General features: G+C 46.0%; 12 protein-coding genes across 25 annotated transcripts; 8 read left to right on the top strand and 4 right to left on the bottom strand.

Annotated features, from left to right (window-relative positions):
• Positions 1–23,633: 23,633 nt before the first annotated feature.
• On the top strand, positions 23,634–25,549 carry LOC112897532 (protein MIZU-KUSSEI 1-like). Its single transcript, XM_025965843.1, has one exon. The coding sequence runs from the start codon at positions 24,215–24,217 to the stop codon at positions 25,208–25,210; it is 996 nt and encodes a 331-aa protein (XP_025821628.1). The 5' UTR covers positions 23,634–24,214; the 3' UTR covers positions 25,211–25,549.
• A 6,074-nt stretch (positions 25,550–31,623) lies between these two features.
• On the top strand, positions 31,624–32,956 carry LOC112898505. The gene is made up of 3 exons (XM_025966842.1): positions 31,624–31,886; positions 32,173–32,210; positions 32,394–32,956. The coding sequence occupies exons 1-3, from the start codon at positions 31,799–31,801 to the stop codon at positions 32,472–32,474; spliced, it is 207 nt and encodes a 68-aa protein (XP_025822627.1). The 5' UTR covers positions 31,624–31,798; the 3' UTR covers positions 32,475–32,956.
• A 6,902-nt stretch (positions 32,957–39,858) lies between these two features.
• On the top strand, positions 39,859–47,446 carry LOC112897465 (DNA-directed RNA polymerases IV and V subunit 2-like). Its single transcript, XM_025965765.1, has 7 exons — positions 39,859–40,698; positions 41,425–41,631; positions 42,429–43,297; positions 43,391–43,685; positions 44,270–45,217; positions 45,545–45,816; positions 46,769–47,446. Exons 1-7 carry the CDS (start codon positions 39,895–39,897, stop codon positions 47,268–47,270), a joined length of 3,897 nt encoding a protein of 1,298 aa, XP_025821550.1. The 5' UTR covers positions 39,859–39,894; the 3' UTR covers positions 47,271–47,446.
• A 6,828-nt stretch (positions 47,447–54,274) lies between these two features.
• On the bottom strand, positions 54,275–57,338 carry LOC112897077. Its single transcript, XM_025965270.1, has 10 exons — positions 57,116–57,338; positions 56,854–57,023; positions 56,681–56,745; positions 56,457–56,497; positions 56,157–56,245; positions 55,966–56,079; positions 55,718–55,795; positions 55,397–55,462; positions 54,898–54,978; positions 54,275–54,791 (listed from the first exon to the last, which is right to left on the bottom strand). Exons 1-10 carry the CDS (start codon positions 57,261–57,263, stop codon positions 54,669–54,671), a joined length of 975 nt encoding a protein of 324 aa, XP_025821055.1. The 5' UTR covers positions 57,264–57,338; the 3' UTR covers positions 54,275–54,668.
• Positions 57,339–58,396: 1,058 nt separating this feature from the next.
• LOC112896707 (cullin-3A-like) lies at positions 58,397–67,247 on the top strand. Its single transcript, XM_025964809.1, has 2 exons — positions 58,397–58,754; positions 64,969–67,247. The coding sequence occupies exons 1-2, from the start codon at positions 58,591–58,593 to the stop codon at positions 67,004–67,006; spliced, it is 2,202 nt and encodes a 733-aa protein (XP_025820594.1). The 5' UTR covers positions 58,397–58,590; the 3' UTR covers positions 67,007–67,247.
• Positions 67,248–67,325: 78 nt separating this feature from the next.
• Positions 67,326–68,698, top strand: LOC112896709 (V-type proton ATPase subunit D-like). The gene is made up of 2 exons (XM_025964813.1): positions 67,326–67,438; positions 67,536–68,698. Exon 2 carries the CDS (start codon positions 67,746–67,748, stop codon positions 68,553–68,555), a length of 810 nt encoding a protein of 269 aa, XP_025820598.1. The 5' UTR covers positions 67,326–67,438; positions 67,536–67,745; the 3' UTR covers positions 68,556–68,698.
• A 305-nt stretch (positions 68,699–69,003) lies between these two features.
• On the bottom strand, positions 69,004–72,796 carry LOC112896711 (haloacid dehalogenase-like hydrolase domain-containing protein 3). Of its 3 annotated transcripts, XM_025964814.1 has the most exons (8): positions 72,425–72,796; positions 72,229–72,311; positions 72,060–72,143; positions 71,623–71,698; positions 69,743–69,815; positions 69,538–69,611; positions 69,360–69,453; positions 69,004–69,257 (listed from the first exon to the last, which is right to left on the bottom strand). In XM_025964814.1, the coding sequence occupies exons 1-8, from the start codon at positions 72,660–72,662 to the stop codon at positions 69,185–69,187; spliced, it is 795 nt and encodes a 264-aa protein (XP_025820599.1). In that variant the 5' UTR covers positions 72,663–72,796; the 3' UTR covers positions 69,004–69,184. The 3 variants fall into 3 exon arrangements, with proteins under 3 accessions (XP_025820599.1, XP_025820600.1, XP_025820601.1); XM_025964815.1 differs by lacking the exon at positions 69,743–69,815 and having other exon boundaries at positions 69,538–69,627; XM_025964816.1 differs by lacking the exons at positions 69,004–69,257; positions 69,360–69,453; positions 69,538–69,611; positions 69,743–69,815 and adding an exon at positions 69,828–70,898.
• Positions 72,797–72,821: 25 nt separating this feature from the next.
• On the top strand, positions 72,822–81,399 carry LOC112896706 (thyroid adenoma-associated protein homolog). Of its 2 annotated transcripts, XM_025964807.1 has the most exons (6): positions 72,822–73,021; positions 73,177–73,260; positions 73,367–76,620; positions 77,005–77,264; positions 77,787–78,380; positions 78,889–81,304. In XM_025964807.1, the coding sequence occupies exons 3-6, from the start codon at positions 73,396–73,398 to the stop codon at positions 81,302–81,304; spliced, it is 6,495 nt and encodes a 2,164-aa protein (XP_025820592.1). In that variant the 5' UTR covers positions 72,822–73,021; positions 73,177–73,260; positions 73,367–73,395. The 2 variants fall into 2 exon arrangements, with proteins under 2 accessions (XP_025820592.1, XP_025820593.1); XM_025964808.1 differs by lacking the exons at positions 72,822–73,021; positions 73,177–73,260 and having other exon boundaries at positions 73,396–76,620; positions 78,889–81,399.
• A 152-nt stretch (positions 81,400–81,551) lies between these two features.
• Positions 81,552–83,798, bottom strand: LOC112896708. Of its 3 annotated transcripts, none has more exons than XM_025964810.1 (8): positions 83,638–83,798; positions 83,130–83,532; positions 82,901–83,041; positions 82,532–82,610; positions 82,359–82,427; positions 82,200–82,275; positions 82,079–82,123; positions 81,552–81,981 (listed from the first exon to the last, which is right to left on the bottom strand). In XM_025964810.1, the coding sequence occupies exons 1-8, from the start codon at positions 83,781–83,783 to the stop codon at positions 81,840–81,842; spliced, it is 1,101 nt and encodes a 366-aa protein (XP_025820595.1). In that variant the 5' UTR covers positions 83,784–83,798; the 3' UTR covers positions 81,552–81,839. The 3 variants fall into 3 exon arrangements, with proteins under 3 accessions (XP_025820595.1, XP_025820596.1, XP_025820597.1); XM_025964811.1 differs by having other exon boundaries at positions 83,130–83,484; positions 83,638–83,794; XM_025964812.1 differs by having other exon boundaries at positions 83,130–83,484; positions 83,573–83,730.
• Positions 83,799–108,974: 25,176 nt separating this feature from the next.
• On the top strand, positions 108,975–114,529 carry LOC112896692 (extensin). Of its 7 annotated transcripts, none has more exons than XM_025964781.1 (9): positions 108,975–109,331; positions 110,144–110,435; positions 110,968–111,093; positions 111,216–111,261; positions 111,537–111,619; positions 112,010–112,087; positions 112,164–112,217; positions 112,460–112,594; positions 112,678–114,529. In XM_025964781.1, exons 2-9 carry the CDS (start codon positions 110,148–110,150, stop codon positions 114,157–114,159), a joined length of 2,292 nt encoding a protein of 763 aa, XP_025820566.1. In that variant the 5' UTR covers positions 108,975–109,331; positions 110,144–110,147; the 3' UTR covers positions 114,160–114,529. The 7 variants fall into 7 exon arrangements, with proteins under 7 accessions (XP_025820566.1, XP_025820567.1, XP_025820564.1 ...); XM_025964782.1 differs by having other exon boundaries at positions 108,975–109,359; positions 111,219–111,261; XM_025964779.1 differs by having other exon boundaries at positions 108,975–109,359.
• Positions 114,530–120,134: 5,605 nt separating this feature from the next.
• On the bottom strand, positions 120,135–123,157 carry LOC112897740 (7-deoxyloganetin glucosyltransferase-like). Its single transcript, XM_025966134.1, has 2 exons — positions 122,632–123,157; positions 120,135–121,219 (listed from the first exon to the last, which is right to left on the bottom strand). Exons 1-2 carry the CDS (start codon positions 123,131–123,133, stop codon positions 120,288–120,290), a joined length of 1,434 nt encoding a protein of 477 aa, XP_025821919.1. The 5' UTR covers positions 123,134–123,157; the 3' UTR covers positions 120,135–120,287.
• Positions 123,158–124,121: 964 nt separating this feature from the next.
• Positions 124,122–125,816, top strand: LOC112897706 (7-deoxyloganetin glucosyltransferase-like). Of its 3 annotated transcripts, none has more exons than XM_025966097.1 (3): positions 124,122–124,658; positions 124,734–125,693; positions 125,726–125,816. In XM_025966097.1, the coding sequence occupies exons 1-2, from the start codon at positions 124,163–124,165 to the stop codon at positions 125,672–125,674; spliced, it is 1,437 nt and encodes a 478-aa protein (XP_025821882.1). In that variant the 5' UTR covers positions 124,122–124,162; the 3' UTR covers positions 125,675–125,693; positions 125,726–125,816. The 3 variants fall into 3 exon arrangements, with proteins under 3 accessions (XP_025821882.1, XP_025821881.1, XP_025821880.1); XM_025966096.1 differs by having other exon boundaries at positions 124,734–125,703; positions 125,736–125,816; XM_025966095.1 differs by having other exon boundaries at positions 124,734–125,811.
• The last annotated feature ends 13,862 nt before the right edge of the window (positions 125,817–139,678 follow it).

Genomic DNA, 139,678 nt, shown 5'->3' with positions numbered 1-139,678 from the left:
CTGAAACAGGAGCTGAGCATGCCCAGGCAGGGTAACCTGCTCCAAGGCGACGACGCCATACCCCTCTCTCTCTCTCTCTCTCTCTCTCTCTCTCTCTCTCTCTCTCTCTCTCTCTCTCTCTCTCTCTCTCTCAGTTGATGAAGAATGGATGCAGCTGCTGATCCATATATGGAGGTGGAGCGCTACTTAACAATGGTGGGAACGAACGGGAGGGAGGACGTACGCATGCAGCGGATCGGAAGGAGTAGGTAGCTGCCAAGCTGGGCCGGGTAGTTGCTGTTTTGACCTTCACCAGCTAGAGTGAGACATACTAGCAGAGAGCAACGTAAGGTCAAACTATAAAGGTACCCGACACTGTCGTGGAAGCGCCGCAGTTCAAAGCTCTTGGCCGATAGCGTTGGAATGACATTTGATGATTTAAACTTCAGGATCTTTAATCCACAAATTGTCTAACAGTACTTCAGTTTTATGATAAACATAGCACCACTGGAGTCATATTGAAAAGAATATATAAGGTAGTGTTTGGTTGAGGAGCGAAGTGGAACGGAGCGGCTCCGTCCTAGATTCTAGGAACGGAGCCGCTCTATTCCGCGTTTGGTAAACTGGAACGGAGCGGCTCTATTTTTTGTTTGGTTGCAGAGTGAACTGGAACAGAGTGGCTCCATGCTGTGTTTGGTTGAGGAGTCAAGTGAAGTAGAAAATAATCACATTATCATGTCTTAGCTAAATAATCAATCAAAAAATACTAATAACATCATAACGTCATAACATGTAATCCAAAGATTACAGCTCCTTAAGATCCATCATAACATAACATATAGAATAAACCACAAGTCATCACGACATGCATATAATCCAAAGTGTCTTGATCATGGATACAATCAAAAGTATGGCATACAAGTTCATGTCACCCAAAATAAAGTCTTGCTATTATTTGCTAATTAGCAAGCCTACATATTAGCATTAATGAACTCAGTAACCATAGAGAGCTTATACAACAATGGCGCATCCACAAATCTATGTGCAACATTAGGATGGTTCAACAAATAAGAATAGTATTTAGCCTTTTGCTCAAGCTCAAAACCAGAAAGGCTATCCACAGCTCCAAACAAACCCGGTGCAAAGCTTTCTTTGATGCTACATCTCGTATGGCACTAGCTAGGGTTTGAGTACTATGATCAAAGGCTTGAACCAGAGGATCAGCTCCCACTACGCCAAAACAGCAAATAGGAGCAAGCAATCTGAGACAAGCCTCTAAGGGCACGTCTCAGATTACAGAAAGAGAGACGCGCTAAAAATGCGGGCGCGGCGCTGCGTGGGGTGGGGGAGGGTAAGAGACAAATGAGAGACGCGCCGTGGGAGGGCACGTCTCCGATCATTTTGAGATCTGAGATGCGCCTTAACGTGGCTCGTCTCGCATTTATTCCCACTTCAATGCGCCGTGGGAGGGCTTTAAAGTAATGCGAGATGAGCCACGTTAAGGCGCGTCTCGCATAGTAATGCGAGACGAGCCTTAGTAAGGCACGTCTCGCATTGATCCAAAGGGGGGTGCGCGGGAGGGGGGGGGCGTCTGTAGCATACAATACATTACATATTATTTTGGAATCAATCCGTTGAAACCGAACGAACCGGCTTACATTACATATTAGTAAATCCAGCAATACATTACAATGTCTCAAATAATCTCACAATACATTACAATGTCTCGCTAAATCCGGCAATTATTATTACAATTAATTATTACATAGAAATTAAATCAGGCAATGGCGCCGGCTTACGAGCGCTAGCAGCTTCGCGAGCTGAATCATCCTCCTTGCCGCTGTAAGCGTTGTTGCTCCCCGAGTTACAGCAGTTTACGGTGACTGAACAGTCGCTGCAGGGGAGGCAGCCGCCGAAGCAGCTAAACAGCTTCGACCAGCTCGGGAATTTCATCCTGGACCAGCTCGTGTTTCGTGGGTGTGAGACAATAGAAATCGATAGAGTACTACCACTAAAGCAAAGAAAGAAAAGCTTCCTCCGTGGGTTTCGTGGGTTTGATGCAGATTCAGGCAGAATGCGACGATTCCAACAAATACATGCAACAATGGGGGGTACCCGTGTCGCAGATCTGCGGCTGCTGGTGGAGAAGCCCGGGGATGTTGGTGGTGAAGGGAGCTGTGGTCCCCGTGTCGCAGATCTGCGGCTGGTGGTGGAGAAGCCCGCTGGAGGAGGCGCCGCAAATCTGCCGGTGTCGACCGCCGTGATCTCCGAAGCGGTGCAGTCCGGGAGCGCGGCGGTCTCGGAGGATGCGCCGAGGAGGGTGATGCCGAGCGCCGCAGTCTCCGGCACGCTGGGGAGGGGGATTTTGGTGGTGGCGAGGTCCTCGGTCTCCGGGACGCTGGGGAGGGGGATTTCAGCCGTGGTCATCTCGTTCAGCAGTACATCTCGTGACTATAATTTTCTGTCGATAAATAGCCGGGACGCGTCTCGCTTTACTTTACTGAGACAAATGGGAGACGCGCCACTGGAAGGCGCGTCTCAAATCGTGCAGATGGGAGACGCGCCATTGGATGGAACGTCTTAGATCATGCGGGCTCGAGTTCGCCATCGGCCAGGCGCTCGGCGTCTCGCTTTACACAAATGGGAGACGCGCCGCTGGAAGGCGCGTCTCAGATCATGTAGATGGGAGATGCGCCATTGGGTGGAACGTCTCAGATCATGCGGATGGGAGACGCGCCACTGGATGGCGCGTCTCAGATCATGGGCGTCTTGCATTTTTTCCCACCTCAGACAAGACCCGCCTGGGGGTCTGGAGGTCCGAACAAGCTGTCCGAACTTGCAGTCTGATACTTTGGTGGTGCGGCTGGGTGGATCTGGGGAAAGTGGTGCTGGCGGATGTGCGGCTGGGTGGATCTGCCGCAGCGGGCGGTGGAGATCTCGTGGGGAGCGTGTCGCGGCGGGCGGCTGGAGCACGATAGTGCCTCTTCTTGCTGTCGTGTGTCGCGGGGGCAGTGGCAAGGTACCTCCGACATGATATCGATTATTTTGGGCCAATAAAATTTAGCGCAACTCTAGATCTAAATGATCGTCGTACTTGATATTTTTTCTAGCACATGATATCATGTCATTTGCCATCTAACAATATTTGAACTTAAACACTAGTTGTGCATGGCCTCAAACTATGAGAATCCTAACGTTTTGATTTCATATTCTATATAGATGTCGTATCGGCGTTGGATGTATGGTTCACGCCTTTGCAAGGAGTTTATGGATGGTGTTCAAGCCTTCATTAAGAACGCGAAGAAAGATATGGTGGACAATGGTATACAGTATCTTTATTGCCCATGCAAAAATTGCAAAAATGAGAAGCGATATTTTCAAGAGCACGTGTTGAAATCACACTTGATCAAACGTGGATTCATGGAGGATTATCGATGTTGGAATAAACACGGTGAAGAAGGACTTAATGAAGCAGAGAGTAGGGATTCCTATGTGGAGAGGGAGGTCCATAGCGTTGTCGAAGAAGAGGACGACGATGTGGACGAGGCGGATATACGAGGGTTGAGCAATGCCGACATCATGGAACAGGTACTAATCAAACCTGGCCCCATAATAAAGCTTACAATTAGTATAATAAGGTCGTGCTAATATGACTTTTCATGTCTGGCTTGACAGGTTGATAACATAGAGGAGATGGTTTGCAATGCTGGCAGACACGGCGACGATGAGTTCAAAGGATGCGAATTTGGAAAGTACAAGAGGATGATCGAAGACTCTAAGAAACCTTTCTATCCTAGTTGTGGATTGAAATACTCAAGGCTATTTGCAATGGTGAAGCTTTTCCAGTTGAAAGCAATCCATGGATGGAGTGATGGCAGTTTCAAGGAGTTGTTAGCACTCCTTAAGGACATGCTTCCACAAGGCAACACCGTCCCTGAGACCATTTATGAGGCCAAACAGATTATCTGCCCGTTGGGATTGGAGGTGGAAAAGATCCATGCGTGCAAGAATGATTGCATTCTCTATCGTGGCTCGAATTATTAGGACCTTGAGAAGTACCCTGTTTGTGGACTCGATCGATTCAACCGTAGAAAAGATGGTGGTGATGATGAGGACTGCAATAGAACAAAGGGCGGACCTGAAAAGGTGTTTTGGTACTTTCCAATTATTCCACGATTGGTGCGCTGGTTTGCAAACAAAAAGGAGTCAGAATTGTTGCGATGGCACAAGGAGAAGCATAAGGTGGACGGGTTGATAAGACATCCTGCTGATGCCACACAATGGCGAAACATAGATTTGCGATATCCTAAATTTGCGGAAGATCCGAGGAATATTAGGATTGCAATGAGCACAAATGGCATGAACCCATTCATGAACAATAGCACACATAGCACCTGGCCAATTGTTCTGATGATATACAACCTTCCGCCTTGGTTGTGTAACAAACGGAAGTACATTATGCTGTCGGGCTTGATACCGGGGCCACATCAACCTGGGAATGACATCGACACTTATTTCAGTCCTTTGGTTGACGATCTGAAGTTGCTATGGTGTAAAGGAGTGGAGGTCTGGGATGAGTACAAGCGTGAGTACTTTCAGCTTCGAGCCATTTTGTTCACGACTATCAGTGACTCTCCAGCGGCACGGAACTTGTCCGGACAGAGCAAGAAAGTAGGTTGCGGGTGACCACATTGTTTGAGAGAGACAGACTCTGAGTACTTGAGTGAGTCAAAAAAAATAGTGTACATGGGACATAGACGCTACCTTGGAATGAAACACCCGTTCCGGAACATGTGTGATCACTTCAACGGTAAGGCCGAGAAGAGGCGTCCTCCTCCGCATTTCTCAGGTCATGATGTCTACGAAATGGTTAAGAATGTCCATGTTGTCCTCGGTAAGCGGAAAGGAGAGAAGAAAGGCAAGAGGGGCAAGAAGGTCGTTGTTGAAGAAGATGACATGTGGAAGAAGCAGTCGATTTTCTGGGAGCTACCGTATTGGAAGGACTTAGACGTCCGTCACTCTATTGATGTGATGCACGTGGAGAAGAATGTCTGTGAGAGCCTTCTCAGCACATTGCTTAACATGGATGGAAAAACGAAAGATCACGCACATGCACGAGCTGATCTGAAGAAAATGAAAATTAGAGAAGAGTTGTGGCTCAATGATGACTCCGTTAAAAGAATGGAGCTGCCCACATCATGCATCACCCTTTCAAAGAATGAGAAGAAGGACTTTTGCGAGTTCTTGAAAAGTGTGAAAGTTCCAACTGGCTACTCAACCAACGTCTCGAAGCTTGTATCAATGACTGATCTAAAGCTATCTCCAGGCATAAAGTCTCATGATTACCATGTATTGCTGACGCAGATGATTGCCGTAGGAATTCGGAATATCCTACCGGTCAATGTTCGGGAGGCTATTATGAACCTTTGCTTTTTCTTTAATGCAATTGGTCAAAAGGTTCTAAGTGAAGAAGATCTTGAGTCATTGGAAAAGAAGCACTATGAAACTTTATGCGTTCTTGAGATGTATTTTTCACCTGCCTTTTTCGATATCAGCCTTCATTTCACGGGCCATCTTATCAAGGAGATAAAGCTACTTGGTCCTGTGTTCCTTCACCAGATGTATGCGTACGAGAGATTCAACGGCATCTTGAAGTCACTAGTAAGAAATCGAGCTTTCCCCGAGGGCAGCATGGTACAAGGATATTGTACAGAGAAAGCCATTGAGTGGGCTCTAAACTACGCTGACCCGAGTAACCTGTTTGGTGTTCCCAAGTCTCGTCATGAGGGGAGGCTCACAGGCACGGGGACGATCGGGAAGAAGGCTATAAATCCAGATCGAGATTTATTTCATAGGGCTCATTTCCACGTGTTGCAACAAATGGACATTGTGTCTGAGTACTTTGATGAGCACAAGGAGTTGTTGCTTAGAGAGAATCCTCTACACAGTGAATCATGGTTAGCAAAGGAACACATGAACAAATTCTGTGGTTGGCTCCGGAATCGAATTTCACGATCAGATACTCCTATAAGTGAACAACTCAAAATTTTGGCTCTTGGTCCTATATTCACCGTTATGACATACCAAGGGTATGACATAAATGGATACACGTTCTACACCGAACAACAAGATAAGAAAAGCATGTATCAGAATAGTGGTGTACGTGTTGATGCTTACGATGTTAACGGAGAGGACAAAACTGCGTACTATGGTCAAATACAAGAGATATGGGAGCTTGACTTTCACGGTTTTAAAATTGCTCTTTTCCGTTGCAATTGGGTTGATGCAAATAGAGGTGTACAAAAAGACAAGTACGGGTTCGTTAGTGTCGATCTTAGCCGTCACGGATACAAGACGGACCCTTTCGTCCTCACACAACATGTGGCTCAAGTGTTCTATGTTTCTGACACCACAAAAAAAAGACTCAAGGTGGTTATACCTGGAAAACGGCGAATCGTCGGTGTTGAGAATGCGGTCGACGAGGAAGAGTTTGATCAGTTTGATGAGATACCTCCTTTCGCCACCTCAATGATCAAGCCAAGAATACCATCGGCCAACGAAACTCCCTACTTGCGCAACGACCATAAAGAAAAAGTCAAGAATTTCAAAAAACCAAGGGAACAACGGAAAGTAGCAAAATGATTGGGCACACAATGTATATTAATTGTTCCTTTGTCAAGTATGGGAATTGTGTGACTTTAATTGTTTCTTTGTGAAATATGGTAAAAGTGTGACTTTAATTGTGCCTTTGTGAGATATGATAATGTGTGAATATTTGTGAAGTACGAATTCATATTTGTGAGATATGAATATGTGTGAATTTTCAGTTCCAGAACTGAATGTTCCAGAACAATTAAAGTCACAACCATTCAGTTCTGGAACTGAACAAATACAGGCCACCATGAAAGGCGAGACGCGCGTTACCTACGGCGCGTCGCTCATCTAACAATGCGCGACGAGCCGTAGGTAACGCGCGTCGTGCATTCCCTATGCAAAACCTAGAGGCTCCGGGAGGAACCCAGGGACCCTGGGGTCCATGATGTAAAAAACACTTGTGCCTAAAGAGAGAAAATAAAAAAAAGTTACCCCGGTTGGGGGTCCGGGGCCACCGGGCTCAACCCGCAGGGTACCACGAACAGATTGAACAGGTTCGACCGGCAGGGAGCCCTCGGGCCCCAGACCCACACCGCCAGCATGGGCAAAGAGAGGAAACTGTGGCTCAAAGGTACATGTATTGTAATTTCGAAACGGCAAAGACCGCCCAAGCTTATAAGCTGGACGCACTCGCCTTGCGTTGGCGAGGTGGGACAAAATCCCCTCCCAACGCGCGCCTGATCAGGCAACCATCTCGGGGGCAACAAGGCGAGACGCGCGTTACCTACGGCGCGACGCGCCGTAGGTAACGCGGGTCGCGTATAATACCACGAACAGATTGAACGGGTTTGACCCGCATGGAGCCCTCGGGGCCCAGTCCCACACCAATGCGCGACGGGCCATGGGTACCGCGCGTTACGCATTCCCCTGTATCTGCAATTATTTTCCCGGTTCTAAGGGGGTCCGGGCAGAACCTAGAGGGTCCGGGTGGAACCCAGGGACCCTGGGGTCCTTGATGTAAAAAACACTTGTGCCTAAAGAGAGAAAACAAAAAAAAGTAACCCCCGGTTGGGGTCCGGGGCCACCGGGCTCAACCCGCAGGGTACCACGAACAGATTGAACGGGTTCGACCGGCAGGGAGCCCTCGGGCCCCAGACCCACACCAGCAGCATGGGCAAAGAGAGGAAACAGCGGCTCAAAGGTACATGTATCGAAATTCCGAAACGGCAAAGACCGCCCAAGCTTATAAGCTGGACGCACTCGCCTTGCGTTGGCGAGGTGGGACAAAATCCCCTACCCACGCGCGCCTGATCCGGCAACCAGCTCAGGATCAAAGGCGCGACGCGCGTTACCTACGGCGCGTCGCGCATGGAGATGCGCGACGCGCCTTAGGCACGGGAGCACGTCGCGCATTTAGAACGCGCCCCTCGGCCTTCTTGGGACTTAGGTCAAATTTTCAAATCGTTCACACCCGTTCTCTGCTCCCCGCCGTCGCGCCGTCCTCTCACGCCGCCCGTCGTCCTTGAGCCAGACCGTCACTCCCTCGCGGCCGTCGTCCCCAGCCCCGCAGCGCCGCTCCGCGCTATCGGCGCCCCCCGGGCCCGAGCTCCCGTCCCCGCGAGTGCCGCCGCCGTCGAGCCTTCCCCGAGCCGTCGCGCCATCGTCCCCGGCCCCGCGGCGCCGCCCCAAGCCACCGTAGCGTCGTCCACTGCCGCCGTAGGTGAGCTTTCCCCCTTTCTAATTAGTCAGTGTTCATACCCTGCATATGGATGTATGAGGCAAGAAACATCTTCCATGGACACACATAATATGTTTTGCTACACAGAATTCAAAACAAATCAAATTATCAAGAGCAAAAAGAGACCAACCTAGCCAAATTAAAAAAAAGAGCGGTTAATGACCAAAGATTAAGTCATATATTTCAAAAAATGGAGATTACTTTGCGAGAATATGTATCACTAAAGTATTAAGCATGTCTAGGCCTAGGTATGGGATTCATGCGGTTACTCTATGGTTGTATCTGATTCAGAGCGTTTACTCTATGGTTGTATCTGTTTTTTTTTCTTTCTCGTGTAGCACGATGTCCAGTGGTCCGGACAGTGTGCAGCAACCTACAGATGACAGAGCATCATCAGGACGGCCGGCACGGTCACAGTCAGGAGCTAGCACGTCTGGTGCTGGCAGAAAGAAAAGGTCACAGACAACATGGCCATCAGATGTGAAAAGTTGTGGCCGGCTCAATTCTGAGGCAGCACCCGAAGACCCGTCAATCTTGGTGAGATTAGCACGGGTTTGTGGCCTCACTGCCCGGCAAAGGGTGCCACTCACCTTGGAACATTTCGATGACTTGTCTTGGGACGACAAAAAGAGAATCTTCGAAAACAATATTCAACCCTATGTTGAATATCCGATAGAGTTGCACGATAAGGCTACGAAGCATGCTATGAAGATCATCTCTAAAGCCTGGAGGAGCTACAAGAACAAGTAAAGTGTTGTCACTTACTATTGTCATTTACTAATATTTTTTCATTATCTACTATCACTTATGCAGATTTATTGTTTTGTCGTGCAGGCTTTTAAAGTGTTGGAAGAAGAAAGAGAACCTTTTGACAAGTATGCGGACTTGACCAAAGAAGCCTGGGACGAGCTTGTTCAAAAGTGGAATACTCCCGAGTTCCAACAGTCAAGTGAGTATTTTTGGGGTCTCCGAGCGTGGAACGAGCTTGACCACCACCTTGGCTCAGCGGGATATGCTGGAAAGAAACGCAAGTGGGAGCGGGAGAATGAGATGCTGGCAGAGAGGGGCATTGAGAATCCCTATGAATCGTTTGAGGGACGGCTGGCACCATTTATGCGTGCTAGGTCAAAGCTCACGGAGGATGGCAATATCAATTTCTACAGCACGAGCGCTGAGGAAGTTGCTCAAAGGGCTTTGATGGAGAGCAGACAAGGTTCAAATGAAGGAGTGAGGGAGTTTGATGCGCTCACCAGGGCTTTCGGAACCCGTGAGCAACGGGGTCGTGTCCGTGGTGTTTCCAATCAGTTGACCTGGAAGGAGGGGTTCCCTGAACACAAAGGCAGATACCGGAAGCGGACTCGAGACTCCTCATCAAAGGTTGACATAGATGAGATCAAAAAGCAGGTGAAGATGGAGATGTTTGGAGAGCTAAAGACCAGTATCGAGTCTCAGGTGAAGATGCAGATGTTTGGAGAGCTAAAGACCATCTTCGAGTCTCAGGGATTGTCATTCCCTGATTTGCCGGGGAGTACGATGAGTGAAGAGAGAAGGGACAGCTTCGCTTGTACTGCAGCGGGTGCTTCTCAGAGTAGAGGGACAGAGAGGGCAATTGTGCCTACATCAGTGAAGCCGGATACGATAGATGGCTTGGCTCGTCCGACCCGATGCAGTCTTCTCGTGCAGCTGGTCGGAGATTCATCTCGATTGGAGGTCGGGAACGGGCTTGTGTATCCCGGTATGTCCCAGCTTGAAGGTGTCCAGGTTAGTGCATTGGTCTTTGCCTCTCTTTTCTTTTCTGCTATTTCTTTTTGTTTTTTTCTTTTGGTATGTACAGCTTGCTTGAGATTTAAAGGCTTTGTTGTTGTTGTTGTTGCAGGTCAGGGCTGATTGTGCTGTGGTCAAGATTGACTACCTGCATGAGTTTGCTAAGAATATCAAGCTGGCGTGCCACCAGATGACATGACCACCACTTTGCGGGATGCAGTTGCGAGAAGGGTTCAGTGGCGGAGAGCTGGTATTGATATTGATCCAGCAGATGCAGATTCAGTACCGACCACTGAACCTCAGCCACAGAGTCCTGCAGTGCCACAAACATTTTCTGAGCCATGGCCACAGCTGCCGGATACATGGGAAGCGTTACCGGATCCGCATCCTCCTGTCCCTACTCAGCCTCAGATTACCCCCCCTCCACCTGTTCCGACAGAGCCAGCTACCGCTCCCAAGAAGCTAAGCAAGGCTAATCCTGTGAGGAAGAAGCAGAGTAGGCCGATGGCGACGAAGCGGGAGATCTCAGAGGGTAAGAAAAAGGTGGAGCAGATAAAACACCCGGTTGCAAGTGCTTACACTTCTGAGAATCCAAAGTACAAGGTTGGAAAGTCCTTGCTTAGTGTCCCTGAGCTTCGGAAAGCAGGTCAATATTGTTTGGACCTGCACAACTACTACATGCGCAATGTCAATCGTCATGAGGAAATCATGGTGTCATACGAAGAGCGGCACTTTCTGCAGCTTGAGGGCAGTCGTAACATCTTTATTGTTGCCTGGAGCGATTTGTTCGACCTTTTCAACCTCGACGCTTTGGATCTTTCTCTCATTCGGTGCTTTGCATTGTAAGTCGATTAAGACTTGTTTCCATTTCAATGCATTTGATATACGTTCAACAATTTAAGTCGTTTCTATTTCAATTCATATGGATCGTGTAGGCAAATGCAACAAGAGACAAGGCGTCGAACCGGAAAGAAGTGTGGGTACATTGACCCACAGATGATGACGGTGACAGTAATGAATTCATATAGAGATAGCTTGGTCAGGTACGCACATGCAACAGTTAAACTTGTTTTCATTTCAACTTGTAGCCATATGTAGTCACTTGTTTCTATTTAACACATGTAACCGCTTGTTTCCATTTCAACTTGGTTAGGTACATGGTGAAGTGCATGCAAGTACATGCTGACAAGGAGCACATTGTGGTGCCGTACAACCCAGCCAACCATTGGGTTACACTCATCATCAATGTCAGGAGCAAGCAAGTCTTCTACCTTGACTCGAGCATTCCATCAGATGAGTCGGGCGCGCCTCAGATACGTGATTATTCTCTAGTCATCTCAATCCTTGACGAGTAAGTTTGTTGTTTGCTTTAGTTTTTTATCATTTGCCCATTTCATAAGCATTTGTAATATAACATCCGGATGTCTGTGTTTAGGTCTCTTGACAGGCATCTTAGGGCCGAAGAAGGATACAAAGAGCAACGTCAAGTTGCGTTTACACATCACATCGCGTGGACGGTAACTACTATAACTAAATCGCTTTACTATTACGATGTTTTCTTGGTTCTAAGTGTCGCAAAATGCTAATTTCTATCTATCTTTGACATGTAGTGCACACGGCAACCCTCGGGTAACTCATGTGGGTTCTATGTTTGCCACAACATGCTTCTAGTTGCAGAGAAACCGGATTTCACGGTAAGAATTCTCACGTGTTTTAATTAAAAAATATCTGTCTTTATCTTGTATTCTAACTGCTTGTAATTATATTTCGAAGGACGAAGATGATTATTTCAATCAAACGACGCTTGGTAACGTGAAGGATATCCGAGAGAGGCTAGCGGGGTTCCTCATGATGGAAGTGATCAACCCAAAGGGGGAGTTCCATTTATCATGGCACGGCAGGCGACATTGAGCTAGATTGAGAGACTTGCTTTGCATGTACTCTATTGTTCTTATCGATCATTGTTGTTTTGAGTTAGGTTGAGCCTTGTTTTGAGTTTTGGACGAGGCTAATTGATTGTACATGTGTTATATAATACTATCTTTGCTTGTGTGTATCGCACTGTGTGAATTTATGGATGCGTGCGATGGTTGCGGTGAATTCTGTGAATTGAAATCTTTTGCAGGTATTTGATTGCAGCTGCCAAATCCTGGCTAGTTCCAGGATGCAGCTGGGGGAAAAAGGCCCCTGTTGGGGGTAGACTAATGCAAGACGCGCCTCGCTTAGGGCGCGACTCTCATTCGGCTCCCAGGGGCGCCTGTGTGAAGCCAAGGCGAGACGCGCCGTAAGTGAGGCGCATCTCTCATCTGTAACTAATGCGAGACGCGCCTAGCCTAGAGCGCGTCTCGCATTTTGCTCCCAGGAGCGCCTGTGTGAAGCCAAGGCGAGACGCGCTGTAAGTGAGGCGCGTCTCCCATCTGTGACTAATGCGAGACTCGCCTAAACTAGAGCTCGTCTCGCATTTGGCTCCCAGGGGCGCCTGTGTGAAGCCAAGGCGAGACGCGCCGTAAGGTAAGCGCGTCTTGCATTTTGGTAATCTGAGACGCGTGTGAGGCTCGTCTCATATTACTTTTTAATTTGCGACACGGTAATGCAGGACGCGACCCCTGCCCGTCTAGCATTTTGCCTAGGGCGCGTCTCAGATTAGGGCTTCTGGCGTAGTGTCCATTGTCATCCTTCTTAGCTCTCTTGGAGGGCCTATTGCCTGAAGCCGCCATGTCATCTTTATCAATAGTAGAAGTAGATGGTGTCCCAACATTCATCTCATCCTTTTGTGTATCATCTTCAACATCTACAGCAAGAGGTTCACTTGAGGTCTTCACAAATTGCTCTGTTGCAACACTATCACCAAAGATTGTAGCTAGATTGCCATAGTATGGAAGAGGTTTGTTTACGTACTCATCATCACCCTTGTTTCTCTCCTTTCCGCTCTCATCCTATCATTGGACAAGGTAATTAGTACCTACAGGACAACAATAATGACAAAAGAAAATATACAAGTACAATAAAGTTATTACCTTAAAGTGACTTGTGTACATCTCATGATCATATTGGATGATAAAGTTCTCTTCATCCCAAACAGCACCACTCTTGCTTCTAAGTTGATTGATCCTAATATACTTTTTCTTCAATGTTTTCAAGTGGTTGGAAATCTGTTCATGTGTTCTATTGATCTTAAAATGTTCATTCAAAGCCTTAGCACAAGCGTTGAGATGAACTCTCTTGAAACCACTTGATGTTTTGGAACCATCAGCTACAAGATTAGCAAGAAAAGTTTGGACAAAAATGGACTGACTTGCTGTCCAAACAGTGCCACCTTTTACCTCTCCCTCCATTGTATCAAGCTTTAAATTGAAAGAAAAGTAAACTAAATTTCAGCAATATAAATAGTACAAAGTAAATCTGATTTCATCATTAAATGAAACAACAGATACATAGGTTCATAGAAAAAAATACATAGGTTCATAGAAACAAAACATACATAGCCTCATACAAATAAAAGAGTACATAGGTTCATGCAAACAAATAAAAAGATACATAACTCATGAAGTATTGGAATAATATTGCTGACGGTCTGCCCACATGGCATTGGCAAGTTCTTGCCTAAAATTAACCATGAAGGTATATTCTGTTGCTTGTCCATATGTTGATGTTTGATGGGTAATACTAGGGAGGTCATCATTTTCAGATATAATCAAATCATTACCGCCATCTTCTATGACCCAATTATGAATAATGCAAGCAGCAACAACAACTTCTACTTGGGTAGGGAAGGGAAAAAATGGTACTGCATCATCAAGAATTTTGAATCGCCTCTTCAAAGAACCAAATGCACGCTCTACTGTAACCTTGAGAGATGAGTGCCTAAGGTTGAACAATTCCTTCTCATTTTGTACGGGGTTGCTGCCCCACTCATTCAAGTGGTACCTCACACCACGATAAGGAGGCAGAAAATCCGGTTTGGCCCCATATCCGGCATCAACTAGGTAGAACTTGCCTATCATATAAGGATATGTATATGAGGTACACTAGTCATTATATACAGTGGGTTAGTGTAAATGAGCTACTCAAATTTTATTGTACCTTCGGGAACACGAAGACCATTTGGGCGTTCTAAAGCATCTCGAAAATTGAGGCGTCATGGGCTGTTCCCTCCCAACCAGCTATAACAAATGTGAACCGTAGATCAAAAGTCTACAGCTGCCATTACATTTTGCGTAGTGTAACTCTTCCTACCACGAAATGCAGCCTCCATTTCATTAGGAACAGACGCTCGAATATGTGTGCTATCAATAGCTCCAATACAATCCTATTTTAGCATTACAATGAGAATGTGTAAGGCCTCAAAAGTGTACCTAGAATCACTAAAATTTCTGCAAACAAACCAACCACTACCTTACAATAAGGATCCCATTGTGGGTTCCTTTGAATTTTAGATGGTGTCGCCGATGATGGTGGCTTAATGAAGTCGTTGCGTAGCTCTCCAATTGCATGAAGCACTTTATTGAAGTACCGACTAACGGTTTCTTCGGACCTACCAAAATTAGTGGCAACTACCCTATTTCTAACATTGTGGCCAATTGTGTGCAAAAACATAGCAACTTGCTGCTCAACACACACATGTGTAGTGTCTTCTAATAAACCTCTATCCCTAAAAAGTTTACAAAAGCGAAAGAACGATGCTCTATTAAGCCTAAACATATTGACACAAGTAACATCATTCTTCCAAATTTTATCATTAAGGTACTCAAACCTCCTCCTATCCCTCTCATCAATTGGAGCATATCTAATTTGTCCTACGGGTGTATGACCGTAGCGTTTTCTCTTTCTACTTTTAATAACCATTGCCATCATCGAAAGCAACACATGAGCAGCAGCTATAAAGACAATAAGCTGATCGTCCTCATCCATCTATATATTATTAGACAACAAAGAAAAAATTACCAATCAACAACACATGAAGATAATATAATCCATTGTTAATGTAGAGGTATGTTTCATGTTAGAAGTATACCTTAGCTGCAGTTGTTCCTGACTGAATTAGTACACCTTAGCTGCAGTTGTTTCATGTTAGAAGTATCCAATCTGATTTTCCTATTCAAAATAAAAGACATGAATTAGTTGCTAATCAATAAAGACTTAAAATGAGGGAGAAGGAGGCCATGGCGTAGGAAGGAGGAGGAGGCCGGCCATGGTGTAAGAATGAGGGAGAAGGAGGAGGCGGCACGGCAGGGGGAGGAGGAGGCGGCGCGGCGCGGGGGAGGAGGAGGCGGCGCGGCAGGGGGAGGAGGAGGCGGCGCGGCGGCGGCGCAGCAGGGGGAGGAGGAGGCGGCGCGGGGGGGGAGGGGGAGGAGGCGGCGGCGCGGGGGAGGAGGAGGCGGTGCAGGGAAGAGGCGGCGGCGCAGGGGAGGAGGCGGCCATGGAGCACGGGAGGGGGAACGAACCTGGACGGGAGAGCGAGGCGAGGCAGGATCAAGTGCGGAGCGGAGCGGCTCCATCCGCCCGATTTTCTGGAGCAGCCTCGTTCGGTATCTGGGGAGAATATTCTCCGTCGGGAGCCGCTCCGCTCCACGAGTGTGGCAACCAAACATATGCAAAAGTAGGATGGAACGGCTCCGTTCCACTTTGCTCCTCAACCAAACACTACCTAACTTCTGCCTTCGGCTCCAAAACCGTGTCTAATTTTGACCATCAACTATCAAGACCTGTTCAATTCATGCAACAAGCTAAGTCGGTTTGAACTGGTATTTGACTAATATGGTGCATTTTTTTCTTCCAGTTTAACGTGTTTTTGCCAATTTAAACCACGATGGGCCACACTTTCCTTTCACTATTTCGTCACCAGTCTTGCCAACATCCCTTATTCCTCTCTCTCTCTCCCCTTCTTGTTCTGTCATATTCTATTGTATGATTATTAATTATTTCATTAACTATCAAAGTGTACTTGTATAATCCATTTCAAGTTAAACCACGTCTGTATTTTTAACTGGAAGAACTACTATCTAGTAGCATCTTTACGGTTCTTGGATGTGCGGTGTGCCTCTCCCACTATTGAACTGAGTGCTTAAATTTCATCGCCATGATGGCCATCAACCACTGACAAAGTTGACTTTGCCCGTGAAACCTAAAAGCAACTAGCCCGATTAGCACGCTATGCGCGTTTGTAGGAATTTGTTAAACCGATTTTTGCTAATTAATCGTCGCCTTTCTGTAAAAAAGATATATCATAAATAGTATGTTGGACCTACATGTTAATGGTTCCTTTGAGACTTTCTGCCAGTGTACAAAACATGTTAAATGTTTTTTTTGCTCTAAGCTATTGTTGTTTTTTAAAGAAATAATAATATAAACAATGTTGGTGGTTCTGTGGGACCCACGTGCTAGGATGTTAGCTACATACTATAAACAATGGTTCACGAGAACCACCTGCCGTGGGACCGCAAGTGGTGGGATCCATTCGTCCGTGAATAGTTTAGCGTGGGACCAGTGAATTAGAATTAGAATTGCTCTAACTAAATCTTGGAGCTTTAGTATATAGGTATTGACATGTGGCTGGCAACCAAACATGACGAGGTACGCTAGCTTAGAAACTCTGCACACAATAACACATCAACACAAACTGCTTTTGGTACATGCTAACAATATATATAAATTTATGACCAAATCACCGCACACCAGTTTGAAATAGAAAACACAGGTACAGATAGCGTAACGTAATGCCAAGTATATGAATTTATTCACTTGTTTTTTTTTCTTGTATGCCCTTCAACCGATCCATTTTCTCGTGTCTGCAGCTCCTCCGTTCCGCTCGACGATCCGCGCGGCTCAAGGTTAATGAAGCTAGCAGTAGCAGAACGCCGCCATAGCCCTGTTTGCTAGGCAACCAGACCATGATGAGTCCCGCCGTTTCCACCGCCGCCCTCTTCCATATCACGGGGCTTTATTTCCCTTCTCCGGAGTATTCGCAGGAGGCGCTCCGATCCAGCCACGCACCTGCGGCTCCACGGCAACCGCATTTGCATCAACGAGGAGATCTTCTTGGACATTGAAACACGGGAGCAGAGCTTTCCCAGGCAGCAGAATAACATGCCGTCGTGGACTTTACCACCGCTGCCTTGCTTCGGATCCACCTTCTTCTTGTCGGGCTTGGGCGGCGACGGAGGAAGCGGTGACCGCTTGCCTGCCTCCTTTGACGCCATGAGCTGGGAAGATTTCTTCGTGTTTCGGCTACTGGATCAGCTTGGAGAGCGGCGATCGAGGACGCCGACGACGACGCCGTGGCCTTGGCCTGCTCGAGGCCTTGGACTCGAAAGTCTCCAATGGAGAATCGATCTCGATGGATGGCTCAGGCTTCCGGCCAGCACCCTAAAATCCTGATGAATTGATGGATGCAGCTTGTGATTGCTTGAGCGCTGCTTATATAGGCACAACCGATATCGATTCGTTCTGTTCGTTGCTCCACAACAAGAACAAGTCATACATGATGCTTGTGCGTATGCGTTCGTTGGGCACTGGCTGCTAACTGCTGTCGTTAGGGACTTTTACCACTCTTCTACCAGAGAGGAGGAGGGTGGTCACTGGCTGCACATGCACGCAGGCAGCGGATAGATCAGAGATGGCACCTCTACCCAACATCAGACTGAAAAACTCATGCTCCAATTCCGTCTTCTTTGATCTATCTATCACTCCACCGCAGTGCGTGCATCCAATACCTAGTCCGGGATGAAGCTGCTGGTCCATCAAACTCATATTCCCTTAAATTGATTTAATTAGATGTCAAAGTTTGGTAGGGTTCGAAGGTGCAGGACTTGTTTTCAATTGTTCATCGAAGCTTCCAATGTCCTAACAACTCAAAGTGGGCTACTGGTGTGGCATCTTATTTCCACCAAGGTTACAATGATACAATGATATTGGTATCTATTGACCCAGCCGGGTACCCAACTGCATCTCTTGCTGTGCTGCTCACGGCAGGGACTGCTCAAATATCCTCGCGTTGTTTTAATGTGGCATTTGCTTCTCAAGGAAAGCTTGCCAACACGTTCTTGAAAAAAAAATGACCTCTTTTGGATGCTATGTTTCAGGCAATCGTTTAGTCGGTATTTTTTGCGAAATATAGTTTAGTAGTTATGCACTTGTATACTTGAGAGCTACTCCTCCCTCCGTCCAAAGTTATGTTCACCTTAGCTTTATTAATTTAAACTTATGTAACTTTAACCAAATTTATAAAAAAATATAGTAATAACATTTACAATACACTATTTCATGGAGGATTCTATTTAAATAATTAATATTGTTGATGTAAATGTTTTTTCTATAAACTATAATTTCGACTTGAAGAAGTACCTATAATTGTGTTACTATCTTGAGGTCACACAGCAGACCAACCTCAATTAATGTGAATGAACCTTCTTAATCCCAAGCGATGGATGGAATGATGAAGGGATGTGTCCATGGATTGACCATGCAGCTGCTACTAATTGTGTATAATCGATCGATTAGTGCCCTTAATTGTAACATATAGTACAAGAACGTACAAGTCATGCAAGCTTGAATATTGGTCGGCAACAAACCGCTACACCTATATTCTAGCTATAGGCTACTCTGCTGCCACTGGAAGTACTAAAGGAACTTCATCATCAATCAATCACTGGCTGCACGCATAGGATCAAGTTTTTTTTTTGCGAGGGCACATAGCTAGGATCAAGCTAGTAGAACTAATTTCCCTCAACTTAATTGCGTAGTCAAAGTAAGCTTCAGTTGGCCACCAGCAGTCGGCTAGATCAGTTAGTTATTCCAAGGTGCAATCAAGGCATATTTTCAAATGATTTCCTCCGAAGCTTCCAGAGTCATTGGCAATATTGCACAGACTCAAATAATGTGGGTGTGGAGTACTTGGATTAATATTTTCCAGCCTCTTAATATAAATACACAAAAAATGATACATGCACCATAGTATATTGAGTACTGACCTCGCTCTTGAGGACTAGGCCCATTGCAGCCATTTTATTCATTTCTCCTTTCATGACCTCTACTTAATGGCCCTCTACAGGGTTTACATTATTTGTTAGTGAAAGATATCCAGGCCTCTAAGTGGGTTTTGGTGTTTAGATGAAAAATACATATACGTTTAATCTTATTATTTAGCATGTGTGCAGCTGCTAAAGTTGAACAAGCAAAACATATGATGAAGTACGACCCCTCAAAAGGAAATAAAAAAGCGGTGGTTGAAATTTACTTGAAGAGTAGACTTTTGTTTTATTTTTGAGTATAGGAACCCCATACTATCAAGAGGGACTTTGATCTGCAGGTTTTAACTTAGAACCAGTGCTCAAGTGAACCCATACAAATACTTGTGAGCCACAAAAACCACTTCAAAATAATATTTTGGAGAGTGTCTCTGCCAAAATCGGAGTCTCTGAGTCTATATCTGGAATGTCCGGGAACAATGTCCGGAGTATCCGGACATACACCCGGAGTATACGGGTTACCTTTCACCAACGGCAGATCTCCGGGTCTCTGTCCGAAATATCCGGGGACAATGTCGGAAGTATCCGGACATATACCCGGAGTATCCGGATACCCTTTCGTCAACGGCTAGTTTTTGTGAGTGAGGGTATAAATACCCCCATACCCCTTCAGCCAGCTCTCTCTTGCCCATTTTCGAGCTGAACAGCCTCATAAGCTTTTCAAGAGCTTTCTCACTCCCTCTCTTCATTTCTTGAGAGATTCATTTGAGGGATTCAAGTGAGAGTGTTGCAAAAGGAGTAATCCGTGCTAGTGAGCTATCATTCCATTCTCTTGAGCACTTAGTCTTCGTCAAGCCGGTGGATTCAAATTTGTTACTCTTGGAGTTTTGAGCTACTAGACGTCTAGGCATGCTCATGAATTCTCAGCTAAAGTTGTGAGCATCACAGAAAGTTTGTAATTATATTTCCTCTTGGAGGAACTCATAATAGTAAGTGACCTTAGGCTTGAGCGTTGGTCTCGCCCTTGGGTGAGGAACATAGGAGTTCTTGAGCACCGTCTCTTGAACTCTTACTCAACGGAGACGTAGCTCCTTTGGGAGTGAACTTTGAAAAATAAACTTCTGTCTCTCCGTGTGCTTTTTACTTAAGTTGTCATCTATTTGCTTGTGAGACTAACTTTCTAGGGTTTGAGCTTGATCTACTTATTTACAAGCTTCTAGCTTGAACTAGTTGGTGAGAAATATTTAGAAGGAACCCTTGGTACTTGCAAATTTACTTGATCTAAATTTCCTGCATCTGTACTATAGTTTGTCACTAAAATTTCGTACCCGAACATTCCGGATATAATATCCAGAAACTCTGGACCTCAAGTCCGGAGTATCCGGAAATATATCCGGAATATCCGAACATTTGGATTACTGACTGTTTGAAAAGTCTTTTAAAGTTATAGATTAGTCTATTCACCCCCCTCTAGGCATATTGAGATCTTTCAGTTAGATTGACCACGAGAATTGACGGGTTATCTATTTGTCATGTTACTTATTTCTCCGATCTATCAATTATATCACTTCTCATTATATTGGTAAATCAACACACAGTATTTTAATTTCCGCAAAAAAAATGACATCCAGTAAAACAATCAACTTGTCTCCAGACAGTCCAAACAGATCATTTCATATGAATCCTACAGTTCTTCAACCACCGCCAAATCAACAGGCGCCCCTTGATGGACTCGGTTTTCTTGTACTTTTAATCAATTTTTAATACTATGTCCCTAGGTCATCTAGAGCTAGTTCATATGCGATATATATCTCATTGTATACTGTAACATATTTATGTTGCTCTCACATATAATACCCTTAACCATAAATATTATATTGACTGCGTTCGAACTTGACTATCCATGTAGCCTACATGGATTGTGTAAACCTTCTCACAGCTCTTTTAATGTAGACCTTGCTTCATATGTGACATTGCTAATTGTACTTCACAAACAAATTATGGATGAAGCCATGCATCAACACTCACATGATCGTGGTTCATCACATAATCTATTTAATAATTTCACCATCCAGAGAACTAAAGTTCTTTTTTTCTGCCACATAACTATTAGTACGTTGGACTTCACATATATAGAAGAAAAGTAGAAAACTAAGAAACTAGTCTTGTTGGGATACCCTTGGTCCTTTTTTTTTCCTTGTAAAATGTGGCATATGCCCTCTATTTCTATATATAGAGGCGTGTTGCTTTGATATATGGTAGTCTATTAGATGTTCACTAAGATATGGAATGAAATTTGAAAATTCCTTATTTGATAATTAACAAGTAGGCTTTGCTACGATACTTTGAAATGATTGTGGCGTGTTTATTTAGATAAAACTGGACTGCTAGGATGGCCTATTACCTTTGGGAAAAATAGAGAAGATTCTAAACGGAGATATTGATTGGATAAAAATCCGAATTTATGTTTTTATATATTCTTGACTTGTTGGCCAACTGCCAACTTCCTGTCAGCAGACCCCAAAGTAAATGCATTTTGCTACTAAAAGCAGATATGATACTGATTGGATAAAAATGAGCCCATTTTATTTATGCGGCTGGTAGTACTCCAAAGTCCAAACACATCACCATGACGCTGACGCCTTCTTAGAACTGATCTCATCTTCTTAATTTAATCCAGTTTGAAACACAAAAAGTTACTACAACATAAGCTAGCAACGAAGAATCGGAGTTACGCAACCCAAGATGGGTCGTTCTTCTTTCATCTGAATCGAATAATGGATACCCTGCAGCCCTACTGCCTGTCATCGCAAAATGATGAACAACCAAGAGGAGCCCTTGATTGACAATTGACATGGTTTTATTTATTCTATACATACTCTTCAATCGATTCTATATTGTCTCTAGCTCCATCAGCTGCGTGTGCAGCGTTTTCTGCTCGAGGTTCAGCTGGCAGCAGCAGCGGCTGCCGGCGGCGCAGGTTGCGGCGGCGCCGCTTCTCCTCCCTGCTTGTGATGCCTGTCCTGATCGGGGGTCTCCTTGGGTTTGTGATCCGGGCCTCCCGCCACGCCCACGCCCGCCTGCCGCGCTGCCGCCGCAACTGCAGCGGCGGCGCCGGCAGCAGGAGGGTTGATCTCCCGCTGCACGCTGGTGGAACGTGGAAGCGGCGACGGCGGAGAGGGTAGGAGAAAGGAGCAGCAGGGCCACACGTACCGCAGGAGCTGGCACAGGCCGGGGGGCTTAGACGCCGGCGGCGGCGCCGCCGCCGTGGCCTGCTGCTCGGACTCGGATAGATGATGCATCGTCGAGCTTGCTTGATGGCTCGATTTCTTGGTCCCTCTTACTTTTCAATGGATGTAGCTGGTGATGATAGAGCGCTGCTGCCACTCTTTGTATCCTATATATTGGATCGTTGGCAAGAGGGGATCGGAGGCCTAGCTGGTGGTTACGTGGTGTTTACCGAAGACCCGTCGGTTAGACGTGGCTTTCAGAGTTGTGAACGCGCACGTCGGAGCGGCAACACTGACTGACGACCTCACTCGAGGCCTGGTCTCAGTCTCAGCTAGCCCTAGCCGTCCAATGACGATGCTTGCAAGTTGCCAATAAGCCATGGCAGGCAGCACGCAGCAGCTATACCTAATGATCAAGCCGTCGTCCAATGAACTTCCAGCAAGTCAGCAGAAGATCGACCATGCAACGACCACTCTCAGAGCCATGTGAGCATGTGACGCAGGGGTTAGTTGAATACTGAGTCAACGAGTGAACCTGTTGCAGTGCCACACGGAGATGTTGCTCGCGTCGTCTTTCTTTGTATAGGTTTTGAGATACAGATCGAAGAAGACAAGCTATGGGTCTAAGCAAGGGACGCGTTCCAGGACCAGAGGAAACCCCGTGCATTTATCACACGCTCACACGCACCCGGCAGTCGACATCACGGCTGACGGGCTGAGCTCTGCTCCGTGTCATTCGGGGCAATAAAAACCAACAGTCCGTGAACTCTGACAGGGCGCGACTGAACTGAACTAGAGAAGAGAAAAGTCTCTGTGCGTGCAACTAGTAACATAGAACGAAGCCCACCCAAATGTGTGCGCCCAGGCTTCAGGCCCATCGAGCACCCAAATTTAGGCCCACATTTGCTGTGTGCTTGTCGAATTTTTCTATCCTATCTTTTTCTTTTGCTCGTTTCAAAAGTCATATTTAGTTTCCTGAAAAACAAGGATTTGACCAAAGAATTGTTCTATTCATATTTTACTTAGGTGACACAAAAGTATACTCATAAGAATGGATTTTGAACACATGGATCTAATGACATCAACCTTGTGTCATTGAAGAATTACACAATAATTGTTGGTCAAATGTTTGTCGTCCTAACGAACCAAAATACAAAGACTTGAACAGACTTTGCCTTGCCTGTGATCCTTTTTTTCTTAGCCATATATGCCTTTTTTGATAGTTCTCATTTTTAGGGAGGCTGTAAATAATAACCTTTAGCTTTATTTTTGCGAAATGCAGTACAGACATAATCGCAGACGCTTACATATACGCATGCACATTCATCCCTATAAATACATGCATAGAATCCTAACCCTATGAGCATCTTCGAGAAACTAGGCCGGCTAATCCTCAAGATTGGAGTCATCACAGGCGTCTTACTCTTGACGGGCATGTCGGCTACCACTGGAGCAAAGACCAGCGATCAAACCTTTGCTCGCTGGAAATGTTGGTTCTGGTCTCAGTCTGTTTTGTTTCTGCGCTTTTTATGGCTCGTTTATCTGAATGTTGTTAGATCGATCACTGCTCAATGCATGTTCTGCTGTTGGGCTTATCTGTAAGAAGGTAAACTCTACTGAGCACCTCCTCGAGCAGAGCACGCGGCCATGGTGGCCATGGTTGTTGTACTCGTGCTCCTTGAGCTCAGCAACACGAGCACAGACGGCACACGAGAGAAACGAGGAGCCCCAAAATGGTAGAGCCGCGAAACCAGGCGGCGTCCAGCCCCAGGGAGCACGACGACCCGATAGGCGTAACCGCCGCCCGTACGTTCCAGATCACGCGTCCCCCGCCACAGGATAACTAACGGCCACCCCCACCGCACCGCCGCCTCGCACGGCTGCCCATTGCGTCGACCGACCGGTCGTCGGACGCCCGCCTCGCCGGCGCCGGGCGCGCGTCTATGGGCTTCGCCATCTACCCCACCCCCGGCCGCCCCAGCGACGACACCCACAGCCACCGCGACAGCCTGCCGTCCGTCGACAGCACCCGGACGTCCTCGTCCACCTCGTCCTTCGACGGCCGCGCCAGCTACGACGGCCGCGGCGGCGCGCCGCAGAGGCCGCCGCGCGCGCCGGGGCAGTCGCTGGAGGTGCCGTCGCGGCGGCACCGGGAGGGGCGGGGCGGCCCGTCCCGGCCGGCGCGGCTGTTCCAGAAGCTGCGGCACGCGATCCCCGTCCTGACGCTGACGCCGCGGTGCGGGCGGCTGCAGGTCGGCACGCCGGCGGAGGCCAGCGCTGCGGCATCGTCGTCGGCCTCGTCCTCGTCCTCCGCCACCAGCAGCGCGGGCTCCCGCCTCGTGCCCAAGGGCGCGTCCTTCTCGGGCACCACGCGGCCGTGCCGGCGCCTCACGGGGACGCTCTACGGCCACCGCCGGGGCCGCGTCGTGCTGGCGCTGCAGGAGACGCCGCGCTGCCTGCCCAGCCTCGTCGTCGAGCTCGCGCTCCAGACGCACGCGCTGCTCCGCGAGCTCGGCAACCCGGCCGGCGCGCGCATCGTCCTGGAGACGGAGCGCCGCCCGGCGGCCGCGGACGCCGAGGCCGGCACGCGCCGGAAGCGTGGGGGAGGCGCCCACGCGCCGCCGCTGCTGGACGAGCCGGCGTGGACCATGTTCTGCAACGGCAAGAAGACCGGGTACGCGGTGCGGCGCGAGGCCACGGACGACGACCTGACGGTGATGGAGACGCTGCGGGCGGTGTCCATGGGCGCCGGCGTGCTCCCCGGGACGAGGTGCTCCTCGCCCCCGGCCGACGCGGCGGCGGCGGACGACGAGGTGCCGTACCTGCGCGGCTGCTTCGACCACTTCATCGGGTCCCGGGACTCGGAGTCGATCTACATGATCGCGCCCCAGGGAGGCACCACGGGGCCCGAGCTCGCCGTCTTCTTCGTCAGGCTCTGACCCCCGGTCCGGCATGGGCGTGCGTGCGTGCATTCGCATGGCCACACACATGCAAGACGATCGAAGGGCATCCATCCATTTAGCGCCACGTAATTAGCGTGCATCCTCATAACGACCTTAAGATTGACTGACTAAGAACCAAGAACAAAGTCGCACAAATTGCGATTAGCGTCAGGGTGACCTAATTGGATCGTGTGGTTAACTTTGTTTAAGCCCTAGTGGTGGTGTCATTGAGTAGTTTGTGTGAGGTGTTCTTGTTCTTGGATCTGTGCCCTGTGCATCATTGTCACAATCTATCATCTGATGGAGTACGACAGAAATAGTCACTGAATGGTGCAATTGTGGTCCAAAACGTTGCTCATCTCTCTGAATGCCTTATTGGCATCTTTTGTCTCATTGTGGGCAAGAGTCTATTTAGATCCATTAGTGCTAATGGCATCTTTTGTCTGATTGTGAACAAAAGTCTATTTGGATCCATTAATGAGCAACTCCAGCAATAGTCTCTAAGTAAGAGTCCCTACTCAGGAAGTAGGAGCTTTCTCTACTTTTGGGGGCTCTATTTTTTTTACACCAAACTCCAGCAAAAGTTCTAGATCTCAGCTCCTATTTCTTTTTCTCTTGTATTTCAGCCTATTCTTCATGTATATCCTTTATATCACACCACTAAAATTCAAACATAAACATTTATAAACCATATTAAAAATGGTGATTTCAAACATGACAATTCAAACTTAAAAATTTCAATATAAAAATCGCATGCATATAGAAATTATCTAGCACACAACATAGTTCAAACTTGGTGCAGATAAATAAATAGTTCAACATAAAAGGTACCGATCCTCCTATAGTGATATAAATAGCTCAACTTAGTTTGCTCCAAGGCATGTCAATCTGAACAAAGCATCAAGCGCCATATAGAAAAAGTGCAATAATTTGATCTTGGGTTTCTTTGAACACAAGATAATACTTGAAGGGAGTCCATGCGGGAACATGAACTTGAATACTTGCAGCTATCCTTGAAGGGAGTTCATGCAGGAGCATGAAGTTTTTGAATACATGCAGCTTTCCTAAATTGCATATCCGTCTAGACACACGAGCAATGGAAACAAGTATTAGAGGATAGAGATACATAACATATACTGGATAAAAAAATCATATTAAAAGCATCACAGTACATACCTATTATGCTGCTCCACTGAAATCTCCTCCACCACCATCATAAAACCCGCTGCCGAACCCACCACTTAAGGCAGCCAACTTTGGTGCTGCAATTTGTGCCTCATTGCCAACACATAGTTCTTCTTATCTGAATCCATGGTGCTCAAATCACAGAACATGATCCTCTGTTCTTGCTCCCACATCAAATTTTTCTTTCCTAAGGATATCTTTTGTTGATGAATCATCCTTGTCTCCTTCCACCTTTCCTCCTTTATTTTTCTCTCCTCCTCCCACCTCTCCCCCTTTAATTTCTTCTCCTCCTTCTTATCCAAGATCAACTCCTTAATGGCTTCTTTGTATGGTCCTTCATCTCCTCCGGTTCTCAACCTTTGCTTTGCTGGCTTCCTTCCAATTGGCCTCTTCTCTTGGTTTGCCTGCGCTAAATCGGGAGTTTGACCCTTACCACTCCCATCTCCCTCCTCTTCTTCAGCACCTCCCTGAGAGGGTATGGAAGACTTGCTGGGTCTTGGCCTCTATGCGTTTTATCTACTAATGATTCAAATTTAGGATAATTTCTCATTTTGATCCAGCAGTGAAGAAACTGAAAAATCTTGTTCTTTTGTGCCTTGCTAGAGTACAATGTTCGAGCTTCTGAGAATCTGAAAAAAAGACTCAAGTGTAAATTATCAGGATAAAATAGGATCTACAAAAAGTGATCAATGGACGCATGCACTTACATGCTTTTTATATGGTATGCCGCTTGGATGCCAAAGCTCAACTTGTTCATATAAGGCTTGAAATTTGCTGCATTCCTTCTTAATGGTATCTGTCGGTGTTTTACCGCCACGTCCACCGAGAGATAGCCCCGAGGTGGTGAGTTTGTAGGTAGGGTATCGCCGAGATCAGAAACTCGATGGTGCAAGGAACACAAACTTTAGACAGATTCGGGCTGCCGAGAGCGTAATACCCTATGTCATATATGGTTTGTATTACCTTAGGTGGTGATCGGGTGATCTCTTATTTGGAGGGGCTCCCTATCCACCCATATATAGTCTGGGGGACAGGTTTATATGGAAGTTCTAGTCGGGTACAAGCCTAGAAGTCCTACTCGATTACTTTTCAGATAGTTTCCTACTGTCTCCAACTAGTTTTACTACGAGTAGTCCTACTACGCTACGAGTAGTTACAACTGGTGTAGGGTGTGGGTCATATCCCACCCCTTATCCTGTAAGATATATGCTATGTGTGCAGTCCCGTGGGCCCGAGTCTGACAGTATCCTAATGATGCTCAAGCGAGTTTGCGCTCCTGTCAGATTGGAAGGTGCGGTTGGTATGGAAGTCCTCAGCAATCCTTTTCCAATATGCCGTGCCTGGCTGCTCATTTCCAACAATAGGATCTGTGCTGATACTCTCCCATGACATGCACAATTAGATGTCCTCGTGCTGAGTGTAGTTGCTTGATCGTTTGGTGCTTCCTTTTCCACCACTGGCCATATTAGCAATGCCTTCAATTGGTATTTGTAAGCTCAGTGCCTCTACATCGGTCTCACCAGACAACAAGTTCGACCAAGAACTAGCTCTTGCTGCCATTGCAATTCACAGCACACAACATAAACATAGTCAAACTACTGAAAAACTATGTGACTGCACACAAGTAACAAACGAAGCTACTAAAAAATTTTTCAACTAATAATAGAAATGATCATTCGGTTAAAAAATAATTTGCTAGCACACACATCTAATAAGAGAAATGATTATTCAGTTAAAAAAATTACCATAAGAGAATTTACCAATGAACTTTATACTGAACTACTATCAAAACTAATATCATTTACCTTAATATGGTATGGACTAGGCAAAATGGAATTTTCCAAACAGTACATCAAAAAATCTTCTACATTTTCAGAATATATTCTACAACCAAAAATCAAATGGTCATGTAGTTCTGAATTTTCAGAACAACAATATTGATAGCAACAATCTTCATAATTCATATCTCTGTATATATGATTTAGAAGGAAAAAACGCAAGTGCATTTGCATGTGCTGCAAGTCTACATCATATGTGCGTTGTTTGCATCTAAGCAGGCCAGAGAAGCTTGCACTCGAACTGATAAGGGTGGATCATTGATTGATGCACGCAGAAAAAAATAAAATTGAGAAAAAAACAAACCTTGTAGGGGCGTGGCCTGCAGTGGCGCTCGTGGTGGAGGTTGGGGCCAAATTGAGGAGGCGGCCGGATCTGCGCGGCGCTCAAACCGGAGTCGGTCGGCGCATAGGAGTGGATAAGGCAGCCCGCGCACGGGAGGGCATTCTGTTTGGCCGGCGACAGGAGCTGCAAGGGCGGGCCAAGGGAGGGGGCGGTTGCTGAGATGGAGTCCGAGGTGGAGGGCTCGGCGGCGCTTGGGCAGGACGATGGGTGGAGAAAAGGCACGACGGCTGGTCTGGCAGCTACGCAAATCGGAAAAGGATTTGCCGCAGGAAAAAAGGTGCACGGGGTAAAAATAAAAAGCATGCTGAAAAATCCCCTCCCGCGGGAATAAATGGAAGGATGGCGACCTAGGACGGACCCCAGGCTTAGGGGTGTGGGGTTAAATTTGGAGGCCTCCCTAACATAGGGGTTTAGTAGGGATCCTCCTGGAGTTCGTGATTTACTTTGACCTCTAGAGTAGAGGGTTTGTTTGGAGAGTCTGATGGAATTGTGCTAACCGGTTAGTAGCTAACAGCCGTTAATTAATAGAAGTGAGCCGTTTGGATCATCCACCAGCTAATAAGTGATTGGATAGTTGGTATTTTTACTATTAGCACTCGTTAGCAGCTACCAACCTGATATATATGAACTAATTGTTAGCATGGTGGGATGTTAATAGTTAGGTTGTCTATTAATTAGGAGGCCTGTTTGGATCTCCACCTACTAATTATTTTAGTTGCTAACTAAGAGAATGTAGGACACTTGTAGCCAATTTGTTTCTTCGGAGTATGTGATCTAGAGGATACATCAGTAATATAAACTAGACCTAAGCAAAATGAGTCCGGCCTGATGCTCATTTTGGGTTGGTATGGCACTGGTTTTGTAGACCCGAAAAAGGATCGGGCAGGCCCGAACTCGATTAGAACGAAATTTAAAATTAATTAGTTTGCACTGAGAAATAGTTATTGGGCAGGCTTGGGCTTTGATTTTTGGTGAAAAAAGTTCAGGCTTTTAGTTGTCTGGCCTGCAAAAATGCTTAGATCTAATATAAATGCCAGCATGAACAAAGTGTTGTATTTGTACTACTCTATAGGTTTGAACTTGTTTGTGAGCATACTACGGCCTTCCCTCCCAAACCCTCTCCCTGCCCTATTTACTCAACATTATTCCATCCGGTGCTAGACAACGGCTAGGCGCTAGGCGGACCAGCACATCAGCTTCCTATTGTCATAGAACTCGTATGTGCATGACGATATCAAAATTCTTTGTTTTGAAGTATCATGCTTCCTCTATTTAACAATGCATCAATCTAATCTAATGGGCTACGAAAAGTGCATCCACAAACGACTAGACGCCACGGTAGGCGGAGCTTGACCGCCTACCTAGCGCCCAACGCTTTTTGAGACATCGACAAAAAAAAATTGAACTGGTAAAGGGAAAGAAAATAGCATGTTATACATAGCAAAACCGCATCCCAATCAAAATGCGTCACACGGTTGAAAAATTTGCAGATCCATCCTCCACAAGACCACAACGTGATGTATGTACCTTTCCACCAAGACTCCGGTCCATCAGCCTCCACGCACCACGCCACAGCACCTAATGCCTTGGCCCCGTTGCATTATGGCTTAGTGAAGGTAGTGATCATGGCACATAGGCGAACCCCATCCCAACATCCACATCGTTAGCTTCCTTTTGACACAGCACATTATGCCTTTGCTATGAGACCTTCAATGTAAGGGAAAGAGAGAGAGGATGTGCCACAATACGATGCTCTGAGGATGTAGCATGTATGTTTTTTTTTAAAAAAAAACACAAACATATGGACACGTATAGTGCGCACACTCACCCTTTAAACACACACATATATATATATATATGCACAAGATATAACATATCCTATGAGCAAGAGACTGGGTCAGTAAATTCTGAGATTGAAGACGTCATCACCACATACGTCTTGTTGTCTCAACGGTTTCGCATTTTACGAAAGCGCATAGTTTGGCATAGTTGGCGTTGCAAATGCGCAATATCCTTTCTCTCTCTAAACTGTCTGCCACTTGGCTGTTTCAATTACCAAGGGATGATGGTCAATCAAAACGTCTAAATCGATGCCTTGGCCCCGTTGCATTATGGCTTAGTGAAGGTAGTGATCATGGCACATAGGCGAACCAAAATGCGCGCCCACCTAGCTAAGGTCCTTTTCAGAAATCCTAATCCGGCTTGCTTTAGAGGCATTAGATAAAGAATACAATTCGGATGGTCGACCAATGTGCCGTAACCACTAGATCACATCACAGATCGTCGTATCAAAGGCACAATTTGGAAGAGGTTGATAGCTATGGATCACTGAATTTGTGTCCATCCAGTCTGCTGCTCCCATGTTTCTTACAAAACATTGCAAAATGACAGTCACTTTTTCATCAAAAAAAAATGACAGTCACTTCAGCATTAGATAGATCGACAGCCCCTTTATTTGTTAGGTCCCCTTTTTGTCCGGGCTCATCAAAAGCATCCGAAATGTGACATGTTCCGTACATTTTTTAAATATTTTCCCAACTTTATCATTTTCCTGAGTTTTACGCTTTCCTATTCTAAGAAAATCAACCTACAACGACATGGGGACATTTCTAGAAACAAGGTTTTATCGAAATATTGTGCTGTTAGTCATGGAGCAAGTTGAGTTATGGAGTATTTTGTAACTAAAAACATTTTTTTGCCAAAAAGGTACTAAAAACTTGTGTAAGTGTTAGATCGATTTTTTAGATTAAGGAGGTGTTAGATCAATATATGACTTTGGCAGACACCCGAACTCTTCATCTGCAACTTTGCATCCTAAGGAGATTTGTTAGGTCCTGCTTAGCAGCTATTTGCTAGCTATAACAGGTAACTATTAGCGTTTTATAATGGATCCAAATACATACGGTCTAAATAAAAGGCTGTGAGAAACTAGTTTTCCGTGGCTGTTGTTATCCTGTGGTGTCTCAGGACGGAACCAAAAATTGGACAAGTACCTACCTAGCTGCAGCACGCTTGTGAAAGCCTACAATAGGCCTGGTCCACTGAAGCCGGGAAAGGTGCAGTGTTCCGGCAAACCGTGGTTGCAGTATATAGATAGGAGGTCCATGGCCAAGTGTTAAGAGGGGAAGCAGTTGCCACTACTAGATTCAAGTGAGCTCATCAGACCTCGCTCGCACCGGCCGAGCCGGCAGCTAGCCCTCCACCGCCGGTGAGGCCACCATGGCCAAGCTCGCCGCCCAGCTCAAAAACAAGTTCTTCGGCCTCGTCGGCCGCATCACCAGCTGTGCCCGTGCCCACAAGGACGCCGGTAGGCCCCCCACTCCCCCCCCCCTCCCCCCCCCCCCCCCCCCACACACACACACACAACACCTCTAGTATATGCGTGTATATTGCACTTAGATGTGGTAACGGATCACGATTCTAATCATTTATTCACAATCCAGCTTGATCGTTATATATTTTTAGCTCAAAATTGTATAAGATAAAAGCCCGGCTTTTAGATTATCTAGGCTAAATTTTAAAATCCTTTACCATCTCTAATTGCACACATCTGATTCTGATTTTCTAATCTGTATCTCGCTATGTTCCTGCAGCAGCAGGAGTGGCAGAGCCCAAGCCGGTGGCATCTCAGGTCCATCTCTACTCTGTTCTCTTGCTCGAGACTTTGGCGAGTCAACCGAAGGGATTCGCCGATTTTTTTTCCGCTCACATGCACACGAACACATATGTAACTCATGTTTCCTTATAAAGCTTAAGCTTTTTGATATGCTGCATAACAATTGGTGCCTTGGTGGTGTTGCTCGATCGTTTGCAGCATGTCGAGATCAGGTCAAGGGGAGGTGCTCCACACGTGGACGGAGGGGCCAAGGGTCACATCAACAATGATGTCGTCTAGAGCAGACGGTGATCCATGGATGGCGATTCCTCCTAAGCTCCAAGCGTCGAGCGTCCTTCAGATCAGTGATTGCTCGATCTTGTCTTCGTGTCGTCATTAGCAGCTATCGTTCTTCAGTGTGTGTATAGTACGCGTTCTGCTCGCTCTGTTCCAGGCTCTGCTGTGTCGTGGTAAATGCATGGTACTGTAAGTGCTAGCTGCTTTATGCATGTAATCATGTTGATTAACGGTGTGATGTCTTTTATTTGCAAAGCATAGGCGTGGTGCGTTGTGATGTGCTTGCTTAATTAGTAGGCATAGGTGATAACCGCACTCTGCGGCAAGAGAGTTCCTTTTATTATTTTTCTTTGCTAAAGACTTGTCTCAAGTGCTTGATTGCGGTTTATTTGCTAAAGCACTGTGTGTTCTGCAGCTTGTACTTTACACTGTACGCTTCTTGTATCTTTGTTAGTACATGAGGCAAACATTGCATACACGGGTTCTTTTAATTTGTTTGTAAGGTTGAGATGGCATACAAAGATTTTCGGTGTAATTATACCATGTGAATAGTGTTTTCCTGATCCAAAAAATGTATGGGGTATGTGATTCTTAAGCACTAAAATTAGGCACATGGCGTGGGGCGAAAGTAGTCCACATTAGCCCTAAAAGGACAATTAAATCTTTAAAAGATCGTACGTCTATTAACATACAAGTGACTAAACTACCGGACATGCGCAGTTTAGATTTGGTTCATTCATATACTCAGAACTTGAAATTGTTTAGGTAAGAATGAGTATGCTTTTCTTTTCCTTTTTTTGCGAAGGGAGAATGAGTATGCTTTTGACAAACACCTCAAATCATTAGATCGAAATAAGCATCATTTTTTCCCCGCAGAAAGACCTCATGTAATCATGTGGCTCTCCTGTGTTCAAGCATTGATTTGAGTTTCATCATGGACCATTTAAATAGTACAAAAGATTAAGTTGGTGACAGGGAGAGGCGACTTTTGATTTGCATCCTAAGCGTGGCTCTAATCTTGTGGTGCTGCTTGAACCAGGATTTGGAGGAGCGCCGCGCCTTTGCCTACCTGCAGCCAGCACTCCTGTACATGGCCTGGTCCACTGGAAGTGTTGAAAGTTGCAGCATGTACCCGTGGCCAGTGGGGAGTCTCGCACTAGATGCAGGTGAGCCGCATGGAATACAAAACCGCTCGATAATCGTGATTATCGGTGAAATTTATCGTTACCAATGCTAACTGAAAACGTAAACCGACTGGAGTTTCCGCTGGATTTCAATGGAAAATTCAAAAATTTAAAAAAACATAAAAAAATAGAGAACTTATTTTTTAAAAAACTAGACCTTCTCTTGATTCCAGAACGTTATCACATGTTGAAAGCAATAATTGTTTGCTTAGGAAAAAATATTTTTATCTAACTACCTGTTACCATCCACTAACCCGTTAACCCGTTAACTTTTCCACCACACTGTAGCCTCACGAGGACCACAATCACTCTCTCTCCCAGCAACCTCCTGTCCCTCTCCTCAGGTTCCAGCTCACTTTCCCCAACCTGCCTGTCACTTTCCTCACACGCGCGCAAGCACAAAGCAAGAGAGTGGACGGTTTCAGCTCCGTTCACCGATTTTTGTGCGATTAAGGCTGATAATCAATATATATGCGATGATGCTGCAGCTGGGAGCGAGGGAACTGTGATCCTGGCGTCGATAATCGAGGTAAATCGTTGATTTTCGATTTGTATCGGATGATTTTCAGTTCAGATTGTATGTGGCTTGTATAGACTATGTACTCTTATTTCCATGCACTATAAGGTTTGTATGAACTATGCACTCTTTTATTTCTGTGAAGTATAAAGTTTGTATGGACTATGCACCTGTTTGTTTGTTTATATGAACTGTGCACTTCGTGGTTTGTATATTTGTGCAAATTCATGTGCTTTATGCAATTTATGCAATTTTATGGGCAAAATATGTAAACATGTTTATTTCTTAGACAATTCTATATGCAAAATTGTGCATGTATGTGTAATTTATCTAATATAATATAATACATAACCTAAAAAATTAAATGCTATCAAACCTTTTTTTCCACTGCCGAAACATATTTTCAGCAGGCGAAGCGATAAATCGTTCAGTTCGTATCGATTATCGATGATAAATTGTTGATTTTCATTTTTTTTGAATTTAAATCTCTTTATCGATCGGTTTTGACGATTTTTCACCAATTTTCAACCGATTATCGTTACCGAAGATCACTGATAAATACTGCATCGCCGGTAACGTAACGCTTGGAGCCGTCAGCTCATCACTCGTCGGAGCTCCTGCTACTAGTTGATGGTACTTCTTCATCACCTACGCAGTTGGGCTAAAGCTTCACGTGCACGCGCAGGCTGACCCAGACGTGAGGAAAGCAGCCCACGACAGCCCAGTTGTTAGTCTGTTACTGAAACGAGCGGTGCAAAAAAAAAAAAAAAACAAGTAGGCGCGGCGCGAGCGCAGGAAATCCGGTTCCACGCGCGAGCGTTAGCGAGCTTTCTAACGCTCGATTTGACCACCGCCTCCACGCGCGTGAGTCCTGCTCACGACATTTTCTTTTCCCTTTCCGCTTCACTGGCGGCGAGCGATGCTAGCGCGATGGGCGCATGTGCTTGAGTACGTGCCGCACGAAGACCATAGTGCGGTGTGCGCACCCACGTGTTGCTTTTTTAAAAAAAAAGATTATATTCAATTTCTGTTTTGTCATACTATTTTATAAGTTGTTGGCATATTCTCGTGAAAGTTATGGCAAAAATTATATGTACAAGTGCATGCAATAAAAGTTGTGCAACAAAATTATTGTGGAAGAAGTTGTTAGAATGGACTTATGTGCATAAGTTGTTTAACACATTCTCGTTATACATATAAGTTGTGTATGTTATAAAGTTGTGCTACAAAATTATTGTTGACCAAGTTGTTAGGAAGAACTATGTGTATAAGTTATACATATAAGTTAGCTTTTTAGGGATAGAAATTCCAGGTTCTTCTTTAAAAGTTGTACGTAGAAGTTATGCATACAAGTTGTATACGTTATAAAAGTTATGCTAGAATATTATCCGATAAGAAATTATTATTAAAAAATTATGTGCCAAATTATATATATATATAAGTTAAAGTTTTTCAAGAGGGGAAAGTTGTGGGAATCAAAACTTGCTAAAAATAGAAAGTTTAGAGGGAGGGAAAGGGATGGCCAGAGATCGATCACTAGAAGATCTCCCAGCACGCGCGCGCTAATTAGCATCCCCCGCCGCGCCTTATGTCCCTCACTTTTTTTTTTCCTTTTTTTCTCTTTAGCTTTGCCTTTTCTTCTTATGTCTCATTTTCCTTTTTCTATTCCTTTTCTTATTCTTTTTATTTAACTTTTTTACTTCGGACTCATAGTCAGATTGTTTTCAGTTGTATAAGTTTAATGGATTTAGAAGTGAAATTCATAGTTCAATTTTATATTTTGGATGGTTCAATGGTGAGAATTTTAATATTCTATTGTTCTAGTTATGGAAATTCATTATCTATAAGTTTTTAATTGTTCCGGCGGTGATAGTTATTGTTCTATGATATATTTGGATTGTCTTATTAATAAAAAATCTTGTTCCATAAAAAATATTGTGTTTTTTTTGGTAATATTATATTTTGGATTGTTGCACTAGTGAAAGTTATTATTCTATGATATCTTTTTACTCTATCAGCAAAAACTTTTAGATAGTACTACGTAATAATAAGTACTAGGTTTATTATTATAGTTAATGATAGTAAGGAAATAGTTGAATGTGCTTTCATTACTCTGATAATAAACTAGGTGATGCAAATTTAGTGTATATATGTTGAATCAGGATCCAGGGTGGATGTCTTCAAGGTGTCCCATGAAAAATGGTTAGTGGCGGAGGAAAGGGTAGGGCCATGGTCCCAGTTTTCTACACTGTAGCGTAATGTAGCATGAAGGCCCAATCCAGTCTGCATAACCAGCCCACAAAATGGCCCTAGGCGTTGGGCTGACCCTGCTCCGCCTTGGAAATGGTTATATCACGATACATCTATATATAATAGTCTATAATAGTCGTGAAACGCCATCAATACCCTTACTACGGCTTCCAATGCGTCATCTTTTTTTTGACATGGCAACGCACCGGTTTCATATTTATTAGCACGCCATTGTGCCTGTTGGAGACAACTCCCTGTGCATAGCCGCCGGTAATCCTCGGGGATTCTACCATGAGTGATCGGCGACAACTTTTCCGGCGTACCAGCCCATGGTTTCGGCAGCAACTTCATGGATGCATTCATGGCTACGAGTGCAATACGCACTCCTCGGATGGTTATTATTCCCTCCGATCTAAATTATTAGTCGTTTTGATTTTTTTTATCTGCATAAATTTTACAATACATCTAGATGTAATATATATCTACGTGCATAGCAAAACCTATGCATTAGAAAAATCAAATAACAACAATTCAAAACGGAAGGTTCCAGCCTTCCGGGGCCCGTTCTCCAACCAGTAGCTCAGACTTCGAGTCGATCGAACCGCATCACCTCTCGGTGATTTAGCCCAAGGCTTCCTTTCTAATTATTGAATCGGTGAACAATTTTAGGTTTGCAGCTGCAGGAGGACTGAACTACTACTCTTGCCCACAAGTCACAACTGCACTCATCATGTTCTGGACACTACAGTTTGGCTTGGGCCGTAACAAGAACTAGTCAGATGAGCCACATCAGGAAAGGGGAGAGAGGGATGCGACGAGGAGCTCCTGTGAGCAGCGGCGACCGGTGAGGATGGCCGTCAGACATCTGTGTCAGCATGGAAGTGAGTGGGAGAGCACACGCCCACGTGGATCCTTTTGGCGTGTGGGCTTACGTGGAAGGTACAGGTAGCAAAGGATGAATTAAATTTGAGGTACTGTGGGCAATAAATTTGAGCACGTATTATCTAAATTTGAGCATGTATTAATCAAAAATAAGGTATGCCAATAACCATACCTTGCCATGCTGGTCCTCCGGCACTGAAAGGTACGCTGACATGTAATCCTACTAGGCGCAAAACCAGACTGAAAACGGGTTGTGAGTGTTGCCTACTCGATTTTGAGAGATTGAGGGGTGAATGATTTCTTAGAGGTTAGGTTTTATTTTATATTTTTTGTTCATACTTGAAACAAAATCTGATCTCACTATGAGTTGCCGCTTGGATATGTACTGTGTGAAAAAAGATTTGGTTGTTGTAACAAATTCTAATAATTAGTTCCTATTTATTATGGGACACGCTACAAGATATCTCCATTGAAGGCAAAATAAATTCATGCCAATTTATGACGAATGCTAAGGAAAAAGCCATTGCTAGCTGGCAGATTGAAACTTTTTATTCACATCCGTAGAACCATGGCTACTATCAAAGTATCAAAATAGATGGTGTGGCGTGGATACCAACACTTTAGGTGTGCTCCACTTTGCTAAGAACACATCTAGTTCATCCAAACAGTACGTCTTCCATGTTGACCTAAGGCTCTTCACCATAGTTACATGATCTTCTGCTTATTGCACGCTATTTTCACCTCCTTTCCCCTTTTCTGTTCCATCCATATGTTCTTCTTCCCATTTAGCACAAAACCTCGTATCTTCAGGAAAAAAATGAACATATATATATATATATATATCCACCTAGCATTTTTCCCTAACTCTAAGTTGCATTGCATGGCCATGCACACAAATTAAAGGGGCGGAGCACGTGTCCGTCCCATCAATCAAATAGGCACGAGAAACCCTTATTATTTATACCTCTTAGTATTTAGCCATTGTGCACTCGAAACTCTTCGCACACCCCGCACGATTCTCTCTGCATTACGTTACGACGCACAACCGCTTTCCCTCCTTCCTCATCCTGTCCAATGAACTCGCTACCTCTGGCACCAAACCCTACCCTTAACATTTCAAAAAAGAAAAAAAAAAGAAAAATACACACGTAAATCCATTACTGATGCGCCCGTCCGATGCAGATCGGAGGGCGGAGGCCATGCCTGGCCCCACGCATCCTCTCATCAGTTGAAAAGGTAAGGAAGTGCGGAGACGGCCGGACAGAGGGGGGTTCAAAGCTTCAAGGGGTTCGGACTGGGAGGAGACGGGAGAGGACGGAGCCCCCACCCAGCCAAGCCGCGGCCGCCACGCAGCAGCCACAGCGTGAGCCTCCGAGCTGCCGCACACTGTGCCGATCCCTCTTCTTCCCCTGCACTTGGTGCCTAGTGCCATAAAACAGCGGAGAAAACCCCCTCGCCTCGGTCGCAACGCAACGCGACGCCGAAAACCCCAACCCCGGCGCCGTCGCCCGCTCCCCGCCGGCGCGCCGTGGGGTCTCCGTCCTCCCCCTCCTTGCCTCGCCACCGGCGATCACCGGCGGCGCAAGGTACGCCCCCTCCGCCCCGGCTCGCTCCCTCCCCATTTCCGCGCTTCGTTGTCACGCCTCGTCCGCGCCGCAGGGCAATGCGGCGCTTCCTCTGCTCCTGGGCCCGGGACCGCTCGCCCGCCCCTCGCGCGCGCGGCCGGGGCTCGCTACTCCCGCAAAAAAAGCAGCTTTTTTTTGGTTCTTTGTTTGGTTCGCGGCGAGGGTTTTGTGAGCCCGTGCGCCCTCGCCGCCGTCAGCTCGTGGTTCTTGCTTTCTCAAGCCTCATCGTCGTCTCAAATGGGACGGTGGTTCGCCCTGCCCCTGCTCTTGTGCTTGTGCCCATCTGATGTTCCGCGGTGGGGTTTTGTGCTGCTGCTACTGGGCGGCGGTGAATTCTGGGGTGTTTTTGGTGGCGCGCCGTGATCGCGGAATGCGACATGGATTTTGGGGGACCTAGTTTGGTGGGGATCCCCGTTATGGTTTCGGAATCCCGCTGTGATGCAGGTTTGTGATTTGTGGTGGACCTGCATGCCCAAAATCGTGATTAGAAAAAGACTAGAGAGGGGAAGGCACTGGTCATTAAATCGTTGTTTTTTACTTGATTGTTGTGCCAGTAAGGTGCTCCATTTCGATGGAATTCTTTGAAATGGATGTCTGATGCGTCATTGCATTTTCGATTTCTTCAAAGGTTGTGTTTTTGCGCATGTGTCTGCCAGAGAATTGTATGCGATTTCGGTGCTTCTCGCCGAATGCCATGTGGAGCACTGGGTGTAGATTTATGCTGACTTGTCCTCTGATTCAGTAAACTGTTAAAGGCAATGCTATTCCGCTTGCGTCTGCCTCAGAAATTGTTTGTGATTTTGGTGCTTGTTGCTGAATGCCATGTGGATGCACGTGCTCTGCATTCTGATCTTCTGATTTTAAGATTATGCATTCCCATTATGACTTTGCTGATTTTGTTTCCCTTTCCATTGTAAAGGCAGGGGTTTTGTTGACAAGGAGCAGCGGCTGCCTGTTGTTTGGCGATGGGGAAATCGCAAGCGAATGGTGATCAGTCACCTGATGTCTCAGATTCTGACATGATGGATTTCCTTAATTTGGATGGCGATGGAGAAGGTGACTGTGACTCCCCCAGAAAGGACAGCACAAAAGGGGAGCGGCAGCCTGCTGTTGATGCTGATGTAGATCAGTCTGTTATGGATGTAGATTTTGAAGGCCTGTCATCCGTGGTAGATGAAGGGAAAGAAAATCAATCTGTTATGGATGTAAATTTTGAAGGGATACCATCTGTGGAAGATGAAGGCAAAGAGAAGCAGTCTGCTATGGATGTGGAATTGAAAGGAATGCTATCTGTGGAAGATGAAGAGAAACAAGAGGAGTCTACTATGGATGTGGATTTTACAGGAACACCAGCTGTGGAAGATGAAGGCAAAGGAAAGGTGTCTTTGGGCCTACGCACGCAAGTCCCTGTTGACTTCAATGTTGCAAGCCTGGAGAAGTTTTGCAAGGAAGCATCAAGATCATTCTTCAGTGAGAATGGACTAGTTAGCCATCAGATAAATTCGTACAATGATTTTGTCTCTCAAGGGCTCCAGGAGCTCATTGATTCTATTGGGGAAATTACTGTGGAGCCTGATTATGACCCTTCAAATAGAGATGGTGCTCGGAAATATGCAACTATAAAATTTGGTAAAGTTACACTTGAGGAGCCAGTGTTCATGGTTGAAAACAATGATCTTGCTGTGCAAGATCTCAAGTTGAAGCCTAGACATGCTCGCCTCCAGAAGATGACATATTCGTCCAGGATGAATGTAGAAATGACTGTTCAGGTTAGGATGCTCCCAATTCCCCTGTTCATGTTACATATCAAGTAAAACAATAGGAATAAATTCATTGTTTTAAAGGCGACGAGGCGACCCAAGGCGAGCTGGGTACGCCTAGGCGGCGCCTAGGTGACAAGGCGTGGTTATTGCCCAAGGCGAGCTGGGTTTGCCTGGATGCCTAGGCGTTGCCTTTAAAACACTGGATAAAGTACATTTTACTTCACTGTAAAGAAATGGAAATGAAATATTAAGTCATAGAAAGTTCAAAAAATTCATTCCAGCTGTTCCAGAATAGTTAGCTTATTTTCATAACTATTATGGATGTTAACGTAACCAATTCAGCAATTCTAGAATTGCACTTTTTATTTGACAAATGGCATGGAAGTTATCTAATCTAATCACCTTGTGGTGCTCATGTTTAGCTTTGTTTTTGATGGCACAACAGCCATAATGATGTCTCTTATGATTTCCCCATTACTGAGCCTGCAAAACTTACTTAGACTCTGCATTGGGTGTAGCTATTGAACTATTCCTTGGCATTCCACTTGTAGTATGGCCACGTTTCAACTTAAGGAAACAAAACCACTAGTTCCCTCTCTTTGTGCACTGAGCAGCAGATGTGATTTAAAATTACTCTCTCACATGTATTCAAGTTATGACCTTGATCTTTGTATCAATAAGATTTCAGCTGATATTTTACCATCTAATCAGTTAGTGTTTTGACTTTATCAGGTTTATACACTCGAAAAAAGTGACAAAGCCAAAACTGGTAAGGATATGCATGTTTCTAGAAGGGATATAATGAAAGAAACTAAACAGGTCAGCATTGGAATGTTACCTGTCATGGTGAAGTCGAATTTGTGCTGGCTGCATAAACTTCGGGAAAGTGACTGCCAGTTTGATTCTGGTGGCTACTTTTTGATCAAAGGGACGGAAAAGGTACTGCATCGCATGGTTCATGCTGCTCATTGAGTTCTCAGAAAATGTGTTTCACAAAGATCATTACATTAGGCATTCTTATAGATTTCTATGACACTGCAAATATAATATATGTCAGGTGAGACGTGCAATATAAAATATATTTAGAAGGAGCGAAGAACAAACAATGTTTGTCGCTCATACAACATATGCGACAGCTCTATATGGCACTGCTATGCAATTACACTAAATGTTTAGTACATTGGTCACCTGTCCTAAATAGTTTATGCTTTGGCCTTTGGTGAACTGATTAGTACAGGAAACTAAATATGATGTCAGAGCCAAAAGGCTTCTGTTTGAGACCACTATTGCGATATTCACAAAAGGTAACTGCAGCTCACTTCCAGTCCACACCATAGGCTTGATGGAACCTATCCAAGAGGGAAGTTAAGTATATTGCTTACCTTTCCCAATACTTAAGGGAGAGGGAGGTAGGCTTGAAGAGATAGATGAGTTGAGATTGTTCTGGCATTGCTATACATATGTTTTGTGAAAAAATCAGGTTAACTTAAATGGAGCTTGCAGATTCTAGCAAAGCAAGTGTTATGATACATACTATAAGCATGTGGCTGAAGTTCAACTGAAATATTTATGTAGTAGCTATGCGTGGAAATTATACTGTAATATTGAGAAGAAATTGTGCAATTGACATTAGCATTGAAGTAAGGAAAGTTGTTACCTATGTGAAATTAAAAATGCTTGATACCATGTCTGGGTGATATATACCTCATTATGTTTGATTCCTTCCAATTCTGTAGGTATTCATTGCTGAAGAGCAGAAATGTTTATCCAGGATTTGGATCACGGATCGTTCCTGCTTGGAAGCAAGCTACATAAGTGTAATCAAACGAGAAAAGATCTATGTAAAACTTGTTCAGTCTAAAAGGAATGAAAGCCGCAAAGTCATCAACATTTCCTTCCTGGGTGCAATTATGCCAATCTGGGTAGTGTTTTTTGCACTAGGTGTATCGTCAGATAAGGAAGCTTTTGATATGATTGATATACTAGACTGTGATGCTTCTGTTTTCAACATAATATCATCAACTGTGAAAGAATCTCATGAAGAATGTGAAGGCTTCCGCACTCCAGGTAGAGCTCGTCAATATGTTGATAAGCTGATCAGAAAAACAAAGTTTCCGCCTGAAGAAGCCTTTGATGAGTATGTTTGTAAGTATATGTTTCCTGGTGTCAATGGGATTAGGTGCAAGGCAATTTTCCTGGGTTACATGGTCAAATGCCTGCTAATGGCTTACTCTGGGAATCGAAAATGTGATAATAAGGATGATTTCCGTAACAAGAGGCTAGATCTTGCCTGCCAGTTGCTTCGGAGAGAACTCTGGGTGCATGTTATGTTTGCACAAAGACGCATGGTTAAGCTCATGCAAAAAGATTTGAGCTCTGATGGAAACTTACAAGATCTTAGGCGTTACATAGATGCATCAATTGTTACCAATGGTTTGAACCGGGCCTTCTCCACTGGTTCCTGGCGGCATCCTTATAAATCAGAAAGGTGTTCAGGGGTTGTAGCAACCCTTCGGAGAGCAAATCCACTTCAAATGATGTCTGACTTGAGGAAGACTCGACAGTGGTTTGCGTACTCTGGAACAACTGGGGATGCAAGATACCCGTAAGTTTCCTATATCCTTCCTACAAAAATTCTATGCATACCTTCTCTCTTCATTTCCCAATATCCCTGTGCAAACTGATTTTCCTTTTGCAGGAATCCATCTTACTGGGGAAAATTATGTTTTCTGTCCACCCCTGATGGTGAAAAATGTGGATTCGTGAAAAACCTTGCTGTTACGGCTATGGTTAGCACTGTGGTGAAGAAACCGCTGATTGATACATTTGTTTCTTGTGGAATGAAGAAACTGGATGATAAAATTACTCTACAAGATATTTCTGGGAAAGACAGGATTTTCTTGAATGGGAACCTGCTTGGAGTGTGTGCAGACCCAGGCGAATTGATTTCACGTTTAAGAAGCTTGAGGCGTAGCAAGCAAATTGAGCCACAGGTTTGCTTAGTTTCCAGATATGCTAAACTGATTCTCAATACTTGTCATGAACCTCAGTTTTCAGATTCAGTCCATTCATGATGTTTGAAAACTTTCTCCTAAACTGTATCCACCCTTTAACTTTATTTCTTTTAAGATATTTTACCTTGTACTGTCATGGCTCAGGAGTCCTGGTGCCATCACAATTACCGTGATAGGTTTCGTTGCTTAATAAAGTCATTGATTACTGAAAATTATTTCTTCGTTATAGTTGTGCTCCTTCATTATCTCTGCTGATTTAAAATTTGCAAAGAATATTAACAGCTAACCTTTAACAGTATGTATTTTAATTATCTCATGATGAATCATTGATACTATCCTACTCTTCTCCTGTTTGTTAGTTTTCATTTACCTAGTACTTCTGAAATTTCTTGCTAACGAAATTATGTGTTTCTCTTGCTTTATTTCCTATTATTATTATGCATTTGCCGTATGTTGTTTTGTTACATGTACTATTTGTACTTGAGTTGAATACTTAAAAGTACATATGTTGCAACAAGATAGTACTAATATGCTTCTTGTTTCTATTTCTTAACTTTGATTAGGTTGAAATCAAAAGGGACAGGCACAATAAAGAAGTTCGTGTATTTTCTGATCCGGGGAGAATTCTAAGACCACTTCTTGTAGTTGAAAATCTAAGAAGAATCACAAGACCAAAAGGTGGATTGTACTCATTTCAGGAACTTATGGATCAAAACATAATTGAACTAATTGGTGCTGAAGAAGAGGAGGATATCCGATGTGCTCCTGGAATTAGGCATCTATTCACAAGGGAGAAAGAAGAGGGGCCTTCTGATTATACTCATTGTGAACTTGATCCTTCTTTCTTGCTAGGGTTGAGTTGCAGTCTCATTCCCTTTGCCAACCATAATAACGCTAAGAGGGTTCTGATGCAAGCTGAAAAATTATCACAGCAGGCTATTGGCTACTCCCCTTTAAACTCACGCTCTAGATTTGATAGCCTCTCACATCAAATCTTCTATCCACAGAGACCCTTGTTTAAAACTGTGGTGGCCGACTGTCTTGGAAAGGCAGACTACAACTTTGGACGAAAAGATGACTTCACTCCAACAGAATATTTCAATGGCCAAAATGCAATAGTCTCCGTCAACTTTCATCAGGGATTTAACCAAGAAGATTCTCTAGTTTTGAATAGGGCCTCTCTAGAGCGTGGCATGTTTCGTACACTACATTTCAAGAGCTATAAAGCCCAGGTCGAAAACAAAGAGATCACCAGACGACTCAAACACAAGGAAAAGCTCAGTTTTGGTAAAGTGCAAAGCAAGAAGGGGAAGGTTGACAGTCTGGACAATGAGGGTTTACCATATGTTGGAGCAAGTCTTCAAAGCGGTGACATTGTGATTGGGAAGGTCACGGAATCTGGCGAAGATCTTAGTGCTAAACTGATGCATACTGAGAAAGGGATGGTAGAGAAGGTAGTTCTTTCAGCAAATGATGATGGGATGAACTTTGCAACTGTTACTCTAAGACAAGTGAGTAATATAACTCTCTGCAAAAGTATTCTGCTTTGTTTCTTTCATGGCCCATGTTGAAATGCAGAAGCATTTGCCTTACAATACAGTAGAGCATGACATTCTATGCTACCTGGCTGGTTTGCCTTCTTATATGAACAATAAACTCAGAAGATATCTTTATGATTGGTGGTCTGCATTTTTTGATATCACCTCAGCTATCAATACTATATATAAAGCATTTCTTTTCTCTCTTTTGCACCAATTTATAATAATTTTTGTGCTATTACTCATCTTACATTCTTACTTGTCAAATTTCTCTAGTGATTAATGTCATAATTGTTGTAGTCTCGCTCGCCATGTGTCGGAGACAAGTTTGCCAGCATGCATGGGCAGAAAGGAGTGGTTGGCCTTTTGGATTCTCAGGAGAACTTTCCATTTACTCGCCAAGGGATAGTTCCGGACATCATCATAAACCCAAACAGCTTTCCAACTCGTCAAACTCCTGGTCAGTTGCTTGAAGCTGCTTTGGGGAAGGGGATTGCCCTGGGTGGGAAGGTGGGATACGCGACACCATTCACCACTCCATCTGTGGATGTGATCACCGAACAGTTACACAAGTAAGTTATATTTTGACAAAATAGCCATTTTGGTCTCTCAACTTTATTCTGAATTTGAGGGTTAAGTTCGTCCCTCAACTTTCAAATTGGTCAATATAGTCCCTCAACTTTCGTTTGGGGTCAAACTCGTCCTTGTGCTGATATTATACTCCATAATAACATGAGATAAATGCAAAAGGTCCTTTTTACCCTTGACTCCTTCTCCCCCTCCTCAATTTCCACTATTTTGTGTCACTGTTTGCTCAGCATTCCGCAACATTTTATATGACGGTATGTAGTTATATCTTTATTTTTATTCTACATGCGTCCGTGATACAATGCGATGCATCGTTAAATAAAATTCTATGTTCCAAAGTAAACACTTGTGATGTTTGGCTTCTAAATGCATAGATGCCACTACACTGATTTGCTTGCATTTGCTAAATACTTTTTTTAGTAATAATAAACTATTGCGGAATTTAGAAGGGAAAGGAGCCAAGGGCAAAGAGAACCTTTTGCATAAATCTCATGTTATTATGGAGCATAATATCAGCACAAGGATGAGTTTGACCCAAAGATAAAAGTTGAGGAACTATCTTGGCCGATTTGAAAGTTAAGGAATGAAGTTGACCCTCAGATGAAAGTTAAGGGACCACAATGGCTATTTTGCCTTCTATTTTAGTGTTGCGTTCTTTTCTCGAACTCACGTTTTCACACCTCACATATGGTGAAAATCAGGCAGCATACTATCTAGTAACTGATAAACTGATTGCACCGTGAGGCAGTCACTGTCACCATTTTTACAAGTCTTTATTTTTCCCTCAAAACAAACTATAAGAGCAAGCAATGCATTCCCGATTTCCCATATGTTCATCAAGGGGAACCCCGCTAGAAGAAATGCAGATACGAGGCCTGTTGCCCATTTGAACACTCTTCTTGTAGTTTTGTTCATGGTTACCTTGCTGCATTTCAGGGCCGGTTTTTCAAGGTGGGGTGGGGAGAGCGTCCTGAACGGGCACACTGGTGAGCGGATGAAGTCGCTGGTCTTCATCGGCCCGATCTTCTACCAGCGGCTGACCCACATGTCCGAGGACAAGGTGAAGTTCCGCAACACGGGGCCCGTGCACCCGCTCACGCGGCAGCCGGTGGAGGACAAGAAGCGGTTCGGTGGCGTCAAGTTCGGGGAGATGGAGCGAGACTGCCTCCTCGGCCATGGCGCTGCTGCCAGCCTCCATGAGCGCCTGTTCATGCTAAGCGATTTCTCGCAGATGCACATCTGTCAGGCCTGCGAGCGCGTGGCCAACGTGATCATGCGCCCCGAATATGGTGGCAAGAAGGTGCGCGGCCCCTACTGCCTCTTCTGCCGGTCCGCAGAGCGCATCGTCCGGATCAATGTGCCTTATGGAGCCAAGCTTCTGTACCAGGAGCTCTTCAGCATGGGCATCTGCCTCAAATTCCAGACCGAGGTCCACTAGAGCGCCATTGATCAGTAATTCAGTATCATATCTCTTGAAACCGTAAGACTACATACATCTGCAACTTTGTTGCTTAGGATACGACTAATGTTGAGACCTGCGATTCGCCGTATGATTTCGTGATATTTATATAAGGTTTCAGGCACTGTTGTGAAATGGCGTTTGGCATTCTTGTTTGTGATGTGGCGATGTGGCAAACTGGTACAGGAATTTCTGTTTTTTTTGCAGCCTGACTGTGGGAGGCTGTGATTGATGAGAAATAGGTATCTGGAGCTTATGAAGCTGCCCATGAGACCCATCTGTCAGTTCGACCACATTTTCGTTCATGTTGCCACAGCACGTCAGTGAAGGCATCTGTCATCACCCAAAAACAGTTCTGAAAACGTGTTGCTTTGTGTGGTGTGCGATGTTGCTGCGAGTAGATATGTGAGAACCGAGAAGTAATTCATGGGTATAGCCATACTTGTCCAAGTGAAACTGGCACCAGTTGCGCACACTCAGTCTGACAATTTGCCAACAAAGTTTTCTCGGCAAAAAAAGTTAGGAGATGCCATTTTTTTTTTGCAAAATTGGTAACTGTTATTCTCTAATGTCTATTTTTTTGTGCAACTAGGTATGGTACAAACGTTTCATTGGTAATTCCATATTTTGTTGTGTCACTCAATTCAGCATTAGTTGGACATTCGAATTCTTTTTTCCTGACTACAGGAGTGATGCGCACAGGTAAACATGTGCACACACCCCACTCATAAACTCACAAAATGTGTTTCCTATAAATATAACTGTTAAAAGAATTCGCATCATAAGCATTGATATTTTGAATAAGATAGGTTGAGTTCCTCACGCCTACACTGCACCTAGAGGCCTGCATCTGTTTTAATCATAAAGACAACGAATGTTCTGTCAAACTTTCCAAACAAAAAGGAATGTTTTATCAAAATTATTTTCCTTTGAAATATCCTCTGGTTTTGTATGTCTTTTATGTTGTGACTGGAAACTAGTAGAAGCCATGTTTTCTTGGCAAAAACAAATCAGGAGAAACTTGCTCATCTTTCTCTAAAATCAATTTTTTGTGACATTTTTCATGGTTGGTGCCATATGCCTGCGAAATCAGCATCTTTTGCTAGGAAGATGGATATGTGTACTTAATTTTTATTCCAGTATTCTAGTCACTAACAAGTAATGGTTTGTCTCTTTTGCTATTATTATGGACTAAAATATTAACTTTGGCCACTATTTTGACTATGTTTATGAAATGTGTTAAAATTTATCATTACGACAGTATTTTTCTCTAGGTTATCTTCATTTCAAATTTGCACATGTCCAACTTAAATATTACTCAATAATCTATATAAATGTTTGTAGTTTAATTGCATGCATTCTAGAATATCACTTTAACTTCTACTGCATAGCGTATACAGAATTTAGTGTTGGATGCAAAACTGAGAACCTAAATATATATTGCATGGCTTCATCCTTTAATACCTCATATGCTTCTTCAAAAGGACAAATTTTCCAAAACTCGAGATAAACACATTGAATTTCTGCTTTATTCACATATCCTCCCAAATAATATGTAACTTTATATGGAAAACTTTTGGGCTTTAGACTTCAGTAACTTTCCTTTCTCATGGTTACCTCTTATAAACACTATCCGATTATGGGGGGTATGCTTTTTCGGGTATTTACACCCAACAGATATGGTGGACCTAAGGTACCATTCATCCTTTGCATATGAACCAACAGGTTTCATAATAATTTTGAACCTTTGTGTAAGAATAGATTGCTTTAAACTGATCTTTTTTGCTTTATCGCACAAATATGAATTGTTGTTTTTATCTCATTTATGAGCCCTAAAATTGGAACTTTTCTTTTAACTGATAAGTAATGTTCATGGTATTCTTTTGTGGTGGATGCTCGTTAAGGATTTGGTGCTTTCTTGTTCAACTAACAAATAGTCCAAGGACTTTCATGATGGTGTCAAGACTCAGAGTCCCAAATTCACAACTCAACGATGAAATACATCTTGTACTACTTTTCTTTTCTCTATACACCCTTGTAAATTGGCAAACTACATACATAGTCACTCTCCATTGTCTACTCGTTAATAAAATACATCTTGTACTATTTGTTTACACCCTTGGTAAATAGATGGCATAGTCATTTTCCTGAATGGCATAGTTGCCTATTGGTTTCTAGACGAGCTGTATAATTATTCCACTAAAGACCTACTATATATAACATCACTGCAATGTTGGCAATGTTTAATTATTAATCAATATCATTAAATTTGGTTATAAAACCCTCATTTTTCTCCGATTCAAAATTAGCTAAGGTTTAAGTAGTTGAGTACAACAGTCATTATCACAATCCATCTTGTATTATTTTTCCTTAAAGATGAGCCTGCTTCCATTACTATCTTCTCCCAAATAATAAGTAATTATATATGAAAAATATTGGCCTTTAGATTGTAGACTTTGGTAACTGTAACTTCCATTCTTGTGGATGCCTATTATGCATGATCTATTTGTGTGCCTATGTTTTGCTGGATCATGCATCCAATAGGTATGATGGAAGTAAGGTATGATTCCTTTTAATATAAGGCTTCCTGATTTGAAGATTTGCATATGAACCAATTGCTTTTAACTTTAGGGAAGTCAAAATAATATACTATATCTTGATCTAGAGGCGAGGTTTTTTTTTTTGAAATTGTGGCCATAGGTGACGTCTAGGATTCAAGTCCCAAATTCTCGGCTCGTTGATAAAAAAATATCTTGTACAACATATTTCCACTTTACACCCTCACAAAAAAGGTAAATGATGCATGTAGTCATTTTCCTTAGTTGTGTATAGTTGCCCTTTTATTGCTAGGCGTGCATTAAATGCCTACCATACATAACCTCACTACCATTGCTGTATTTTTTCTCTATAAGAAAAAAGATCAACAAAAATGGACCAATTTTTGGCTGCGTTTTCATTTCTCCAATTCAAATTAGCCAACAAAATCTCTACTAAATTGTCCTTTGCTCCCAAAAAAGTATAATGTTTAAACACATCCATCCTAAACAACAGCTCTACACATGCAAATCCTCATCATAATCCATCTCATCATGCATACCATCCTTCACCAGTTCATCACCTCCTTCCTATGTTTACCCACCCATTACCCTGCCAAACTAACCCGGGCGCGTGGTGGCGTGGGTGCCAGGACGTGGAGCCAGCCACGTGCGTGCGTGCGCCGCCTTCGCGTCCGGCCATGGGGTGCTCTAGCTCGAGGGAGGCGCGCGGCGGTGCGGTGTCGCCGTCCGCGGCGCCAGCGGAGCAGCGGCAGTGCCTGCGCTCGAGCTCCCTGACGATGCGCGCCGCCTCGGCGCTGACCTCCCTCGGCATATGCCGCGGCGGGCACGACGGCGAGCGGGCGTACACCCCACTGCCGTCCGAGGAGGCGATCAAGGGCGCCAGTGATCCCGCGGAGGCTGAGGAGGCGCTCCCCGGCGAGGGTGCGGCGGCGGCGGAGGAGCAGGAGCATGGCGCGCCCAGCACGCCGGCGGCGGCCATGGCCAGCGTCGTGTTCTGCGACGCCGCGTCGGCGAGTTCGTCGTGGACGGCGCTATGGAGCGCAGAGCCTGCGCCGTCTCTGCCTCCTGCGCTTGACCTTGACCCGGCGATCTTGCCTGGTTTCGGGCAGCGCGTGGAGGTGCCGTCGCCGTCGCACCCGGCGCTTCTCTACCCCGAGCAGGAGAACCCGGCGCCGCCGCCGCAGGATGCGACGAAAGAGGCCTGCGACATTGACATGGGGACGCTGGCCGCCCGCGACATACCGGAGGTCACTGGCTTTGTCCGCGCACGGGTGGAAGAGTTCCATGAGAAGATAGCGAAGAAGAATGCGGCCGACGAAGCCCAAGCCCCTGTCTTCCTCGGCGGCGACGACGACGTGACGACGCCATGGCTCCGGCTGCCGCGCGCGGGGAAGCCCGTGGTGCTGTACTTCACCAGCCTCCGCAGCGTGCGCCGGACGTTCGAGGACTGCCGCGCCGTGCGCGCCATCCTGCGGTGCTACCGCGTGCGCCTGGACGAGCGCGACGTGTCCATGCACGCCTCCTTCAAGTCCGAGCTGCGCGACCTCCTCGCCGGCGACGGCGGGGGCTTCGAGGGCCCCGCGCTCCCGCGCGTGTTCGTCGGCGGGCGCCGCGACCTCGGCGGCGCCGAGGACGTGCGCGCGCTGCACGAGGCCGGCGAGCTCGCGCGCGCGCTGCTGGCCGTGTGCGACGCCGCGCCGGCGGCCGGCCGGCCCGTGCACGTCGGCGCGTGCGCGGCGTGCGGCGAGGCGCGGTTCGTGCCCTGCGGGACGTGCCACGGCAGCTGCAAGGTCTTCGTCGACGACGAGGGGTGCCGCTTCGCCGGCTTCTTCCGGCAGTGCCCGGACTGCAACGAGAATGGGCTGATCCGTTGCCCCGTGTGTTGTTACTGACCGTTCCTCCGTGGATTGCAGTGTTGTAATCCGAAAAGAAATGGTAGCTTACTGCAGTGTTTGTCAGAACGCTTGTTCGTAGTTGGTGATCAGTTCCAGTTGGGTGTAAAATTAGAGCTAAGAAGGATAGCTTAGTTGTGAACTTGATGCTTGTACTCTCAGGTTTGGCTTGGTCTTATTTTACTTTTTTCGGGTTCTCATGTAGGACTTGTTCGGTTAATCTAATACCATGAAAATTCAAGGAGCCACCCATCTCAAGCAACGGTTATCTCTCGCATATGGATTGACTGAAAATTCTTTATCCATATACCTTGTCCAGGTTGAGCATGTTAAAATCAATGCTGACAAATACCTACTAAGCTCAGCATTTTTTTAGACTAGATCCGGTCTCAAGGGAACACGACCTAATAAGGAAATATGATTTTAGGTGGTCTTCAGCCCGTACATATCTTACTCTCCCATTCTCTCCCTAGATCTATGATCATTTTCCCCTCTCACGACACAATCTACCGACTTTTTACATGTATCAAGTATATTTTTCATAGAGTAGTGGTGGGGCAATGACTTGTATCTATGAATGGCGGCGCTATGATGTCAATACAAGACAAAGTAACATCGACTAGTAACACGTGATAAGGCCAGTCTCAGTGGGGAGTGTCATCGTACAATTGCCAAGATTGGAAACTTTGGTAATTGTGCCGGAAGAGTGTCATAGTGATGACACTCCTCTCTCATTCCATGACACTCTCCCTTCTCACTCCTCATAAATGACGCTGTCATGTTAGCAAATTTGCAAATGTGGTATGATATTTAATGCTCATGATATTTCTATGACATTTCCATTAATATTGGTCTAATAACAAACTTGCGGGTAGGTGGTAGAATGAGCGATAGGTGAGCAGCATAGTCCTTTATTGGCTTTGCATTGAATATTTTATCTATGTATGTGCCTTTGCGTTTCGAGCCAATTACATGACCCATTTTGAACTGTTTTAGTCCCCAGATTTCATTCAAATCTCTGATAGATCCATATGAGATGGATAAGGATTATTTAGTGTATCTAAACTAGGCCTAGATGGTTCGTGAAAATCATGTCTAAGATACATTACGCAACTAGACATTCTGTCAGTCACACTCTATACATAACCATAAAAGTCCTATTTTTGGTTGATTAGAGATGTATGTACCTTTTCAGTTGAAGTTTGAATTGTTTGAGTAAAGTAACGGAGGATTGATTGTCGACGGACCAAGGGCCGAGGGCATGGGCCACAAACTAGAAACCCTAGAAGGAGAAAAGTTATAGTCATGATGGGCCAAAGCATTCATGTAGCTCAAGCCTCCAAGTAATACTGCTCTTTGGCAAGCCCATAGAAAAGGCAAAACGTAGAGAGCCCAGTAACCCACCGACGATCTAGGCCAGACCAAGCCTTGGGGGCCTCGTGTGTTAATTCATACGAAAAAGTCATTTTCTTTACCTCCCCTGCGAGTTCGCGTTTCCTCCCTAGATAATAAAATTGTCCGTCTGGACTTCTCAAACTCGCGATACTGGATACACGACCTTCCTAATTGTTCTCTCGGTGGTTTTTCCTTTTTCTTTTATATTTATTTTGGCTGAATCTTTAAAAAATTATAGTAAATTATAAAAATTATAAAATAGAAAATCCAATTTCATTGGACTCCACGTGAGTAGATCTATATAGTGAATATATGATTCGATACATTTAGTAAAGAATTTGTTGTACTTTTGGATATATATTTTTCTATAATTAACTTATAGCTACAGTTTTCATGATCCAATTATGATGAAATTTTTATGGTAGGCTAACAATCATATGCTTGAGGTGTAGTAAAAGTTTCATGCTCATTGAATCATGTATGCCTGAGCAACTGAAGAGTCTCTAGTATAGCTTGGAATTAAACAACGCAGGCATACATGTAATGAGCATGAAATTTTTACTAGAGCTCAAGCCTATCATAAAAAATTCACCATAATTGGATCACAAAAACTGTAGCTATGAATTATTTACAGAAAAGTATATATATATAAAAGTTTTTTACTAAATTATATCATATCATATGTTCACTGCATAGATCTACTTATATGGAGTCCAACAAAATTTAATTTTTTATTTTATGATTTTCTTTATGATTTACTATAATTTTTTAATATTTCGGCCAAAATAAACATAGAAGGAGAAAATCATGGGCAGAGCGGCGTATAGAGTCACACGAGGCATCCACCGTACCAGCGAGACTGAGCCAGTCGACCAACGCACGTTCTGTCGGTGCTGAGCCGGGTTTTAGGCAGCCTAGCCCTCCTCCAGTCCAAAAGAGAGGCGTTTTAGGCTGGGTGAAGTCCACTTTTAAAAACTTTGATAACTATTTGCTTTGTGTACGTTGAGATTGTACACTTAAAATGATTATACATTTAAAATGATAAGTAGATTTGGTCTCAAAAGGTAGTTTTATATCATATAGTTTTGCTATGGTGTGTCAATGCATCATAGTATATTTAGGAACATGCTGATATTTATAACTCCTTTTGAGACTGGAAGTAGTATTTGCTTTTGGGCTAAAGCTATGCAGAGCCGTCTATACATGAGGTTTAGTTCATACATAGATGGAATTTTCAGTATAATCTAATGTATATGAACAGATGTTGCATTACACTACATAGCAGCTAAAACTTGTGCTTAAACAATTACACTACATATGACTACAGTTCCTACATAAACATTCGTCGATATGGCTTGCAAGTTCTTGGCATTTCCAGTTTCAGACTAGAGCACTTGGTGCTTGGCAGAACACAAGGTCGAGGTGCATCAGGTGTGCCATGCAAACAAAATTTTACTTAGCCACTATAAGCAGGCACAGGCACAGGCACTGCAAAGTGTATCCCCTAATTCTCTCTCATTATCATGACCTCTTTATGAATTTTCATTGCCCTGATGGTTGCAGCCAAGGTGGAGCCTCTGTACTTTCATCTTTCCATTCAGTGCCAGCGCAAGAACATCATACTCTTCGACGTACCATAACTCTGATACTGTCGCCTGAAACAGTGATAAGAAATGGATAACAAATGCTGCTACGTCAGCAATCAAGGTGATTTTGCGATGAAATATTTGGAGAAAGGGATATGTGCAACGAGAAGCTTACCTGGAAGCCATGAATCTTCTCATTAACTCGAGCAACCAGCCCATGGAAAAACTTGACGTGATCAAAAGATGGTGCCCTTTGCTACAAGAGGACACAGCAAATGTAATGTCTGATGAGATTAACTAAAAAGCTGAGGGACGCATCAAGACAAACTTTCAGAGATTTAGCAGTGCTAATGGTAGAACTTGTCTACAGTAATGTCGATGTATTTGAGGGAAACTATGACTGTCTTATCAGCACTGCAACGTAGAATATTGTTAGCTGAAGACAGTACCCTTTCCAAGTTTAATTTATTATATACAACTAAAAATAGTAAAATAAAGATGAAAACACTTTTACAAGCCACAGCAATGCCGAACAGATTCTTGTCCCAGTCAGGGGCTTATTGTGTGGTTATTGATATTAAAGAACCTAGCTGCTCGACATCTGATGACGTCCAAAATGGGATCAAATACGTAAGTGTTCTGTGAAGTAAAACTTAAATTCATAGGTGGCCTACCTCTTCTGGAAGCTTAGGATGTCCCAGGATTCGTGCAAACGAGGTGTGAAGCAAAACAGGATCATACTGTCAAATGCAAAAATCAGGTTAAGTGACAGATTCACTAAAATGTGCAAAATACCATGTTAAGAGCCATCATTATGCAATAACTATGTGCAACACAACTATGCTGAATCCTGAATGCTAGGACCTGAAATCAAGAAAAATATTGGGCTTTTGTTGAAGTCCTTTCATCCTTTGTCAAAATATAATGCAACTTGTTGACAATGGGGATGGAAACTTGGGTAATGTTTCAATCAGACTAGTCTGAGCAGCACATACCAGTTGCTTTTGAGGAGCTCGAGGGAGAGCTTCTCTCAATCTTGAGCGGATTTCTGCAGGATCAGTACCAGATTCAACCTAAACACACCACCAAACAGAATTACCTATATTTCAGTCTAAAACTCTGAATACATGTTACAATAGAGGACTGCACGCTAAGGTTACTAGAACTTTTTGCACCAATGAGAAAACATAGATATCCATGAAGTCAATTTACAGACAGAACAGGGTGTTCTACAGATCCAAACCTGCCACAGGCCAAGAAGAACACCAGTTGACGTCAAAACCACTCGATCCAATACAATTTTAAGAGGACAAATAGTCTTGGTGACTCTTTTTGTTGCCTCCACTTCAGCTTCAATCTCAAGGAAAATACATAAATATGTCAGTAGGAACTTTACTCCCATGCTCAAAGAAATAAAAAAGAGAGTGTGTTCACCTCATCATCAGTTGCTACAATGGGCTCCAAGTGATGGGAGGCATGAAACATACTGAAGTGGTACATGCTTGTATTTTGGAACCAGATAACTGCAAAACAATCAACCGCATAAAGTATTCAAGATCGATTGCATTGACAAAGTTGTATCTTTATGTGCAAGTAGCCAAGAAATCAAGAACTGAAGGCAACTGAACTGATAATTCTATTTAGCAGCATTCAAGCATTAGTTGCTTCAAATCACTAGATGAAATTCTACAATTCTGTACATATGGGATACCAAACCGCTACAAAAAACTTTACCTCGATCGAAATTAGGAAGAAATACTTCCTTGACAGCCTTCCTGCAAGCATAAAACATACTGAATAAAGCAATGCTCTGATGTCACCTAAGGAACAGTTATTAAATTGCCCACCTGACCAACTACAGGCTACCTACTAAACTAAATTTCTTATCTCTTGCAGACAGAATGACAAAGCAATGAGAAATAGAATGACAAGGAATTCAGACAAAGCTCATCACTCACGAGATTACAGTGGCGAATTCCTGGTCCAGATGGAGCACATTTGCGCGCACCGGCGGGTCGGCGGCCTGCCAGGCAGCACCCAGCACATTTCAGTTCGGCATCGACATCACAGCCAAGCACATGCCAACCAGCGTGAGCAGTAGAACGCAGGGGTGGGTGAAGAGAGGCCGCACCTTGAGCCTGGGCACGACGGCTCCGTCATCTCCGGTGTCGAAGAGGTCCGTCAGCGTGAGCGATTGCGACGTCTCGCCGCCCCTGAGGAACGCCGCGCCGCGCTCGTCGAGGTCCCGCGCCATCTTCGAGTACAGCTCCGCGCGCCGGGCCGGCACGGAGCCGGAGCCGCCTGGGGCAAAACCAAGAGAAAGGGGCAAGCTTTTCACAACTATTGGAGGAGATAGAAAACCGATGGATGGAAGGTTCAGGAGGGTCGGTTACGAGGGGAGACGGGAGGGTAGGAGCCCATGGGCGGCCAGCGGAGGAGGACGACGAGGAGTAGGGCGGCGGCCGGGAGGAACCAGACGGCGGTGCCCGGAGATCTGGGACGGGCAGAGCAGCTGCTCGGGGTCCTCTGGGCCATGGGCATCAAAGCTGGTTTGGTGACTGCTGCTTGATTCGTGTCAAGTGGTTCCCAGATCGGGGAAGTTTCGTGTCTTTCCTCGTATGGCCGTAACCATGTTCCCAAGCGATTTGGCTGTCACTGTGTTCTCTCTTCAAATTTTCGTTTCCCAAGTGTTTTGGCATGCTAATTTTTCTCACCCGTGAGTTTATTTTGACAGAATAATATTATATAATTTGGCATACTGTAGATATTTTTTCTACAGAATATACATACTACGGTAATAGAAAAGGAGAAAAAAGTGTATTCGGTGAAGATGGGGAGGCAGGCAAGCTGGAAATCACCGTCCGTGTTTTTGTCTCAATAACATTGATGCTAGCGATCATGAATGTCAGTTCGTAACTTAAAACATGCAAATGCGACGTTATTGTAGCAGCAACTATGGATGTCAGCTCGTAATTTAAAACATGCGAATACCATGTTATTGCAGCAACGAACCAACATTCCTCGCTGATTGAGTTACTTTTATTATTTTGCTATACCATTGCATAGACCAAACACTATCCGACACGTCATTTGCATTTTAATAAAAGTATTTCGCTTCAACATTTGTTCCCATTTATAAATTGTACTTATATAGAGAAATAATCAAAATTACGTGCTTAAGATGACATGCAAAACTGATTGGAAAGCTTCTTTGTGCGGTTGTAACTTGTACCTATAAATCCATTACTATGCGTGTGACCTTGCAAAATAAAAATACGAGTAAGATATTATAACGTAAAATATGTAGTGATAATGGCTATGAATGAGTAGCGCTACGTAAGGAAGGAACAGAGTAGGTGTAAAGTAGACTAACAACATCCTGATCATCTTATTCTTTTTATAAAAACCTCTCACAAATTCTAACATTGTATCATCTTCGTTGTAAGTAGAATTTTTCTATAATTTTTAGAAAGAAAACTATAGTCGTTGCCAAATATTTTATAGTATATATACCACGTACTAATAATCATGTAAGCCTAATGTCATTTAGACCGTGGCAACCTGTTGGGCACAGGAAGGAAACGTGACCCAGGCACCAAAAATAGATCAGGATCATCGTGGAGGCCCAAACTCTGGAGAGCTTAAAACGGTGGGGGGCAAACCAAACCAGCCGATTACAAAAGAAAGAAATCGCAACGAGAACATCGTTTCTCAGTCTCTTCCTTCCTCCCTCCCTCCCTCCCTTCGCCTCCACGCGAGCGCCGCGGGCGAAACCCTAGCCTCCTCCTCCCCACCAGCACCAGCACCACCTCGCCGGAAACCCGGCGCCGAGCAGGCGGCGGCGGCGGCCGCGGGGGAGAGGAGCAAGATGATGAACGGCCAGAAGAAGCGCGGGCCGAGGATCGAGCCCTTCCGGCACCGCGTCGAGACCGACCCCAAGTTCTTCGACAAGTCGTGGCGGAAGCTCCACGACGCCATCCGCGAGATCTACAACCACAACGCCAGCGGCCTCTCCTTCGAGGAGCTCTACAGGTGAACACCATACCCCGAATTTTTCGTTCCCCGCTTGCTCCGTTGGATTTGTTTCCCCCCAGCGGTTAGGTCGGTCGCGCTGTATGATCGCGGATGAATCGGATTGCGGCGGAGGCTCGATTGATTGGTGTGCTGATTGGCGATCCCTGATTGTTTTTTATTTTATCCTTTATCCTCTTATGGGCTTGTACTTGTATGCATGTGAAATGACGATATGTGAATGTTTCTGAATAGTTATCCTGATTAGTGGGTCTTAGTCACTGATGTTCTAAGGCTTGTCCTTAATATTTGTCATTATGATATTAGGATCTTTTATCGGTTCGCGCTTGCTCAGAGCTGATTGCGCGTGTGCTGTTAAATTTTGGTAAGAACTAGATGCACCTGTTTTTAGCTTTCGGGCTACGTTAGAGCTGAACCAATGAGAACTGCTATCTAGACTTGCGTTAATGCTATTTATTGTCTAGACTAGAGAACTTCCGTTGCAATCCCATGCTTGTGTTCCTGAACTTCCTAGTTTATTAGCTTCTAGTTATATACATCTGTTACGACGGACTGTCGTTGACCCCACCCAGTTGGCGCCTAGCAGTCCACGTGGCCAGGTTGCGCCCTTACTTTGTTTACTGAACCCTGGAGAGGATACTATGGTGCTCGGACATACTCTGCTTGGCATTCTGCGATCCATGCATGGCTTGGTGTGATATGCTGGATTGCTGTTGTAATATAAATATTTATTTTTAATTTCCGGACTTACAAGGTGCTACTTGTTACTTTGTTTCCAATGCTAGCCGCTATGTAGGTGCCTAGGAGCTTAGGAGAGCTGAGGAGTTCTGGCGCATGGTGCCACTATGCCATTTTGGTCCTCATTGTAGAATGTAAACATAGGTTGGCGTTAGTCCCATCTATGAAGGTAGTCTTTCAGTTTAGGATCATGTACTTAGCATTGTAGTAAGAGAAAACATGCCCTTTTGGTCCTCATCGTTGAATGCAAACATAGGTTGATATTAACATTGCGTGCCGTCAGCATCCTGAATTTTCCTGTTCCGTCAGATTTTATTCCAGCTGCGATTAGGTTGGTTGTGCTGTATGATTGCGAGTGAATTGGATTGCGACGAAGGTTCGATTGATTGCTGTGCTGATTGGTGATCCCTGGTTTATTTTATATTTGTCGATCCTATTATCCGCTTTTATGCATGTGAGATGATGATATGTGAATGTTTCTTAATGGTAATCCCGATTAGTGGGCCTTAGTTACTGATGTTCTAAGGCTTGTCCTGCTACCATAATTTGTCATTATGATATTAGGATCTTTTATCGGTTCAAGCTTGTTCAAAGCCGTATGCCCATGTACTGTTAAATTTTGGTAAAATATAGATGCACCCATTTTTAGCCTTTGGGCTACAATAGAGCTGAACCAATGAGAACTGCCATCTAGACTTGCATTAATGTTATTTATTATCCAGATAGACTAGAGAACTTCCGTTACAATCTTGGGCTCATGTTCCTGAACTTCCTAATTTGTTACCTTCTAGTTATATACATCCGTTATGTCTGAGTGTTGTTGCCCCACCCAGTTGGTGCCCAGAAGTCCACATGGCCAGGTTGTGTCATTACTTTGTTTAGTGAACCCTGGAGAGGACGCTATGGTGCTCCACCACCCTCTACTAGGCGTGCTGCGATCCGTGCATGGCTTGGTGTGATGTGCTGGATCGCTGTTATAAAATATGTTTATTTATGTTCAATTTCCAGCCTTACAAAGTGCTTCTTGTTATTTTGTTTCCAATGCTAGCCACTATGTAGGTGCCTAGGAGCTTAGGAGAGGTGAGGAGTTCTGGTGTGTGGTGCCATTATGCCATTTTGGTCCCCATCATAGAATGTAAACGTAGGTTGATTTTAGTTCCATTTATGAAGTTAGTCTTTCAGTTTAGGATCATGTACTCAGCACTGCAGGAGGAGAACACATGCCCTTTTGGTCCTCATCATAGAGTGTAAGCATAGGTTGATGTTAACATTGTGCGCCCCCCCCCCCCCTCCTGAATTTTCGTTCTCCCTGTTCCATCGAATCTTGTTCCCCCTGTGATTAGGTCGGTCATGCTGTATGATTGCGGGTGAATCGCATTGTGGTGAAGGTTTGATTGATTGCTGCGCTGATTGGCGGTCCATGATTTGTTCTATAATTATTGATCCTTTTATCCGCTTGTATGCATGTGTGGTGACGATATGTGAATGTTTCTTAATAGTAATCTTGATTAGTGGGCCTTACTTAGTTACTGATGTTCTAAAGCTTGTTCTGTAACCTTAATTTGTCCTTATGATATTAGGATCTTTTATCGATTCAAGCTTGTGCAAAGCTGTATGCACATGTACTGTTAAATTTTGGTAAAATGTAGATGCACCCATCTTTAGCCTTTGGGCTACGGTAGGGCTGAACCAATTGGAACTTCCATATCTAGACTTGCATTAATGTTATTTATTGTCTAGACTAGAGAACTTCCGTTACAATCCTGTGCTTGTGTTCCTGGACTCCCTAGTTTGTTACCTTCTAGTTATATACATCTATTACATCCGAGTGTCGTTGCCCCCATCCAGTTTGCGCCTAGTAGTACACATGGCCAGGTTGCGTCATTACTTTGTTTGCTGAACCCTGAAGAGATGCTATGGTGCGCCACCATGCTTGGCTAGGTGTTCTGCCATCCATGCATGGCTTGGTGTGATATGCTGGATTGCTGTTATTATATAAATATTTATTTTTAATTTCCAGCCTTACAAGGCGCTACTTGTTATTTTGTTTCCAATGCTGGCCACTACGTAGGTGCCTAGGAGTTCTGGTCCGCGGTGCTTTGAGTCTTGCTAGATCCCATTGGTAACTAGGCTTTATGACTTAGTATACATGCTGGCTAAGATGAAACTGATCTATATTTGCAATAGCAATCGCACAACTGGGTGGGATGACTTTTGCATTAAGTCATATGTAGTCATATTTGTTTTTTTTAAATAAAACAGATTGCTGTCACACCCAAAACATTACAGAACAGACCCAGATCTTGGTGATGAGAAAGAACTTTCCAGTCAGCTTAGAAACATAGGTTGATGCTAGTTCTATCTATGAAGTTAGTCTTTCAATTTAGGATCATGTACTTAGCAATGTAATAGGAAAACACATGCCCTTTTGGTCCTCATCTTATTTCATGAATCTCTTAAGTTGGGAATGTTTAATTTTAGCACCAGAGGATGATGGCCACAGGCTATTGAACGCAGATGCTAAGAAACATGAACTTTAAGGGAAATAAAGAAACTGTATAATTTAGGAATTGATCAGAATGTGCATGCGTATGATCCCTTTGCAGCACATGAGGACTAGTGGAGGTCTATGAAGAGCTAATTTCTCAGCACCAGATGCATGCAACTATGAATGTTATTAAAAATCTGAAAAGAAAAAGGAACTTGTTTAGTTAACTTTTGGCAACTGGCCCCGTCTGTTAAGTTTGGAAGGACGATGCTTTTGGATAGTCGACATCTATTTCTGAAACCTTTCATTAGCAATTCTTTTTTTTTTTGGCAAATAGGATTTGTTAGCTGTCTGCATCTCTGATTCAATTTACCGTTTAGTGGCCAACTTTATGGCCTTTGTTTTCAGCATGTTGCAGCATTTGAACTTTGCAAAAGGTGTGCAAATACATCATTGGTGCTATATAGAAGTCAGTGCATGCATTAGTGGTGCTATAGATAAGCCTGTGCATACAGAAAAGTTGTGACAACTCAAACAATCATACCTCACTTACTGGTTCTCGGAAGTTCATGCCCATGTTTGATCCTTGTTACCTGTTATTTTTGTTTATTTGTTGCACATGTTATTAAACACAAAGTCTTGGCTAAACAGTATTCAAAATTCTACTGTAAGTTTGCTGTCCAAACAGAGAAGTGATTTTCCTGTATATGTTGTCTGTAGAACTTTTTCTCGTCAGGATAATCTGCTGATATGTTTTTCAAATATAGTTATGCTTTAAAGAGAATCTGCTGCTACTTTTTGGTGCTTGGTATGAACCTTGCAAACGCCTTCACCTCGACAAGAGCGCAACCAACATCGAGGGCTATAGATTAGCGAAGAGGTCTGCAAAGCGAGCTGTAAGTGTAGCGAAAGGTCAGGCTTTTGATGACCTTTATCAACGGCTAGGTACGAAGGAAGGAGAGAAGAACATTTATAGGATCGCTAGGACCCGCGAGAGGAAGACAAGGGACATAAACCAAATCAAATGCATCAAGGATGGGACAGATCGACTTCTGGTGAAGGATGAGGAGATCAAGGACAAATAGCGAGAATACTTCGACAAGTTGTTTAATGGGGAAAATGAGGGTCCTATCTTCGAATTGGACGACTCATGTGATGATACCAACAGACGCTTTGTGAGGAGGATTCAGGAGGCAGAGATCGGGGAGGCTTTGAAGAGGATGAAGGGAGGTAAAGCAATGGGTCCTGATGGCATCCCCATTGAGGTGTGGAGATGCCTGGGCGAGAGGGCGGTAGTATGGTTAACTAAGCTTTTTAACCTAATTTTCCGGTCAAACAAGATGCCGGAGGAATGGAGGAGAAGTATATTAGTACCGATCTTCAAGAATAAGGGAGATGTTTAAAGTTGTACTAACTACCGGGGGATTAAGCTGATGAGCCATACGATGAAGCTTTGGGAGAGGGTTATCGAGCATCGCCTAAGAAGATTGACAAGGGTGACCCAAAACCAGTTTGGGTTCATGCCTGGGAGGTCGACCATGGAGGCGATTTTCTTAGTACGACAGTTGATGGGGAGATATAGAGAGGAGAAGAAGGACTTACACATGGTCTTTATTGACCTAGAGAAGGCGTATGACAAAGTACCGAGAGACGTCATGTGGTGGGCTTTGGAAAAACACAAAGTCCCAACTAAGTATATTACCCTCATCAAGGATATGTACAAGGATGTGATGACTTGTGTTCGAACATGTGATGGCGATACCAGTGACTTTCCAATTAAAATAGGACTACATCAGGGTCAGCATTGAGCCCTTATCTATTTGCTTTGGTGATGGATGAGGTCACAAGGGACATACAGGGTGACATCCCTTGGTGTATGCTCTTTGCTGATGATGTGGTGCTAGTTGACGAGAGTAGGGTAGGGGTTAATATGAAGTTAGAGCTGTGGAGACACACGTTAGAATCGAGGGGGTTCAGACTGAGTAGGACCGAGACCGAGTATATGATGTGCGACTTTAGCCCGACTAGGCATGAGGATGGGGACGTTAGCCTCGAAGGTCAAGTGGTGGCCAAGAAGGATACTTTTCGGTATCTAGAATCAATGCTTCAGAAAGATGGAGACATTGATGAAGATGTTAGGCATAGAATTTCAGCCGGTTGGTTGAAGTGGCGGCAGGCTTCTGGCGTCCTCTGTGACAAGAAGGTGCCACAGAGGCTAAAAGGTAAGTTCTATAGGACGGCGATTCGCCCGGCGATGCTATACGGTGCTGAATGTTGGCCTACAAAAAGGCGACATGTCCAGCAACTGAGTGTAGCACAGATGCATATGCTGCGTTGGTTCTGCGGGCATACAAGAAGGGATAGAGTCCGGAACGAAGAGATTCGAGATAGGGTCGGGGTGGCACCTATCGAGGAGAAGTTGATTCAACATCGGTTGAGATGGTTTGGACATGTACAACGGAGGCTTCCCGAGGCGCCGGTGTGTAGTGGAGTTTTAAAGCGGCGCGATAATGTAAAGAGAGGTAGAGGTAGACCTAGACTAACTTGGGACGAGACGGTTAAGAGAGACCTTAAGGAGTGGAATATCGCTAAGGAATTAGCTATGGATAGAAGCGCTTGGAGATTAGCAATTAAAGTACCTGAACCGTGACCTTTGTTACTTTTTGTTTAACCCCTAACTCTTCCTTTGTCTTATGCCCTTTTTGTGTTTCTTTTTCTTGTCTTCTGTGGGTTTCATCTCTAGCCTACCCCAACTTGCTTGGGACAAAAGGCTAAGTTGTTGTTGTTGTATGAACCTTGCATCAGCTTATGATACCAAGAAACGTAACATAGCAATTGCATGAAAAGCAACAAGAACTCAACCCCAAGTCTGTTCAGTTCTCTCCCAAATATTTGTTTTTTTTTTCAAAATATCCTTGCTTTTTTGCTCATCTTGTTAATATGATGTATTTTAATGGTGAATATAACATTTTTCTTATATTATGACAGGACTGCTTATAACATGGTACTGCACAAGTTTGGTCCTAAGCTCTATGAAAAACTCACAGAAAACATGAAAGAGCATCTTGAAGAGATGCGTACATGTGTCGAGGCAGCTCAAGGTGGTTTGTTCCTGGAAGAGTTAGAGAGAAAATGGAATGACCATAACAAGGCATTGACAATGATTAGAGACATCCTGATGTACATGGACAGGACATATATTCCCACTAATAAAAAGACACCTGTCTTCGATCTTGGATTGGAGCTTTGGAGGGATACCATAGTTCGGTCTCCAATGATTCAGGGGAGGCTGCTCGACACACTTCTCGAACTCATACATAGAGAAAGGACCGGTGAAGTGATAAATAGATGCTTGATGCGGACTACAACTAAAATGCTGATGAATCTAGGGTCTTCTGTTTATCAGGATGATTTTGAAAGGCCATTTCTTGAGGTGTCTGCTAGTTTCTACAGTGGTGAGTCACAGCAATTCATTGATTGCTATTCTTGTGGTGACTATCTGAGGCTGGCTGAGAGGCGCCTCAATGAAGAATCAGAGCGTGTTTCTCAGTATATGGATGTGAAAACAAATGAGAAGATCACTGCTGTTGTGGTGAAAGAGATGCTAGCAAATCACATGCAGAGGTTGATTCATATGGAGAACTCAGGCCTTGTGAATATGCTTATTGAAGACAGGTATGAAGACCTGACCAGGATGTACACTCTGTTTAATCATGTTCCTGATGGACTCACAGCGATTAGATCTGTGATGATGTCTCACATTAAGGATACTGGAAAGAGTTTGGTAACAGACCCAGAGAGACTGAAGGATCCAGTTGATTTTGTCCAGCGGCTTCTGAATGAGAAGGATAAATATGACAATATCATCAATGTGTCATTTAACAGTGACAAGAGTTTCCTGAATGCTCTGAATTCCTCATTTGAGCACTTCATCAACTTAAACAACAGATCCCCTGAGTTCATATCACTGTTTGTTGATGACAAACTGCGGAAGGGCGTGAAAGAGGCCAACGAGGAGGATCTTGAGACTGTCCTGGACAAGGTGATGATGCTGTTTAGGTACTTACAAGAAAAGGATCTATTTGAGAAGTATTACAAGCAACACTTGGCAAAGCGTCTTCTATCTGGGAAGACTGCTTCTGATGATTCTGAGAGGAGCATGCTTGTGAAGCTGAAGACAGAATGTGGATACCAGTTTACTTCGAAGTTGGAGGGCATGTTCACTGATTTGAAGACCTCTCAGGATACTACACAAGGGTTTTATGCGTCTACTTCGGATCTGGCAGATTACCCCCAGATATCTGTCCAGATACTCACCACTGGTTCATGGCCAACACAACCCTGCAATACCTGCAACCTGCCCCCTGAAATAGTTGCTGTCTCTGAGAAGTTTCGGTCATATTACCTTGGCACCCACAATGGCAGGAGGCTGACATGGCAAACAAACATGGGGCATGCTGACATCAAAGCAACATTTGGAAATGGTAGCAAGCACGAACTGAACGTCTCAACCTACCAGATGTGCGTTCTCATGCTATTTAACTCGTCAGATGTCCTGACTTACCGTGAAATTGAGCAGTCCACAGCAATACCAGCTGCTGACCTGAAGCGATGCCTCCAGTCACTGGCTCTTGTTAAGGGTAAGCAAGTTCTGAGGAAGGAGCCCATGAGCAGGGACATTGCTGATGACGACAGCTTCTCCGTGAACGACAAGTTCACCAGCAAGCTGTTCAAGGTGAAGATTGGCACTGTGGTGGCGCAGAAGGAGACGGACCCCGAGAAGTTGGAGACCCGTCAGCGGGTCGAGGAGGACAGGAAGCCGCAGATCGAGGCGGCCATTGTGCGGATCATGAAGTCGAGGCGGGTTCTCGACCACAACAGCATCATGACAGAGGTGACGAAGCAGCTGCAGCCCAGGTTCCTGCCCAACCCTGTGGTGATCAAGAAGCGGATTGAGTCCCTCATTGAGCGCGAGTTCCTGGAGCGGGACAAGACAGACAGGAAGATGTACCGCTATCTCGCCTAGAACCACCCCCCTTGCATTTTGATTTTCATTTTATGCTACCCGGTATCATATAAACAGACCTTGATCCATGTACTTATGCAAGAAGGAAATGGGTCTCTCTCTGCACCCCGTGACAAGTCTAGTTTAAACTGGTTTTGTTGCGTTTGTCCTGGTGGTAGCTAGTTAGCTTCTCTATGTGACATGTTGCGCTGGTTTACATGTTAATGGTGATAGATATAAATCTTGCTGGCTGTTCATCTGATGTTTGTTGCTTCAGAATGGCGATCCGGTCGCTGTCGTGGCCTACTTTTTTTCTGGCTTGATGGATGATTCGACCTTACTTCTAAACTATTTTATCCACTTTGCAATGTGAAGTGGCAAGTCCTGTCCATAGCCAGCGGTGTGCAGGTTCCAGAAGTGTGTTGCAGCCTGCATGTCTCAACTGCAACATCTGTAAGACTTTTGAACCCGTTTTTATTTTGATTTCGTTTGTTTGATTCTAATGTATACAGTTCAATGGACAATCTTAGCATGACAAATATTCATCCAGAAGTCCCAGTGTGTCCTGTCCGGCTGTCCCGTGACCGCCATCGCTTTCAGTTTTTCCTGAACCATCGCCGACACCACGCGGCCACGCCCGACGCGATCCAATCAAACAAGGGAGCCTGTACACATATATGGGCACGATGAACACTGGACAGCTCTAAGAAAATTGTGCGAGTGATCGTCTCCGGCGAGCCTAGGAAACCAGCACGGCGGGATGGCGGGGCAGGGGCAGCGCCTGAACGTGGTGCCAACGGTGACGACGCTGGGCGTGGTGAAGGCGCGGCTGGCCGGCGCCACCCGCGGCCACGCGCTGCTCAAGAAGAAGTCGGACGCGCTCACGGTGCAGTTCCGCGCCATCCTCAAGCGCATCGTGTCGGCCAAGGACGCCATGGGCGACGCCATGCGCGCCGCCTCGCTCTCCCTCGCTGAGGCGCTCTACGTCGCCGGCGCGCCGCTCCGCCACGTCGTGCAGCAGTCCGTCTCGGGCCCCGCCAGGCTGCGCGTGCGCGCGCAGCAGGACAACATCGCCGGCGTCCGCCTCCCGCGCTTCGAGAGCTACCTGGCCGGCGACGTCTCCGCGGGCGGGCCGTCGTCCTCGTCGGCGTCGCTCGCGGGGCTCGCCGGCGGCGGCCAGCAGGTGGCGGCGTGCCGGGCGGCGCACGCGCGCGCGCTGGAGGTGCTGGTGGAGCTGGCGTCGCTGCAGACGTCGTTCCTGACGCTGGACGCGGCGATCAAGACCACCAACCGGCGCGTCAACGCGCTGGAGAACGTGGTGAAGCCGCGCCTGGAGAACACCATCGCCTACATCCGCGGCGAGCTCGACGAGCACGAGCGGGAGGAGTTCTTCCGCCTCAAGAAGATCCAGGGGTACAAGCAGCGGGAGCTCGAGCGCCAGAAGGAGGCCGCCGCGCGCTACGCCGAGGAGAAGGCCGCCGGGGAGGTCGCGCTCAAGCGGGGCGTCTCCATGGACACCGCGGCGGGCATGCTCGAAAACGGCGACAGGGATGAGGACATCATCTTCTGATCTCCAGCCGGCTGGTGTCGTGTCTGTGTCCACGATACCACCAGGAGTCTGTCGATCCATGTGCAAGTCTTGTGATAATAATCTGAGCCTGGAGTGTATTCCATTTCTGCATGAAGATACGCAGCGGCCGTGTTTTACATCCATTTTCACATGTGTGTTTCACCAGTTCATGCTTAGGGGCCAGAGGCAAGAGTAGCCCCCGCGTCACCTGAATTTGGCGGGGCCAGAGACAAGAGTAGCCCCTGCGTCACCTGAATTTGGCCGGACGCTAAGCACTCGGTTTTTAACCCCAGCCAACCCACCCTCCACTCTAGCGAGGATGCGGCCGACGAGAATCAAACCCGGGCTGGCTAAGCTCCCACTCTAAAGAGCTAACCATCCGAGCTGACCCCCGCTCCTCACCAGTTCATGCTTATGAATAATATTTACTTGTTACATAGTCAGCTGATGACTCATTAACACATTTGCTCATCAAGTTTATTTCATCATCGCAGAAGTCGGAAGGTATGACAGTACATTTTACTCATGGGATGAGCTTATTTCATAAAAGCAAAATGCAAATGTAGAAAAAAAAAGCAAGGATTTTGGTTGTGCTGCCGTGATGAGTCCGTGACATGCCAAATCTGCACTCATTGAGGATCATCTGTTGTTAGAATTCGGTCCCTTATCTCTGAAAATGTCTTCACATCGGCACCCCACAGCCTAAAAATAGTTGCGGCAAAAAAAATGACATAGTAATCACTGAGCAGATCACATTTTAACAAATCAAAGGCTTAACATGGTTGAAATATGATATCAGCATACCAGCACTCAAGTCCTATAGCATTAGCACCTGCCTTGTCTGCAGTTTCATCATCTCCTACATGCACTGCATTGGTGGTTTCCACACCAATTTGATCTGGCAAACAAAAAATAAGAACATTCTTAGATCTACAGAAAATTTCTATTATCTTTCACAGGCCAAATTCTATTTTGTCTCTACCTAATGCTATCTTGAAGATCTCGGGAGCAGGTTTCTCGTATCCAACCTCTGATGATACCACAATGGCATCAAACCTGGAGAGCTCAAGATCTGTTAACATATAACCATTACTCGCAAATAATATATGTATATATATGTAAAATATAAATCATATGCAAGCCCAAGTGAAGTACTGAATTTGACAGCACAACTCATAGGTACTTACATATCGGAGACATTGAGGTCCTTAAGTAATTTCCGTAGCCTTGTATCAAAGTTAGATACAACAGCTAGCTTAACTGAAATCGGGACACATTAATATCAGCCATTTGTACTGCTGGTAGAGTAGAATAAGATAGAGCCAATTCCTTCAGTACCACAGAAATTTGTATAGCTTCCCTCAATGCCATAAAATTTTGTAAAATCCTTTCAGTGCCATTGAACTAAAATTTTATCCCTTGTATGCCACATCCGTTACCTTCTGTTAGATTTTTAACGGGAAGTCAGCGATTGCTACGGAATCCAAGGGTGATGTTACCAATTTACCCTTACGCAGCGAGAAAAGTTCCATTGCTCTCGCTCCACCTTATCCCGTGATCTTCTTCCCCAAATCCATCTCCTCCCCTTCTCCCCCCCATCTCCCAAGTCCCTAGCATTGGTGAGGGGGAGTCTGCATGCCGGTAGCCGCGCCACCGCACCAGGGAGCAGCAGCCGCGCGTGCGCTCACGAGGCCGGCCAACGCATGGGGGCGTCGGGGTGCAGCGGGCCCACGCGCTCCCTCGCGAGGCGGTGGCGGCGCGTGTCCGCTTCGGGGAGCAGCGGGCCCACGCGCTCCCTCGCGAGGCCGCGGTCGCCCGTGCACGCGTCGGGGAGCAGCGCCGCCCGCGCGCCAATGCGGTGCCCTCGCGCGACTGTGCCCTGGGCCACGCCGCCTCGCCCTGGTCGCCGCCGCTCCCGTCGCAGCGCCGGCCCAGTCTTCTTCTGCCGCTAGAGCTGCGAATCCGCCGGTCAGTCCCCCTCGCATTTCCACTGCACAAATGGACTCGACAAATCCAAGTCCTTCGTGGCTTCTTGCAGGGTGAGTCAATTGTTTTCTCCTTGATGTATATGCCAACAGCAACAATAGTCTTAGGCATGCAGTAGTTTATCCATTTTGATGCCATGTTTCACAGGATGGATCCTAAATCAAGCTACCTTTTGGAAATAAGACTGGTCAGTAATCCTAGATGTAGGAAGGAGATTAGTTGCTTTAGAGAAGAGAAAGAGAGAAGGAAAGGCACAAGGGAAGGCAAAAGCAAAGAAGACAAAGAAGAAGCAATCTTTGGTGCCAGCTCCACCTGAAAGCCCTGCAATGTGCACCGAAAGCAAGAATCCAGAAAGCCCTGCGATAGCAAGAGAAAAATTCTAGATTGAATGTTCAGCTAATGGTCGCTCTATTTACTTTGCTACTTCTTTGCCATGAGAATCTGCATGATATTTTTGTATGAGAAACAAATACTCATATGGCCTTGAGAAACTTTGTACTCATGTATCCTATTTGATGGCATGATATTTTGGCATGTATGGTACTGTAGCAAATCTGGTCTATATGGTACTGATGTGTTGTTCGCTCAATTTATTCTGGTAGCAAATCTGGTCTCCAATTATTCAGCTTGTTCCATATGTTTGTTCTGTACCATCGTTTTTGTATTTATTTCCTTATCATATATTTTATTTTGCATGTGATCAGCACAAATATATAAATATATATTGATTATCATCATCGGACAACTTATTTGTTTATCTTCAGCATGAAATTATATCTGCAATGGCATGCAAGGAAAATAGCCAAAATATACTTCATTTGGTTACAAGGGAAAATGAGTCTTTTTCAAGGCTACTTAACACCAACATAACACCTCAAGGATAGATATGGCATACAAGGGATAAAATTTTAGTTCAATGGCACCGAAAGGATTTTACAAAATTTTATGGCATTGAGGGAAGCCATACAAATTTCTGTGGCACTGAGGGGATTGGCTCAATAAGATAAGGGCCTGAATGTGGAAAGCCAGAAATTAAATTGAAGATCAAGAACTGAAAACAGAATAAGTACAAGGGCTTAACCTCCAGCATCCTTCAGCTCACGCAGTGTTGTGTCTGCTCCAACAGGCAAACGCCAAGCATCTCCATGTGCATAATGCTAAAAGATAGAAAAAATCCATTCATTAGCCACGCGGTCCTGGTTTGAACATTCAAGACACCAATAAGATGGAATGTTTCCTTCAACTGAAAAATTGAATGTTATTTGAGAGTGGTAACTTTATTGCCTGGATATTGTTCATTAACAACATATTCAGAACACTGATTAGTATTACTTGCTCAAGTTCATCATAGTAGTATGTGAGATTACATATTTCTTTAAGCAGTCACAGAACACTTGAATACATACTTAGATACTCCAATCAACCTTCATTCACAAACAAAGCATTCATCCAAACAACCATAGCTACAACATAAGACTACACATTCGCAGAACACCGAGAACAGGACAGGGGTAATACCTGATACACTTCTTCGAAGTAATCATCATCAGTGCAATTGGTTGCTTCCGCTACTACAATTCTCCAGAATGGCCGCCCATCTCCCTGCAATAACATTCGAAATCAAACACATCATCACCTCAGAGAGCAACCACACGTAAGCAATTCCTGGGAGTCTAATGTCCGTTACCTGGTACCTGAGCGTCTTCGGCCATGGCGCCGAGAAGGCCCGTTTGAACCCCTCCATGATGCCCTTCTCAGGCTTCGTCACACCTGGAGAGCGACCAACATCAGGAACGCCAAGTGCTCGACAAAATGGCGGAGAAAGCGAGACAACGAAGGGGAGCCAAGAGCGAGAACGGTGGGTCCTCTGAAGGCGTACGAACCGTAGCGGCGGCCGATGGATGCGTAGGTCTCGGCGACCGGCCGCGCCACCTGCAGCAGCGTGCCGCCGGCGTCGAGCAGCAGCCCCCCGTACGCCGGCCCCCGCCCGCCGCCCCCAGAGCTCGCTGCCACCAGACGCCGCGCCATTCCCGAGCGGGATAGAGCGCCACTGAGGGCCGCGAACGGGGCCGCCGGAGCTCGCCGGAGGAGGGGGCAGCTCGCCGCGGCGGTGGGCGGCATCTCCGAAGAGGCGTTCGCCGGCGAGTCCGCGAGCGATACGAGGCCAAACGGGAGTGCGCGGCGCGAATCTCAAAGCATGGGCGGGGAGCGGATGGGCAGGGGCATTTTGGTCAGATCGAGGAGAGGGGCAGAGTCGCAGAGAACAGAGAGAAATCGAAAGACCAAACCCTAAACCCCCGCGCCCGCCACCTCTCGCTGCAGCAGCCAGCTAGCCAGCGGGGAGCTCGCACGGCGTCGCCTCTTCTTGTGCTCGGTGGCCGCCGAATCCCGCTTGCCCTTCATCGGGCTCCCCAGCTGCTGCACTCGCCGGGAGCCGCCGCCCTCCAGGAGGAGCAGCACGGCCGTCTACGAAGCTAAAGGTTATTCACTTGCCGATTCTCCCTATACATTAGACCTCTGATTGCTTGTTCATTCTACTAGCGGTGGGAGGCGTGTTCTAATTCATCTCAACTAGTTCTTGGTTGTGTTTGTGTGGATGAAAATTAACTGAATGAGCTTTGCTGTGATTTATTAGGGAGGAACATTTGTGGTGGGCAAGTTTTTTACTTTTATTCCAATTTGTGGAGGAAGGTTTTTGGTGGAGCTGTACTGATTCCAGGTGAATTAATCGGCTTTCTCTTCTCTAGTTCTATTTGTATGCCTGTTTAAGAGTCCAATTTGATCTTGCTGCAAGCTTCAATTTTTTTTTCATTGTTACCCTTCAGATTGAGAGAGGGGCTAATTTGGGGGAAGAATGTCTGCAAAGTGGCGGTCGCTGCAGCATCGGCACCGGTACACCTATACCTCGATTGTGTTCCCCAAGCACTACCTTGAGGCATTAGCTCTTGTGCCTGCTGATATAACTTCGTCCTATTTCTTTCTCCAATTGAACAACTTGATCTCCTTGACCTCGACCTACTCTCAAGTGGTTGCGGTCAAAGACCTTGCCTCAGCATACGTGCAGTTTCTGTCTGCTCCAGGGACTTCTGATGATGCAGTGCTTGCCGCCACAAAACTTTATCTGGAAATCCTCTTCCTTGAGAACTCCCTCCCTCTCCACCGGACACTCATATCGGTCCTTGCCAAGTGCAAGAAATTCTCTCCAGTTATCAGTGGGTGCTTTGCCTTGCTCTGTGAGGAGTATGGTGGTTCTGGTAGTAAGGCAAAGAAGAGATTTTTGGTGTCCCGGGCAGCCTTGTCACTGATTGGGTACCCAAAGTTGGGATTTTTGGATGAGGCTGTAGAGAGGTGTGCAGAGATCATGGCACTGGATATTGTTGATGGGCTTGATGGAGTAACTAGAGACATTGGTGAAGGGTCACGGCCATCTCCAGTCGTAATGGAGCAGTGCCAGGAGGCCATGTCTTGCATGTACTACTTGCTGCAGCGGTACCCGTCTAAGTTTACTGGCCTTGACAAAGCATCAAGTGTCTTCAATAGTTCTGTTAGGGCAATACTATCTGTTCTCAAGTCATCTGCCTTTTCAAGGGATTGCCTGGTGGCCTCTGGAGTGAGCTTCTGTGCTGCAGTTCAGGTTTTCATGAGCGCCGAGGAGATTTGCTGGTTTATTTCTCAAGGTCTATTTGGTGTCTGTGCAGATCATGAAGATAGAAAAGATCTATCCGTGCATGATGTGCTTTCTGACTTTAATCTGTGTGAAGAAATCAGAGATCTTTCCATTTTGAGTAGACTTTGTTTGCTAAGAGGGATTTTGACATCTATTCCAAGGACAGTACTCAACATACGCCAACTTGATTCCAGTGGATCTTTATGGACTGTATTGTATGATGGGATTTTACTTGAGCTTTGCAAGCATTGTGAGAACCCTATTGATAGCCACTTCAATTTCCATGCTCTTACAGTGACACAAATATGTTTGCAGCAGATAAAGACTTCTGTTTTAACTGATTCCACTGACTTCTCTGGGGACTATAAGCCTTTCTCAAGAAATGTTATCGACCGTATATTGAGAATCATATGGCGCAACCTGGAAGATCCTTTGAGTCAGACAGTAAAACAGGTGCATTTAATCTTTGATCTCATATTAGATATCGAATCATGTATTCCATCAGGAGACCATGAACTCAACAACAAATTGTTCCTGAGCAATATTGCAAATGATTTACTTTGCTTGGGCCCGCGATGTAAAGGGAGATATGTCCCTTTAGCTTCTTTGACAAAGCGATTGGGTGCCAAATCTCTTCTAAGTTTGAAACCAAACCTGCTTTCAGAAACTGCTTATGCATACATAGATGATGATGTTTGTTGTGCTGCGACAACATTTTTAAAATCCTTCCTGGAGACTTTAAGAGATGAATGCTGGAATGATGATGGTGTCGATCAAGGGTACGATGCCTTCAGAGTTTTGTGCTTGCCTCCTTTGATGCGGGGACTTGTATCTGGAAATTCAAAACTGCGTTCCAACTTAAATACTTATGCTCTACCTGCTCTTATTGAAGTTGATGCAGATAGCATATTCACAATGCTTGGGTTCATCTCAGTTGGCCCGAGCGCAAAGGCAACTGGACTAGATGTTGTTTTGAAAAATGATCAGTGTATAGCTGCACTGGTCTCACTGCTTAAAGTCTCTCGAAATCTAGCTCTTGTTGAAGGGGACATTGATTTGGATCCTGATAAATTGTCACAGCCTCAGAAAGAGGATAACAGGGGCGCTGCAGTTATATCTGTTAGAGGGATTAATGTTACAGTGCCTGTTAATTGGTTTGCATTGGCACTGACACACAGTGATGAAAGTCTCCGTATAGATGCTGCTGAATCTCTCTTTCTAAATCCAAAGACATCAAGTCTTCCATCCTCCTTGGAACTGAGCTTGCTTAAAGAGGCAGTCCCATTGAATATGCGTTGTAGCTCAACGGCATTTCAAATGAAATGGACAAGTTTATTTCGGAAGTTTTTTGCTAGGGTACGAACAGCACTTGACAGACAGGTAAAACATGGGTCATGGATTCCATCCTCTAGTATTGAAGGAGCTGATTCTGTTGATGCTGCTGTTACCCAGAGGGCTGAAGATCTATTCCAATTCATGAAGTGGCTGAGCTCCTTTCTGTTTAACTCTTGTTACCCATCTGGCCCTTATGAAAGAAAAACAATTGCAATGGAGCTTATTCTTACACTATTAGATGTATGGCCTATTTGCCATTCTGAAGGGAAGAACAATCTTTATCCTTACAATGACAGCATAATATTGCCAGATTCAACAATTTCATTTGTGGGGTCAATAATTGATAGCTGGGACAGGCTCAGGGAAAACTCCTTTCACATTCTGCTGCAGTTTCCAACACCACTTCCTGGAATTTCCTCTAGTTTATCTATAAATAATGTTATCAGATGGGCAAAAACACTTGTGCTAAGCCCACGAGTCCGGGAAAGTGATGCCGGTGCGTTAACCTTCCGTCTTATATTTAGGAAGTATGTTTTGGAGCTTGGAGTCATTCTTGTGTTTTCTAAAGAGAGTGATTGCCTTGAATGTTACACACAATCTACAGATGGAGATACAGAAGTTTTTACTAGTCAAAACCCAGTTGCACAGTATATTTCTTCTCTCATTCAATGGCTGTGTACTGTTGTTGAAGAGGGTGAGAAGGGTCTTTCCGAAGCATGCAAGAAAAGTTTTGTTCATGGAGTTCTTCTCACCCTGCGCTACACATTCGATGAGCTGGATTGGAACTCTGAGGTTGTGCAATCGTGTGTTTCTGAAATGAGGTGCCTGGTAGAAAGGCTTCTTCAACTCATAATGCGTATAACTTCGCTGGCTCTCTGGGTGGTTTCTTCTGATGCATGGTATATGCCATACGATATGGATGACGTGATTGATGATGGTTCCTTCCTCTCAGATATATATGAGGAGGATCAACCTACTACTGGTACAGAAAAAGAAGAGCAGAATACAAAACCAGGGAGTAATGGCAAACCAGCTGATCAGGTTGTTATGGTTGGTTGTTGGCTTGCTATGAAGGAGGTGATGAATTGATTCTTTACCACATATTCACCTTTACTTTTCAGCATATTCATTTTTCTTATTCCTTTTCCAGATTAGTCAAGCAACTAGACAAATTCTACTAGCTATGAGATACTATAATTGTAATGCAAGTATGTTACGAACTCTAATTTTCTAGTAGGAAGGTTTTCAGAAAATATGCTTCTGGCCACTGGCATGTTGCATTTATTGAAAGGCTTCTCATCCGGCTTTAGGCCATAATTTTGATTGGTTCATAGATTGGTGACTTTGTGTTTCCAAGAAGCTGCACACTTTATTTCAGTTTCATATTACTGTTGCAATTCAGTTCTCTTATTGTGCTTAAATGTCTTCTCTATGATGTAACTTTTCCATTTTCCATTTCAGGTTAGCCTACTTTTTGGAACCATCATCAGGAAAATTCCATTGCCTGGCTGTTCTCATTCAAATTCATCTCAGGATGGCTTACTTGACAGTAGTGAGGAGACAATCATGTCAGAAGAAATTCTTGATGTGGAGCAGCTAGAGAAAATGGGTGACCATTTTTTACAAGTTCTTCTTAAAATGAAGCATAATGGTGCAATAGATAAGACAAGGGCTGGGCTTACTGCCCTTTGCAATCGTCTCCTTTGCTCAAATGATTCAAGGTATGTTGAATGCTCACTGAGGCCATTTGCTGCATTGCTTCACCTAAAGAATGAGACCATGTGCATAAACCTGATGCTAGAGTTCTTGTTTACATTCAAATTATTCAACCCCTGTTTTTGTGAGAATGGGACTTCATGCACCCTCCAAATGTTTCATCACTGCCGTACAATCATACCTCCTGAATAAATTGAGTCGTACGCCGATGCATAGACCCTGGACACCAATAAATTTGCTACATTGCGAAGGCTGAAATTCTTAACTGTCAGTAAAACCTTGCCTTCTAACAGATGTTTGAGTCATTATGAATGGCATATTGTGGTAATGGAGCCATGAACTAATAAATGTTATTACTTCAGTGTGATTTTTATTGAACTCTGGTTATAAATTTGCATGCGTGTTTAGTACTGGAGTTGAATTATATTTGCCTAAACTAGAATATACAGTTGTCTATTATGTGTAATATAACCTTTTAGTAACTTGTATCCTTCTTTCTGAGGATCCTTTTTTGTCTTCTTATATAGGCTATGCCAAATGACAGAATCTTGGATGGCGCTACTGATGGATAGGACAACTGCTAAAGGGCAAACTGTAGATGATTTGCTAAGAAGGAGTGCAGGAATACCTGCTGCGTTTATCGCCCTGTTCCTTGCAGAGCCAGAAGGAACACCAAAGAAGCTACTTCCAAGGGCACTAGAATGGTTGATAGAATTTGCTAAGACATCTTTAGCTAATTTTCAGAAAGATAGCAACCAGAAGTCTGGAATAATGAAAGATGGCCTTGGAGAGCTATGCGAATCACTATCAGAAACTGCTGCAAGTGCTCATTCTAATGGGAATCTATCTAAAAGCCGAGATGAGGGCGTTGTTCCCACGGTGCATGTGTTCAATGTGCTTAGAGCTGCCTTTAATGATGCAAATTTGGCAACCGATACTTCTGGTTTCAGTGCTGAGGCAACAATAGTTGCAATTCGGGCATTTTCATCTCCCTACTGGGAAGTGCGCAATGCAGCTTGCCTTGCATACACTGCACTGGTTCGTCGCATGGTTGGGTTTCTGAATGTGCAGAAACGTGAATCAGCACGACGATCATTAACTGGCCTTGAATTCTTCCACAGGCAAGTTGCATACATTTCTATGTGGTTGTGGTTATTGTGGTCATTTGATGTGTACTGCATTACTTTTATTTTGTGAAAAACAGGAATTTGATATGTTGGTAACCTTTTTGCTGGTTCAGCACTTCAGTCTTTTCTACATGATACTAAATACATGTTTTTGCCTTCTCAGCTTCTCAAAATACGTCATCCTTCTAGGCACTTTCCCCTATTTTCTTCCTTTCTTACCCTTGCTAAATAAATACTATCACTCTCACAAATAAATGACATCTCTCTTTCCAATGTAGTATAAATGTAGGGCAAGAATGTCATTTGATCCACTTTCTCAATCCATTTGCACAATTCTAAAACGACATCTATTTTGAACTGGAGGGAGTATATTAGTGAATCAACAGAAAAAGAACTTGGCATTATCTCCATTATTTTTTTTGTCAAAGTGATTGAACTAATTTGTAATTCAGTATGTGGATCATCTGTTTAATTGAAATGTATACCTTGCTTTCTTATGTAGGTACCCAGCACTTCATCCTTTCCTTTCTAGTGAACTGAGAATTGCAACTGAACTGCTAGCTGATGGAGTTTCTAACAATTTGGAGTCACATATTGTGAAAGCCATACACCCTAGCCTTTGTCCAATTCTTATTCTTCTATCAAGGCTGAAGCCATCGCCTATAAGCTGTGGAACTGACGATTCTTTAGACCCTTTTTTGCTTTTGCCTTTCATACAAAGATGCGCTACCCAGAGTAACTACCGGGTCCGTGTCCTTGCATCAAGGGCATTAATTGGTTTGGTATCAAATGAGAGACTGCAGCAAGTTGTTAGCGATATACTGGATAATTTGGCTAGTGGAAATCGTGAAGTGGTTTCCCACAATGTTCAGTTTTCTGACCCTCCGATATCAGTTAATATGGAAAATGGAAACTTACTTCGGGCTTCTAGGTCTTTTTCATTCAATTCAATCCATGGCCTTTTGCTGCAGCTGTCTTCTCTTCTGGATAACAACTTTAGAGGTCTGACAGACAGTTGCAAGAAAGATCAGATTATTGGCCACCTAATTGATGTTCTCTCAAGATGTTCTTGGCTTGGCAGCACCAAATTATGCTCATGCCCTGTTGTAAGTACATCTTACTTGCGGGTATTGGATCTCATGCTTGATATTGCAAGGACAGGGAAAAACAGACATACTGAAGTCATCCAGACACTACTGTTAGAGTTGAGCTCCCGGTGCTTGAGCAGTGCAATATCAACCCGGTATGCATTCCATGATCCAACCCGGATTGAACTTCAACAGCAAGCAACTGAATCATTTTTTAGCTGTGTTGGTCTTTCTAAAAGAAATGATGAAACTTCTGTGGAAGATGTTCAGTTCCAAATACTTGGTGAACCCACTTCAATCATTTCAGTGATGCCTAGGGTGGAGGTCTCCCTACCTGAACTACACAAGGAGATTATGTCATGTCTTGCTGATCCGACATACGATGTTAGAATTACAGTGCTGAAGAGGATTCTTCAGCTCACAAAATCAATCAGACATGGCCAGAGTAAAAACATTTTGCACCAATGGGCAGGAGCTAATCTGCAGCCTGTCTTAATGGAACGGTTATTTGCGGAAGACCACCCCAAGTGCCTTTATTATAATCTAAAGATCATCTTTTTGTGGAACATGGAATCCCCATTCAACAACGGAGAAGATTCTGGCACAATTTTATCCTTCTGGGACAGACTAGTTCATTTGAACAACACCATGTCACATGCAAAAACCAGAGAAATAATTCTATGTTGCATGGGTATGTGCATGAAATGGTTTGCTAAATTACTCAGGAATGCTCTTCAAATGGATGGGCTTAAGACTAGTGAGCTCTCTGCATCATTTGTCAGAATCAATGAAGGGAATAGATTGTCTGATGCCTTGCTTAGAGTAAACTTCTTTGTCAGTCTTGTCAAGAACCAAAGTGCACCATCGGAAACTGTGAATGCTCGACGTGCTGCTGCTGAGGCAATTGTTGCTTCGGGTCTTCTTGAAGAAGCGAACTTTTTTGCTTCATCTGTGTCCAACTCGTGCTTCCCTTCTGAATGTGATGAAGGGCATATCAAAGAGAAATGCATTGAAGCTAATGTTTCTGAATTTACGAGTCTTTATGCATGCAAGATTATTGACTTATGGTTCATATGCATTAAGTTGTTGGAGGATGAGGATGCCTATCTGAGACAAAACCTTGCAAATAATGTTCAGAAAATAATCGCAAATGGTTCAGCTAGTGCCTTTTGTGATGATTCCACACCACTGCAAGTTGATAGAGTTATTGAATTGAGCTTTGACTATCTTACTTCCTTGTTTGGCCACTGGCTGAAATACATCGAGTGCTTGTTAAGGATAGTCTTAGATACTGGAAACACTTTGGACTCCCGTGGGGATTTGGTCCGTCAGATATTTGATAAAGAAATAGATAACCATCACGAGGAAAAGCTGTTGATATGTCAAATCTGCTGTTTTAATATACAGAAGCTTTTGCAGTCCAAATGTCAGATGGAAACAGGAGGAAAAATTGAATTGTTCCTGCAAAACTGGCGGGAGAGCTTTTTGAACCAGCTCACATCACTGACCAGTGGCTATATTGAGAAAGAGGGGAAAACTGATTGGATTGGCGGCATAGGCAACCATAAGGACGTGTTCATATCAGTTTATGCAGATCTGTTAGGATTATATGTGCTCGCACCATCAGCTTCTCTGGAACACCAGAACAGTCCTGAAACTTATTTGCAAGAGTTTTCAAACCTTAATGGGTTTATCACACCATTCCTCAAGAACCCTCTGATATCTAACCTTTATGTGCTTGTAAAACTGTCACATGATAGGTTCGGATGCTCAGATAAGCCAGAGAACCAAGTAGCATCAAATTTTGACCCATATTTTCTTATCAGATAGATGAGTTTGCTCATGTGAAAACTATTTTTTCTTCATTGTCATTGCAAGACTGTAATTGTTTCTTTAATAGTTCAATATAAACTTACCATTCTACAGACTCTTCACTTGATGCCTCCAAGCTCAGTGAAATGTCTTACATTTTACGCATCAGAATTTGCAGTGTATTGGATGTAGAAATGAAGGCTAATGTGAGGGCTTCTCTCGTGATCAACTTTACACACTCTGTAAAATTCACGAACCAGTCTGCTAACAGAGACACCAAGAAACATATTTTTTCTTTAATAAGAAAATGACTTACAAGTATTGATAATGCCCTTATATGTTACAGTTGGTGCATTTCTCTCTGTCGCCAAATGGCTGCACCTTTAAGATACAACTGCAAGTGCTCAGCTGGGCAAAAACTTAAAGACACCATTTCATTGGGCACAAGAGCTTCATGAAATGGCAAGTAGTACAGCTTGTACAAAGGAGAGATTCCTTCTGCGGAGGCCATATGAGCTCTGGAGTTGAACACGCCATTTGCAGCAAAACCTCTCTAGAATTTGGGTCTGCTGTTCTGAATTTGCCTGTTTGAACCAATCGGTTTGGTGATGGTGATGGTTGAATTGGGTCTATGAATGGTTGTCGTTCTCACTGTCTGTCCACTCAAAGAGTTTGTCCTTATTGGCTGAGATGGCCTGTAACATGAGAGGTTCAAATTACAATTTTTTCAGACCTGAAAGTGCATTTTCTGATATCGTTCATGTAGTGCAATGGGATAATGATGGTACAAACCTCCCAAAAGTATTCTTTTGCATAGCAGATTGCAATCTTGCATGGCTGCAAATCAGAATTAAACATACATTAAAAAATAACAATTTCAATTTATGGTCATAATCTCAGGAGTACCAATTACCTGTTAACCTCTATCCTGGCTTTTTTGAGTATAGGGCTCTTGTAATTGGAATTGGATAGACTGCTAGGTCCACTCCCTACAAAACATAGGTCTTAGGTTAACACTGGAAAGAATAGAGTTGCAGGCCAAAATCCAGCAGAAACAGAAACAGGAAATCACCTCCAAAGAAACTTCTTTTGTTGGATGGAGGCACCTTTGTACAAAGTTTAATTTGCTTGCTCTGTTTCTCTGCATAAAATTTATAGAGGAGAATAGCATTAATTGATATTTTTATTGTACTGCCAATGAGCAAGTACAACTAAATTTAACACCATGATAAGAAGTCTACTTACCAGCTTTCTCTGCCTGAAACTTCTTTGCGATTTTCTCGAGCATCTTATCTTCAACTTCCTTTTGCTTCTCTGTTTTCGCCTGAAAAGTTACAGGTGCAAGTTACTACAGGATGAAGGCAATCCATTGTATTAAACATATAAAACCCCCAGTAACCAATTATGTACACATATCCAGTGTAGCTTCTAAGCTTTACTCACGTTTTCCTCTTTTAAACAAATCCGTTGCCAATCGTATTGATAAGCTTTGCTAAAAAAGAGTATGGGCACCTTCATACATTTGTTTCCCAATTCTAATTCCCCTGCTGACCATTTTCAGGTCCTCCAAGGCAACGAAAAGTACATGCAAATGAGGAAAGCGCAGCGTTTTACCTTGAAGAGCTCTCTCCATGTGTAACGCACTCTTCCTCCACTCGCTTTCATCCTCTTGATGACCATGTTCGTATGCTCCTCGCCAAATTCCCGCTGATAGAATCGCTTCCACAGCGAATCGGTTACCGGGCTAAGATCCATCTGTTCCAAGGAGCAAGCCACACAACCACACAAAATGACGATCTATAATCTCCAAGAAAGAGATGAGGGCATTTGCAGGGCTGCCGACCTCGGTGCGGTTCTCGATGCGGGTGAGCTGCTCCAGCGTGCAGTGCGGCAGGATGCGCTTGAGCAGCTCCATCTCGACGCCGTCGACGCGGCCCACGTAGCGGAGGTTGTCGATGAGCTTCTGGACGCACATGTCCAGCAGGCTCCGAGGCTTCCTCCCGGACTCCATCCTCCGGCAACTGCGAAACTCGCCGCGCCGCGCACCAGAGAGGAACAGCTCGATCGATCGATCGACCTTGCGCCGCCGGGGACGAAGGAGACGAATTCCTATTTTAATCGGCCGAACCAGGGACGCGGACAGGCGTACGGATCGGACTAGCAACGACCCGCCGCGAAGACACCGAATCCTGGACGAACTTGCGGACAGGAGCAAAGGTTCTGATTCGATTCGTCGCTCACGGCAGCTGCAAAAAGATTACCAAGAGATCCTACTTATATCCTTACAGATCAGGGCAAGTTGACTTGTGGCCGAAGAAAAGAAGGCACCGGAGCGTGGCGGCGCGCCTTACCGAGGGAACAGATCGATTCCGAGACCGGACGGGCGTCCTCCCCTCCGGGAACGAGCGGATTGGGGAGGGAGGAGGACGGCGCGAGGAGGACGAAGCAAGCTGTTCGTTGATGTGGGTGGCTGGCGTGACGTGGTCCGGCGTGGCATGCGGAGGTGCGGGTGGGGCGGGCCGTGGGCTATTTTTCTCTTGGCGAGCTTTACGGGCCGGACCACCTCACAAAGCAGCAGCCCATGCTAATTGACCATTTAAAGGGATTGTGAGCATGCATCTCAATTTTCAAAGGACAGAGTTAAAATTTCCTAAAAAATGTCATCTCGCTACTCTCTTAATTCTTGAGGAATTAAGTGCATGTTACTAAGTATTTATCATATCACAAATGGAAAAAAAATTAGTCGAAAGGACCCATAATAATGTCCTATTTGCCCTAGGAAGGCATGGTAGAGCCGGCACTGCTGATCGGAGCCACCCTTCCGGAAAGGCATTCCGCCGCTTGCATCAGCACGTCGACGAGAGGAAGCTTGAGGCGATTTGCTCACATCAGTTGAGGCCGTGTCCAACACTAAGTAGTGACAGTATTGCTGATGTTGTGACCAACACTAAGTAGTACTTACCGGGGTGCCCTTAACAGCAGTTGACACATGAGCTGGTGCGTCCCTTCAACATCTGCCACCGGGGCAAGCCTTGAAAGACCAAAATCAGCTACCTTGGCGACGAATTTGGAGTCCAGCAGGATGTTGCTGGCCTTCACGTCGCGGTGAAAGATAGGCGGGTTTGCTTCAGTATGTAGGTACAGAATTCCCTTTGCAGCACCCAGTGCAACCTCAAACCAAAACCGAGATGTCTTTTGGAGTTGGCTGTAATCGGCAGATGATGTAAAATCAGAAGAGGGCCTTAATACAAATTAAGAATATCCGGCAACGGACCAGCAAGCAGTAAAACTTTCAACAGCTCCAGTCACAATTACTGATGAAAGCGCATCAAATTGTAACAGGAAACTGATTAGCGGATTGCGCTGATCTTGATTTCAACGTCCATGAGGCCCAGTTTGTGTATGTCAAGACAAGGCGGTATCCTGGTGCACCCAAACTGGACCTAATACACAACACACACACACATATATATATACACACACACATACATATATATGACAAGTTTTATCTATACTCGTTTGTAACTACTCTCACTATCAGTATACCACCATGCGTATGTCCACATATTCATTTATCATTTTAAGTATGTTCATATACTAATTCTAAGATACTTTAAAGGGATATGTACGAAAAATTTTAAAAGCATCCCTATTTTTTAAATATATCATAATTATATATTAGTACTAGTATATAAAAATAAGTATATTCATATACTCCATATATGGTCACGTACTTAAAATATATACCATCACAGATGGTCTAATATGATCATATACACCTCGTACATACTTTTCGCTAGGTCAGATACGCCCTACATTATGAGATACACATGTAGGCGTAGCTACAAGCGCGTGTAGAATGGATTTTTCCTATATTAATATATATATATATATTATGTATGTATATTATTTTGATATAATGCACCTGGGTAGAATGCACCTAGGCCGGTGGGCGCGTCAGGTTGGACCAACCAACACACCTAACCGCATATACGTGCATGCTTCCTATATTAATTTGCACCAGCTACCTACCTTGTCGAGCCATATATTACAAAAATCCTACCAAACTGTACGTTGTATGCATGTATGGATGGAATCTTTTATTGGTTTGATTCTTTGAAACAAAATTTCTCCTAAACCGTAACTTCGATTGATAAACCGTTTGTTACATCTTACTTGAAAAAATGTGCTTAACAAAACTAGATCCAATATCAATATATTTATTTCTTTTATAAGAATTGCATCTCTATGTACTACCGATTACAACTTTGTATATTATCAAGTTGCAACTAGATATATGTACTATTTGTATACGTAGTAACTGATTGCAACGTAATTGGATTGCAAGTAGAGTAATTAGGTTGCAACTGGACGATAACTAGGTTGCAACTAGCAGTAATTAGAGGTTGTAGCTAGTAGTATCGGTTGCAACTGACTAGTAACCTGGGTTGCAAATGAGTAGTAATTGATTGCAACTAGTAGTAACCGATTGCAACTAATAGTAATCGGCTTGCAATAAGTAGTAACTGATTGCACAAATAGTAATGGGGTAGTAACAAGTTACAACTTTCACTAACTAGGCTTGCAACTACGTTGTAACTAGTAGCAATTGTGTAAAAACTAGATTCTAAGTGGTTGCAACAAGCACTAACTATGCTACTGCCAAGTTGCAATCGTGTTGTAGCTGTAATGGCAACTCATAGTGCAGTTAAGTTGCAATTACGTACTTGAAAAAAAGTTCATCAAATAAGGTCTTCATATGGTATAGGAGATATTGCATTTTTTTCAATCCGAATCAAGAAAAGATTCTCTGCATGCATGCTTCCAGATGGGTGGCGGAGGGGTGAGCTATGTGGTTGGTTGCCTCCACCTAATTTTGCATGCATGAGGGTGGACCATCAGATGTGCGAGACCGATGGAGGATCTGTGCATTTGCTATAGCAAATGCATCTCGTTGCATTTTAGTCTCGTTGTGTGTGTATACACTATTCTACGCCTTAGGCCTTAGGCGTAGCGTTTATTCTACACCCAGCAGTTAAATTACTGACCAAACTAACCAGAAATTACTGAACCAAGTTGCCGAATCACTAAATCACGTTCAGTAAAATATTGTTCAGTAAACGCCCGTAGTAGTTATTACTGAAAATTATTCAGTAATTAGTTAGGTGTAGCTATACCTAAGATGTAGAATAGCACGTGGGTGTGTGTATATGTATGTATGTGAAGCGTCCCCCCCATCAGGGAAGACTTAAAAGTGTCACTTTATCAGTCCCAGGAGGCTGATAACACTTTTATTACATCAGATGGTACATCACCGTACAACTCTTCGCGGTAATGGGCAGTGAAGCGCCACTATCGCGAGGATTACAACAAGGACCCATACTACTACACTAACTACGAACAGGGGATCATCAGAGTCTTGCGCCATGCGGAGCTCCAACGGTGACCTCACCCACAGGCAAGACTGGGTGCAGGACGGAACCCTACTCGTCGTTCTCGGGGATGTAGTCGGGATCCTCCACTGTAGAGTAAAAACGGGATGAGTACAAACGTACTCAGCAAGTCCAATCACACCCACGGGGGGGGATACAACAGAATTAAATGCACAGGAAACATTCAAGATAGGGGTTAGGGTTTGTTTACGGAAAGCTCGTTTATATGCAGGGGTTCGTTTTGGAAAACATTTTCAAAATAAGTTTTCAAGTATCAAAGAACACACGATGTGGATCCATACAGGATTTACGTTTGAATAGCTACCGGACTCCCCGTCCGCCGTAGCACACGGCACAACTGCCGGATACTTTCCAAACAACTCACACCAGCTTAACCATTCCCAGAGAGAAACACTAGTTATGTGACCACACCGTAACCTGCCCAATACCATGGGCACGGCTATTCGAATAGATTTCAAACTCTGCAGAGGTGTGCAACTTTACCCACAGGTGGGGTACCACAGCACGAACACCTTAGTGCCGGTGCAGATCCCATCGAAGCCCTTACCCACCTTAGCTAGACCTGACTAGCCACCACGGGATCCATCAAGGGGTCATTCGACCTATCACCGAGGTTTAACCGGGGCATAAGTCACACAGAGCTTATCCCGTCTCCTTGATCACCCGTTGCTCTCAGCTCTCCTGATGGCTATCAGGCTAACTAGTGGGATTTATGCTAAGCCGTTGCCCATACAACGGTCAAGTGGTTCGCACGACAAGAAGCTAGGTGAGATGTCACATCAACTCGGTCCTTAGGGGTGACAGGATGGATATCTCCCTTCCTCGCTCAACCACACAGGTACGAGCACACCAACGGCAATTCACACAGAAATGCCATCCATCCCGTCTAACTCGTCTTTCAAAACCACCTTGTATCCCTTCCCACACACACACGTTTTCTTTATAAAATCAGGTGATCAAGGTAGGGTTATCTCAAACAAGGGTGGCTATCCTACCATGTTTTCAGCACGCAAAACCATGCAATTTTATAAAAACAGGCCACCGGGTTGTGTTTATAAAAACTAGGACAGAAACATGCATCAAAGGGCGGAATTGAACTTGCCATCGTCAAACCCTTGCGGGAAGTCCTGATCGAAGCACTGTCCTTCGGGTTCGGGGTCGCAGTACTGGTCCTCAGTTGCTTGGTCGCGGTCGGGAACCTCGTCGTTCACTCCGTGTCCTACGACGCAAACAAATAGACACCCAATCAAGCGAAAGAACTAAAAGCTTTTACCGATAGGCTTGAATCGGAAATAATTTAGTTACGGAGTTAGGGGTGGTATCTCTAGGTGGTTTCTTAATGGCATGGCTAAAACTATACTAGAAAGGGTGTGGTAAAGTTTCGGGTCAATCGGAGGTCGTTTCGCACATAAAATGACGCGCTAAAGGTGGTTTCAGGGCTTAAACGGGGGTCCGGGGGCTTGCTCGTAAACTTTCTGGAAACAGAAGGGCCTTTTCGTAAATCTTGGAAATATAAAAGGCATAACAAAAAGTGCGAGGGATCTACTTGAAATTAAATTTATATCATGGGGGGGTCTAGTTTTGGAAATAGCAAAGGAATAGGTTCTTTTCGCAAAGGTGTCAAAGGGTGGAGGGGCTTCTAGCTAAATAGAGGAGAGGGGGGGGTTTTTGGGCAAAACTGCCCTTTCTTCCTCCTCCCTCCCGCACAGAACAGAGGAGGGGTTGGGGGGGGGGGCGCCGGCGGCCCAAATCCCGGCCGGCCAGGGCCAGGGCGGCTCGGGGTGTGGGGGAAAAGGGAGAGGGGGCCAAGGGGACTCTATTCCCCTGCTCACCTTGAGCCGAGGTGGGGTGAGGGGGCCGGGCGACGGCGGGCAGTGGGCGGCGGCGAGTCTATGGGCGGCGGCGGCGCTGCAGCTCGGGAGGGAAGGGGCCGTGAGGTGGGTGAGGTCGTGGGGGGGTGAGCCGCGCGGAGGAGCCAATTTATAGAGGGGGAGGGCAATGGAGCGGCGGAGCCGTGCGGCGGCCGGTCACCGGCTCGGCGGGCGGCGCGGTACGCCTTAATGGCGGCCGTGTCGTGTCGTGTGCGTCGTCGAGCAGCGGTGCGGCGAGGTCGAGGCGCGGGCACGTGGGGCGGCGCGCGCGGCGGGGCGGGGCAGCGACGGGCGGCGCGGCACGCGCGGCACAGAGCGCGCGGGGGGGGCGCGGCGTGGCGCAGCGGGCGACGCGGCGTTGCGGGGCCGGGCGTGCGCGCGGCGCGGCGGAACGCGGGCCAGGGCGTACGCGTGTGCGCGGCGCGGGCGTGGCTGGCCGGGAACAGGCGCGCGCGCGTGCGGAGGCCGAGCAGGGGGCGGTGCAGACCGAGCAGTGCCTTAATGGCGGCCGAGAGGAGAAGGGAAGAAGGGAGGGAAAAGAAGAAGGGAAGGGAAAAAGAAAGAGAGGGAAAAAGGGGGAGAAAAGGAGAGAAATAGAGGGAGAGAAAAAGGAGAAAGAGAAAGGAGAGAGGGAGAGAAAAAGGGAGGGGCGTGTCAGCGCCGGTCGCGGCGGCGTCCGCGGCCGGTCGGCCACGCGCGCGGGATTCGCGCGCCGCGCGAGAAAGGAATCGCGCCGGCGTTAATCGTGGCGGTCGATCGCGCGCGGGCGGCAAGTTTCCGAGCGGCGGGGGATGGGACGGCGGTAAAGTTTAGTGTCGGTCAGGAGGGTCAGGGTTAGGGTTTCGACGTCGAGTGGTTTTTAATTGAAAACACTCTGGCGCGTGATTTGATTTGGTAAATTTTCCAGGGCGTCACAAACCTACCCCACTTAAATGAATCTCGTCCTCGAGATTCGGCTGGTTCCTAAACAGATGGGGAAACTCCTTCTTTAGCGCCTCTTCGCGTTCCCAGGTCGCTTCTTCTACTCCGTGTCTGCTCCACTGAACTCTGCATATCCGTACTTCGGAGTTTCTGGTCCTCTTAGTGACAGTGTCTAGAATCTTGACCGGCACTTCCTGATATCGCAAATCCGGCTGCAGGTCTATTGTTTCCACCGGCACATGTTCTCCCTCGGGTACTTTCAGACACCTTCTTAATTGCGAGACATGAAATACTGGGTGTATATCCGACATTTCTTCCGGTAATTCTAGCCGGTACGCCACGGCTCCGACTTTCTTTAGAACTCGATACGGCCCAATGTATCGAGGGGCTAATTTTCCTTGTACCTGAAATCTTCGTGTCCCTCGAATGGGTGAGACTTTGAGATAGGCAAAATCTCCCGGATTGAAGCTTAGCTCCCGCCTCTTCCTGTCTGCATAGCTCTTCTGTCGGGACTGAGCCGCTTTTAATTTCTCGCGGATTTCCGCTACTTTTTCTTCTGCTTCTTTTATGAGCGCGGGTCCTACTAGTGCACGCTCTCCAACTTCCGACCACATCAAGGGAGTTTTGCACTTTCTTCCGTAGAGGGCTTCGAATGGCGACATACCCAGGCTGGCTTGGTAACTATTGTTGTACGAGAATTCTGCATAGGGCAGACTCTGTTCCCAATCGTTTCCATAGGTCAGGACACATGCTCTCAGCATATCTTCCATGATCTGATTCACCCTCTCGGTTTGACCATCCGTCTGTGGGTGGTATGCGGAGCTAAAATCTAACTTGGTGCCCATAGCTTTATGCAAGCTTTTCCAAAACCTAGAGGTAAACTGGGTTCCTCTATCTGAAACAATCCTGCTAGGCACTCCATGTAACTTCACTACATTTTCCACGTAAAGTTTTGCCAGCTTTTCTCCGCCATAAGTGGTCCTTACGGGTATGAAATGTGCCGATTTAGTGAGTCGATCCACAATTACCCATATGGAATCGTGTCCCTTCTGTGTTCGGGGTAGTCCCACTACGAAGTCCATTCCTATCTCATCCCACTTCCAAACCGGGATAGGCAAGGGTTGCAATAATCCTGCCGGCTTTTGATGTTCGGCCTTGATCCTTTGGCAGGTATCACAATGCGCCACAAATCGTGCGATATCCGCTTTCATTCCATTCCACCAGTATTTTTGCCTTATGTCCATATACATTTTGGTGGATCCTGGGTGGATGGAGTAGGCCGAGTGATGGGCTTCGTCCATGATCAATTGCCGGAAATCTCCGTTCTGGGGTACACAAATTCTATCCTCGTACCATAATGTTCCCTTGTCGTCCACTCTGAATCCTGGCGCTTTGTTTTCTCCAGTTTGCTTGCAGATCTTTACTAACTCCTGATCCGAGCTTTGAGCCTCTCTAATTCTATCCTCTAGGGTTGACTGGACGCTTAACACATGGCTGGAACCTTGAGGGACAATGTGCACATTTAATCGTGCCATTTCCTCGCGCAGGTTGTTATCCTTGGGCCCATAGGATTTCCGGCTTAAGGCGTCGGCTACCACATTCGCCTTTCCGGGGTGATACTGAATTTCCAAATTATAGTCCTTGACCAACTCCAACCATCTTCTCTGCCTTAAATTTAAATCCGGCTGGGTAAAGATATACTTCAGACTCTTGTGGTCGGTGTAAACCTCACACTTATTCCCGATCAGGTAATGTCTCCAAATCTTAAGGGCATGCACTACAGCTGCTAGTTCCAAATCATGGGTCGGATAGTTTTGCTCATGGGTCTTGAGTTGGCGGGAGGCATATGCAACGACTTTCCCGTCTTGCATCAGTACGCACCCTAATCCTTGTCGGGATGCGTCACAATAAATGACAAAGTCCCGATGAATGTCCGGTAGGGTCAGCACTGGGGCGGTCGTCAGTCTTCGCTTCAATTCTTGAAAACTCCTCTCGCAGGATTCTGTCCAAGCGAACTTTTTCTCCTTCTTAAGAAGTTCCGTCATGGGTCGGGCTATCTTAGAGAATCCTTCAATAAATCTCCGATAGTATCCGGCTAATCCAAGAAAACTTCTGATCTCACTAACGTTAGTCGGTTGCTGCCAATTGGATACGGCTTCAACCTTCTCTGGGTCCACTGCTACGCCTTCCGCAGTCAGAATGTGACCAAGAAAAGCTACTTCCTCCAGCCAGAATTCACACTTGCTGAATTTTGCATATAGTTTATGTATCCTTAATTTTTCCAACACTACCCGCAGATGTTGTTCATGTTCTTGAACACTCTTGGAGTAAATAAGTATGTCGTCGATAAAGACTACGACAAACTTATCCAGCTCGTCCATAAACACCTTGTTCATGAGGTTCATAAAGTAAGCAGGTGCATTGGTTAGTCCGAAGGACATTACGGTGAACTCAAACTGCCCGTAGCGGGTGACAAAAGCTGTTTTAGGGATATCACTTTCTCTAATCTTGAGCTGGAAGTATCCTGACCTTAGATCGATCTTGGAAAAGTACTTGGCTCCCTTTAGCTGATCGAACAGGTCATCGATCCTGGGAAGAGGGTACTTGTTCTTAATGGTAACCTCATTCAGTGCTCGGTAATCCACGCACAACCTCATACTCCCATCTTTCTTCTTGACAAACAGTACTGGGGCTCCCCATGGCGACGAGCTTGGTCTGACGAAACCAATCCGTTGCAGTTCTTCTAGTTGCTTCTTTAATTCCGTCAATTCCGAGGCCGCCATCCTATAGGGTCTCTTGGCTATCGGAGAGGTTCCGGGAACAAGGTCTATGACGAACTCTATATCCCTATCTGGCGGCATACCGGGAAGCTCTTCGGGGAACACATCTGGGTATTCGTTTACTACCGGGACTCCTTCTAAAGGCTTGGTTTCCATGCTAAATACCATTGGATCAAACTTACTATCTCGGGTTCGGCAGATCACTTGTACTCCTTCGTGGTTTGTTAGGTGTACCACTTTGTCGGTGCAGCCTATGAGACCATTGTGTCGGCTTAACCAATCCATCCCAAGGATCACGTCTATTCCCCCAGGCTTAAGTACTACCAAATCTGCTAGAAAGTCTACCCCACTTAAGTTGATTCTTACCCGTGAACAACCTAATTGGCAATTGATGTCGCCTCCAGGCGTCCGGGTTAATAGGGGTGTTTTTAGTAGTACTGTAGGTATTTTGTGTTTCTCCACATAGCTCGAGGATATAAACGAGTGCGATGCTCCAGAATCAAATAATACTGTCGCCAGAGCTGAATTGACTAAGTACTCACCGAGCACTACGCCCTGAGCTTCTTGAGCCTCCTGCGCGTCGATGTGGTTGACGCGGGCTCGTCCAAAGGATTGCTGCTTCAGCTGCTGGCTGTCGTCGTTGTTGCGGACGGGCACTCGGTTAGCACCAGTCAGAGCTGGTCTGGGCCCATTCACCGTGTTGGAGAAGGTCGACGTTGCCGGCTTATTCTTGGCGTAGGGGCAATTGGCGATGAAATGCCCTGTCTCTCGGCAGTTGAAACAAGCTCTAACATTGTTGTTGTCGGGGGTGGCCTGACTTGCATTGCTTTGCGGGGCTCTCGAGGTATTTTGGCTTCTAGGCGGGGCCTGTGATCCTGTCACCTGGGACTGAGTTCTATACTGCATTGGGGCCTGAGTTCCTGGTGCGGTATAGCTGGAACTTCTCGGCTTCTGGAAACGGTCTTGTTGGCGAGCCTTACTTTCCAAGAACTTGCGTTTGTTGTCCTTTCTTTCTTCGGCCTTGGCCCTTTCCGTGAGGATGGCCTTGTTCATTAGGGTGTTGAAGTCCGGATAGATCTGGGGAGTAAGCAAGGTTCGGAGCTCTGGGCTTAGCCCCTTCTTGAACATGTCTTGCTTTTTGTCGTCGTCGTTCACCTCTTCCGGCGCATACCTGGCCAATTCTATGAACCGGTGAGTGTATTCTTCCACCGTCATATTCCCTTGTTGTAGGGCGCGGAATTCATCCGCCTTGCGCTTCATAGTGGCCGAAGGGATGTGGTAGCGGTGGAACTCCCTTACGAATTCTCCCCAGGTGATGGTAGAGGCATCTTCGACTGCAGCACAATAGTTTTCCCACCAGGATAATGCTGTTCCGGTGAGCTGGTGAGCTGCCAGAAGGACTTTATCCCGGTCCTGGCATTCGAATGGTTCGAGCTTCCTCTGAATTACCCGCAACCAGTCGTCAGCATCCAACGGATTGCAGGATCCGGCGAAGGTAGGCGGCTTGGTCCTTAGAAAGGCCGTCAGCTTGTCGTTCATATTCTGCCCTCGTGGCTGCCGGTTAATGAGGGCGTTCGCCAGAGTCTCCAGTATGAGGGTCTGGTTATGGATGATTTGTGCCAGGTCTCCGAGGGGTGGGGGTGGTGGTAGTTGTTCTCCTTCTTGACTTCCCCCTCGGTTCTGGCTTACTTCTTGCTCTCCTTGGGGAAGATCTTGTTCAACGGGGTGTGCTCCGACACTAGCGGCTATGGGATTCCGGCCACGGGAGGCCCTCGCAACGTTCCGGGGGGTCACCTGTTGATTGGGTAGGTTAGGGTTACGATTACATGATGTTTAAGTTGTTTAATTCGTATATAGGGCAGAACCTACCTTCTGCCAGTAGATATTTAAACAAGCAGCACACAGCACACAACATCACACACAACAGGCACAAACAACTTTATTACTGCGGAAAGGGGGTACAGCTTGGGGTACGGCTAGGTCTCGCACTACTCGTCCAGGGTCACGCCCGAGGGCACGACTTAGACACAAAGGGGCTGGGGTGTACACCGCTAGGGTGGCGTCGGTCATTCTACTCGCGGGGCAGGCCTTCTTCTGGGGCGGAAAGCGTGAGTGATCCTTGCTCGCCGTCCTCTGGATTTCCATCGGTCAAGGGTTGCGCTGCAGCATCTCCCTCGACGGCGGCAGCAGAGCTTTCAGGGTTCTCGGGTGGGGCTCGTGCGCTCCCGAAGAGTGATCCCCACCCTATGACGGGCGTCCCGAGTAACACGTGGTCTTCCCCTATCGCCGGGACTGGTGTTCCACTTTGGGTCCAATCTTGCATGCGCCGGTCTCGGGCCTGTCTAAGGCTTTCTTGGGCGACAGCTTCGCTACTGACCGCGGCTGCGGCTCTCGCCTCGGCATGGGCGGCTCGGATCTGCTGTATCCTCACCGCGAGCTCTGCTTGCTCGGCTCGGTGAGTCTGCTCCCTCAGAAGGTTGGCTTGCTCGTCAAAGAGTTGGTCCAGGGCGGCTAGGTAAGTAGCCACTTGGTACAGGGGGCCTTCTTCGTGGCGACGTCGCTCTAGGTTTCTCATGCGCGCTTCCCAGACTGGGGTTCTGATGGCCGGCGGAAAGAACTTTGCTGGAGTAGGGGCGAGGTGTTCTTCAAAAATCCGGCACAAGTAACGGAGTGCTTTTCTGATGGCCAAGGGGTAGGTGTCTTGGTGCCTAAACCCTGTGGCGGTCGCCCGCCAGGGCTGGATGTCGGGGTAGCGGTTGCTCCTGGCGATGACCAGGATCACCCTGCAGCGGAGGGTACCATGGTGCTCGTACTCTCGGCTGTAGTACCTTGGGCGCTCCGTAACGCCAAGGTCTTCCAGGGTGTTGATCAAGAGGCTGGGGAATCCAGGTGCGGCTTGGCAATCGCCCTGGGTCCATCCTTCCTCAGCCATCTGAAACAGAAACAGGGTAAACAATCTGGTACAGGTGCAAAAGCGAGTAGATGATATTTATCATTACAACAAGGGTGGTACAGTTTTCATGGATACATGGTCATTAGGGTAGGGTTTTTGCTAGGGGTGCTAATCCTATCATGGGGATTCTTCCTCGGTCCTGATAGAGCGCTTCTTTATCGGAAGGAACCGATCCATCTCGTTTTCGGTCTGAGTACCCTTGTCCCAATGGGTTTCCATGGGTTCTTCTTCTTCTTCTTCGATCCATCCACCTATTCCGTTGCGGGTCTCGTATTCTTGCATCTGGGCTTGGAGGGCGGCTAAGGAATACTCGGCGGTTGCAGCTCTTGTCCGTTGTTCCTCCAGCTCCTGGGTTATCTTTTCAACTCCATGGATTAATTTCTTCAGATGTGCCGCCTGCTCGTTGCAGAGTGCATCTAAGCCAGTGAGGTAGATGGACAGGTGGGAAACCGTGTCTTCCAGGTCTTCTTCTTCTCGTCCAAGTCCCCTCATTCGGGCAATCCAAGTGCGTCCACTTCTTTCAGCGGGTGGGAAAAATCCCATAGGGGTCCGCTGAAGGTGGTGCCTGTAGAGCATACGCAGTCGGCGCAGGGCTTTACGAGCGGCCTTTCGGTAGGTGTCGGGGAAGCGAAAACCCGCGGTGGAGATGAACCAAGGGTCCACTTCAGGGTAGCGGGTGCTTCTCTCTACAAAAACCATTATGTCGCACCGAAGGGTGCCTCCGGCGATGTACTCACGGTAGGCATACTCCGGTGGTTCCATGACCCCGACGCGTTCCAGGCTGAGCAATAGCAACTTGGGGAGGCCGGGCTCCGCGTGGCAGATTCCGCCAACCCATCCATTGCCAGCCATCTGGAACAAGGCAAAGACCAGTGGTGAGTGTTAGTGCAGAAAGTTTCTAAACCGGGACAAGTTCTAGGGCCTAAAAAGTGGTCTCGCTCCTAGGGTCACGTCCTACGGCCAGCCTACGGCTCTGATACCACCTGAAGCGTCCCCCCCATCAGGGAAGACTTAAAAGTGTCACTTTATCAGTCCCAGGAGGCTGATAACACTTTTATTACATCAGATGGTACATCACCGTACAACTCTTCGCGGTAATGGGCAGTGAAGCGCCACTATCGCGAGGATTACAACAAGGACCCATACTACTACACTAACTACGAACAGGGGATCATCAGAGTCTTGCGCCATGCGGAGCTCCAACGGTGACCTCACCCACAGGCAAGACTGGGTGCAGGACGGAACCCTACTCGTCGTTCTCGGGGATGTAGTCGGGATCCTCCACTGTAGAGTAAAAACGGGATGAGTACAAACGTACTCAGCAAGTCCAATCACACCCACGGGGGGGGATACAACAGAATTAAATGCACAGGAAACATTCAAGATAGGGGTTAGGGTTTGTTTACGGAAAGCTCGTTTATATGCAGGGGTTCGTTTTGGAAAACATTTTCAAAATAAGTTTTCAAGTATCAAAGAACACACGATGTGGATCCATACAGGATTTACGTTTGAATAGCTACCGGACTCCCCGTCCGCCGTAGCACACGGCACAACTGCCGGATACTTTCCAAACAACTCACACCAGCTTAACCATTCCCAGAGAGAAACACTAGTTATGTGACCACACCGTAACCTGCCCAATACCATGGGCACGGCTATTCGAATAGATTTCAAACTCTGCAGAGGTGTGCAACTTTACCCACAGGTGGGGTACCACAGCACGAACACCTTAGTGCCGGTGCAGATCCCATCGAAGCCCTTACCCACCTTAGCTAGACCTGACTAGCCACCACGGGATCCATCAAGGGGTCATTCGACCTATCACCGAGGTTTAACCGGGGCATAAGTCACACAGAGCTTATCCCGTCTCCTTGATCACCCGTTGCTCTCAGCTCTCCTGATGGCTATCAGGCTAACTAGTGGGATTTATGCTAAGCCGTTGCCCATACAACGGTCAAGTGGTTCGCACGACAAGAAGCTAGGTGAGATGTCACATCAACTCGGTCCTTAGGGGTGACAGGATGGATATCTCCCTTCCTCGCTCAACCACACAGGTACGAGCACACCAACGGCAATTCACACAGAAATGCCATCCATCCCGTCTAACTCGTCTTTCAAAACCACCTTGTATCCCTTCCCACACACACACGTTTTCTTTATAAAATCAGGTGATCAAGGTAGGGTTATCTCAAACAAGGGTGGCTATCCTACCATGTTTTCAGCACGCAAAACCATGCAATTTTATAAAAACAGGCCACCGGGTTGTGTTTATAAAAACTAGGACAGAAACATGCATCAAAGGGCGGAATTGAACTTGCCATCGTCAAACCCTTGCGGGAAGTCCTGATCGAAGCACTGTCCTTCGGGTTCGGGGTCGCAGTACTGGTCCTCAGTTGCTTGGTCGCGGTCGGGAACCTCGTCGTTCACTCCGTGTCCTACGACGCAAACAAATAGACACCCAATCAAGCGAAAGAACTAAAAGCTTTTACCGATAGGCTTGAATCGGAAATAATTTAGTTACGGAGTTAGGGGTGGTATCTCTAGGTGGTTTCTTAATGGCATGGCTAAAACTATACTAGAAAGGGTGTGGTAAAGTTTCGGGTCAATCGGAGGTCGTTTCGCACATAAAATGACGCGCTAAAGGTGGTTTCAGGGCTTAAACGGGGGTCCGGGGGCTTGCTCGTAAACTTTCTGGAAACAGAAGGGCCTTTTCGTAAATCTTGGAAATATAAAAGGCATAACAAAAAGTGCGAGGGATCTACTTGAAATTAAATTTATATCATGGGGGGGTCTAGTTTTGGAAATAGCAAAGGAATAGGTTCTTTTCGCAAAGGTGTCAAAGGGTGGAGGGGCTTCTAGCTAAATAGAGGAGAGGGGGGGGTTTTTGGGCAAAACTGCCCTTTCTTCCTCCTCCCTCCCGCACAGAACAGAGGAGGGGTTGGGGGGGGGCGCCGGCGGCCCAAATCCCGGCCGGCCAGGGCCAGGGCGGCTCGGGGGTGTGGGGGAAAAGGGAGAGGGGGCCAAGGGGACTCTATTCCCCTGCTCACCTTGAGCCGAGGTGGGGTGAGGGGGCCGGGCGACGGCGGGCAGTGGGCGGCGGCGAGTCTATGGGCGGCGGCGGCGCTGCAGCTCGGGAGGGAAGGGGCCGTGAGGTGGGTGAGGTCGTGGGGGGGTGAGCCGCGCGGAGGAGCCAATTTATAGAGGGGGAGGGCAATGGAGCGGCGGAGCCGTGCGGCGGCCGGTCACCGGCTCGGCGGGCGGCGCGGTACGCCTTAATGGCGGCCGTGTCGTGTCGTGTGCGTCGTCGAGCAGCGGTGCGGCGAGGTCGAGGCGCGGGCACGTGGGGCGGCGCGCGCGGCGGGGCGGGGCAGCGACGGGCGGCGCGGCACGCGCGGCACAGAGCGCGCGGGGGGGGCGCGGCGTGGCGCAGCGGGCGACGCGGCGTTGCGGGGCCGGGCGTGCGCGCGGCGCGGCGGAACGCGGGCCAGGGCGTACGCGTGTGCGCGGCGCGGGCGTGGCTGGCCGGGAACAGGCGCGCGCGCGTGCGGAGGCCGAGCAGGGGGCGGTGCAGACCGAGCAGTGCCTTAATGGCGGCCGAGAGGAGAAGGGAAGAAGGGAGGGAAAAGAAGAAGGGAAGGGAAAAAGAAAGAGAGGGAAAAAGGGGGAGAAAAGGAGAGAAATAGAGGGAGAGAAAAAGGAGAAAGAGAAAGGAGAGAGGGAGAGAAAAAGGGAGGGGCGTGTCAGCGCCGGTCGCGGCGGCGTCCGCGGCCGGTCGGCCACGCGCGCGGGATTCGCGCGCCGCGCGAGAAAGGAATCGCGCCGGCGTTAATCGTGGCGGTCGATCGCGCGCGGGCGGCAAGTTTCCGAGCGGCGGGGGATGGGACGGCGGTAAAGTTTAGTGTCGGTCAGGAGGGTCAGGGTTAGGGTTTCGACGTCGAGTGGTTTTTAATTGAAAACACTCTGGCGCGTGATTTGATTTGGTAAATTTTCCAGGGCGTCACAGTATGTATGTATGTATGTATGTATGTATGTATGTATAATAGCTCTATTTAGTACCCTGGGTACGGAATAACTATTAAAGTAAAGTATCATTTGGCAATGAATTCATAAACTAGCATCTGCAAAACACAATGTGGAACATTCAGTAAATAAAATTATGGGTATTCTATATTATTGAGCTAAGCACATTTGCTTATGAGGATGATGCTGACAAAAATCATTTCTAAATCAAATAAAAAGTTTTCACCTGTTCATTTTCTTCATCACAATATCCAACCAATGAAACCAAATTGCCATAATGCAATCTTGATAACAACTCTATTTCTGTGAACCTTGAAGAGAATCTGCATGGGTTCTTTTGACGGCGACAGTGGCTCCATCAGCTAGAATACCTTTGTAGACTTTTCCATAACCTCCTTTGCCAACTTTGGTTGATAGGTCAAAATTATTTGTGGCTGTAGTCATTTCTTCAAATGTGAAGCACCTTACTCCATCAATTTTGACAGAGAGTTTTGAGACTGTAAAGGTAATGCAGTACATACATATTCAGGGGCTATATATATCTCATGAGCAAGCTGTACATATATATTAGCAAGGCCGCCACAAAAGTTATCCGCACAACTGGATTTGTAATGATGAGCTTAAAGCAAAGGGACAATCAGGTGGAAAGCTAGAGCATGCAGGTCTTGAAATCAGGGACAATCAGGCCGAATGTAGGGACAATCAGATGGACAAGTATTGTATCTTCTTTCTTGGAGAAGTGCTATTAACACAAGATCCAACTACATTCGCCCAAACTGGAAATGGTACAAAAGCATTTTCTAACAGAAGTATAACTTACATGACTGCTTCGATAATTTTTTGTATCTTGAACGCCTGCGCACTATAAGGGCGGTAGCTACAACAGAAAGGGCAATAGCGCCAGCTATTGTGCTTGCCAAAATACTACCCAGTTCAGCCTTGCTTAAAATTATGGAACCTGCACTTGCAAGCTCTGAAAAAAAATACGGCATATATGAGATTGCTAGTTACTAATAGGCTGTATTGACTGTAAAATGCACGGTGGAAATAAAATAAAATGAAACAGAGGTCAAAGTCAAGGAAAAACTCAGTTACTGGTCAACTTATGCCTCTTGAAAAGAAACATCATAATTTTCTATCTTCTACAATTATCTTCAGGTTGTTTAACTCGCTATTTGAAAGTGAACAATGTACTTTTTCCGAAGAAATAAATAGCCTAAGAATTATTTTTCTTTCTTGCAGTCCTTTTATTGCTATATACTGCTTACCAAGGCAATAGGAAGGCTACAAAAAGGTTGTCATCATATCCTCGGTGGAAGAAATAAGTTTCATAGGCAGATACGCCAAAATAATCTCACACAGAAAAAAGATACTGAAACAAAAGCATAAGCTAATATAATTATATAACGGTGACACATATCAACTGAAGTTTTTCAGTACGAGAAACACAAGCTTCAGAATGAACATACCATCTGCATATGAGATGTTGAGAAGGTCATATGGACCAAACACACCTAAAAGAGTAATTTCCCAACCAGCAAGTACGGTTGTGAGTTGCACAACCTCAGACATATGAATGAACTTCTATTACCGGGAAACAACTTGATATGCATGCTGAGCCTAGGGCCAACCTCCCATATGTACTGATCATAAGTCTTTCTCTAAGCTTCTCTCAAAGTACTCTACATAGGGACCAAAGTCAGTCATTCCTGGAGCTTTCAGCCGAAGTCCAAAGCCAACCGGCACACCACAAAAGCAAGGTGTAGGGGATGATGGATTGTACTCGTAGCTTTTCTCTGGACAAGGTCCACAATTTAAGTTAGAGCCTTGTTCATGTTCGGATGCTTTCTGGTTTACTGTCAGAGGTTGGCACAGGTTGGTTGTCAGAGCTCCTCTGGCATTTTTACACACAGGGTTTCCATATAGCCTGCCCAAAATGAAAACTGTGGTGATTACTATCGTTGCATAACATGTACAGTCAAAAAGGGAATTGAAGTATCTCCTAGGTCCCTGAGAAAAGTGCAATATTTAGTTCTAGTTCTGATTTTTCTCACACATGCAACATGATAATGTGGAAACTATTGTCAAATTTGAACAATGCAGTCTGAATCCACCCAAAGCTAGGTCCCAAAGAAAGAAAGAGGACTACCAATAGTAGCCTAACAGATGAGCGAGTGCTCCAATTCAGCAGTTAAACTTGCACAATCACAATGAACTGCAATTGAAAACAAACTATGGATACGTGTATGTAGAAATTGAGGAAATATGTGATGCATTGCATATCTGCATGAGATCGTACATGACGGTTACATTTGGGGGAGGATCAAATGCGGCCGGAATGGTCTCGATGAAATTGTTTCGGAAGTCCCTGTGTTATAACAACATTTATTACATACATATATATATATATGATTTGAGGAAGCTGAAGAAAAATACTTCCGCAAAAATAGATCCTACAGAACAAGGCTTCTATATCTAGTGGGAATGATATCGCTCCAGATTGTTGAGGGAATAGCACCATCCAGATAATTGTTTTTGAGCGACCTGTGAAATGATTTTTTCACATGATTTGAGAATAATGCATAATAAAAAATTATAAGATGGCTTGAAAACTTTTATATATGTACTCGTATTTGCAAATGCAATTTTTTAGATGAAAAAGCACTCAACGATAAAATATACTTTTTGGGGTTCACGTATGCCTATGTGCATTCTTTATGTTGCCTTCAGCACCAGGGGAAGCATTCCTATTTTTATTACTTTCAATCGCTCTACTAAAAAATTAATGACATTGTATACGGCATAGTATTCATGACATAATTTGATCACTATTTTTTGTTATAATAAATTTATAACACATAGCTAAAGTATACTATTGTGAATTACTTTTAGATGCAACCATAAAAATCTACTCATGTGTTCAAATATACAAACTCAACATATAACAAGTAATCAGAAATCAAAATTTCAAAATAGTTGATTTCAGATAACTTAAAAATGTCAGTTATTTGTGACTAGGTGATTGTTTCACTTTGCATTGCAGATGCACCGAATTTCTTTGTGTTTGTTGTACTGAAAATTTAGGTAGGGGTCTCCCCACCCAATTTATAGGAAAAAAGGTATTGATTTAAAATATAGATAGCCCACATTTTGAGAACCAATTATGAGCATATTAAAGTTATACCAGCAGAATCAATGTAAGTTCTTCATTAAATAAGGTGGTTACAAATTCCACACAACTAAATTTCAAATAAACAGAACTATATACAAAATCATATTCACATTCTTTAGAGCAAAATTTAGCAATCTTCACTTACAGTAACTGAAGATAAGGAAGAACAGTGAAGTTCAATGGGATAGTTCCATTAAGCATGTCGTGCGACAAATCGCTGCCGTGCAAGTAGAAATTAGCTTGATCATTTAATGAAATAGAGAAAATTATCATAGACATACATTGTAGTGATATTTGAAGCAAGCTTATTGGTTGGTATAGATCATGTCAGTTGGTTCCAGCTAAGATCCTTAAAAATGCATGCGAGAGAATTAGTTAAGACATATATGCAATTATTTCCTAAACTGCATTCATTGAAAAGTTGCTTGCCCATAGCAAACGATAAAACCACTCTAAACTAAATCTCTAACATGAGCTGTTCGGAGAGCCACATTCAGAGTAACAATCAATAAGTCACAACTCATAATGTTAAAAAAAATATTTGGAGACTTAATTCTGAGATGTACTAGTTCCATCAATTAAACCTGAGAAGTAATACAGTGGGTCCACTGTACTCACATATAGCCAAGTTGACATATGCCACTAAGATCAGGAATAACTCCTTGCGAGCTGCAGTTTCCGAGGCTCTTGATAAAAATAAGAAATACTCTCCTCGGTTTTCACTAATATTTTATATGAGTGTAAGCATTATGGAAACTGGATGTTGGCACGATGTATACTTGCAGTTATTTCTGAATAAAGACTGAAAGAAATTACAGATTTTTTTACTTTTATGCACTAATAAGGGAGGAAGGCAGAAAGACAACAAGAATAACAGAAAAGATCGTTCTTACAACTTTAGTAGTGTGGATATGTTGCTGTATGCAGTAGGGATGGAGCTTCCACTGAAGTTATTGTTGTCGGCCTGGCTAGAAATTGAAAGATATTAATGTAAGAAACAGTTATATGGTTTTATATGATGAGCCATTTTCATCTTTATACCACAGCGAGGAAAATGCAAATCTATTCCAAGAAAGTTGAGGCACATACAATATTTTCAAAGCAGGTGCCTCTGCAAATTCTGGAGGAAGAGGCCCAGACAGATTGTTATTGTCAACAAGACTGAAAAGTTTAATTATGGTATTAGAAGATTAGTTTAGTATTTCATATTATAATTTGCATAAGAAGAAAAAAATGGGAAAGTAGAGTTCCATTTACAGGTGAAGAAGTGCAGGCAATCTGAATAATTCAGATGGGATGTGCCCACTTAATGAATTATTGTTCATGTGACTAAAACAAAACAGGAGATTTGATGTTAGAAATCCATTCAAACTGAATAGAAAAGTAGAGAAGAAAATGGAAATAACATTTCTTACATATGTTTTATACTTTTTAAATTGGCAAATGATTTACGTATCAGGCCTGATATTTGGTTTTCGTCAACCTGTAATCTTTCCAAGTTTGCAAGATTGCCGATCTCATCTGGTAAAATACCACAAAGCTGATTGCCATTCGATCAACATTGTCTAGTAGATGTCCACTTGGATACTGCTGTGAATATCTATAATTTAGAAATGGTACATTCATACTGATATTTTTTTATGTACATGGTAAGCTTAAGACATGCTGAACGAGTCAATGATAAGAAAGAAAAATAGTATAAAAAGAGAACTTACATAAGCTTGAGTGTAGTGATATTGCCTATTTCCCTTGGGATGCTACCGGATAAGTTGTTCCACATAAAATCCCTTCACAAAATTTAGTTAATTTAAGGTACAGTAGCTTGTGAATCAAAGAAAAAATATTGCCTGTAAAAAAAACAACAATAAAACACTGGTCTAACCATGAAACAAGCAATAACAATTGCGACTGCCAAAGTTCCTAAGAGATTCATCCTAAACAGTTGTCTGCATGGAGTAAATATAATTTATCACGAATAATTTCAATTTAGAGGAATGAGATCATAGATTCTGACATTTCATATAATACAAAGATAAACAGATAAAAAATTACTACAAAATGCATATATAATACGCTAAATGAAATAAAAGAGTTAGAAAATTAAATAAGCATGACTGATGACTAGGATTTGTGCAAAACTAGAGGTCAATTTACAGGAATGAGATAGTAAATTCTGATATTTCATATAATACAAATATAAATAGATAAAAATTACTAAAAATGAATTTATAATAGGCCAAATAAAATAAAAGAGTTAGAAAATAAGCATGATGATGACTAGGAGTTGTGCAAAACTAGAGGTGGCTCTTAGTTCTGTTGGAGTTATGTGTGCATGCCGAATTTTGTATTCGCCTCCCGGTAATCCACATGACAAACAAGCATCTATATTTGACAGTAAAAAAACACATTTGTGAACAAGAGTGTCTGTTGATTTTTCTTGAATAGAGAATTCAATAAAGGAAAAATAGGGATAGCCAAGAATGATATAAGAAATGAAAGTGTAGATATGAGATACAAGTACTGATCATACAATTTTGTTACATGAAGCCATGCATCACCATTCACTTTTTGGCAGATGACTCCTGTCCAATTTGATATGCAGGGTCTCCCCTATTCCAATCCTTAAGTTTATTCATAGAGTCAACTAAGCTTCCTTTGATAGCATTGAGGGAATTGACTGCATCAATGGAAGAAACAGTCATTTGCAGCAAGGTTTATACGTACATTTGCACAAAAGAACCTAATATAACATATTAAGAAAACACTCTTTGCAACCTATGAAAGAACAAGTGGCTAATAATGAGTACTGACCAACCTTAAAATGTAACGGAACACACTATTGGTAAGAAATCATTGTTTTATTGTAGGAGAGTTTGTCTATAGTACACTAATAAAAACCGTCCTATCCGATAGGAACTACAGACAACAAATACTTCTTTTTTGGTGTTCAATAGACAAAAATCGTGAAAGCTTAATAATGTCCTTCAGATTTTTTTTCTTTATTTTCATTCACTAGAGATTTCTCTGCTGTAAATCCCCAGTAGACCAGTGGTCAGTACCTCACTTCTTAAGTGTGGTAAATCATAAGAAATATATAACAAATAGAGTATCAAATTGATACAGTATATGGAAGCCACAGAAATTACCCTCAGAAGGTTCAGTACTTTGCCCCAAGGTAACATCCAAGCCGGAGAGCAGCATAACCAGGATAGCTGAACTGAGGACACCTCCAAACGTGGCCATCTCTCCGGGAAAACTATCAGCAACTTGGCATACCCTCAAGGCCTCAGCAGCACAATTTCCAAAACTTGGGTTCCTAGTTCCTACACAAGAAAAGAGACCACTGAATAAATCCATCATCCATGTAACTTCTATTATCAGTACTGTCATCATTCTTCATGATGTGGATAGAATGATTAGGGAAACAATATTTATCTCTTTTTTATGTTTGAGAAATTAAGCAGGTGCTCTGCTCTTGCATTATAGTAGGAAGCAAAGTATTTACGCAAGGGATAAACAATATTTATCTTTGCACGATTGGAAAGGGAAATAGTGACTCGACTAGATAGAGCATGGCTTTTATTTTTGCCTGGAGTGTCTGTATTCTGTAGCTGGTGCCTGGTGGCACCAAGCACTCGAGACAGTATAAATGGATAAGCAGAACAGGCAAGGGAAAGAGTCAAGTAGAAACTACGAAAGCAAAACAAAAATTCTTAAATGAGATTTAGAACCGGAGCCAACAAAAAGATTCGCAAAATATGAATAAGACGATGCTGCTAGCTCACCGCAACTGAAGTAGGGACGGCAATTTTACCCATGGGTTTCCGACCCGATGGGCGAGAGTATGGGTACGAAATTTCACGCGGGTACGGGTATAAAATTTTACCCGTGGGTAGAGTACGGGTACGAATTTTTACCCGAAACATGTAGCAGGTACGGGTATAGCTGGGAATTTCATGTACGCTGTCGGGCGGGTAAATATCTTACCCGCATCATATCCGACCCATTGCCATCCCTAAACTGAAGCGAGGAATTGCCAAAAGAAACCATGCAGCTCGACTCCAAAGGCTCAGGATAGTGTGGCCCAGGGTGAAGCGAAGAAGGGGCCCGGTCGGGACCGGGAGTGAGAAGAACGTGGACAATCGAACCACCGCTACTCTGCTCTGTTCGGGTGCTGCTGCTACTGAGGAGAGCTTGCATTTTATAGGGTGGTGTATGGAACCGGCTCCTCTCACTTCACCCTTGCATTGTAAAGTCAGAGGTAAACAGTGAGCTGTATTTGACTGCAGAGTTCGTTCTAGACACCAAGACACAGTTAACCGGCCTTGTCCCTGGAAAGAAAATACAGCTCACTGTTTACCTCTGACTTTAAGCCTGGCTCCTCCTATATGTCTGTAAGCCAAGCTCACCTCTACCTGATTGAGAAAGGTTTCCTTAGTTTACCTTAATAACTTTTTATCCTCGTAATGCGTTGATATCGCTGAGAGCCAGGCGCAAGGTTGAATACAATGCAGGCAACCAAACTCCTAGTTTCTACATTGTCCACGAGCCAAGCTGAGCCATGTGCATGGAAGCAAACTCCTACTCTTTTACAAGTTGGCAGAAACACATGGTATGGTATGATCTAATTCAAATCTCCCAAATCGCACAGATATAAGATAGATTATTGCAAAAGGCTTGTTGTTTAGCAGTGTAACCCGTTGGTAGAGGAAAGTCAGAGGAGAGCTACACAGTTGGTACTTCATTTTGGGAAGAGGATGATCCTCTGAATTCCATAGATGAAAGTCAACGATCTAGAGTGCACTGATTTTGCTCTATTTGGAGAAAAATTCATGCCGGGATTTGAACCCGGGTCGCCTGGGTGAAAGCCAGTTATCCTAACGGGACTAGACGACAAGGGAGTTATGTTTGGTCTGGATACTTAAGCTATAGAGTATTTTTGACAGTAGAACTCCATTGCTACCATTTCAATAGAAGCCTCCATCCAGTAACATCTTTTGCCACGCCAAGACATAGTAACACCACGCCCCTATGGATGTTAATCATTTTGTGACTATTCTCTAGAGTTCACGAAACATGGACTATAGTCGACTATAGTCGCTGTTAAGTGATCTCGGATTGTAAATCACTTGTAGGATACGAAACTTGGGAGTTCTTCCCAGGATGGGAAATATTGTTTAGGAAACAGACCCCAACAATCTTTAATAATCTGGATTAGTCGTTTTGTTTTAGAGGCATGCTCCCAACATTGTAAAATGGAATGGACTTTTCTTTTTCTTTTTAATTAAATTTCATTCAAGAAATGTGTAATAAAAAAGAGAAATCAAGGCATTCCAACCTTCAAAAGGGGCCTTCAATAGAAACTTTGCATATCATATATTTTGAAAGATTCATCAAAATTCGCAAAGCATGTCAAAATCACTAGATGTAAATCAACAACAAATATTTTCCCAAATTAACAATAATATCACATTTTGTAGAAGGAGTGGCATGCTGACCATCCACTTTCCTTTTCTGTCGAGAAGCTGCTGCTGACTGCTAAGAGGAACAAACGCCGCCGCCGCCGGTGCATCAATCCCGCCTCCATTCACCCACCTCTCATCCTCCATCTTACCGATGGAGGTCCGATCCCTCTAACTCTCTCTCTTGGATTGGATTCTATTGGATTTAGGGTTTTAGGTAAGGAACCCTCAAACCTAGCTTGCCTTGCTTCTGATACTAAACCCCACTTGAATAATCTATCTGAACCGTCCAGGCCATTGCTTCCTTCGATTATATTACGTTTGCCTTGGGAGCGCACTCCACTCCGCTCCACATATAACATCAACCACATTCTTGCCTACTCTAATGCACGGACACATCCCTGTGGCCAATATCGCGTGTTATCGACACGTCCCCGATACATACCGAGGGTATCTGCTATTTTAATATTAAATATATTGTACATATTTTTATTTTCCGACACCTCATCAACTCGTCCCCGACACGGCTCAGCCCAGTAAGCCACCCCTCCTTGGATTACGTGCGCTAGTGATATTTCCTCCCAAAATGAGCACTCGAGCGGCCGCCACCTCTCCTTTCCACGCGTCGCCGTCGCTCCTCCCAAGATCGAAGCAGCGCCGGCTCTCCGCTCCTCCCCAGGTCGCCGCCGTTGCTTCTTCCTAGATGGATGCCGTCACTGCCTCTCCTCCTTGGATCGACGCGCCGCCAGTGCCCAGTACTGCCTCCCCTTTCTCTTCTAGTGTGTTCATTCTCCCCATCCAAATTCCACTCAATTCATCTAAGGGGCGGACCCTGTTAAATTCAAGGATATTCAACCGAATGCCTATTATTTTGTTCAAAAAATTTATATATATAATATATCCTATGCTTAACAAAACAGGCTCCAAGATTCCAATCTCTCTTTTGGCCCAAACATCCTCAGCTGCCCACCTCCCATCCATCCCCCACCGCCGGCCGACACAGGCCCACACGGCCCAAAATCTGTCATCCAGACCGGCTTGCCCCTCCCGGCCTCCCGACTCCCCCGTCTCCCTCCCTGCCGATTCCCCCCGCGCGGCGCCGTCTGCCCTAGCCCGCCCGTCCTGCCAGCTGCCGTCTCCCTCGTCGGCCGCCGCCTTGTGCCTCGCCGCCGCCCGGCCGTTCGCCCCCAGCGGCCAGCGCCCGGCCGCCTGGCGCTCGTCGCCCCCGGGCCCTGGGACGCACGCGCGCAGGCCGCAGGGGTGCCGCCGACGCGCTGCGCAGGGCCGCCCAGGGGAACTGAGCAAGAAGGCAAGAAGCCAGCTAGTGAACCAAGGTGCTCCGCGTCTCCGCGGTGGCCGGCGGCAGCGGCGAGCGCACCAGCGTGTGCGGGCGCACGACAGGGGCATCAGCCAGTGATTTGCTCTTCTTCCTCCTTTTCAAGTTTGTCGTCGTTCCAAATTTTAGTTATACTTCTTAGACTTATTGTATATCGGTCTAAAAATGTCAGTTGCGAAGAAAAAAACTTGCTAGATAAAATTGGCTGTACTCCTACATATTGTACAATTAGTCAATTAGTGTTAAATTAATGCTATAATCAATTACACATGCCCAAAACTAGGATTTAGGCTGTCAAAAAATATTTGCTCTTGAAGATTTTGAATACCCATGTTTGAAACCCTAGGCCTGCCCCTGCCATCGATCCTTCTTAATATTTAGTAAGATAGTCAGTTGCCATAGCCATGCGTACATCTTGAATGCTTTTTGTTTGTTTTTCTAGTTAGTAATGGCATCGGTTGGTTCAAGTTGAACCCAAGTCTGAGCTCTAAGGAAGAAGTTATCTTATTGCTGTCTTTTTATTTAAATTAGAACCTTGGCTTGTAATAACCTTTTTTTTTTGAGCGGGGCTTGTAATAACTTTGGTTGAACTCCTGTACGCTGTACTGCTGTAGTGCTCTGTTGCCGTGTGGTTGACTGGTTGCTTAGATTCGAATTTAGACATTAGAACCATGTTTTACTTTGCTTTATGTGCTGATGATTACTATTTTATTTGCCTAGTTCATATAGGTATGTATGTATATACCGTATCGCATATTTTATTTGGAAAAATGACGAATCGCCGTGTCCGACACGCGTGTCGGAATCGGTGTAACTTAGCCTGCCTACTCTCCTTCCCCTGCTTCCGAAAGGCGTTGAGTGCTTCTTTCTATCTTTCTATTGCTTGTAGATAGATGGCCACAAAACTCGATCAGTCTTCTCCTGCCGAGCATCGGCGACCAAAATCCTCTGCACCACAATCTTCGACTCCCAAGATCTCAATATTCGGGACAAAAGCTGGATTCGTCATACCCAAGAATAAGCTAGCCGGCTCAATTGTAACCAGGGGCGCCACTTCCAAGAATGATACAGCAACTGCATCCAAGGAAGATAACAGCAGGCATGCTCAGAGAAAGACAAAGTGGGGGCCTGACCTCGCCGCCGACCCTGCTGTGTGCAAAGGAAGGGCTTTGGCCTACCAGGTATTTTTCACCTCTATGAATTTACACATCTAGTCTGCTGGCATCCATGTTTGGCATTTTGATTGATATAAAAGGTGTTTGCTTCAAACTTATATCCACTAGTTACTATACGTTATCCTTTTCTGGTCAAAAATATCATTCCTCGGTGAGAGCTGAAACAGTTTCCATATCACGTCCAGTCACTAGAATGTCTAACGTGAGCTCATATTTTTTTTAATTATCTGTTTCTCTTCATAGCCTGGTACCTGTGTCCATCTACATTCCAAATTAAGCAAGGATGCACATGTTTTTCTAATCACCAAAGAAATCTAGAACTTGCTTCATAGGCCAGTACCTTTGACTAGAATAGATATGCTGAAACACACACTATTGGGTAAACCTTACTTTGTTGGAGGCTAGGCAAATAACAAATTGATGGAATAAGCCCAGCCTCTCCCCCTGACTGGACAGAAACGGGCATTTTTCTTGCGATTCTCTCATGTAGGATGCTTCCATTGCCAGGTGTCATTAATTCATATTAGTGCATGAGCAGACTCGAGTGGAGCAAATTACCAAGCAGCTGAAATCTGGAACTTTGGATATGGACAAAACTGAAGGTTCAATGTCCACTGGAAAAGGGTCAAATTCTGCTGGCACTGAAAATCTGAAAGACAATGAGGTATTCCTAATTCAGTAATTCTAACGCTATGCTTATTGCAGCATATCGTGAGCCTATAGTGTGTCAGGATAAACAATTATATGCGCTTGTTTGGTAAAACATTTTTTTTACCCTTTTTGCAGCAGGGAAAGGTTGAGCTATTGGAACTTGAAAGAAGCGAAATTATTGGTCAGAGAAGTTCTCCTTTTCTCCTGTATTCATACACTTCATTTAATTACTGAAGTAAATGTAAATATGTGCCTTTGTCATTGTGTCTTGGTACTGCTGGGCCCATTGGGCATTGCTCTACCAAGTAGCGTCTTGCTTGATAATACATGTGTGCCCACTTGACCTGTGTTAGGTTCTGGACATGGTTATTATATATTGGCCTTGTTTAATATTCAATATCTTTATTGGTCTCCAAGATAATTGGTAGTCTTAATTGTGGTGCATATTATCTGTAGGTGAAATACTCCGTCTGAATCCGGGATATAAGGTGCCTGAAAACTACAAACCAGTACTTAAGGAGACAAAAATCCCTCTTCCGGTATGTTGGCACACTACTTCTTGTGCTTATTGCTTGTTTTGACCATTAGACATTAGTTGTTTTTCTTGTATGCAAGATGGTGTTGACCGTTTTGTTATCTTGCCACTATATTTTTGATACTCCAAGAGTTCCTTGTACACGGACAATCAGCTTACAAGTTACAACAGTAGGAGCTTATCTTAATTTGCCTTTGTAATCTACTAGAGTCATGCATCACAACTCAGGCTATTTCCATGACTAGTATATTTTTTTTATTGATCTGTTCTGTTTATGATACGCTGTTATTTGTTTTTTACTGGACTTGATATTAAAATTTAGCCTTTTGTTAAAATATATAGACCTTTGTTTTATAGATATGATGCATTTACTGTTTACTGTTGGCCATTGCAGGCAGAAGCACATCAAGGACATGATATTATTGGAGTTCTTATAGGACCTGAGAGCAATACCCAGAAGCGACTACATGAAGTATGATCTATTCTTGGACGTCTTGTAAGTTTTATTTTGTTGAAACATCACTGAGAGCTTCATTTGCTCATGACAGGAAACTGGAGCTGTAATACAAGTTTATGGGACTAAGAAAATCAACGGAGAGATGGTATATTTGTTTTCTTGGTTCTGTAAAATCTACTGATAAGATAATATCTCCAGCGATGTTAATTGTCCTTTCCATTTTGCACTCCCTTCTTTTGGCACAACTTTTTAAGTTTCATCTTTGATCTTGATTCTCAACCTCTACAGATCTAAATCACTTCATTGTCATTTGTGTTCTTATAGTAAACAATTTTGATATCGATTTCAACACAATATACAAATGAAAGCTTTTTTATTCATGCTCAGATTGAGATTCATTATCAAGACATAAATGAAGCTCAAGCTGCTTATGAAGACCTACACATCAATGTCTCAGCTGACTCTTATGATAAAGTAGATGCTGCAGTTGCATTGATTGAGCTGCTCCTGGCTCCTGTTTCTGTAAGTCCAGCATGCATTTTTTTTCTCCCCCTGTAAATCATCTTGTTTTTTACCAACTGACCATGGGATCATATGGACCTTAGGTGAATTCAACAGCTACTTCAACAACTACTACTGTTTCTTCAGCCGTTACCTCCAGTGATGTAAATCCAGTGCAGAATACCACTTCACAGCAAGGTTTGCTTCATTACCAATCGAATAATGCTCCTTGGCTGTCCACTCCCCAGACCTATGGTCCATCAGTTCCTTCATCAGGGCCTGTTTTGAGTACATTACCTAACAATTCATTGCAACCACAACCGCTTGCTGGTTCTTTCAGTATTCCTCCATATACAGGCCAACCTCTTCACACGAATAGCATGCAAAAAAATCCATTTCCTGTTCCTGGACCTCAGCAACCAATATCAAGCATTCAGCATCATCCACCTCAGTTCCGAGCTAACTCCTCATTTGGGCCTTTTGGTCAACCGCCTGGAATTGTAAACCCACAAATGGCACCATCTTCCTCAGTGCCACCACCAGTTAGACCCCTTCAAATACCCCATGCATCTGGTGGATGGCCATCTTTTTCTCCCATTACGTCGCAATCTCAGTGGCCTCCTCAAGCTTCACCAACTTTTATGCCAGTGAGACCTCCTATTTCCGTGTCTCCTCTTGGTGCAGCTCCACCACAAGGTCCCGTTGCACTGACACCTCCATCAAATATCCCCACCATGTACCACAGCCAGCAGCCAGCAGTATCAAATTTCACTTGTTCAGCACCATTGGTTTCCAGGCCTCCTGTTGGAGCTCAGCCCTTTTCTACAGTTGCGCCTCAAGGTCCTTCCTCGGTAGCATTTCCTGGTGGGACATCAACACAGTCAGCTTACCCACTTTCCATGCAAGTGGTTTCAGCACCTGGTCAAATGAGAGGCCTACCTCCAGCTTTCTCTCAAGTTGGACCAACTCCTGGCATTGTGCCTCCATTGGTTGCATCTTCCTGCCCACCTGCCTCAGGTCCTGCGAGCACAAGCTGCAGTCGGGCACCAATTGGAGCTTTGAGACCTCCACACCCAGTGGCTGGTGATTTTACCTTTCAGCCTGCTGTGTCACCTGCTCCTACTCCAGACTTTGCAGCATCAGGCAGTCAAATGGGAATACAAGGCAGAAGTCACCCTGGCGCACTATTCTTCCATCCTGGCAATCAGAGCCCCAATCAAAGCTTCCAAAGGCCTTGTGATGGCAGGACAATGAATATTATGGGTCAGGCTCGGATGCATGCTCCACCTCCACACTTACATGGAGCCTTCCCCAGGAACCCATCTCCTCTTGAGTTACCTGGGGGTTTCCCGGGGATCCCTCCAGCAGTACAAGCACCTCAGATGCCAGCACTGTCAAATCCATCGAGTTTCTTGCCTCCCCGCCCATTTCAGCCGAGGCCGTCATTGCAACCGAATCCATTTGCGAGCAGAAGCAGGCAGGGTGGCAATCCAATCTACGATCCTTTTGCACCATCGGCAGCTCAGAAAGCAGAGGCGTCGGACCCTGAGTACGAGGATCTCATGGCATCTGTTGGCGTGAAGTAGCGACGACTGCTGAGTGGTGTGTGTGGTCAAGTCAGCCCAAGCTGTGTGTTGTGTGGTGACACAAACAGAGTTGCCTGAGATGTACTAGTAACTAGTTAGTTCATTTACCCTCAAAAAAACTAGATAGTTCATTTGCTATATACTACTATATTTCTAGTCTAGATAGTAAGTTGCTATCGAACACACATGTCTGAAAGGAGGAGTGGAATCCCTTGCCGTAGGTGAAGGGGGTGTCAAGGTCGTTCTCGGCAGCAGTTGATGTTTATTTTCTGGAGAGGAAAGCTGTTATGCTGTTATTAAAAAGAGCTAGCTGAAAGAAGGTTATTATAACTTATTATTATTATTATGAGTTTTGCTCCAGTGGTCCCTTCCATGAAAATTGTACGGATCTTAAAGCAACCGAGTTATTCATTTTAATAAATTTTGTTTTGGATCATATCTGGGCCCGGCCCTACCCGTGCCCGGACCAAGACCAAGTATGGCCCAGTTCACCCAAACTTGCCGGTACCTAATCGTTCCTCCCGTGTGATTCGCGGTTTCCTTCTGTTTTCCGCCGCGTCTCGCGCGGGCGGACGGCGGCGGCGGCGCCATTGCGCATGCCGTGCGGCTGATTCGGTTCCACACGGCGAGGGCGTGCGGTGCTGCAGCCAGTGCGACGGTCGTGGCTCTAGACGACGAAGGTGCTGTACAGCGGCGGCGGCGCTCCCGGACTCGGTCCCGGATGACTATGTTGTTGCCGGTATCCAGGTGAAGCTACACATAATCAGAACTCTTAGCATTATAAGTACCAACTATTTTCAAGAATTATCAGCACTACTGTGACAGAACCGCCTGAATTATTCCGGCTCAAGCGCGTTAATGATCGCTACGAAGCTGTCATTAACTCAACGCGCTTCAAACGGAACAATCCATTGGTCTGTCGGGTCTCCGCCCGATACAACCACGGTTCAACAGGATCGAAGCGGGCTTACCTCGCAGGAAGGCGAGTTTACAATCACAGAACAGCTCCTCAACTTTTAATTTACAGATATTCAAACATTATTACAAACCAGATTCAAACTTAAGTGAACTTACACAAACAGCGTTCAAGCTGACAAGCAGAACAGCTTGTCCAAACTCACAGCGGAAGGAAAAGATTACGCGACTACACACGTCGCGATATTGAACACCATGCTTAGCCCAAGGTCTGGTGTCACTCAGGAGGGTCACTGCCAGCCGAGAACGGGTCCCACTCCACGGACCAGCCAAAAGGTACAGAAGTTGGCCATGCAGGGTTGTCCATGCAGTTCTCGAAAGTTATACCTAAAACAGATACTAGCAAGGCTGAGTATTCTAATACTCAGTAAGGCTTACCCGAGTTTGGGTATATTTTAGCCCGTAACTAGACTCATGAAGGTATTGCAAGGGTTCTGGGTTATTTTTAGCTGAAAAGCAACTAAGAGTATAACCTACTCTCAAGTTTTAGCTTTCAGATTCTAGCTTGATTAGCCATCTAGGTAAGCATCTATACTAAACAAGCAAGATAGATATTATCATCCATCAAGATTATTCCATCAACAATTCCACTTTTTACTCTATGTGGCAGAAGGAATAAGCAATCTCAATCTTCGTGAGAAGCGGACGATTTTGAATCAAATTTAAACCTTGCAAGGTAAACCTAACACACACGCTTGGAACATCCAAAGATTGTTCCGAAGCAACCGTTTGCCTTTCATTCCGGGTCGTGGATAGGCCACCACAAGCGACTGCAGGACCATAAGCACACCAATTGTGTAGGACATACGTCTGTAGCGCGACTACATGATCCCGTATTCCTGTCTGCCTTGCAGAACGTACTCCCACACGTCGGTGCGTGTGAACATAAAATAAAAATCGAGTGGTGTGAGATATGTCCACTTGCCGGGCCGATTAGTTACTAGGCTTACCGTTACCATATTTCGCGGCACGTGGCTAGTACTTTCAAACGCTTAGCCACCACTACCACATGCTGCGACCTTATCAACTTTTAACAACACAGACGGAGCAAACTTTCAGGTCATGTTACTGCACATGACCCCGTCCATGATCCTTATAGTGGTTGCGAAATGGTAACATTCAATTCCTATATCGCGCGAGTGACAGGAAATCACCCGACTTCTACCGGTCTTATTAGCAGAGCATCTATGCAATAAGGACTCAGGTACAATACATTGGTTCCTAGGATTTATGCATCTAGAGTTCCATTTCATTTCCTAGACTTAATGCAAGATAGAATATATAAGTATAAGATTGCATAATGTAGTAATTTGAAATACTGGGTTATGAACAGGGGCTTGCCTTCTTGAGTGGGGTTGGGGGCAGGAGTGTCAGAGGCTTCCGAACTTTGGTTCGGAGCTTTAGTTAGTTCCTCGACGGCTTGTGTGGAGTCTTCAGAAAACCCTTGGTCTTGTTCTAAGACCAACTCGTAATCTCCGTCACCGAGCGTCGTTGATTCTATATGAGATGCAATAATTTAAGTAAGACGAGATTTGAATTTAAGATCCTATATTACAAAAGTTACAATTCAAACAAGTCAACACACAAGAGTTCATAAAATAAAAAGGGTTTAGGTTTGAATTACCATTTATAAAGGAGTCATGAGGATATCACTGAATCTATTGCAAATAGGAACTAGAACATTTGAATTTGAATTTGAATTTCTAATTTAAATTCAAAACCTTAAGTAAAAAGGATCATAAAGTTTTGGAAATTTAATTATACACTAATTATTAACACATTAGAGTATGACGAAAAGATCTTAACTAATTAGGTTTACAGAACATGCTTAGCTAACATTTCAAATTTGAATTGCCCAAATTCAAAAGAAGTTAAGCTACAAAACAATGCTAGGTTTGAAATTTTAACACAAGGTTACATATAGCTTATGGAATTTACATGCTAAAAATCATGAGAAGCAAAGTTAAAATGTAGAAGTTATGTACCAAACACCTTTTAACCTTAGATTTAAAATAGGTGCAAAAATATTTAGTCTCATATCAAACTTCATAAACAAAAGTTGTAGGGTTGGAAATCGAGTTTCCAACAAAACTAATTTCACAATTTTTGGATTTTTCTGTGGTTTTCTAAGAATTTTGCAAGGCAGCAACACACACATGAAATAACAGACTACTGGGGGTGGTGTCTCGGTCTTTTTGCGCTCGGACCCCTAGAAAGAGTCTTCTTCTCGCAGACAAGTCCCTGCCCGGCCTTGACAGCAGCTGGCCGTGCGGCCCCTGCGTGTTCTCGCCGGCGGGGAGGAGCCGGTCGGACATGACCTATGGGACTTAGGGACTGCTGTGGAGGTGAACGTGCACGACGGGCAACAGGGAAACAGAGCTATCGACGGGGAGGTGCGGCGGCCATGGCGGCGCGTCGCCGTTCCCGGTGAAGGGCCGGCGAATAGGAGGAGCTAGCGCGCGCATGAGCACCAGGGGACGACGGTGATGTGATTCCCATACTTGAATCGGTCGAAGAGGTGGTGAAGGGTGCTGTCGACGACGAGGCCAAGCTCGGGCGGCGCTGGTGAGGGGCGGTTCGGGGTGGGGGCAATTTTGGCGAGGGGATGGCCGGGGCTGGACCGGATCAAGCTGGGGAACTAGGGGAGGAGGTGAGGAAGCATTGGGCTAAGGGAATTTGGTAGGGATGGTGCGGTTGAGGAGGATTCCGATGAGGAATCGGCGGCAGCGGCTCGGTGTTGCGAAGAGAGAAGGGGAGGGTGAAACAGCTGGGGAGAAGAGGGGTAGCAAGGCACGGTTTGTGGGAGAGAAGGAAAGGGAGAGGGGAATCACACAGCTAGCGCAGAACGGCGGGCGGCGCCGTCGTGCCTAACAGGGCGGCGTGGCGGCCGCTCGGGACATTTGCCCGACGTGGAGGACGAGGGGCGGCCAGCGCGAGCAACGCGGGCGGGCGGGAGGAAGAGCAGAGCGACGCGTGGAGCAAGGTGCAGAGGGGCGCAGAGCTGCAGGCGGCGCTCAGGACCGGGCGGGGGTGGCGGCGTGCAGCAGGGGAGGAAACAGAGAGAAGCCCGGGATTGGGGAAGACGAAGAGGACCCAGTTGTAAAAAGCAGAAAGCTTAGGGGTCTCACTGTAAAGCTTGGATAACTTTCACACAAATGCTCAAATAGAGATGGACCCAAAAGCAAAAGTGTGTAGTTTTTCAAAATGCACAACTTTGCTTTAAGGTTCATCCATAGAAGAGCAACAATTTTGACAATAATATGAAACTTAGTTAAATTTTCAAACTTTATGTAAATCCTATATATAAAACTACACTACACATATATCCAAAAGGTAGTTTCACCTACTTTTGCGATTTAAACACAAATTTGGAACTTTTGCAAAGCAACCCTCATACTTTTGAAATCTACCCCCCATGCTCACCCATTTAGCACAAAAGGACCCTGATTTAAATACAATTATACAAACAATCACTTTTGCTTATCATTAACATTTTTAAACACACTTTTGCTACACTTAATACATAACTACATACTAAAAATTTAGGGTGTGACCGTACTATTTACCTGAGTATCACAACTACAACCTGTAATTTAGGAGCAGAAATAGGGCAGCAGCTGAGTGCTGAACTAGCTTTGAAGCTTTCGTCGATGAGACTAAACATTTTAGCCCCCGTTGAACTGCTGCTTGTTAATTCTGGAACTACAAGTAACACAGCACTGTCAGTTTTGGGTTCCGGTATATATTTGGTGACTTGTGCTTATTTTTTACAACAAATACGCATCTGAACATATCTGCTAATTTGTTCATTTCCTGTTATTTGTTCAATCTTGCAGATGTGGATGTAGGCAAGAAGATGGCACTGTCATACAAAACATCCTCTTAATCAGGGGCATATCGAAGGTACTGATTACAACTGACAGGGAGCAACTATATAACAGTGACGGATCCGAATGACTCTTTTCTTTTTTATCAACTCAGGCCACAGTTTCAAAAGATACAAGTGATTAATGAGACTATTACACAAAGCGTGGCCCAGCTGATTTCTCAGAAAGGACTGCACAGCACTTCCTTAATGAATAGAAATGTCGTCTCTGATATGACTGAGAGTGTGTATCTGGCTGTATGGTCTTCATTTCTGAAATCTTTCGAATTTCTACTTGTCCCGATCGAATCAGCCGCACGAGATTAGTTGGGCCGTCGCGAATGCCGAGGCATCTAGGATATATATACGCATGGAGGGTTTACAAGAGATGCCCTGCACACATTATCCATCATGGCCGGCTGCTGTACTGTAGTTTTCTATTGGCCCGTCCAATTGGGCATAGAAGAATGGTCCCTAGTTTACTGCTGAAGCAGAATATGCAAGAAAGGTGAGAGGAGAATGGTCATCTCTTACTTTTTCTTGTCCCCAATATAAAAAGTCCATTATGATATCAACAGTCCTGAATATACTTTCACAGATTCTTGTATTTTTTAGTGGTACTTCAGTAATTAACGACGTTATTCTTTCAGTGGTAGTGGTATGCGATATGTTTGCTGACAGCGGGACACTCGTGGTCTCGGTCGATCGGAGTATGGTGCCTAACCCCTCTTGGTTTTACTGTTAATGCAAAATCTACAAAGCAAGGTGAGAGAGTGATAGTCATATCTTACTTAGTTGCTTTCTCTTGTCCCAAATATGAGTCCATTATGTTGTCAATTGTCTCTAATATAACACATATGATTGATAAATCTATAATAACAGATCATTTTAAATAAAAAAGAGTTATTTATCATTACTTCGTACCTCTTTCTTTTCACCGGCCGGTTGGGTGCAAACGGGTATGGGTCTAGCAAGTGTTCAGATGAGGTGGCAAATCCTCCAAGTTCGAAAAATGAGGGCAAATTAGTACTTAGAAATGATAGTAGGGCATTTGTGCAATTGCTCTAAATTAATTCGAGATATCTGATTTTGTTGTTTGAGGGTTGAAATTCAGACTATCGTGCTAGTTTCAGGGTGAAATTGGACTCTTCTCAACTTTATTTGATACAATGTCAAGGTGCTTTGTATTTGGGTCTAATTTTGAACAAATCCAGATAAACATATTTTTCCCTTTCAAGCTTCAACAGCCTTGGGTTTACTCCCCTCGCACACTTTTTCTTTCACGCAATCATGCTTCGGAGTTGAGTGATCCTTCTTTAAGCGCTTTCACCAAACCCAACAAGTTGTCATGTGACGACCCGCCGGGGCACGCTGCCGCCTCCGCCTCCGCCTTCCATCTCGCCGCGCTCTTCCGCATCTCCTCGCTCTCCATCGCCTCCCTGACGCGGCCGGCGACCTGCTCCCTCCTCACCTCTTCATCCAGCCGGAGCCCGACGCCCCACAGTTCGCAGGCGTACTTGCGATTGGTGTACTGGTCCGCGAACACCGGCCAGCACACCATGGGCACGCCGGCGGCGGTGCTCTCGAGCATGGAGTTCCAGCCGCAGTGCGTCAGGAAGCACCCCACGGCGCGGTGGCGCAGCACCTGCTCCTGCGGGCACCACGTGACCACGCGGCACCGCTCCGCTGTCTCCGTAAGGAACTCCGGCGGCAGCGCGCCGCCGCCGCGGACGAGGTCCTCCCTGACGACCCACAGGAACGGGCGGCCCGTCGCCGCGAGCCCCCATGCGAACTCGGCGAGCTGGTCGGCGGTGAGCACCGTGAGGCTGCCGAAGTTGACGTACACGACGGAGCCCGGGTCCTGCGCGTCCAGCCACGCCAGGCACTCGGTGTCGTGCTTCCACAGGCTCAGCTCGATCGAGTCGTCGCCGTGGTGGCCCCGGCGGAGCAGGGTGCCCAGCGGCCCGACGGTGTAGATGCGCGGGTACTCGGCGCGGAGGGCGGCGAGGACGTCGGCCTCGAGGGCGTCGAAGGTGTTGATGACGAGGGCGCCGGCCTTTGTGCAGTTGTTGGCCTCCGTGATGTTGAACCAGAGGCCGAAGTCGTCGGGGTCAGTGGTGCGGACGAAGCTCGAGACGTCGCTGAGGCTGATCGGCAGCATGCCGGGGATCCAGTCGATGATCGTCTTCTCCAGGTAGCCGTTCGTCAAGCAGCTCTCATCTGCAAGATGAGAAAAAGACGAATGGACAATATTCAACAAAATCAATCGATGAACGTGATTTTGTAATTTTAACTCACTCTTTTCCTCTTAATTGAAAAGCAGAGCTTCTACCCAGTTCGTTGAAAAAAAAGGGAAAAAGACGAGTGATTCGATAAACACGTTGACGTTTGGTAGGCCTGAATAATTATGTCTTAATTTGAATGATCACATTTGGTGACTCTTGGTGCGACCTACTACTTTGTACTACTAGTTGATAACATTTTAAATTTAAAGGTATTTTTGTGCCCAAACAGTAGTTCAAATGCGAGAACTTGATCTGAGAACTATCATTCATAAAGTCATAGTTTACATTGAGAGATATAATTTTTCATATCAAGATATATCATCTTTATTTGAAAGAGCTACTATTTTTGAAAACTCACCCGTATATAGATGGACTAATTTTCCCACTATATGGATGTGCAAAAATATTTCCGAATCGTAAACTTTCATGCCTTTAATTTTTTCGCAACAATTCAAGTTGTTCGGAAGAACTAAAAATAGTAGTTTTCATACTTTAGATCCAAAAAATATGTTTGTGCTTTGGTAGTTTTCAATAATCCGCTTTATAGAAGAATGGAAATACATTTTTGACCACTTTCATTGGAAAATTCATTAAATTATACATTATTTTCATATAGCTATCTTCTATCTAGTGGTTTAAAAAATAAGTTTGCAAGTTAAGGTCAAAAGATTTTTACTTGGGCAGAGAGTAGAAGTGCATGTAGTGTAGAGAAAGAACATGAACCTATGGCCTCTGCAAGACTTCATCTTGAGAGCTAACGCTCAAGCTCGGAGCATATGACGTGTGCTTATTAGTAGAATTTGAAAACAATAAAGGCATCTGCGTACACGGCACAAGACCTGCACTTTATGCGGCAAATTAAGCAAGTTGCTCTCAGAAAATTGAAGTATTTGCAACTGGCCAATAAGATATTAGAAAAAAGTAAACTTGATCCAAGAAAACTGATATTTTTTTTTTCTGTGAGCTTAAAGTAATATCATGTTGCAGTTGCACAACACAGCTGTGAAGTAACGTATATGAGTATATCAGTAAGCTTTTGATTCAGCCACTAGGCATGAATTTTTTTTTTGGTATTTGAATTTGAGTGTACGAATGAACAGAGGACTGACTCATAGATTTAGGACAGGAAATCATGTTTGTGACACTGATTCAATCACAGTTTGAAAACTAAATTTCAAAACTGTAAATTAAATTCACAATGACCCAGGGAAAATCTTCCCATGCCGTACCCTTTTATTTCTCCTTTTTTTCATTATAACCTAGAAGATGTTTGGATAGAGTAAAATTGGGGGAATATTATTTGTCAATTCAATTTAAATTGACAAAGTCCAAGTGAGTGTCGAGTACCTTTGAGTGGCAGGTAGCCTCTCTCCTTGAGCTCCCGGAGCCTCATGTGGCCCATGAGCGCCGCCGCGCTGCTGCCCCAGAGCACCATGCTGGGGACGCCGAGCTCCCGCGCCACCTCCAGAGTGAAGCTCATCAGCGACGTCGGCAGCACGCACGTCACGGGCGGCACGCCGTGCGCGCCGCCGGCGCGGAGCCGCGCGACGAGCTCCCTCAGCGGCGCCGCGCACCGGTGGGTGGTGGCCTTGGACAGGCCGAGGTCGTAGTCCTGCTCGTCCCGGTCGGCGTCCACCAGCCCGTCCGGGATGGTCTCGACCCGGAACCCCTCGCGCCCCCGCGCCGCGCCCTCCGCGGCCGCCTCCGCGCGGCGGAGGTTGTGCTCGGTGACGACGAAGGTGATGAAGACGCCGTGGCGGCGCAGCAGCTGGGCCAGCTGCAGCGCCGGGTTGATGTTGCCGGAGCCAGGGTAAGGCACCACCACGGCGTGCGGCTGCGGCGTCGCCATTCCTGGTGCCTGCTGCTGCTCTAGCTCGCACGTGCGCTCGCTTGGTGAGATGGCTTCGATCTGTGCTTATCCTGCCATGATTTCAATCAATTACTTCTTAATCAGTTGAAACGGGCAGCAAGGACGCCCCGAGATTAGTTGGCCCGTCGCGAATGCCGAGGCACATCTAGGATATACGCATGGACAGCTTTTCAAGAGATGCCCTGCACACATTTTCCATCGTGGCCGGTTGCCGGCTGCTGTACTATAGTTTTCTATTGGCCAGTGCAATTAGGCATAGAAGAATGGTGCCTAGTTTTACTACTGAAGCAGAATACGCAAGAATGGTGAGAGAAGAACAGTCATCTCTTACTTTCTCTTGTCCCAAATATAGAAGGAAGTCCTCCACTATAATATCAACCATCCTAAATATACTTTCATGAATTCTTGTAGGTTTCCAATTTTACTTCAGTAATTAACAACATTATTCTTTCAGTAATAGGTGATATGTTTGTCGATAACGGGACACTCGTGATCTCAGTGTACCGGAGGTACTTATAGGCATATGATAGCTAGCCCCTCTTAGTTTTACTGTTAAAGAAAAATCTACAAAACCGGCAGCACATTTAAACCAATGCAAGTTCACATAATTTGGGCGTTCCTCACATGTGTGCGATGACCCTCTCAGCATAATTTAGTACCCTCCGACATGCTTCATGGAGCTTGTTTCGGTCGGAAAAAAACACTTAGTACTTAATCTAGCCTTGAGATAAACGAACCTTAGCCGTCAAAACCTATTGTTTAGCCTTGAGATAAACATGAAATTAGCGTAATCCTTAATCTAGTGCGCCAAAGGGCATCTCTCGATCGCGTAGACCTCCCACCAGCTCATGATCCTGCAACCCGAAATGCGTCGGGACATGGCCGATGGGGACAAGCCATGTCCTCTCCGACGTGCTATATATTTATCAACTCTGATGATCCATGGCGAGATTAGCCCAGACGAAGCTGTTGACCCCAAGTCTACGTGCAGTGCAAAGACCAAAGAGCATGGCGAGGCCGCACGCCGTGGTGGTGCCGTACCCGGGCTCCGGCAACATCAACCCGGCGCTGCAGCTGGCCCAGCTGCTGCGCCGCCATGGCGTCTTCGTCACCTTCGTCGTCACCGAGAACAACCTCCGCCGCGCGGAGGCGGCCGCGGAGGGCGCGGCGCGGGGGCGCGAGGGGTTCCGGGTCGAGACCATCCCGGACGGGCTGGTGGACGCCGACCGGGACGCGCAGGACTACGACCTCGGCCTGTCCAAGGCCACCGTCGACCACGGCGCCGCGCCGCTGAGGGAGCTCGTCGCGCGGCTCCGCGGCGGGAGCACGCCGGGCGTGCCGCCCGTGACGTGCGTCCTGCCGACGACGCTGATGAGCTTCGCGCTGGACGTGGCGCGCGAGCTCGGCGTCCCGTCCATGGTGCTCGTGGCCTTCGGGGCGGCACCGCTGATGGCGCACATGAGGCTACGGGAGCTCAAGGAGAGAGGCTACCTGCCACTCAAAGGTACTCTACAATCCTAGGACTTGTTCAAGTTTCAACCAAATTATGAGCACAGTGCACTCTGTCTTCCATTTGCAGACGAGAGCTGCTTGACAAACGGCTACCTGGAGACGACCATCGACTGGATTCCGGGCATGCCGCCGATCAGCCTCGGCGACGTCTCGAGCTTCGTCCGCACCACCGACCCCGACGACTTCGGCCTGTGGTTCAACATCACGGAGGCCAACAACTGCACCAAGGCCAGCGCCATCATCATCAACACCTTCGACGCCCTCGAGGCCGACGTCCTCGCCGCCCTCCGCGCCGAGTACCCGCGCATCTACACCGTCGGGCAGCTGGGCACCATGCTCCGCCGAAGCCACCTCGATGAAGAAGCCAGCGACGGCTCGATTGACCTGAGCCTGTGGAAGCATGACACCGAGTGCCTGTCCTGGCTGGACGCGCAAGAACCGGCCTCCGTCGTGTACGTCAACTTCGGCAGCCTCACGGTGCTCACCGCCGACCAGCTCGCCGAGTTCGCGTGGGGCCTTGCGGAGACGGGCCACCCATTCCTGCTGGTGGTCCGGGAGGACCTCGTCCACGGCGGCGGCGCGTTGCCGCCGGAGTTCCTTGCGGAGACAGCTGAGCGGTGCCGCGTTGTCACGTGGTGCCCGCAGGAGCAGGTGCTGCGCCACTGCGCCGTGGGGTGCTTCCTGACGCACTGCGGCTGGAACTCCATGCTCGAGAGCATCGCCGCCGGCGTGCCCATGGTGTGCTGGCCGGTGTTCGCGGATCAGTACACCAATCGCAAGTACGCCTGCGAGCTGTGGGGCGTCGGCCTCCGGCTGGATGAAGAGGTGAGGAGGGAGCAGGTCGCCGGCCGCGTCAGGGAGGCGATGGAGAGCGAGGAGATGCGGAAGAGCGCGGCGAGATGGAAGGCGGAGGCGGAGGCTGCCGCGTGCCCCGGCGGGTCGTCACGTGAGAACTTGTTGGGCTTGGTGAAAGCGCTTAAAGAAGGATCACTCAACACCGAAGCATGATTGCGTGAAAGAGAAAGTGTGGGAAGGGAGTAAACCCAAGTCTGTTGAAACTAGAAAGGGAAAAATAAGTTTATTCGGATTTGTTCGAAATTAGACGTAAATACAAAGCACTTTGCCATTGTATCAAATAAAGTTGGAAGAGCTCGATTTTCACCCGGAAACTAGCATGATAGTCATTTTCAACCCTCAACTACAACAGCGGCCCTAGAAATTTTATAGAGCCTGGGCCAACATAGCAGTCGAGAACAAGTTTATACAAATACATCAACTACTAACATAATCAAACTTAACTGTACTAGCCTAATTTAGTTATTTTTTGGGCAACCTTATTAATTAAATATGACTACTGAAAAAAATAAAAGCAAAAAAAAGCAAATTTTCAATAAGCTGATTGGCTCCATGAGATTTTATAACTAGCAAATCAATTGATTTATCTGCTATTGCTTAGATACTACGGGCAATGGAGACGTGCTGTTTGTCTGCCTTTGTTGTGCCTTGCCCAATTGATATTGGCCCTTGCTCACCATATTATTTCTTTGCCGGCTTAAATGTGTGCATGCCACTGCTGCATTTACGCTCACGGAAGCCTAGGCTAGTGCCCAGGATCGCCGGGCCCTGGGTCCGCCAGTGCTCAACAATAAAACTGAATAATTAGGATCATCTAAACTTTTAAAAAGGATAAATTTGGCCCTTTGGATGATTTTAAAGGTAAGTTCTAAAAACAATTAAAACTATTTTATTTTAAATCAGAAAATATGATATTTGTATCAAAAGTTTTATAAAAATTAACCTATTTGTTGGTGTTCTATTTGGATCTAATTTATTCAAAAATAATAGGCATAATTATAGAAAACACTAAAAATGAAAATAAATTGGACCAAAATAATTAACAAGTACTAATAGATATGTTTATTTTTAGAAAAAGTTGGTACTAGTTTCATACTTTTTTAAGTTTAAATAAATTATACATAAACTTTGGACTAAATTTGATTTTTTTAAATTCCAGAAAATGGTAAACCGCCTCTGAAGCCACCCAATGGGCTAATTTACCCATTTTCTGTAATTAGGTGGCCATCTTTTTCTGGTTTTGTGGTTGAAATTTGAAAAATCAGTCTTTTGTGAGAATTAAAGGATGTAAACTGGACTTCTCACAGTTGCTAAATTTTACCTCTAGTAGCCCACTCGTTGAACCTTCTTTGGATCCATGTTTCGAGGTTTTTCCGCCTCTTTCACATTGTTCTCATGGAGACGAGGCTTCCAAGCGGGATAAGCCTCAGTAGCATGGGTGGTATTTGCTTCATAGAATCATATGGATTAATTTAGGGCAACTGCACGAATGCCCTACTTTCATCTCTAAGTACTAGTGTGCCCTTATTTTTTAGACTTTGAGGATTCACCATCTCATCTGAACAATTGCTAGACCCATACTCCGTTTAAACTTGACCGGGTAAAAAGAAAAGAGGTATAAAGTTATGATAAAACTCTTTTTTTTAAAATGATTTGTTTTTATGGATTTGTTAGTCAAATGAGTTATATAAAGACAATTGATAACATAATGAACTTATATTTATGACAAGAGAAAGCAACTAAGTAAGATATGACTATCATTCTGATCAATCATCACACATATAGCTTTGCACAATACATACACCATCACAGAAATTCGATCATACATCTAACGGCGCACAATACTTATATGACAAAGATTGTACATTTAATGGCGTGAAATACTTGTATGACAGTTTCCATCCAACAGTAACAATTTGCCTATATAAAGTATATTCGACTAAACTAAATAGCTGCTCCCTCATGAAAATATGCGGTTTTGTGTTACTTCATGGTCTCCAAAGTACTCCATAGTTGAAGGACTATTTTAGATTTAGTTGTCTATATTTAGGGGAATAATTTTCTTATATGTATGTGTGACGCCCTGGAAAATTTACCAAATCAAATCACGCGCCAGAGTGTTTTCAATTAAAAACCACTCGACGTCGAAACCCTAACCCTGACCCTCCTGACCGACACTAAACTTTACCGCCGTCCCATCCCCCGCCGCTCGGAAACTTGCCGCCCGCGCGCGATCGACCGCCACGATTAACGCCGGCGCGATTCCTTTCTCGCGCGGCGCGCGAATCCCGCGCGCGTGGCCGACCGGCCGCGGACGCCGCCGCGACCGGCGCTGACACGCCCCTCCCTTTTTCTCTCCCTCTCTCCTTTCTCTTTCTCCTTTTTCTCTCCCTCTATTTCTCTCCTTTTCTCCCCCTTTTTCCCTCTCTTTCTTTTTCCCTTCCCTTCTTCTTTTCCCTCCCTTCTTCCCTTCTCCTCTCGGCCGCCATTAAGGCACTGCTCGGTCTGCACCGCCCCCTGCTCGGCCTCCGCACGCGCGCGCGCCTGTTCCCGGCCAGCCACGCCCGCGCCGCGCACACGCGTACGCCCTGGCCCGCGTTCCGCCGCGCCGCGCGCACGCCCGGCCCCGCAACGCCGCGTCGCCCGCTGCGCCACGCCGCGCCCCCCCCGCGCGCTCTGTGCCGCGCGTGCCGCGCCGCCCGTCGCTGCCCCGCCCCGCCGCGCGCGCCGCCCCACGTGCCCGCGCCTCGACCTCGCCGCACCGCTGCTCGACGACGCACACGACACGACACGGCCGCCATTAAGGCGTACCGCGCCGCCCGCCGAGCCGGTGACCGGCCGCCGCACGGCTCCGCCGCTCCATTGCCCTCCCCCTCTATAAATTGGCTCCTCCGCGCGGCTCACCCCCCCACGACCTCACCCACCTCACGGCCCCTTCCCTCCCGAGCTGCAGCGCCGCCGCCGCCCATAGACTCGCCGCCGCCCACTGCCCGCCGTCGCCCGGCCCCTCACCCCACCTCGGCTCAAGGTGAGCAGGGGAATAGAGTCCCCTTGGCCCCCTCTCCCTTTTCCCCCACACCCCGAGCCGCCCTGGCCCTGGCCGGCCGGGATTTGGGCCGCCGGCGCCCCCCCCCCAACCCCTCCTCTGTTCTGTGCGGGAGGGAGGAGGAAGAAAGGGCAGTTTTGCCCAAAAACCCCCCCTCTCCTCTATTTAGCTAGAAGCCCCTCCACCCTTTGACACCTTTGCGAAAAGAACCTATTCCTTTGCTATTTCCAAAACTAGACCCCCCCATGATATAAATTTAATTTCAAGTAGATCCCTCGCACTTTTTGTTATGCCTTTTATATTTCCAAGATTTACGAAAAGGCCCTTCTGTTTCCAGAAAGTTTACGAGCAAGCCCCCGGACCCCCGTTTAAGCCCTGAAACCACCTTTAGCGCGTCATTTTATGTGCGAAACGACCTCCGATTGACCCGAAACTTTACCACACCCTTTCTAGTATAGTTTTAGCCATGCCATTAAGAAACCACCTAGAGATACCACCCCTAACTCCGTAACTAAATTATTTCCGATTCAAGCCTATCGGTAAAAGCTTTTAGTTCTTTCGCTTGATTGGGTGTCTATTTGTTTGCGTCGTAGGACACGGAGTGAACGACGAGGTTCCCGACCGCGACCAAGCAACTGAGGACCAGTACTGCGACCCCGAACCCGAAGGACAGTGCTTCGATCAGGACTTCCCGCAAGGGTTTGACGATGGCAAGTTCAATTCCGCCCTTTGATGCATGTTTCTGTCCTAGTTTTTATAAACACAACCCGGTGGCCTGTTTTTATAAAATTGCATGGTTTTGCGTGCTGAAAACATGGTAGGATAGCCACCCTTGTTTGAGATAACCCTACCTTGATCACCTGATTTTATAAAGAAAACGTGTGTGTGTGGGAAGGGATACAAGGTGGTTTTGAAAGACGAGTTAGACGGGATGGATGGCATTTCTGTGTGAATTGCCGTTGGTGTGCTCGTACCTGTGTGGTTGAGCGAGGAAGGGAGATATCCATCCTGTCACCCCTAAGGACCGAGTTGATGTGACATCTCACCTAGCTTCTTGTCGTGCGAACCACTTGACCGTTGTATGGGCAACGGCTTAGCATAAATCCCACTAGTTAGCCTGATAGCCATCAGGAGAGCTGAGAGCAACGGGTGATCAAGGAGACGGGATAAGCTCTGTGTGACTTATGCCCCGGTTAAACCTCGGTGATAGGTCGAATGACCCCTTGATGGATCCCGTGGTGGCTAGTCAGGTCTAGCTAAGGTGGGTAAGGGCTTCGATGGGATCTGCACCGGCACTAAGGTGTTCGTGCTGTGGTACCCCACCTGTGGGTAAAGTTGCACACCTCTGCAGAGTTTGAAATCTATTCGAATAGCCGTGCCCATGGTATTGGGCAGGTTACGGTGTGGTCACATAACTAGTGTTTCTCTCTGGGAATGGTTAAGCTGGTGTGAGTTGTTTGGAAAGTATCCGGCAGTTGTGCCGTGTGCTACGGCGGACGGGGAGTCCGGTAGCTATTCAAACGTAAATCCTGTATGGATCCACATCGTGTGTTCTTTGATACTTGAAAACTTATTTTGAAAATGTTTTCCAAAACGAACCCCTGCATATAAACGAGCTTTCCGTAAACAAACCCTAACCCCTATCTTGAATGTTTCCTGTGCATTTAATTCTGTTGTATCCCCCCCCGTGGGTGTGATTGGACTTGCTGAGTACGTTTGTACTCATCCCGTTTTTACTCTACAGTGGAGGATCCCGACTACATCCCCGAGAACGACGAGTAGGGTTCCGTCCTGCACCCAGTCTTGCCTGTGGGTGAGGTCACCGTTGGAGCTCCGCATGGCGCAAGACTCTGATGATCCCCTGTTCGTAGTTAGTGTAGTAGTATGGGTCCTTGTTGTAATCCTCGCGATAGTGGCGCTTCACTGCCCATTACCGCGAAGAGTTGTACGGTGATGTACCATCTGATGTAATAAAAGTGTTATCAGCCTCCTGGGACTGATAAAGTGACACTTTTAAGTCTTCCCTGATGGGGGGGACGCTTCAGGTGGTATCAGAGCCGTAGGCTGGCCGTAGGACGTGACCCTAGGAGCGAGACCACTTTTTAGGCCCTAGAACTTGTCCCGGTTTAGAAACTTTCTGCACTAACACTCACCACTGGTCTTTGCCTTGTTCCAGATGGCTGGCAATGGATGGGTTGGCGGAATCTGCCACGCGGAGCCCGGCCTCCCCAAGTTGCTATTGCTCAGCCTGGAACGCGTCGGGGTCATGGAACCACCGGAGTATGCCTACCGTGAGTACATCGCCGGAGGCACCCTTCGGTGCGACATAATGGTTTTTGTAGAGAGAAGCACCCGCTACCCTGAAGTGGACCCTTGGTTCATCTCCACCGCGGGTTTTCGCTTCCCCGACACCTACCGAAAGGCCGCTCGTAAAGCCCTGCGCCGACTGCGTATGCTCTACAGGCACCACCTTCAGCGGACCCCTATGGGATTTTTCCCACCCGCTGAAAGAAGTGGACGCACTTGGATTGCCCGAATGAGGGGACTTGGACGAGAAGAAGAAGACCTGGAAGACACGGTTTCCCACCTGTCCATCTACCTCACTGGCTTAGATGCACTCTGCAACGAGCAGGCGGCACATCTGAAGAAATTAATCCATGGAGTTGAAAAGATAACCCAGGAGCTGGAGGAACAACGGACAAGAGCTGCAACCGCCGAGTATTCCTTAGCCGCCCTCCAAGCCCAGATGCAAGAATACGAGACCCGCAACGGAATAGGTGGATGGATCGAAGAAGAAGAAGAAGAACCCATGGAAACCCATTGGGACAAGGGTACTCAGACCGAAAACGAGATGGATCGGTTCCTTCCGATAAAGAAGCGCTCTATCAGGACCGAGGAAGAATCCCCATGATAGGATTAGCACCCCTAGCAAAAACCCTACCCTAATGACCATGTATCCATGAAAACTGTACCACCCTTGTTGTAATGATAAATATCATCTACTCGCTTTTGCACCTGTACCAGATTGTTTACCCTGTTTCTGTTTCAGATGGCTGAGGAAGGATGGACCCAGGGCGATTGCCAAGCCGCACCTGGATTCCCCAGCCTCTTGATCAACACCCTGGAAGACCTTGGCGTTACGGAGCGCCCAAGGTACTACAGCCGAGAGTACGAGCACCATGGTACCCTCCGCTGCAGGGTGATCCTGGTCATCGCCAGGAGCAACCGCTACCCCGACATCCAGCCCTGGCGGGCGACCGCCACAGGGTTTAGGCACCAAGACACCTACCCCTTGGCCATCAGAAAAGCACTCCGTTACTTGTGCCGGATTTTTGAAGAACACCTCGCCCCTACTCCAGCAAAGTTCTTTCCGCCGGCCATCAGAACCCCAGTCTGGGAAGCGCGCATGAGAAACCTAGAGCGACGTCGCCACGAAGAAGGCCCCCTGTACCAAGTGGCTACTTACCTAGCCGCCCTGGACCAACTCTTTGACGAGCAAGCCAACCTTCTGAGGGAGCAGACTCACCGAGCCGAGCAAGCAGAGCTCGCGGTGAGGATACAGCAGATCCGAGCCGCCCATGCCGAGGCGAGAGCCGCAGCCGCGGTCAGTAGCGAAGCTGTCGCCCAAGAAAGCCTTAGACAGGCCCGAGACCGGCGCATGCAAGATTGGACCCAAAGTGGAACACCAGTCCCGGCGATAGGGGAAGACCACGTGTTACTCGGGACGCCCGTCATAGGGTGGGGATCACTCTTCGGGAGCGCACGAGCCCCACCCGAGAACCCTGAAAGCTCTGCTGCCGCCGTCGAGGGAGATGCTGCAGCGCAACCCTTGACCGATGGAAATCCAGAGGACGGCGAGCAAGGATCACTCACGCTTTCCGCCCCAGAAGAAGGCCTGCCCCGCGAGTAGAATGACCGACGCCACCCTAGCGGTGTACACCCCAGCCCCTTTGTGTCTAAGTCGTGCCCTCGGGCGTGACCCTGGACGAGTAGTGCGAGACCTAGCCGTACCCCAAGCTGTACCCCCTTTCCGCAGTAATAAAGTTGTTTGTGCCTGTTGTGTGTGATGTTGTGTGCTGTGTGCTGCTTGTTTAAATATCTACTGGCAGAAGGTAGGTTCTGCCCTATATACGAATTAAACAACTTAAACATCATGTAATCGTAACCCTAACCTACCCAATCAACAGGTGACCCCCCGGAACGTTGCGAGGGCCTCCCGTGGCCGGAATCCCATAGCCGCTAGTGTCGGAGCACACCCCGTTGAACAAGATCTTCCCCAAGGAGAGCAAGAAGTAAGCCAGAACCGAGGGGGAAGTCAAGAAGGAGAACAACTACCACCACCCCCACCCCTCGGAGACCTGGCACAAATCATCCATAACCAGACCCTCATACTGGAGACTCTGGCGAACGCCCTCATTAACCGGCAGCCACGAGGGCAGAATATGAACGACAAGCTGACGGCCTTTCTAAGGACCAAGCCGCCTACCTTCGCCGGATCCTGCAATCCGTTGGATGCTGACGACTGGTTGCGGGTAATTCAGAGGAAGCTCGAACCATTCGAATGCCAGGACCGGGATAAAGTCCTTCTGGCAGCTCACCAGCTCACCGGAACAGCATTATCCTGGTGGGAAAACTATTGTGCTGCAGTCGAAGATGCCTCTACCATCACCTGGGGAGAATTCGTAAGGGAGTTCCGCCGCTACCACATCCCTTCGGCCACTATGAAGCGCAAGGCGGATGAATTCCGCGCCCTACAACAAGGGAATATGACGGTGGAAGAATACACTCACCGGTTCATAGAATTGGCCAGGTATGCGCCGGAAGAGGTGAACGACGACGACAAAAAGCAAGACATGTTCAAGAAGGGGCTAAGCCCAGAGCTCCGAACCTTGCTTACTCCCCAGATCTATCCGGACTTCAACACCCTAATGAACAAGGCCATCCTCACGGAAAGGGCCAAGGCCGAAGAAAGAAAGGACAACAAACGCAAGTTCTTGGAAAGTAAGGCTCGCCAACAAGACCGTTTCCAGAAGCCGAGAAGTTCCAGCTATACCGCACCAGGAACTCAGGCCCCAATGCAGTATAGAACTCAGTCCCAGGTGACAGGATCACAGGCCCCGCCTAGAAGCCAAAATACCTCGAGAGCCCCGCAAAGCAATGCAAGTCAGGCCACCCCCGACAACAACAATGTTAGAGCTTGTTTCAACTGCCGAGAGACAGGGCATTTCATCGCCAATTGCCCCTACGCCAAGAATAAGCCGGCAACGTCGACCTTCTCCAACACGGTGAATGGGCCCAGACCAGCTCTGACTGGTGCTAACCGAGTGCCCGTCCGCAACAACGACGACAGCCAGCAGCTGAAGCAGCAATCCTTTGGACGAGCCCGCGTCAACCACATCGACGCGCAGGAGGCTCAAGAAGCTCAGGGCGTAGTGCTCGGTGAGTACTTAGTCAATTCAGCTCTGGCGACAGTATTATTTGATTCTGGAGCATCGCACTCGTTTATATCCTCGAGCTATGTGGAGAAACACAAAATACCTACAGTACTACTAAAAACACCCCTATTAACCCGGACGCCTGGAGGCGACATCAATTGCCAATTAGGTTGTTCACGGGTAAGAATCAACTTAAGTGGGGTAGACTTTCTAGCAGATTTGGTAGTACTTAAGCCTGGGGGAATAGACGTGATCCTTGGGATGGATTGGTTAAGCCGACACAATGGTCTCATAGGCTGCACCGACAAAGTGGTACACCTAACAAACCACGAAGGAGTACAAGTGATCTGCCGAACCCGAGATAGTAAGTTTGATCCAATGGTATTTAGCATGGAAACCAAGCCTTTAGAAGGAGTCCCGGTAGTAAACGAATACCCAGATGTGTTCCCCGAAGAGCTTCCCGGTATGCCGCCAGATAGGGATATAGAGTTCGTCATAGACCTTGTTCCCGGAACCTCTCCGATAGCCAAGAGACCCTATAGGATGGCGGCCTCGGAATTGACGGAATTAAAGAAGCAACTAGAAGAACTGCAACGGATTGGTTTCGTCAGACCAAGCTCGTCGCCATGGGGAGCCCCAGTACTGTTTGTCAAGAAGAAAGATGGGAGTATGAGGTTGTGCGTGGATTACCGAGCACTGAATGAGGTTACCATTAAGAACAAGTACCCTCTTCCCAGGATCGATGACCTGTTCGATCAGCTAAAGGGAGCCAAGTACTTTTCCAAGATCGATCTAAGGTCAGGATACTTCCAGCTCAAGATTAGAGAAAGTGATATCCCTAAAACAGCTTTTGTCACCCGCTACGGGCAGTTTGAGTTCACCGTAATGTCCTTCGGACTAACCAATGCACCTGCTTACTTTATGAACCTCATGAACAAGGTGTTTATGGACGAGCTGGATAAGTTTGTCGTAGTCTTTATCGACGACATACTTATTTACTCCAAGAGTGTTCAAGAACATGAACAACATCTGCGGGTAGTGTTGGAAAAATTAAGGATACATAAACTATATGCAAAATTCAGCAAGTGTGAATTCTGGCTGGAGGAAGTAGCTTTTCTTGGTCACATTCTGACTGCGGAAGGCGTAGCAGTGGACCCAGAGAAGGTTGAAGCCGTATCCAATTGGCAGCAACCGACTAACGTTAGTGAGATCAGAAGTTTTCTTGGATTAGCCGGATACTATCGGAGATTTATTGAAGGATTCTCTAAGATAGCCCGACCCATGACGGAACTTCTTAAGAAGGAGAAAAAGTTCGCTTGGACAGAATCCTGCGAGAGGAGTTTTCAAGAATTGAAGCGAAGACTGACGACCGCCCCAGTGCTGACCCTACCGGACATTCATCGGGACTTTGTCATTTATTGTGACGCATCCCGACAAGGATTAGGGTGCGTACTGATGCAAGACGGGAAAGTCGTTGCATATGCCTCCCGCCAACTCAAGACCCATGAGCAAAACTATCCGACCCATGATTTGGAACTAGCAGCTGTAGTGCATGCCCTTAAGATTTGGAGACATTACCTGATCGGGAATAAGTGTGAGGTTTACACCGACCACAAGAGTCTGAAGTATATCTTTACCCAGCCGGATTTAAATTTAAGGCAGAGAAGATGGTTGGAGTTGGTCAAGGACTATAATTTGGAAATTCAGTATCACCCCGGAAAGGCGAATGTGGTAGCCGACGCCTTAAGCCGGAAATCCTATGGGCCCAAGGATAACAACCTGCGCGAGGAAATGGCACGATTAAATGTGCACATTGTCCCTCAAGGTTCCAGCCATGTGTTAAGCGTCCAGTCAACCCTAGAGGATAGAATTAGAGAGGCTCAAAGCTCGGATCAGGAGTTAGTAAAGATCTGCAAGCAAACTGGAGAAAACAAAGCGCCAGGATTCAGAGTGGACGACAAGGGAACATTATGGTACGAGGATAGAATTTGTGTACCCCAGAACGGAGATTTCCGGCAATTGATCATGGACGAAGCCCATCACTCGGCCTACTCCATCCACCCAGGATCCACCAAAATGTATATGGACATAAGGCAAAAATACTGGTGGAATGGAATGAAAGCGGATATCGCACGATTTGTGGCGCATTGTGATACCTGCCAAAGGATCAAGGCCGAACATCAAAAGCCGGCAGGATTATTGCAACCCTTGCCTATCCCGGTTTGGAAGTGGGATGAGATAGGAATGGACTTCGTAGTGGGACTACCCCGAACACAGAAGGGACACGATTCCATATGGGTAATTGTGGATCGACTCACTAAATCGGCACATTTCATACCCGTAAGGACCACTTATGGCGGAGAAAAGCTGGCAAAACTTTACGTGGAAAATGTAGTGAAGTTACATGGAGTGCCTAGCAGGATTGTTTCAGATAGAGGAACCCAGTTTACCTCTAGGTTTTGGAAAAGCTTGCATAAAGCTATGGGCACCAAGTTAGATTTTAGCTCCGCATACCACCCACAGACGGATGGTCAAACCGAGAGGGTGAATCAGATCATGGAAGATATGCTGAGAGCATGTGTCCTGACCTATGGAAACGATTGGGAACAGAGTCTGCCCTATGCAGAATTCTCGTACAACAATAGTTACCAAGCCAGCCTGGGTATGTCGCCATTCGAAGCCCTCTACGGAAGAAAGTGCAAAACTCCCTTGATGTGGTCGGAAGTTGGAGAGCGTGCACTAGTAGGACCCGCGCTCATAAAAGAAGCAGAAGAAAAAGTAGCGGAAATCCGCGAGAAATTAAAAGCGGCTCAGTCCCGACAGAAGAGCTATGCAGACAGGAAGAGGCGGGAGCTAAGCTTCAATCCGGGAGATTTTGCCTATCTCAAAGTCTCACCCATTCGAGGGACACGAAGATTTCAGGTACAAGGAAAATTAGCCCCTCGATACATTGGGCCGTATCGAGTTCTAAAGAAAGTCGGAGCCGTGGCGTACCGGCTAGAATTACCGGAAGAAATGTCGGATATACACCCAGTATTTCATGTCTCGCAATTAAGAAGGTGTCTGAAAGTACCCGAGGGAGAACATGTGCCGGTGGAAACAATAGACCTGCAGCCGGATTTGCGATATCAGGAAGTGCCGGTCAAGATTCTAGACACTGTCACTAAGAGGACCAGAAACTCCGAAGTACGGATATGCAGAGTTCAGTGGAGCAGACACGGAGTAGAAGAAGCGACCTGGGAACGCGAAGAGGCGCTAAAGAAGGAGTTTCCCCATCTGTTTAGGAACCAGCCGAATCTCGAGGACGAGATTCATTTAAGTGGGGTAGGTTTGTGACGCCCTGGAAAATTTACCAAATCAAATCACGCGCCAGAGTGTTTTCAATTAAAAACCACTCGACGTCGAAACCCTAACCCTGACCCTCCTGACCGACACTAAACTTTACCGCCGTCCCATCCCCCGCCGCTCGGAAACTTGCCGCCCGCGCGCGATCGACCGCCACGATTAACGCCGGCGCGATTCCTTTCTCGCGCGGCGCGCGAATCCCGCGCGCGTGGCCGACCGGCCGCGGACGCCGCCGCGACCGGCGCTGACACGCCCCTCCCTTTTTCTCTCCCTCTCTCCTTTCTCTTTCTCCTTTTTCTCTCCCTCTATTTCTCTCCTTTTCTCCCCCTTTTTCCCTCTCTTTCTTTTTCCCTTCCCTTCTTCTTTTCCCTCCCTTCTTCCCTTCTCCTCTCGGCCGCCATTAAGGCACTGCTCGGTCTGCACCGCCCCCTGCTCGGCCTCCGCACGCGCGCGCGCCTGTTCCCGGCCAGCCACGCCCGCGCCGCGCACACGCGTACGCCCTGGCCCGCGTTCCGCCGCGCCGCGCGCACGCCCGGCCCCGCAACGCCGCGTCGCCCGCTGCGCCACGCCGCGCCCCCCCCGCGCGCTCTGTGCCGCGCGTGCCGCGCCGCCCGTCGCTGCCCCGCCCCGCCGCGCGCGCCGCCCCACGTGCCCGCGCCTCGACCTCGCCGCACCGCTGCTCGACGACGCACACGACACGACACGGCCGCCATTAAGGCGTACCGCGCCGCCCGCCGAGCCGGTGACCGGCCGCCGCACGGCTCCGCCGCTCCATTGCCCTCCCCCTCTATAAATTGGCTCCTCCGCGCGGCTCACCCCCCCACGACCTCACCCACCTCACGGCCCCTTCCCTCCCGAGCTGCAGCGCCGCCGCCGCCCATAGACTCGCCGCCGCCCACTGCCCGCCGTCGCCCGGCCCCCTCACCCCACCTCGGCTCAAGGTGAGCAGGGGAATAGAGTCCCCTTGGCCCCCTCTCCCTTTTCCCCCACACCCCGAGCCGCCCTGGCCCTGGCCGGCCGGGATTTGGGCCGCCGGCGCCCCCCCCCAACCCCTCCTCTGTTCTGTGCGGGAGGGAGGAGGAAGAAAGGGCAGTTTTGCCCAAAAACCCCCCCCTCTCCTCTATTTAGCTAGAAGCCCCTCCACCCTTTGACACCTTTGCGAAAAGAACCTATTCCTTTGCTATTTCCAAAACTAGACCCCCCCATGATATAAATTTAATTTCAAGTAGATCCCTCGCACTTTTTGTTATGCCTTTTATATTTCCAAGATTTACGAAAAGGCCCTTCTGTTTCCAGAAAGTTTACGAGCAAGCCCCCGGACCCCCGTTTAAGCCCTGAAACCACCTTTAGCGCGTCATTTTATGTGCGAAACGACCTCCGATTGACCCGAAACTTTACCACACCCTTTCTAGTATAGTTTTAGCCATGCCATTAAGAAACCACCTAGAGATACCACCCCTAACTCCGTAACTAAATTATTTCCGATTCAAGCCTATCGGTAAAAGCTTTTAGTTCTTTCGCTTGATTGGGTGTCTATTTGTTTGCGTCGTAGGACACGGAGTGAACGACGAGGTTCCCGACCGCGACCAAGCAACTGAGGACCAGTACTGCGACCCCGAACCCGAAGGACAGTGCTTCGATCAGGACTTCCCGCAAGGGTTTGACGATGGCAAGTTCAATTCCGCCCTTTGATGCATGTTTCTGTCCTAGTTTTTATAAACACAACCCGGTGGCCTGTTTTTATAAAATTGCATGGTTTTGCGTGCTGAAAACATGGTAGGATAGCCACCCTTGTTTGAGATAACCCTACCTTGATCACCTGATTTTATAAAGAAAACGTGTGTGTGTGGGAAGGGATACAAGGTGGTTTTGAAAGACGAGTTAGACGGGATGGATGGCATTTCTGTGTGAATTGCCGTTGGTGTGCTCGTACCTGTGTGGTTGAGCGAGGAAGGGAGATATCCATCCTGTCACCCCTAAGGACCGAGTTGATGTGACATCTCACCTAGCTTCTTGTCGTGCGAACCACTTGACCGTTGTATGGGCAACGGCTTAGCATAAATCCCACTAGTTAGCCTGATAGCCATCAGGAGAGCTGAGAGCAACGGGTGATCAAGGAGACGGGATAAGCTCTGTGTGACTTATGCCCCGGTTAAACCTCGGTGATAGGTCGAATGACCCCTTGATGGATCCCGTGGTGGCTAGTCAGGTCTAGCTAAGGTGGGTAAGGGCTTCGATGGGATCTGCACCGGCACTAAGGTGTTCGTGCTGTGGTACCCCACCTGTGGGTAAAGTTGCACACCTCTGCAGAGTTTGAAATCTATTCGAATA

This window comes from Panicum hallii, chromosome 6, assembly GCF_002211085.1.
Source record: "Panicum hallii strain FIL2 chromosome 6, PHallii_v3.1, whole genome shotgun sequence".
NCBI classification, from domain to species: domain Eukaryota; kingdom Viridiplantae; phylum Streptophyta; class Magnoliopsida; order Poales; family Poaceae; genus Panicum; species Panicum hallii.
The sequence above is the reverse complement of the archived record's forward strand: the minus strand, read 5'-3'. Positions and strand labels throughout refer to the sequence as shown.

Excerpts from the sequence above, each read along its gene's own strand:
- LOC112897532 (XM_025965843.1), top strand. The coding sequence starts at position 24,215 with ATGGGCTTCGCCATCTACCCCACCCCCGGCCGCCCCAGCGACGACACC.
- LOC112898505 (XM_025966842.1), top strand. The coding sequence starts at position 31,799 with ATGGCCAAGCTCGCCGCCCAGCTCAAAAACAAGTTCTTCGGCCTCGTC. Across the intron at positions 31,887-32,172 it reads CCGTGCCCACAAGGACGCCG|CAGCAGGAGTGGCAGAGCCC; the intron begins GTAGGCCCCCCA and ends ATGTTCCTGCAG. Across the intron at positions 32,211-32,393 it reads CCAAGCCGGTGGCATCTCAG|CATGTCGAGATCAGGTCAAG; the intron begins GTCCATCTCTAC and ends GATCGTTTGCAG.
- LOC112897465 (XM_025965765.1), top strand. The coding sequence starts at position 39,895 with ATGGGGAAATCGCAAGCGAATGGTGATCAGTCACCTGATGTCTCAGAT. Across the intron at positions 40,699-41,424 it reads ATGTAGAAATGACTGTTCAG|GTTTATACACTCGAAAAAAG; the intron begins GTTAGGATGCTC and ends TGACTTTATCAG. Across the intron at positions 43,298-43,390 it reads ACTGGGGATGCAAGATACCC|GAATCCATCTTACTGGGGAA; the intron begins GTAAGTTTCCTA and ends TTCCTTTTGCAG.
- LOC112897077 (XM_025965270.1), bottom strand. The coding sequence starts at position 57,263 with ATGCCCATGGCCCAGAGGACCCCGAGCAGCTGCTCTGCCCGTCCCAGA. Across the intron at positions 56,246-56,456 it reads TCTTCCTAATTTCGATCGAG|TTATCTGGTTCCAAAATACA; the intron begins GTAAAGTTTTTT and ends ATTGTTTTGCAG. Across the intron at positions 54,792-54,897 it reads AGAAGATTCATGGCTTCCAG|GCGACAGTATCAGAGTTATG; the intron begins GTAAGCTTCTCG and ends TCACTGTTTCAG.
- LOC112896707 (XM_025964809.1), top strand. The coding sequence starts at position 58,591 with ATGATGAACGGCCAGAAGAAGCGCGGGCCGAGGATCGAGCCCTTCCGG. Across the intron at positions 58,755-64,968 it reads TCCTTCGAGGAGCTCTACAG|GACTGCTTATAACATGGTAC; the intron begins GTGAACACCATA and ends ATATTATGACAG.
- LOC112896709 (XM_025964813.1), top strand. The coding sequence starts at position 67,746 with ATGGCGGGGCAGGGGCAGCGCCTGAACGTGGTGCCAACGGTGACGACG.
- LOC112896711 (XM_025964814.1), bottom strand. The coding sequence starts at position 72,662 with ATGCCGCCCACCGCCGCGGCGAGCTGCCCCCTCCTCCGGCGAGCTCCG. Across the intron at positions 71,699-72,059 it reads ACTTCGAAGAAGTGTATCAG|CATTATGCACATGGAGATGC; the intron begins GTATTACCCCTG and ends TCTATCTTTTAG. Across the intron at positions 69,612-69,742 it reads GACCTCAATGTCTCCGATAT|GTTTGATGCCATTGTGGTAT; the intron begins GTAAGTACCTAT and ends TGAGCTCTCCAG.
- LOC112896706 (XM_025964808.1), top strand. The coding sequence starts at position 73,396 with ATGTCTGCAAAGTGGCGGTCGCTGCAGCATCGGCACCGGTACACCTAT. Across the intron at positions 77,265-77,786 it reads CTTTGCTCAAATGATTCAAG|GCTATGCCAAATGACAGAAT; the intron begins GTATGTTGAATG and ends CTTCTTATATAG. Across the intron at positions 78,381-78,888 it reads GGCCTTGAATTCTTCCACAG|GTACCCAGCACTTCATCCTT; the intron begins GCAAGTTGCATA and ends TTTCTTATGTAG.
- LOC112896708 (XM_025964810.1), bottom strand. The coding sequence starts at position 83,783 with ATGCCACGCCGGACCACGTCACGCCAGCCACCCACATCAACGAACAGC. Across the intron at positions 83,533-83,637 it reads GGAATCGATCTGTTCCCTCG|CTGCCGTGAGCGACGAATCG; the intron begins GTAAGGCGCGCC and ends ATCTTTTTGCAG. Across the intron at positions 82,428-82,531 it reads GTTTCAGGCAGAGAAAGCTG|AGAAACAGAGCAAGCAAATT; the intron begins GTAAGTAGACTT and ends AATTTTATGCAG.
- LOC112896692 (XM_025964781.1), top strand. The coding sequence starts at position 110,148 with ATGGCCACAAAACTCGATCAGTCTTCTCCTGCCGAGCATCGGCGACCA. Across the intron at positions 111,620-112,009 it reads AGACAAAAATCCCTCTTCCG|GCAGAAGCACATCAAGGACA; the intron begins GTATGTTGGCAC and ends TGGCCATTGCAG. Across the intron at positions 112,595-112,677 it reads TGCTCCTGGCTCCTGTTTCT|GTGAATTCAACAGCTACTTC; the intron begins GTAAGTCCAGCA and ends TATGGACCTTAG.
- LOC112897740 (XM_025966134.1), bottom strand. The coding sequence starts at position 123,133 with ATGGCGACGCCGCAGCCGCACGCCGTGGTGGTGCCTTACCCTGGCTCC. Across the intron at positions 121,220-122,631 it reads AGGCTACCTGCCACTCAAAG|ATGAGAGCTGCTTGACGAAC; the intron begins GTACTCGACACT and ends CTCATCTTGCAG.
- LOC112897706 (XM_025966097.1), top strand. The coding sequence starts at position 124,163 with ATGGCGAGGCCGCACGCCGTGGTGGTGCCGTACCCGGGCTCCGGCAAC. Across the intron at positions 124,659-124,733 it reads AGGCTACCTGCCACTCAAAG|ACGAGAGCTGCTTGACAAAC; the intron begins GTACTCTACAAT and ends TTCCATTTGCAG.